At 42.8% G+C, this 140610-nt stretch overlaps 11 protein-coding genes across 16 annotated transcripts; 4 read left to right on the top strand and 7 right to left on the bottom strand.

Moving 5' to 3' along the window:
• The first annotated feature begins 25717 nt into the window (after positions 1-25717).
• Positions 25718-35239, top strand: nkpd1 (NTPase, KAP family P-loop domain containing 1). The gene is made up of 6 exons (XM_084540793.1): positions 25718-25723; positions 26681-26754; positions 28293-28421; positions 29521-29837; positions 30727-32157; positions 32975-35239. The coding sequence occupies exons 2-6, from the start codon at positions 26736-26738 to the stop codon at positions 33218-33220; spliced, it is 2142 nt and encodes a 713-aa protein (XP_084396919.1). The 5' UTR covers positions 25718-25723; positions 26681-26735; the 3' UTR covers positions 33221-35239.
• A 155-nt stretch (positions 35240-35394) lies between these two features.
• On the bottom strand, positions 35395-43041 carry LOC311485408 (LIM and senescent cell antigen-like-containing domain protein 1). 2 transcript variants are annotated; one of them, XM_084540794.1, is made up of 10 exons: positions 42859-43038; positions 41711-41867; positions 41502-41568; positions 40839-40959; positions 40488-40637; positions 40225-40375; positions 38977-39069; positions 38742-38790; positions 38554-38629; positions 35395-36626 (listed from the first exon to the last, which is right to left on the bottom strand). In XM_084540794.1, exons 1-10 carry the CDS (start codon positions 42885-42887, stop codon positions 36512-36514), a joined length of 1008 nt encoding a protein of 335 aa, XP_084396920.1. In that variant the 5' UTR covers positions 42888-43038; the 3' UTR covers positions 35395-36511. The 2 variants fall into 2 exon arrangements, with proteins under 2 accessions (XP_084396920.1, XP_084396921.1); XM_084540795.1 differs by lacking the exon at positions 35395-36626 and adding an exon at positions 36674-37069 and having other exon boundaries at positions 42859-43041.
• Positions 43042-48850: 5809 nt separating this feature from the next.
• LOC311485952 (F-box/LRR-repeat protein 3-like) lies at positions 48851-59048 on the bottom strand. Of its 2 annotated transcripts, none has more exons than XM_084541690.1 (6): positions 58767-59048; positions 56034-56244; positions 55079-55243; positions 54851-54973; positions 54209-54380; positions 48851-54045 (listed from the first exon to the last, which is right to left on the bottom strand). In XM_084541690.1, the coding sequence occupies exons 2-6, from the start codon at positions 56241-56243 to the stop codon at positions 53405-53407; spliced, it is 1311 nt and encodes a 436-aa protein (XP_084397816.1). In that variant the 5' UTR covers position 56244; positions 58767-59048; the 3' UTR covers positions 48851-53404. The 2 variants fall into 2 exon arrangements, with proteins under 2 accessions (XP_084397816.1, XP_084397817.1); XM_084541691.1 differs by lacking the exon at positions 58767-59048 and adding an exon at positions 57626-58315.
• An 8926-nt stretch (positions 59049-67974) lies between these two features.
• tgfbrap1 (transforming growth factor, beta receptor associated protein 1) lies at positions 67975-78911 on the bottom strand. 3 transcript variants are annotated; one of them, XM_084540870.1, is made up of 13 exons: positions 78610-78911; positions 76840-77555; positions 76154-76348; positions 74769-74923; positions 74571-74653; positions 73364-73544; positions 73109-73269; positions 72539-72596; positions 71332-71475; positions 70959-71102; positions 70040-70199; positions 69422-69897; positions 67975-69038 (listed from the first exon to the last, which is right to left on the bottom strand). In XM_084540870.1, exons 2-13 carry the CDS (start codon positions 77534-77536, stop codon positions 68850-68852), a joined length of 2643 nt encoding a protein of 880 aa, XP_084396996.1. In that variant the 5' UTR covers positions 77537-77555; positions 78610-78911; the 3' UTR covers positions 67975-68849. The 3 variants fall into 3 exon arrangements, with proteins under 3 accessions (XP_084396996.1, XP_084396997.1, XP_084396998.1); XM_084540871.1 differs by having other exon boundaries at positions 78614-78911; XM_084540872.1 differs by having other exon boundaries at positions 76840-77550; positions 78614-78911.
• Positions 78912-79169: 258 nt separating this feature from the next.
• cul4a (cullin 4A) lies at positions 79170-88098 on the top strand. Its single transcript, XM_084575034.1, has 20 exons — positions 79170-79818; positions 80812-80927; positions 81205-81309; positions 81932-82000; positions 82093-82166; positions 82246-82408; positions 82485-82574; positions 83151-83233; positions 83655-83722; positions 83954-84072; positions 84428-84620; positions 84721-84825; positions 84955-85065; positions 85578-85663; positions 85756-85863; positions 86032-86145; positions 86476-86581; positions 86699-86871; positions 86959-87111; positions 87198-88098. Exons 1-20 carry the CDS (start codon positions 79677-79679, stop codon positions 87291-87293), a joined length of 2274 nt encoding a protein of 757 aa, XP_084431160.1. The 5' UTR covers positions 79170-79676; the 3' UTR covers positions 87294-88098.
• Positions 88099-91047: 2949 nt separating this feature from the next.
• lamp1a (lysosomal associated membrane protein 1a) lies at positions 91048-97276 on the top strand. The gene is made up of 9 exons (XM_084575040.1): positions 91048-91403; positions 93987-94093; positions 94180-94399; positions 94553-94714; positions 94792-94991; positions 95081-95206; positions 95291-95348; positions 95428-95595; positions 96295-97276. Exons 1-9 carry the CDS (start codon positions 91346-91348, stop codon positions 96432-96434), a joined length of 1239 nt encoding a protein of 412 aa, XP_084431166.1. The 5' UTR covers positions 91048-91345; the 3' UTR covers positions 96435-97276.
• An 88-nt stretch (positions 97277-97364) lies between these two features.
• On the bottom strand, positions 97365-104290 carry grtp1a (growth hormone regulated TBC protein 1a). Its single transcript, XM_084575041.1, has 8 exons — positions 103615-104290; positions 101752-101903; positions 101490-101648; positions 100960-101084; positions 99722-99818; positions 99020-99196; positions 98310-98491; positions 97365-98166 (listed from the first exon to the last, which is right to left on the bottom strand). The coding sequence occupies exons 1-8, from the start codon at positions 103686-103688 to the stop codon at positions 98071-98073; spliced, it is 1062 nt and encodes a 353-aa protein (XP_084431167.1). The 5' UTR covers positions 103689-104290; the 3' UTR covers positions 97365-98070.
• Positions 104291-109778: 5488 nt separating this feature from the next.
• adprhl1 (ADP-ribosylhydrolase like 1) lies at positions 109779-113916 on the bottom strand (the record flags this gene model as incomplete). The annotated part of the gene is made up of 7 exons (XM_084575005.1): positions 109779-110324; positions 110412-110544; positions 110626-110753; positions 111663-111803; positions 111912-112037; positions 112129-112293; positions 113703-113916. 7 exons carry the CDS (start codon positions 113914-113916, stop codon positions 110155-110157), a joined length of 1077 nt encoding a protein of 358 aa, XP_084431131.1. The 3' UTR covers positions 109779-110154.
• A 2759-nt stretch (positions 113917-116675) lies between these two features.
• On the bottom strand, positions 116676-123892 carry dcun1d2b (DCN1, defective in cullin neddylation 1, domain containing 2b). Of its 2 annotated transcripts, none has more exons than XM_084541201.1 (7): positions 123802-123892; positions 121711-121927; positions 121457-121625; positions 121217-121347; positions 121001-121083; positions 119961-120057; positions 116676-119168 (listed from the first exon to the last, which is right to left on the bottom strand). In XM_084541201.1, the coding sequence occupies exons 2-7, from the start codon at positions 121883-121885 to the stop codon at positions 119089-119091; spliced, it is 735 nt and encodes a 244-aa protein (XP_084397327.1). In that variant the 5' UTR covers positions 121886-121927; positions 123802-123892; the 3' UTR covers positions 116676-119088. The 2 variants fall into 2 exon arrangements, with proteins under 2 accessions (XP_084397327.1, XP_084397326.1); XM_084541200.1 differs by lacking the exon at positions 123802-123892 and adding an exon at positions 122880-123068.
• An 86-nt stretch (positions 123893-123978) lies between these two features.
• tmco3 (transmembrane and coiled-coil domains 3) lies at positions 123979-134126 on the top strand. Its single transcript, XM_084541199.1, has 15 exons — positions 123979-124118; positions 125696-125794; positions 126865-127180; positions 127783-127950; positions 128835-129014; positions 129280-129480; positions 129562-129690; positions 129771-129863; positions 129970-130156; positions 131537-131657; positions 131738-131933; positions 132026-132176; positions 132262-132341; positions 132420-132569; positions 132929-134126. Exons 3-15 carry the CDS (start codon positions 126923-126925, stop codon positions 133040-133042), a joined length of 2028 nt encoding a protein of 675 aa, XP_084397325.1. The 5' UTR covers positions 123979-124118; positions 125696-125794; positions 126865-126922; the 3' UTR covers positions 133043-134126.
• A 2346-nt stretch (positions 134127-136472) lies between these two features.
• On the bottom strand, positions 136473-140270 carry LOC311485482 (potassium-transporting ATPase subunit beta-like). The gene is made up of 7 exons (XM_084540903.1): positions 140057-140270; positions 138819-138947; positions 138626-138739; positions 138336-138541; positions 138193-138255; positions 137928-138020; positions 136473-136677 (listed from the first exon to the last, which is right to left on the bottom strand). The coding sequence occupies exons 1-7, from the start codon at positions 140166-140168 to the stop codon at positions 136519-136521; spliced, it is 876 nt and encodes a 291-aa protein (XP_084397029.1). The 5' UTR covers positions 140169-140270; the 3' UTR covers positions 136473-136518.
• Between the last annotated feature and the right edge of the window lie 340 nt (positions 140271-140610).

The following is a 140610-nucleotide window of genomic DNA, read 5'->3' as shown; positions in this document are numbered from 1 at the left end:
GAACAACAAACCACTGCATGTCCGCGAATAGATAACAGGTAACTCCGGACTCAACGGGGAATAGCACTAGCGTATCATAACAAAATATTGGTGAAATGAACGAGTTTCGCGGCAGATAATGCGTTATTTAGAGGCTGCATTGCGGTGCCCCAGTCACTCCCACAGTATGGATATACGCGGTGAGCTAAATATCTTCCGAAAGACTAAAAATGACACCAAAGTTATATGGGTGAGTAAACGATCGTATTTTATGCCAGAAATAAGGTCCAGGTTGTAAAAAACAGTAATTCCCCTTTAAGATCATTTTCTAACTCTGCATTCAACCATCATTCATCCCTTCACTACGACCACTTTCATCCCTCCTTCTCCTGGGTCCTGCATTTATATAAACTTTTTTGCATCAGTTAGGGTGTGTCTTTGTAAGTTAATGAGTAATTCATACATTTGTTTATCAGACGGCAAGACACTGGTGGTCACTGGTTTGTAAAGGTAGCGATTCATATTCACATATGAAGCGATATGACCGTCAACCCTTAATTTGCAGCTGACAGCCGGACACTAGCGGATGTTGCCGGCTCTGGTTGCCTAGGTAACCCTCTTGTATATTTCTCCCTTCCCACATGTTTCAAGGGTGAAACAAGCAGAAGATGAAAATTCATCTCATGTATGGAACAGAGCAAAAGAAAATGGGAGGAACCATAAGCTTGGACCACGTTTCCTTGCAGTAAATATTTGTGTAACTGTTTGTTTCGGCCTCGTTGATCGCCTCCAAAACAGTTGTGGGTCATCAGAGAATGGACATGGGCCTTCTGAGGGTGTCCTGTGGTGTCTAGCAACAGAATGTTGTTAGGGGGGGGGCCTTTGAGGGGAGTGGCCTCTGTGGATCATCCCACAGGTACTTGATCAGTTTGGGATCTAGTGAATTTGGAGGCCAGGTCAACCTTGGGCTGTTCTTCATATTTTTTTGAGCTGTTCCTAAAGCGTTTTTGTGTGTGTGTCAGGCTGTTTCCTGCTGTGTCAGGAGTGTCATTGCTATGGGGTGGGGGTGGCTGGTCTGGTCTAAGTAACATCCACATGAATGAATGCCAGGTCCAAAAGTTTCCCACACACACACAAACACACACAGAGTGCAGCCACAATACACAAAACAACAGATAACTATCAGCGTTGCATCCCACAGCCACTTTCTTCCTGCTGCGGTCCACTTGTCTCCAACACGTACTGTTCAACTCGAAGGAATATTGCCTCTCTGATATCTCACAAAGTGTGACCTTACTCACAAACACACTCCCTCCCCCACTCCACACCAGAGATGATCAAACACACACACACACACACACACACACACACACAGAAAGAAGCCCGTCTAGATGAATACAGATATCTCCCTGGCGTGCCAGATATACGGCTTGTCCTCAGCGAGCTTCTAGTTTAAATCAAAAATCCATTATTAGTTTCATTTTGTCATCGATCATAATAGGGCCAAATAAGAGATCAATGCGTCACGGGGAGTTAATAAACGACTGGAGCAATAAAAATTGGCTGATGGGTATGATCATGGTTATGTAATATTCTCACTCACTCAACGAGAACCATTTTTTATGACTCAGACTACCAGCCAGAAAAAAGGAAAGTTTTTTTTTTTTTTGACGCGTGTGGTCGACTTTTTCCAAATCAGAGCTAAAACCAAAAGTGAGTGCACCCAAAATGTCAGTAATAACCCTTCACTGGGCAGAAGAGTGCACACGAGTTGGGCGAGTGTGGGCTGAGGGCTGCTGCAGAGTTGCTTCGTAATTTTCTGCGGGATCGTTACAATCCCTGCACCCTACACTCTCAGTCATTTCGTCCATTGCTATTGTTAAAGTGAAAAAAAAAAAAAAAAGGTATCAGTGCAGCTTTGAAGAAATTGTCCTTTAGGAAATCCAGGCCTTTGTTGACCTATCTTATAGAAAAATGACAGAATCAGAGCCCACACGGCGAGAGCTGCAGCAGAATAGAATAAAAAAAAAAACCTGCTATTTGAATACGCTCCTGGTGCCTATCAAGATTTTTTCCCCTGTATTATTCATTACTTGATAAAGTCTAGCGGAGCGTCTGTCATATCTCACCTGCGCTGTCTATTTATGCTACAGTGTCAACCGGGAGTAAATTTTCATAACGCTTATCTTCCACTATATTATACAAATGATTAAAAAGGGGGTCCGCCGGATGTGCGGCAGGCGCTGATAAACATGATCAATTCGCCGAAGCGACTCAGCCACTGAGTGTATTTTAAGACTGTCGAGGGTTTATGTTCAGTCCCATTACACTGAGCTCGCTGTTAGTGATCTGACCTTCAGTTCCTCTGTCATGAGCTTAAAATCCAGAGTAAAAGTGACGTCTCGCTGGCATTCACTGACAGCAGATGAAGAGGAGGTTCAGACGTGTGCATGAGAAAGAGATATTAAACCCTAAGAACCCAGAGTGCGACTGACAGCTCCGCTCTTCTTGCTTCCTGTTCTTCTTCATAGCTTATCTCCCCTCTTGTTTTTTTTATTTTTTCTTACTCGTATGACAGTTAACTGCACAACAGGAAGCCTTTCACCGAGGTGCTACGATTAAATTTCTTTTTTTTTTATTATTATTACTATATCTCCTCCAGTCACACAAGACAAATCGATTTGCCCCGACGCAAAACCCAGACCGACGGGATCTCAGGATTAAAAGAGCTGGAGCTTTGTGCATGATCGTGCTGTTTAAAGTCAGATTATATTTCGGAGTCTTCTCTGCAGATGTGTTTGTTTCTCCGAGTGGCACTTTCATTAGCCCGCAGACTAAACAGCGTCCTGTTTTGGAAATTTAGTCCCGCTAATTGGAATTCAGCTGGCTTCAAATTGATTTATTCAGTAACAGCTGGCCACAGACAGCGACGTAGTGGAGAATGAAATCCCCTAAATCTTTTTCATTTCTTTATAAGCCGCCGAGTGTGTTTGTATTTTCCTAATTTATGGCCAAGTTCAGTCAGTATGAGACATTTCATTAAGTGCTTTATTTTTTCCATTATGGGGACCTGAAGCCGCCGTGAAAAAAATAAATAAATAAATAAAAATAAAAAAATGTGTAAATCCAGCTGCAGGTTGTGTGCTCTCACCTACTGTTAAAACTGTTGTTGTCGCTTTATTTAAAACGGTTCTGTGTTTGTGCTCCATCTTCCCCGTTTCTAATATTTTTCACATCAGTGCCTATCGGGATTACAACAAAGTTTTTTGTTTTGTGGCTCGTCGTGTAAACCTTACCAAGGGAAGTGAAGTGAGTTTATCTTTTAGCACTATCGAGCAGACGCGGTAACTTTTCTATGGGGGATAAAAAAATATTATGTAGGCGCCCTCAGAACGTACAGAGACATATTATTAACTTTAGTTCAAGTTAAATAACTGTTGTAGTCACGACGATATCATATATTTTGTTAAAAACCACTTGCTGCTGACTGAAAATAGAAACTCAGAGGAGTTGAAACGGTTTCGAAAATGGACCTGCACCAGAGTAAAAGAAGATGAGTCGAGTCTGGACGTGCGTGCAGGAGAGACACCGCCTCTTGGCCAAAATATTAGTCTAGAGCTGGAAGTCCAGTGGGAAATTATATGACTTGGTTATTGACCATTTCTTCTGCTTTGAAGGGCAAAATGTCATCCACTAAAGATAGGGTAAGTGAAATGCTCTCTCTTTCTGCGTTGGCTCTGTTCATAATGTGGTAGTGTGGCCTGTGTGTTGACGTTTATGTGTCTATGCGTGCTTTGGTTTTAACTTTCATTAGTAATTTTGGAACATTCTCTAAGATATATTTGGAGCATAAACATTTAAAAGTCCCGGTATTTACACCAATCAGTCACAACATTAAAACCACTGACAGGAGAAGTAGTGAATAACATTGACAATCTTGTGACAATTCAATGTTCTGCTGTTTGGACCTGGCATTCATTCATGTGGATGTTACTTAGACATGTAGCACCCACCTAGACCAGACCTGATCTTGAGCGTGATCCATTTTCACCGCCTCCCAGTCGGCCCCTTCTATCCCATAATGCTGCCGCTGCCTCCAAAGCCCCTGTAACCTTTCTCCTGCACATCCATCTGTCAATCATTGCAGCATGGCAGCACAGGGGAACTTGGTTCAGTGTTAATTTTTACAGTTTACTCTGGAACAAACTAACATGTCTTATCTTTTATTTCAGAGGTAGCTCTTACACAGTGATAATACACACCATCTATTGGTGGATAAAACATCTGGGAATAATAAGTTGGAGCCAGCTGTAGTTTCTAACATACTGGCTACGTTATTAAAACCACCGATCAGCCACAACATTAAAACCACTGACAGAAGAAGTAAATAACATTGACCATCTTGTGACAATTCAGTGTTCTGCTGGGAAACTTTTGGACCTGGCATTCATTCATGTGGACGTTACTTAGACATGTAGCACCCACCTAGACCAGACCAGGCACCCCCACCCCATAGCTTTGACACTCCTTGATGGCAACAGCCATCCCCAGCAGGATGCAGACTGACACAGACACACACACAAAAACACTTTAGGAACAACTCAAAAAAACGAAAAAAAAAACATGAAGAACAGCACAAGGTGTTGACTTGGCCTCCAAATTCAATAGATCCCAAACTGATCAAGTATCTGTGGGATGATCCACAGAGGCCAATCCCCTCAAAGCCACACAGGACACCCTCATAAGGCCCATGTCCATTCTCTGATGAGTCACAGCCGTTTTGGATGCACAAGGGAGTCCTACGCAATATTAGGAAGGTGGTCGTAATGTTATGCCTGATCGGTGTGCAATGAGTTAAACACAGCAACGCGCTATTTGTGACTAAAGCTGTAAAGTGCTGTTATTTCAGTGGGATCCGTTTTACTAGCAGCAGCTCATTCACATTAGATTACAGCTCTATGTGTAGTCTTAGCTGAACACAGCGAGTGAGAGTGAACCAAAAACGTTCATTCAGAAAAACAGAACAATAATCTAAACACGTTTAAACAGTGCAGCTGATTGGAGCCGCAGATAATTCTCTCTAATATAAAACGCGCCAACTGAAGTCACTCAAACAATAAAAAAAAAGGGACTTTTGCAAAGTCATGTTGTTTGTACTTGAGCAGTATTCCTCCCACATTTGTCAGCTTGAAAAGTGCAATCTGATAAAATGAGCATTTGCATTGCCATTTGAGATAGTCCACTGTCAGAAAAGAAAAGGGTCCGGGCTTTCTCATGCTTCTCAGTTTGAAGGCAGGCATACATCTGTGGCTGATAGAAACATTTTCCCATTTAGTTTCCCATCTGTGTGGGTGTGGATGGAGGTGCGCGTGAATCTGCATGCGTGCACCTTTGACTTGTGTGTAAATGATGACATCGCTTGCATGCAAGGTTTTTCCACGCACACACGCACCCTTATTTGGCCCAGCACAAAGGCATACACACTTCAAAGGCGTGGGGCTTGGATCAAACGCAGTGGGTGCAGGTAGGTGGTGAATGTACACAACTCTCTCCGTGGCTCCGCTCCCTTCATCTATGGCTCTTTTCATGTCTGTGCTTGCAGGAGCCACATTCACTGCAACACTTGAATCTTAATGTGCATAAATGAGCTCAAATCAAATGAAATTGTGGTTCAAATGAATCAGATGCTGGAACCTGAGTGTAAAGCGATGCTTGACCGTGCGCCTTCGGTCATAAAAATCATTTCATTTCAAGGCTGGCGTTGAATGAAGTGCGCGGAAACTCGGCGGACCTTCAAAGCCGACAGACTTTCAATATGGTCTCACATACGGCCGCAGCGCTATCTGTTCACTGTCGGCAGCACAAATCAGTTTGACTCACATCACAAGACGCCCTCGTTATCTGTGGTCATTAGTGATTTGTACTGAACCTGAAAATATTACTTAAACTCTAACGGGAAAAGTTAAACAAGTTAAACAAATCTAATGACGCACACGCTCTCTTGTTTAGCAGTCAATTATCCACATGTGGTCCTCAGACATCAATTTAACACTAGTTAAGGCCCGATCTGAAGCAAATGCTGTTTTAAGAACCTGAACGAAGTGGCCACCTATAAACTCCCACATAAGTCTGCGGCGGAAAGAAAAAAGAATCCCTGTAGGTTTCTCTGCCGCTCAAGTCACACAGTCCTTCAACTTTATTCTTGAAGTTTGACTCGTGTCCCTCTGGGACCTGAAGGTCGGAGGCGGCAGGGTGAGCCGGGTCCCTTCTGTTTTCCTTCCCCTCTGTCCTCTCCTACTCCCCCCCTCCCTCCCTCCTACCCCCAACTCCTGTCTCCTCACTTCACCCATGGGACACAAGGAAGGTGAAAGAGGGTCATCAAACTCAAACGCATGGTCAACTCTATGTCGGTGCATTCCCATCAAAATCTATACCCGGTGTGAACTCAGCTTCTCGTTGCACGGAGGCGTCTACGAGCTGAATGATGGATGAAAGTAATAATTCTGTTGGAATTGACTAAAATGAAGCCCTTAAGATGTTTTCTTGGTGAAATTTTTGGTCAGTTCACGGAGTGAATTTAATAACTCCCTGTTTGCCTCACTATACAGATGTATACTTGCAAACTTCAATATTGTGCAATAGTATTATTGTATCAGTAAACTTAATTGCTGTTTATCAAATTTTTATAGACTTTTTTTTACTTTTATTACACTTATTGTATTTTGGAAAAGACAGCTGAAATTTAAGAAGTGCACAGTTGTGTCTTTACAACCGAGTAGCATTAATCAACCCGATAATGTTAACCCGATAATACTCATAAATCCTCCCTCCCACGCCTGCAGACTCCCCCAGATCCCTCTGTCTGTATCTTATTAAACCTCTAATAGAATGTGATTCATGACAGAATATTTTTGTGATTAAAAAGTGCCGTGACAGAGACGCTCGTGTCGTAGGAAGAGCGCGCAAATGTCACGGTGATGCCTTTAATGGGTTATTTTCAGATCGCTTCTGATTTACAGGATTGCAAATAATTTAATATGCCAGGCCAGTAACGTTGTTGTAATAAGCCATCTAAAACAATTTATTGGATGTTCTCTCACAATAATTCATGAGGGTCATGCATGTTTTATGAACAATCAATCAAACTCAAACGCCAGCAGGCTGGATAATGAGGAACTATTGAGAGGAATGAGGCCTATTCAAAGCTCAGAGATGGAGCAGGACGAACAGCCGTCTCTGCAGACTACCTTGAACGTGGTGGCATTGTAGTTATTGAGAAGTTGTGTGTCTGTCTGCATCTATTCACACAGCTGTGCATTTAAGTGGCATTTGGCTGCTATTTCACAGGAGGTGGCTTTATTTGTGCTGTGTGCGTGGAGACGGTAGGTGTCACAATTCTCCATCGTGGATTGTTGAAGAGTACAATGCTAGTCTAAGTTGGTTTGTAAGACTGGACTGAAGCGTGGTGATGCTTTGAGCTGAATGCATCGGCATCAGCATGCAAACAGTGCATCTGAGCTCCATGAGAATGTCATTACAGTAATGGGGCAGATGTGTGTTGTTGTTGTCGTGTTGCATAACAAATCTGGGATCAATCACATGTATATATGATATTTCTATATGTGTGTGTGTGTTGTTTTCAGTAAACTCCACTTCTGTTACAGCCCATTTATTATTGCCCCGTCTTGTATTTAATATGGGACACGGAGCACTAATCTTCCCCAAGGGACGTGGAGTCACTTGCTCTATTACCTGCCCATTACTGGGCGAGCTTCCAGATGTATGTGACCACGCTGTGGGTAGAGCTAATCCCGTAATGACACAGACAGTTAATTGATTGCAGTCTGATCTCTATCCAAGGCTCTCCTGCAAGATGGCGGCTCGCGAGAGGAGAATTTAACCTTCTCTCTGTGAATTGATTCGAGAGAGAGGGCCGGCGCGGGAAACTCTGTAAGTCCATCCGTCGGATAGGCAGCTTGCGGAACAATAACTGACATGACATTTTGTCTCCAGGGCTGCACTTTTTGTACCGCCATACTGCGTAAGGAACGTCGAGCGAGAAAGAGACACCCCGGTCGCGGAACAATCAGACAGATCCTTTATGGATTCTGTGTTTCACATTTTTAGTTCTACGCAGCAACAGGTATGATGCAAAGACTGTGCAATGCTCGGCTTTAAAGTAACAAACCTTGTTCCTCATCCTTTAAAACTGAACTATGCACCAGTCTGACATCAACTAATTCAGATCATTCGCTGCAAATTTCTTCTGCAGAAACCGGGTGGGCTCAGCCTGGGCTGATGTAGTGTGACGGACATCTATCAAGCAAAGAATCGATTTGATAAAAACGCTCATTTTAAGAAACTAAATGTTTGATAAGAGCAGAAATAAAGATGTCAGAATGATTTGATAAGCTACACCAAGAACGTTCAACTGAAGCCAACAGGCATTCAATCAAAAACCGCTTTGAGCCAATACTCAGTCTAAATTGATTATAATGACATTTTACACATTTATAAATGCACGCAGAGAGACCCATCGGGGATCAGAAGCTTCCAAATGGAATTAGACAATGTTTCTAAAGGAGACCCTGTTGCATTTTTAGGGTTCAGTATGCATGAAACAAACCGGCTATGGAGCACGTCCAAACACATCAATGGCAAAGTGTTAATATCTGTTCTGAGCGGCCACTCTCAAAGTTTCAAAAGGAGCCGCGTCCCACGGGTCTTTTTTTTTTTTTTAATGTCATTTCCCGACACGATGAATCATGAGGATAATGACACAGGTTTTAGATGGCCTCTACTCTAACGTATTCATGGTGTCACTCTTAGTTACATGGCAGAAAGACCTAAAAGGAGCTTCAGGAGGAGATTTAAGACTTGCCACCCACACACGGAGCAAAACCACGGCGTCATGGTCGTCAGATTGTTGGCGTTTCAAAACTCGTCAGTCCTCCAACATACTCCAACACTGAGGTGCTGTTAGATAGTCAGAGAAGCATCCCCTTTGAAGCATGCTGATGATGTTGAGTGTTGGAGGGCGACGCAATTATGTATATTTGCGTTAAAACAAACATACACCAATCAGGCATAACATTACGACCTAATATAGTGTAGGTCTCCCTTGTGCCTCCGAAACAGTTGTGACTCATCAGAGAATAGACATGGGTCTTCGGAGGGTATCCTGTGGTGTCTTGCAACAGGATGTTGTTAGTGGGGGGGCCTTTGAGAGGAGGGGCCTCTGTGGATCATCCCACAGATACTTGATCAGTTTGGGATCTAGTGAATCAAGAGGCCAGGTCAACACCTTGTGCTGTTTGAGTTGTTCCTAAACTGTTTTTGTGTGTGCGCCTGTGTCAGTGCATCCTCCTTGGGATGATCAAGGAGTGTCATTGCTATGGGGTGAGTGGGTGGGTGGGGGTGGGGGGTAGTCTGGTTTCCCAGCAGAACGTTGAATTGTCACATGATGGTCAATGTTATTTACTTCTCCTGTCAGTGGTTTTAATGTCGTGGCTGATCGGTGTATATGTAAATACTGTAGCCAGTACGTCAGAAACTACAGCTGGCTCCAACCTATTTATCCCAAATGTTTTATCCACCAGTAGATGGTGTGTGTTATCAGAAATAAAAGATAAGACGTGTTAGTTTGTTCCAGAGTAAACTGTAAAAATTAACACTGAACCAAGTTCCCCTGTGCTGCCATGCTGCAGTGATTGACAGATGGATGTGCAGGAGAAAGGTTACAGGGGCTTTGGAGGCAGCGGCAGCATTATGGGATGGGAGGGGCCGACTGGGAGGTGGTGAACACGGATCACGCTCGAGATCATACCGCGCTATCCATACCAATGGGCTCATGCACTGACATCACCATACAAATCTCCAGTTGAGTGCAGACATGGATACATTTGCACAAATCAACCCAAGGGGAGAAGGTGCTGCAACCCCCCCCCCCCCCCCGCATTTCTTTTTCTGAACATGAAGATTTTGTACAAATCCATTTCCAAATACACCAGAAATAGACATGCATGAGCACACGCAGGCTGGATCGTAGGTTAGAGGAACCCAGTGTGTCCCTGGCTACAGAGCAGCTGGGCCCGGGTCATTATCATCTGTGAACTGTGACTCACGCTGACATTGTCTGGATGGTCAGCTATGATGGGGTGGCGTGCTGCGACAGGCTTTAGGTGACTCAAAAAGGGAATGGCGGGGGACCTCAGTTTACGGGAAAAAATAAAGGCAAGGAAAAGGCAGGCCGTGGACGGAGCAGGAACAGGAAAATGTGTTGAAAAATCAGATGCAACTGTTACGAGAGAAGAAAGGCAGGAAGCAGAAGAAGAAAGAGGAGTCGGGATTTGAAATTACGAGGAAAAAAGAGAAACCGTGGCAGAGAAACAGAGAAACTGGAGAAAAATAAGTGTAGGAACCCATTTTTATTTGAATAAAGAGCCCACCGTGTCCCTTTTCTCTTTCCAGAACAACCTGTTTGATGTGTACACAGTAATATGGTGAGCAGCAGGGGGTAACCAAAGCATCAAAGAGAATTTAAACCGCACACCGGCCCATTATAATGCGCCTATACAGTATGCGGCTGATGCCTACGTCTCTGCGGCTGCATAATAGCAACCGACTGCACGTGTGTCAGTTCACATGCAGCACAGAGCAGCGCTCGATCGTGTCCCCTCGCCGTGTTGTGACAATTATCAACCGGCAGGTGTTCCTCGCATGATACGGCTTAACTACCAATCAAAGCTCGCACCTTGTCAGCTCCATCACAGAGTGCAACATGAAAAAGTAACAACAATGAACTCCTCCTGATGATCCATGACGGTGACAACCAGACCAGGGACGGCATTTGTTTTCTTACAGGCTCCTTTGTGGTTACTGCCTTCACGCATCAACGAACGCACTCTGCTCTCTGGTGGAGGCGGGAGGCGTTGAACAGTGTGAGAAAACAAAAACGGGGAGTTAAGAGAGTCACTTCTATCTGGAGAGCGTTGATGGATGGTCCACTCGGTTTGGCTCGGAGCTCACATGAATAAATATACATAGGGCTAGTGTTTAGGGCAGACACTCCAAGTGCGTGCCCTTTTATTATGTAATGAGGTGAGATTAAAAAAAACGTGATCTGATCAAAGTTACAGCTCCAAGGAGATTCGGTCATGGCTGCTCAGCTGCTGCTGATTTGATGTTTTGAAGGGAACTACGCCAAGACTAGATCTTATTGTCAACCTTGTGTTTTGTATTCTAGAGTCTACAAAACAGAGCAGGTAAGAAATGTATGTAATCACCTTATTGATGGTTTTAATCGACATCTTCGAGGAACCTTTTCCGACCTTTTTCCAGCGTCTTACAGCTCCGCTCAGTGAATTATGGACATTAATTTTCATTCATAATTATGAAAAATTGATTTTTTTTAATTAGCTTCCCCTCGTCTCCCCCAGGCAGGGCCCGCACTGAAACCCAGCCTTGTTCCAGTACTGGCCAACAGTTCAAGGCTGTCATACTGGACAGCTTGCGAGGATTAGTACTTGAATATGAAACACTGTTGAATAATAAGTATGCACAGTGAAATCTTCCGAGGGGGCGGCATTTTAGGCATGACTTTCCTCGTGTGTTGTTGTATTTCCTAAAACAAGTGTACTACTATTGAAGCACCACATTTATTTTATTTTGTAAACCTGCAACAAGTGCTTATTGTCCACTTGGGCCAGCGGAAACATAAACTGGCTAATAATAAACAGAATAATGGATGTCCGCGCTCACAGCTCCCTCATTCTGCATTGGATCGGCTGTACATGAATGGATGAATATGAGAATAAGACATTTCATTAAACTAACTAGGATGTAAGTGGTGCTCACAGGCAAAGGCTTGGTGCAAAGCCAGCCAATTAGAAGAAAGTCGGCTTTTAGGGGGAGGGGGAGTCTTAAAGAGACAGGAGCTAATATTGCACGTTTTCAAGGCATAGACCGGAGATAAAAGAAATGGACGATGTGTCACCACTTCCTCCTATTGGCTAAACTGACGCTAGTATCCCAGGGATATGGGCGGCGCCATTTTGTGAGTTTAGAGTCAGAGTGGAGCCGCCCACATTTCCAATAGATTCACTCGCTTTCGATTAATACTGCTCTGCTCTATTTCCGCTAGTTACAAAGAAATGTTGGATTATACACTGTATTCCTTTTTTTTCCAACTGTCACTGCTTCACTGAGCTGTTGTCACTGGCAACTGTCAATCATCATGATGTCACATCCTGTTTTCATAGGCTCAAATAACTAACTAAAACAAAATGTCTCAGAAAAATGGACGCTTAAACATACATCCGTGTTATATTAACTACCTAAAATGACGGAAACCATCCCTGAAATAAAGTTCCATCCGCTATCATGTAGGGGGTGGAGCTTATGACCTATACCGCAGCCAGCCACCAGGGGGAGCACCACATGTGTAGGCTTCACTTTTGAGGAGTTGTCATGGCGTCCGCTTTGTTTACAGTCTATGTTTCAAGCATAGCCTGAACTGAAGGACTGAATAACCTGCAACATAGGGCAAAGAAATTTGTCATGTTTTTTTATTATTATTATTTTTATTATTATTATTGTGGATAAAGCTAATCTAGTGGAGCACTAGAATATGAATATGTTGCTGGGTATGAACGTAGGAGGCCCTTTATACAGATAAACATCTCATTTGCCTATTAACACAATCAGCAGATGCGAAGTCACATTATCATCAGTCGTGTTTCGGCTAATGAATGTACGGCACCAATTGCAAGTTTGGACACACCTGCTAATTAAATCATTTGTCACTGCTTTAATGTATTTTCTGCAGTGAAGAAGAAATAGAATTTCACGCAACACTTCCATGTATAGAGGTCATAATGTTTTGTCGAATCTAATATAGAGTTACTGTGTACAATGTATAAGTCAGCTATGAAAATTGCTTTTGGATTCTTTTTTTTTTTTGTTGGTGAGGCGTTATAAGGTGACAGAAACACATAATTCTTATTTATTCCAAAGCATGAGCCCTCAAAATACCAATAAACACCTTTCTGGCACAGCTTCTCAGACGCAGCACTTATTGTACAGGTGTGTGTGTGTGTGTGTGTGTCCACTGATATAACCCAGCTCGAGGGCGGCAACAAACCAGACTAAGTCCTGCACAACTTCAGATATTTTTAAAGTCGACTGTTGTGTGACGAAAGTCAACTCGACACAGACTAGTCTCTGAAGACGTCACTAATATAAACCCAGTAGTAGTAGTACAACAATGAAATATATATTTTTGACCTGAATACATATGCTGAGAACAGACAGCTCATGTGCTACATACTGTGAACTACAGATATGTATAGCCTGTATAAAAACAGGCAGCAACTCAGCACCATCAGTAGCATTTAAAGGTACTCCATAGCCTGTTGTAAGATGGGATAGTGTAGCTGGGTTCAAAAAAATGCAGTATTTCTCTGAATCCTTCTCTGTATACTGCAGCTAAAGGTCTAATAACTTGAATAACAATGAAATTCACCAGCAACTTGTTGATGTACAGCCTCGTTCTCTCTGTTAGTCAGACTGTTCGACTAGCCTGCACAACCCCTACACCAGACATCAGAATTATAACAGTTTGTTTCTATGAATTACATAAAAAGGGGCAAACAGGATGCAAAAATAAGACTTAGAGAGCTTCCACAGCAAGAGAGGAGTCAATGTACCTTCAGGCCTCTCCAGCCATGCTTTTTATCCAAACCTTCACAGGTGTGACTTATTAATGCCATCAAGCCCAAGCGTCACCCAAAGGCACTGATACTGCAAGACCAGCGGAGGTCCGAAACGGCGTGCAGCAGTTACAGATCTCATTGGTTGGTTGGACTATTTTTAAGAATGTGACGACTTAGAAATATTTGCTAATTAAAGCTTGAATTATTTTAATTTTGACCTCATTAACTCACCTGATTATGTTTAATATATCATGGTGATTATAGCAGGTCATGATGTTTTGCTTATTAGGACGGTGGGAGAGAGACGGGCAACAGGGGAGTTGGAGGACACAGCTCTGCAGGGTTTTCATGTGATGCCAGCAGGGTTAACTGTGTGCAGTCTCTCAGCTAAGGGCGAGAGATACTTGCTCCTGGTTCGCCTCGTTGAATTCTCTCACTTACCTCTGGTGGGATTAGCCGTACAGATAAAAAAAATTTGATTTAAAACCAGACGCAGTGGCATTTACTAACAGGTCCTGTTCACACCTGGCATTAAGTTCTAAGCTCTAAGCTCAGGCAGATATAAGTACATGTTATGAATGCTCCCAAGATGCTCTGAGGAAGCGCTGAGATTGCAATTGCCTAGACCACATTCTTAGCAATGTAAACGCTCCTGGCCCACAATGACTGACGTCCTCTGCGTAGAAGTGGAAGTATATGCTCATTCACAACTTTCTTTTAACAGGAGAAATGTTTCAGACTGAGCATCCATGCGCCTCAAACGACTGGAGTAAGAGACCGTCTCAGAAGTTCAGTTTCATCTATTGAACAAATTGTTTACCTGTGACTCGCTTACACTCTAAAGGGGCGTACATACAGGAAGCGACTAGCAGCGTTGCGGCGACAGCACACCATGAAATGTTAATGAAATTAAGGGAGTTGTAGCAATGATTGGTGAAAAAAACTTTGGCGACGCAAGCTGGGAGCATACCAAGTGGAACTAGTGTTGTTGTGGATTTGTGAAACACCATTGCTCCAATCTGACCAAGTACAGTCTAAATGCTGAGATATGGTAACTTGTCTGAATTTTGGACAGCCAAGTATCCCAGAATGCATCCGTCCTCACCTCCAGTTTGTAGTTCAGAGTCTAACTACCCGTTATGCAAGTCTCTCTACTGATAAACGTCCCCAATCTCAACTTGATGGTTGATCGACATATGGCACAAGCACGGCGTTCCTCACGCCTTTACCGTATGGGACCAGCATCCATAACTTTGGTTCCTGCCACCAAGTTCAACACGCTAATTCGCCAGCCTTGGAGGTAACTTGCCTGGACTCGGGACAGCCAAGTATCCCAGAATGCATGTCAGGGACGTATACGTTCTTGGAGCATCGCCTGAACCCAGATGGAGCAGCAGCATTGTTGGCAGTGCTTTCTTTTCGAATAGAGGGTGGTGACGGCAGTTGAGCTACTTCCGTCCGTACACAAGCAATACGTTGGCAACCAGAAGCCTGGGACATCCGCTAGTGTCCAACTGTCAGCTATAAAGCGATGGGAAATGAGGAAATAACTTTAAATGTGTTTGGGGCTTAAAATACAAAATGTGTGTTTTAGTCAAAGATCAGTTCACCTCTTCATAAGTTTTCTTTTTGTTGCATGCTAATTTGTCTTTCTGATCTTTGGCGAGGTTATTTAGTGTATACAGTACATGCATATATACACTGTCTTTCTAACAATCATGAAAACCAGCCCTAACACTTGTCAGACCTGTAAATTTCCATAAACAGAGTAAGGATTTTTTTTTTTCCACCTCCATGTGTGCTTCCTCCAGCACTCAGCCAATTCTTACAATAACCACTTGGTTAGGGTTAATGAACAATGATGGTCACGGTTAAAGGAAACCAGTGGGGACAATCTCCCATCACAATCACAGGAGCCTAAATGCATTCAGAAAATAAGACGACGTGGAACGCTTGACGTGACTCTCGCTGGGTTGAATTTATACCGAATTTATCGAAACAGCAGCAGCAGCAGCAGAGCAAAAAACAAACGAAAGGGAGGAGGATAAAATAGAAATAAAGGTCTCGAATAACAAACTGGTTCTTTCCGCCACTGTTTGAGTATTTATAATATGTTGTCTCTGAGAATCTGCTGGGCATGACTGATGCTGGTGTTTTTCTTGAGAGGACAGTGTCATTGGAACCTTTCATGCTTGCAGTCTAAAGGAATAAAAGTAGAGGCTGAAAATGGTTTATTTTGACAGGTGAGTTCCCCCCCACACTTTTTTCTTATTCTTTTCTTTTTTTTTAGAATAATACACTTAACACTACGCGGTTCTAATGCAACGTTACTCAGTGTTCGTTCTGAAAGCCACAGCTCCGTCCTTTAACTACGTATTGATCTTATCTGTGCAATTTAGAGCTGCCTCTCTTCCCTCCAGCTCGCATCCCTGGAGGATAAGCTGTACATGGAGACGCACAACAACAACAACACACAAACCGGTGCACACATGCAACACACAGGGAAGACTGTGTGTTTGTATGTATGTGTGTGTGTGTGTTGGGGGAGGTTTGGGTTAACACTCGAATACATGACTAATAGACTGTCGACATAGATAAAAAATGACTTTTTAAGAAAGAGAAAATCCCTCCGCGTTACATTCTCTGAACTATAGTCTCCACCTTTCTCCCTGTCCGCCTTCCCCGTTTCTTTGCCTTGTCCTTCCTCCTCTTCTCTCCTCCCCATCTGTCATATCTACGTCCTAACGCCTTCTTCATCTCTACACCCTTGCACCACTGAGCCCTTTCTCTTCTGCCAGCCCTCCTATTCTTGCCCCTACTGTACTTCTATCCACTTTTCCTCCCCCCCTGTTGCCAAAGCAACAAGTAGCGGAGGTTTGAGTCTCCGTTTTTTTTTTTTCTTCCCTTCCTTTTTGCGTGAAGGAGGAGATAGAAAAAGATCTGGGACTGTACAATAGTGGAATTATGCAAATTAATCCACCCAGTGACAATGGATTAGAGCGAGCTCTCTCACAGCTGACAGAACGGGTTTAGAAATGAGCTCTGGGAGTCACTTTAAATGATTCTTGTCTCACTAATCAGACTCACGTTCACGCTAAGGTTTCTGTGTCCACCTTTTTGCCTTCTCCAGCCCGGATGTCTGAATTTCTGCTGTACCCTTGCACCATGTAAACAGAAGTGACAACTGAATACTTTCTAATAGGTGTAACAGTCAAAAGAAAGCAGACGGAGGCTTTGTACGGAAAAGAAAGGCGTCATTATTTCATCCTGACACCTCTGCAACGGAGAGACATGCATTCACGCAATACACTGTATGTCTGTTCGGTGAGTGCTTGTATGCTGAGGTGTGAAAATTCAATTTTGAGGAAAGCATGCAACTTTTGTTCTTTAAAAAGAAAAACACACATAAGCCAACAACTCCCACATGCAACTTCTTGAAATTGAAATCTAATTTACGCCTTTTTTGTGCACGGCACCTGGATAATGTTTATTTAAACGATCCTCATTTTCCTAGAAACACACATTAAAGCTGCGTTTTACCTATTGTTACGGCACTCAAATAGTGATGACCTGACAGCATTTTGCGCCGCAAACACAAGATTATTACTCATTGTTACGCACAGAACGGGCTTCACAGAGGCCATAACAATGCCGACGCTTAGTCTTTTTATTTCACAATGTGTCTCTTTCATGAACATCCTGCAGGTGGTCAATTTCAATCAAGTCACTAATTGCTCATGGATATTCTTGTGTATGTTTCATTGCAATGTGGACCAATAAACAGAACAACACACAATGCAGCGCACCCAGGGGCACACTGTCAGGACAGACAAAACAAGCAATACAAAATGGGGCCCCCAGATGGCATACACCAATTAGCCACAACATTATAACCACTGACAGGAGAAGTGAATAACATTGACCATCTTGTGACAATTCAATGTTCTGCTGGGAAACTTTTGGACCTGGCATTCATCCATGTGGATGTTACTTAGATATGTAGCACCCACCTAAACCAGACTAGCCCCCCCACCCACTCACCCACTCACCCCATAGCAATGACACTCCTTGATCATCCCAAGCAGGATGCACTGACACAGGCGCACACACAAAAACAGTTTAGGAACAACTCAAACAGCACAAGGTGTTGACCTGGCCTCTAGATTCACTAGATCCCAAACTGATCAAGTATCTGTGGGATGATCCACATGTAGCACCCACCTAGACCAGACCAGGCACCCCCACCCCATAGCAATGACACTCCGTTGTGGCAGCAGCCATCCCCAGCAGGATGCAGCCTGACACAGACACACACACAAAATCACTTTAGGAACAACTAAAAAAAAACATGAAGAACAGCACAAGGTGTTGACCTGGCCTCTAAATTCACTAGATCCCAAACTGACCAAGTATCTGTAGGATGAGATACTGCTTCAACTTTTCTTTTGTCCATGATAATGCGGTGATACGTCAGCTAATCACATGCGTTTCTTGTCATCAACACCACCAACGTACACCTGAACAGCACTTCAGCAGTGTTAATGTAGCCAGTCATGAGGACCAAATGTTAGCTTTTGTAGCTCGTAGTGTGAATGCAACAAGAGCGAACTGTTTTTTTATGTCGTGGGGTTACGTTAAATCTGCCCATATGAAGAACGTAACTGCCTCTTGAGAGGGTTTGAGAAGTTAGATTATCAGTCATGTTAGCATTACGTTTCTGGAGAAGTAGGACCCAAATGGAGGACACAGAAGGGGAGGCAGGAGCAGGCGACAAAAACACTTTAATATAAATTAAAAACCCAGAACTTAAGGGGCTGCAGGGTTAGGGCAAGGTGTCCAAAAACACAACTATAAAAACATGTGAGGACCAAAATTAAGACTTGATAAGAACATGGGAAACACAAGGAAACACAAACAGGTAACACCACAGACGTGTTGACAGAGAACAAAGGAAAAGGCAGGATTATATACACATGTGGGCAGAGGAGCTAACGAGACACAGGTGAAACTAATGAGGGGCGGAGCAAACAAGGAGAAACCAGTCCAACAATCAAAGGAGGCGGAACTACAGGAAGTAAAACAAGACAAGAAACACCACAAGGAAAACCAAATAGGGTCACAGAACATATTCAAAACCACAACAGTTAGCACATTCACAATTAAATTCAAAGAGCAGCTGTGGCAGATGAAAGTGATATTTGTTTTTTCAGATGCTGTATTTGGTCAAATATTCCACCCACCGACTGGATGATGGTGTTACAGGAAACTTCATAGGATCATTAGGGTTGCAAGACATGCATGTGTGCAACAAATTTCATGGCATTCATCTTCACTGAGCGTGGAGGGGAGGACATGTCAATTAATTCTCTTCTGGGACATTCAGTCCAAAGCAGCACACCTACTCACTCACACTGCCGTCGGTGTGTGCTTCCTCCACCGGTCGGCCAATTCTTACAATAACTGCTTGGTTAAGGTTAATGAGCAATGATGTCACGGTTAAAGGAAACCAAACGTGGACAATCTCCCGTCGCATTCACGGGAGCTTAACGGCATTCAGAGGAGAAGGCCCGAGCGCAACGCTCGCCGTGACTCTTTCTGTTCGGACGACATTAGCGTTGTAAGAATGGAAATAAGGAGAACAGCAAAACAAACACAGGGAATGGGGTAAAAGAAATCTAAAGGCCTGTCTCTAATAATAGTCTGGATCGTGCTGCCACTGAGATAAATAAAGGGCCACTATGTGGAGTAACTCCAGAGACGTGATAATGACAGGAGCCGAAAGGTTGCAATACCAAAAAACAAAAGCTTTTAGGTGAAATTGGTTGAATGGTGACGTTTGCTCTGCTGTGTCGTGGATACACTCAATGAACAGATCCATCTTTCCTCTATTACAGAAACTTAGATTTCATATCATGCACATGGTAATTCTCTCCTGTGCATATATTTTTTATTTTTTTGCGCTAACGTCTGATGCACACAGATGTGCTTGAACGATCTGCGCTTATCCGGCTATCTTGCGAGGCGCTTCGGTGCGTCATGACAGCAGGTCTTGCTGTCGTGATGCAGAGCGTGCCGCGTGCCTTGAGGTGTGTGTGTTCATGAAATATAAAACAAATAAGATTAGTGCCATTCGTTATATGATAAAGCAATTCCTCCCTGCAAGTGTGCGGGGAGACTGCAGGGTGTGTTGACTGAAAAACAGAGGTACAGGTGGCGCGACGCTAAAGAGAAACGGGCATGTTTGTGTGCGAGAGAAGTAAGTACAGGGGTAGATAAGAGGAAGCTATAGGAGGAAGGGAAGGGAGAGAGTCAACACTTGTATTTTGCAGTACATCTGGCTATATCCTCCCCCTTGCTTCGGCGAAGGTCTGATAGGGAGCAGATTTCATAACAGCCTAATAACACCCTGCAAGAGGTCTCAAGATACAGCTATTCTATCGCTGCAAGAGCTCCCATCATCTTTACCTCCACAATCAAGCCCCTGTCAACAGCCGTCAACCCCTGCAACCCCTGAGCCGACTGATATTGACAATAAAACAGGAGGCAGGATCAGCGGGTTGGCGTGAATGTGTGCACACATGCGTGTAAGCTTGCGCGCTGGTGAAAAGGTCCGAGAGTGGACACTCATTCCATCACCACCACCCAGAGAAGGGCTCAGTGTGCACCTGGTAGCTATGCTCTCACGCAGCAGGATAAAGACAGATTTCACGGAGGCATGGGGAGGAATACAGAGAGGAAGCCGTACAGACAGAAAAAATGTATAATGATCTACGTTGTCACAGGCATGACTTTTGGACAGCTCTGGTTACTTGCACTGTGCTGCAGAGGAGATGGAGAATCGTAAGCTTCGTCATGCATCATAAATGTAATACCATACGGGAATGTAGCTCTCACACACAGTAGAGAATGGGAGATTTCTGCTCCACATAAAGAAGAATACATTGCCTTTTATGAGGTAGTGAAGGACATATTGTGTGCCAGGCCTCATAAACATATGCATGTTTCTCTTATGAGTTTTTTCTCGGATTTGGAGGAACGCCTGCAAAGAGCGACGGAGGAGGATTAAAAGGCACATAAGCACGGACACCATTTACATTGAAATGGCTGCGCTGCTTGAGAGGGAAGACGATGAGGAGAGGAAGTCAAAATGGAAATAGATGAGGATGAGATGATGTGATCTGGGATCTGAATGTGAATGGAAACAAGCCTGAAGGTGCGGGCAAAAATAATCATGTATAGGATGTTTGCGCTGATAGATACAAGATCAGCATGCATACCATTTCGCTCACCCCTGCCCCAGAAGGGCTCTTCAGTGGCAATCTCATCGCTGCCTTTTTTTTTTTCTTCCCTCCTCCCTCCTAATATTTGCTGCAGAGGTTTCAAAGAAAAAGTGGATTTTGCAGGTGTGGAGGAGTTTTCATCTCGCTGTCTCTGGTGGGATTGTTAAAGCAGACTGTGTCTATAGACCTTTGGGGGTCGCAGCGTTCAGAAACCTCCATTTGTTGGTGCCATCATCCCCTTGGTAACAATAAAAGACAATCAGTGTGTGTGAATCAGCTTGTGGCAAGAATCCGGACCCCTGCACCTCGAGGTGAAGACCCCATCATCTTAGCTTGCTGCAGAGCTCTGTGGAGGGAACAGCAAAGCTTAAGACATCACGCCCAGATCTGGCGCCGCTTACTCTCAGTGTATCTTGCTATTTCTCCGTCCTCTCCCTGTGACTTAGCAGCATCTGCAGCGAGACTGATCAATAGATCACACCAACAAGAGGTCTTGAGGCCAATTAGGCCAGGCAACCTGGTGCAGGTCCAAGCTGGTGTCAGCCTGTGTGTCAATACTGAAGCTTGTCTGCCCTTAGGATGAACTAATAAGGAATAAAGGCAGACAGATATTAGTCTGCGTGTATGTATGTGTGCGTGTGTCTTGAGATGCAGTCACTGTCTTATATTAAATTATCATCACCCCACCCGATAGAAGTTTTACCACATCTTAAGACCTCGACCGCACCCCGTTTTCAGTAAATGCCTCCTTTGCAGCCGGGCCCGCTCCTACATACCAAACAGAGCAGAGAGATGAAGGGCCGCTGATCAAATGTCATTGTCCTGCTTTCATGTGCAATACTTTAGCACCCTCTGTTGGCGTGAAGCATCATGACGTAATTTAAAAAAAATAAATTACCTCACATCATCCAGCTTGTTTATGCATACCAGTTGATGCAAATGATCTTCAGTGTGCATATTTTCAACCAGCTCATGCTAGAAAACAACTGTCCTCCCCTGAACCTAACACATTAAAAGATTTGTTCAATTTCCGCCCCCCTCCAAATCTCCCCAGTCCTGGGCTCTAATTTATCTGTGCCTGATGCCTATCTTGGATTAATCAGGAAGGCGAATTTGTTAACCTTAATTGCAAGGTTTATGCAGTGAAAGGGCAATGTGTGGTGAGGGTACATATAAGGGGAGATTATATTCAGTTCATTCAGTATTGATTTGCAAAAGTCTTCCTTTCGCCGAGCAACATCTGCAAAGTCTCTCTCTCTCTCTCACACACACATTCACACGGTTTCTCTCTATATGACAATCAAGTTAATTAAAGTAGTTCAACAATCAGGTACGTGGAGTAAAGGCAGAATTATCCACCCTAAGGCCGAGCACTTTCAATCTTAATCAGACGTACAATTATACCTCATTTCAGCAGCTTGCCTAAAAATCGAGTCTTTCGCTCTGAGGTGCGTCGTTGCATATAGTATTGACACCACATGCTTGGTTGTAATTACAAAAAAAAAACAAAAAAACGTCAAGTTGTGATGATCACCAGCTCAAATGGAGTGTGAATGTTTGCATTCACATGAAGTTAGTTTTGTTAATTGTTGTTGCCTGCACACACAATTACCTAACACGTCTGACTAAAAGGAAGAGCGTGTAAAATGGTTTGTGAAAAAAAAACAACAGAGTATAAAACAGGTGTATTACTTTGATCCAGATGGGGTCGTTGTTGTTTTTAGTTTTTTTTAAATTCAGTCTTAGATTCTGAACACTTTTTCAGCTTTTGCTGTGCAATAATGTACACATATTACACATTATGACTTGAAGGGTACTTACAAGGATCAGCCACAACATTGAAACCACTGACAGGAGACGTAAATAACATTCCATAACCGTCTTGTGACAATACAACACCCTGCTAAGAAACTTTTGGACCTGGCGCTCATTCTTGTGGATGTTACTTAGACGTGTACCACCCATCTAGACCAGACCAGACCAGGCACCCCCACCCCATAGCAATGACACTCCTTGATGGCAGCAGTCATCCCCAGCAGCCTGACACAGGAACACACACAAAAACGGTTCAGGAACAACTAAAAAAAAAACATGAAGAATAGCACAAGGTGTTGACCTTGCTTCCAAATTCATCTGTGGGATGATCCACAGAGGCCCCTCTCCTCAACCCATAGGACCCAAAGGCCCCCCACTAACAACATTCTGTTGCCAGACACCACAGGACACCCTCAGAAGGTCCATGTCCATTCTCTGGTGAGTCACAACTGTTTTGGAGACCTACACAATATTAGAAAGGTGGTCATAATGTTTTGCCTGACTGATGTACACCAGGGTAGAAGTTAGCAATCCAAGAATATGTCAAATTGACAGGACGGTAATGGCACAAAGCGGCCACTCCAAATCATAAATTCACTTAGTGTTTCTTAGCCAGATTTTATTCATGTTTTGGATATTGAAGCTACATGTGTTTGTGTCTCTGGTCAGTACCAACAGCGTAGACAACATCCACCGACCAAAATGCATTACGATCTGCTTGATAAACTATAACAGTAGTTTTCTGCAGGGACCAGACATACAAGCCTCAGGGGGGGTCACCTGATTAAAGGTGTCCTGTTGGCAGTGGCTGGGGAAGGGGAATTTGTAAGTGGTCTTTAGCGCTTGGCTAAGGACTAACCAGCCAATCCCAAATCCTGCTCCTAAAATTCACTTTAGCCATTACTGAGTTTTGACAGCTGTTTCATTCACTGACAACCTGATATTTATTCTGAGTGATATCCAGTGATGGGAATAACGGCGTTAAAATAAACGGCGTTATTTTTTTTCAGTAACGAGTAATCTAACTTATTACTATTTCCTCCGTTACAACGCTGTTACCGTTACCGACAGTTAAATGTGGTGCGTTACTTGCGCTGCCAGCCAGGCACAAGAGCTGCAAGGTGTTTTGTTTTGTGTTTTTTTCCCCTCTGGGTGGCGTGGGGGCGGTGGCCGCATAAGTGATGTTGATTGGCTAAGGTAGGGTAAGATGGTAAGCCAATCAGAGGCAGGGCAGTGTTCAGTTGAGCAGGTGTTGTTTACACACAAACGCGCATAGCAGTATCACACAAGCGATCAGAGGTAGCCTGCAGCAATGGAGAGATGGGAGCATTCAGAGGTAAAGTTGCTGTTTTCAAGGTGGAAGTATACCGTAGGCACTACTTTAACCCCACTGAGGCAAAAGGCAAGAATTGAAATGCAATAGTTACTTTCCCTGGTAAATAGTTACTTTTATAGTGGAGTAATTCAGTTACTAACTGGGAGGAGTAACTAATAACTATAACTAATTACTTTTTAAAAGTAACGTGCCCAACACTGGTGATATCATAGATCATATATCATAGACTGTAAAGGGAGAAAAATACGCCCTCTGATGGTACACTGGACACTACAGTGACTCCCTATTGCCTCTTGTGGTAGAAAATGGTATTGCGAAGACAGCCGGGGCAGTGGCTAGTTGGTTAGCATGCTAACTTCAGCAAATGTCACTACAACACGATACACAGAAGTCTTTGGCATAAAGTCAAAACTGTGATTTGTTCACATTCTGTCAGTATTTACTGATAAAAATTATTAATATTATTTATTTTATTGTTTTAAATAAAAAAACTCTTACAAAATGTACCTTTAAAATTTGTTGTATCCACGAAACATTTGTCAAAACATGTTACATATAACATTATATTGTCCTTTACATTGTAGCCCCTAAATCATCATATAATGAGCAACAGATGAAATAGACTAATAATTTCACTCTTTCTCATCCCTTCTCTGCACCAGCTTAAAAAAACAAAGCCATGCAAAGCTCTGATAGTATACACATACTGATCATTCTTAACGTATTCCCTAACAAATTAGAAGACGTGATTTGCAAAACAGCCAGCGAGGAGCAACGTGCTACACAAGGTTTATTTGTTGTAGTCTGTGAAGGACCTGTGTCACGACGTCTGCTGCAACACCAGATGGTCGAAGTAGGCTAATGCAAAAGAAAAATAAATAAAGAGTAAATATGCCAAGGGAAATTAGGCTTCTAGCCTGTATTTCAAAGCTTGACTAACCAGTTATGTCATTACAAATCCTACTCCAGGCAAAAAAGCTCTGGTGCTGTGGCTGCTGCTGCTCTGGCATCTCTCATCTGCATGTCTGTTCAGGCCAGGGAGAGCAATCCAGTCATTCTCAACCTGAGGGACTCCAAGCCAGGTTTTCAGTTCATGAATCATGCAGACCCAGGGCTCCAGCATGAAATCACTCATTTGTTCCATTTTTCCACAAACTGAAAAAGTTGGACAGTTAATGCCAGAAGCTATTGCAAGAATGGGGACTCTTTTTTTCTGCCTTGTAATGCTTGCAAGGACTACCCACTTCACTCAGATCCTGTGAATAGAGAAAAGATTGGGAGTGGGAGTTTAAGGGGTAACAAATCGGAAAAGGAGAACAGGAGAAATGTATAGCTTCAGCTCTCAGAGATAATGTGTGACCTCACTTCCTGAGCCAGTGTCCTGCCCCCCAGACTATCCAGCCTATGGTTATCAGGTGCCTTTCCTCCCTCTTATCAGAGTTGTAAAGTTTTACTGTGCTGAAGTCTTGGGGGTATTCACTTCACCACACCTTAGCTTGCTGCTGCACGGTCCTCTCTCTGTGTTTTTTTGCCTCATTCATAGCAGCATTTCAAGATGAACAAAGACCAGGACTGACACTGACACAACAGGAACTAACCAGGTAAGCTTGTTTTCACCGGTGTCACATTTCTGCCCAGAGACAGCTTATCAGTCATAGTTTTATGGTAGAAGGTTTATGACTGGGGTTTGTACACTGTGATCATAGGTCAAACATAATCTCAAATAAAAGTGTGTAACTCTGTTTTTATACAGCCACTCTGAACCTACCAGGCAAGCGCAGGCAAGAACAAAGACAGAAAATATGTTGTGGCAGGGGAGAGGGTCTAGGAAAGGTCGGGGAGGGGGATGGAGGGTGTATTTTGTTACTTGAATGTCAGGATATCATCTTAAAAATGCTGCACTTGAATGTGTGTCAGTTGTTACGCCGGCCCTCTTTCCATCCCACACATCTTTGAGCACAAGAGTAAACACAACTCAGGCCTCCAGCTAATTTGAATGTACAGCAACAACACGGTCCAACTCAGTGGAGTTTTGCACCGGAATTAGTCACTCCCTAAAAATACTAAAAGAGCCCCATCCTGTTGAGATCTTTTTGACAATAATTAGGCTTCTAGTCAATGAATAATGCAGTTCTAAATGTTGGTAAGCCATGAAAGCTAACAAATCATCGACCCATCGTCTACTGATTGCTGACACATTAATGGATCGGGTGCCAATTTTCTACAGCTTTTTGCCAGAGGGCAGTGAAAAGGTTCATTTGCGTCCCCGACAAATTAAGGAATTTATTTAAAAGCAGGAAAAGTAAGGACGTGTCACAGTCTTCATAATGACAAAAACAAACAAAACCACTGATTAGAATTTATAACCCCTTTATAAACGGTGTCCGATGAACAGAAGTGGTGCATCATCAGTGACAATTACCCGGTAACACCATTGGGGACAACAAAAACCTGCAGCTAAACAGAAAGCTCAGTCACAGACACACATAAAGCTGCCGACACACCTGCACTGCACTGCCCCCGGCAGTGAGATCTCTGCTGTTCCTCATTCTCAACAGGTCGGAGGAATTTTTCTGTGGAAGCTGCTTGTTCCAGCAGACACACACAGCCATCATGGAGAGGCCAACAAAGGGTGAGTTAGCTGCGAAGAGTGGGCAACATATATGCAGTACCTGACCAGCACCAGCTTCATCCCTCGTCTGCAGCGAGGCTCTCTTTTCACTTTCAGTTTCATTTTACTGATTAAATGCACCAGCATGCATTTCTGAATCTGTAGTGATTATAAATGACTCCACCCTATGTTGTTTTGCACTGATTTGCTAGAAAAAAAAAAAAAAATCCTCTGGGACACAAATTCAAATATTTCAGCAAAGGGTTGACCTACCAACTAATTTTCGATCATTGCTGTTGTTGTCTATTTATGTTGCTTTGCGTGTTTTTCAGTCTTTATAACATGATTTCACGTTTCAGTGTGTCTGCAGTTTCTTGTTTATGTATTTATGTCCATACTAGCTGCAGTTTGATCACAAGACATATAGACAGATTTACTGGACTGGTTAATTTACATTCATATGTGTCGTTTTCACATGGAGACTGCACACACACAAAAACTTCATTGACATAATGCATTCCCTAGTCCCTTAGCCAAACCATCTCACCTAAGCGCCGAACCTTAACCCTAACCCTCTCCCTAACCTAACTGCAACCTTTACCCTAAAACCGAGTCTTAACCCTCAAACAGCCTAAAGAAGTGAGGACCGGCCAAAATGTCCTCACTTCGCTCACATGTCCTCACACCGATGGTGTACAAACGGGTCCTCAGAAAGATAGCTGTACAAGAGCTATACACACACACTGTCCGCCACACTGTTGCCCATAATTTTGTTGTCAGGCACATTCCTCTTTGTATTCCTATTTATACACATCAGCTATATGTTTAAAGTTTGAGAAGGTATACACTTTATCAAGAATAGGTCACATTGTTAAAACAGGTAAAAATATTTTATTCCAACTTTATGGGCAATGGTGTGCTTTATCTTCCTGTCAGTGAAGGTAAAGTAGTTAGACAAAGACCTGATTGTCTTAAAAACAGTGAAATAAAATATTACTGAGAGGTTCCTATGGCGCCCCATATTCAGTTTGTAAATCGATGTAATAAATGTTTAACACGACATTAAATTACTTTTATATAACCACACGCTGGGAAACACCACGAGGTGCCGTCGTGACTGCCTGTGAGTCTTTACCTAGTTAAAGAGTAGAAATAACTTCTGATGAGATGTAATTTCTCGCCACATGCGTCAAGAATATATTATGTTCATAATGAGTTTAACCTACTTTACATTATATAGGGTAAATAATGTACAAAAGTCTCCACTCCTGGTGAAAGCCTCAATCTTAACATCCAGTTATAAACACACTTAGAAGCTCGTTTAAGAACACAGACCATGCTGTATGTATACATACTGAAAATAAATCCATTCATATCCTTACCTTATTAAAACCCACCTGAACACCTGCCATGTACAGTATCTGCACAGTTGTTCCAGTTTAGTTCAGTGAGATAATCTTTCATCTTAAGGGTTTTGAAGAAACCTAAGAACTAAATGTAGATGTGAAACTGAAAATATGAATTGATTTGACCATGCCGTGTTTTCTTTTTCCTTTTAGATGTGCTTTCCGATGAGATTTATGCATACGCCCTGTCCAAGACGCTGACAAAAGTGTCGTCCCCTGCAACTGTAGGACTCTACTCTTCGTGTCAGAATCGAATTAATATGATTTGCAAGCAAATGGAAGGTATACAAACACTTTGCTTCGCTCAAATGTGTGACAGTTACCAGTCGGTGGGTGGGTACTCGAGGAAGCTGGACCTTAAATATTATTTTGGCAACAAACACAAAGACTAAATGCTGGGTGATTTGCATGCAAACAGTGACAGTGTCATTGGCGTTGCTTTTGTTTTCAGTGTCCACAGTGTTCTCTGTGAAACATGCTCGCGTGTGAAACTATACGTTTGGAATAATTCTGCAAAAATTTACAACGTGTACACAATTTTTGCATTGATCTAGCCACTGAAAACAGCTGTGTAAGTTCCTGGTATGTGAGTCAAGTCTGCACAACCACAGAGCTGGCTTATGATTTAATGACCTGTTCACCTCTAACTGACTGAGAGTGGACATGTTTCTGTTCTGTTTTGTTCTGCTCTGAGGGGGGACTTCAGTGTCTTTGAGTGCACATACCATAAGTGTGCAAAACACTGTGCAGGGAAAAGTTGCCCATTCATCACAGCTCAAGGTGTGCTCACATGCCTTACATATTTCTCCTAAAACATTGGTACCATTTAGCATTTATAGTAAATAGTGGTTTGCCGCAAAAGTAAATCTTTTACCACATGGACAATGGACAAACAGGTGAGACGTTCAAGAATAAAACAACAAATCAGTTACGAGCAGACGTCACACAGTCCATCAATGAGTACATACTGTAGGAACCATGTGCAACAAAAATGAGGAATTTATGTATTTTTTGATAGAAATGTGACATTGAATCGACTGAATGGAGCATGTGCACCTGTGGTGAAGGGCTCCATTAAAAAAAGAGAGAGGTTATTTTGTGTTACCCCGAAGGTCCCTGCAGAATAAAGTTGTCATCGTGTTCCATCTGGTTTAATGCCCAGGAAATAATAAAGCTTCAAACTTTTTTATTTCAGAGGTACTTCTGCTAAATAGCAAGGTTTAAACTTGGTTTTAGTGCCACACGTCAATGAATTCAAACTTTGTACTTTTACTTCCAAGTCAAATCTCGATATCTCTCTCCCATTGAAAGTTTAGATTATCCTTATATGCACATGAACCACCTAAACAATTCTTAATGTCATATCTTTGTATGTCCTCAGTGTTCATGAACGAGGAAGCTTTGAGGATGGAGAAGAAACATGAAGAAAAGCCTCGTCCTGTGAAGCCTTCATTTACTAGCTTTCTAGCACTCATTGGCCGAATGCTCTTCTACAGGCCCATTTGGACCAAGGAGAAACCCCATAATGTCAGGTTCATTAACGTGCATTTCAGTGCTTGGCATTTTGCAGGCAGTGACCTGCTCTGGGCTGGGATAGCCATACGGATTTTTCAGGCCATGCAGCTGCACTTTGGAAAATTACAACTTGCTCTCTACCGTGTGGTTCAATATGATGAAGAGGACGAAGTCCAGCAGAAGGTTTGTGAATTTAATTTATTAAACTCATTTTACAGCCGCGCTAGCAGCTCTGTGGGGTTGTACATTTTGACTTACAAACAAAATAAAATCTGCAGTCAACATACACCGATCAAGCATAACATTATGATAATAACATAATCCTTATACTGTGTAGGTCTCCCTTATGCCTCCAAAACAGTTGTAAGAACATGGACATGGGCCTTCTGAGGGTGTCCTGTGGTGGCAACAGAATGTTGTTAATGGGGGGGCTTTGGGTCGTATGGGTTGAGGGGAGGGGCCTCTGTGGATCATCCCACAGATACTTGATCAGTTTGGCATTTAGTGAATTTGGAGGCCAGTCCAGGCTGTTCTTCATGTTTTTTTGAGTTGTTCCTAAAGCGTTTTTGTGTGTGTGCCTGTGTCAGGCTGCATCCTGCTGGGGATGGCTGCTGCCATCAAGGAGTGTCATTGCTATGGGGTGGGGGTGTCTGGTCTGGTTTAGGTGGGTGGTACATCCACATGAATGCCAGGTCCAAAAGTTTCCCAGCAGATCACTGAATTGTCACAAGATGGTCAATGTTATTTACTTCTTCCGTCAGTGGTCATAATGTTGTGGCTGATTGGTGTAAACTGCATGAGCTGTTGTTGCAACAGTCGGCAATGAGTTTGCAATTATACAACTTTAAACTGAAAGTGTAAGTCATGTACATCATTAGAAACTGTCAGCATGGCTGTATGACATGAAAAATTAGACAATCACAAATGTCGCAAGGACACCTCTTGTGGACACCATGAATGTACAGAATTGTATGTCATATCTATGGCCGTTTTTTTAAGGGGGGGACAAATGTCTAAAAACACAGCTGTAACCTGCTCTTTTTTGTTTTTTATAAAATAATTTTTTAACCAGGTTTTTGAGGATGGGACAAACCGCTGGCGTTCCAAGAAGATTTGCTGCTGCCCGCTGTGGTTTTTCTTCCTGGTCATCCTCACGGTACCACTTATCATCCTAGCGTTTCTCTTGACATTTGACGTTCTTAAACCTGTAGAGGAACTAGGCGAGGGAGAGCCAAAAGCAAGTGCCCAGATGGATGTGGTGGGAGGCCTGGTCTTTGCCGCAGTAGGAGTCCCTGCAGCAAGTGCTTTGAAGTTTGCCGTTATGATGATCAAGAACCTCATTTTCAGCCAGGAACGGAACCTCAACAAGGGTATGGACAACGAGAAAATCAGCAGCCAGCTGGGCTTCATGAACGAGGTCAGGAAAGAGATGTGGTTCATAACGCGCTTCATCCAGTTCATGGAAGTGTTTGAGAGGAGGAAGATCCGAATAGTGCTGAATATCTCCAGCCTGGACCGCTGCCCTCCGAGGAAAATCGTTGCAGTTCTGGATGCGATCAACATTCTGCTTTCAGAAGAGGACAGCCCGTTTATTTCCATTCTGGCAGTAAATCCATATGTTATTGTGGAGAAAGTGAACTTTGCAGATGGCTGCTTCAGCAGAGAGGACAGAGCTTATGCAATGTTGAACCGCATAGTGACTCTTGCCTTCTCGGTCCCAGAACTGTGCAATCATTCGAAGCTTGATTTGTTTTACAGCCTTGTCAAGAAATCAAAAATCTCTGAGGATTCTCTTATGAGAGACGGTAAACACACAACGGAGATAAGTGGCGCAGATATACCTTTGGAGGTTGTGGATATAAAGGAGACAATTCCATTGATTGAAACTCTGGATGTAAAGGAGGAGGAAGTAGAGAATTTGGTCTTGAGCATCTTGGACAACAGTGAAAGGAAGCTTAACATGTACCTGTCTGATGATACCATGTCTATGAGGAGGGTGATCAACTCCATTCGAGTAGCAGTGATAATCATAAAGGCCTCGGGGAAAGATCTACCACAACAAGCCAATGTTGCAGCATGGGTGACCTTAGCCAATCAATGGCCCTGCCGGCTCAGCTGGATCATCCAGTGTGTGGAAGACGCTCATCAGAAAGCATATGCTGATCCTAATGTTCAGAACTCCAGTCATTCAAAGACCTTATGGGAAGTCTTCAGTGAGACCAGAGCTGAGCTGTATGAGATGCGTGCCCAGATCGAGGACCTCCTCGAGCAGGATGATGATCCGGAAATGTTTGAGAGATTTCTCAGAGTGGATTTCAAGTTCACCACAGACGACCTGAAGTCGTGTGAAGTGGTGATGATGAACCTGGATCACTCAATTAGGAAGGAGCTGGCTCAGATCAGAGGTACGGCCAGGCTGAAAGATTTTGGTTGGATGAAGAAGCTAGCTCCTCTGCCAATGAAAACCATCATCAGTATGGATACAGACGACGTATGCAAAGAGGTGAGACCTTTTCTATAATTATAAGCAGACGTGGTTTAATGCTTTTTAATCTCGTTTTATCTGAGATTAAACAGAACTACTGGTGTACCCTTTATAATGCAGCCAAAAAGTTTGCGGAGTAGTGAAGAAGTAGGTCAATAACTGGCCCCCAGCATGCCATGATCAACCAATCAGATATCACACAGTGCAAATTAGTTTTCCATGCAACAGTGAGAGAAGTTTTACACCACTGAGAATTGTGCAGCCCATCGCCTGCAGCTCTTCAAATTACAGCTTCCTTTACTGTTTGATTACTCATCCCCGGCCAAAAACACAGAGAATAAACATTTAGTAGATAAATGTAGATGAAGAGATGCTGTTGGCGTTAACCTTAGTGACACGCTTTGAAATTCCTGTGACTGAAGCAGCAGCAGCAGCATCAGCAGGAGGAGGAATTATTTTTAACGAGAACTTCATACAACACAAAAATAAACCCTGAGGAGAATATTTAAAAACAGGATTTAACAGTTAACATATGCCCAGGATTTTATTATGGGGCGTGTTTCAACCTCTCTTCTGTCCATTACCACATACAGCCTGCCCAAACGATTTCACTGGTGTGGCAGATCTTTGCCAGACCAACTTTCCACTGCAAAGATTTTGTGGGCAGGGGCTAGTCAGGCTAGTTCCAGGTTAAAACTGAATGTCTTTTCCTGAAAAGAATTATATATATATATATATATATATAAAACAATTATAACCTGTTTTTATTCAGATCTCATGGTTCATTTATCTCTGTGGGCTAATAATCTCATACTGTTAATTATTTTTTTCCTAGTTAGAGAAGATGAACTACCCCAGCAAGTATATCGATACTGTGAGAAGCAATGGCCTGGATGGTTCATCACTGGTCTTCGGTGATGAGAATGACCTCAAAGATCTCCTACAAATGTCATTTCGCGAATGGGCAGGTTTCCGACACCACTTCTTGGGTTTGCCATCCCAGCTCAAGAACGTGCCACAAACAACTCCTTCTCCTTCTAAGGGCCGAATGTCAAAACTCCTGCTTGTTCCTCAGGATTAGGCTGCTTTTCTATATCCCAACCTGGGTAACACCTGCATGTAGAAATCCAATCCATTTCCTATTAAGTCTGATAATCCTAAATGTGTTATCTGCATGTGCGATATTTAATCATGTTTATCGTAACAATACGTAACTTGTGCAAAATACATACACCAATCAGACATAACATTATAACCACTGACAGGAGAAGTAAAAGACAAAATTGACCATCTTGTGACAATTCAATGTTCTACTGGGAAAGTTTTGGACCTGGCATTCATTCATGTGGCTGTTACTTAGACATGTACCACCCACCTAGACCAGACCAGGCACCCCCACCCCATAGCAATGACACTCCTTGATAGCAGCAGCCATCCTCAGCAAGATGCAGGTTTAGGAACAACTAAAAAAACATGAACAACAGCACAAGGTGTTGACCTGACCTCCAAAGTCACTAGATCGCAAACTGATCAAGTATCTGCGGGATGATCCACAGAGGACCCTCCCCTCAACTCATAGGACCCAAAGAGCCCCCCACTGACAACATTCTGTTGCTAGACACCACAGTCCACCCTCAGAAGGCCCATGAGTCACAACTGTTTTGGAGGCACAAGGGAGATCTACAAAATATTAGGAAGGTGGTCATAATGTTATGCCTGGTCGATGTATAGGCCAACAGAATGCAACACATGACTGAAAATACATTTCAAAGCATGTTGAATCATGTCGGTAAGACATGCAAAGCTAGAGCCAGAAGGTAAGTGGCATGGCTTTGAAAAATGGAAACAGGGGAAAATGACTTCTGGCTCTGTTCAGGTTTAAAAATTATAACTTCCTAAATAACTATACCTAAATATACCTACCTGGCTGCTGTTTGCCAAGAAGTTATTGCTAATATGGTATGGGTGTTAGCATGGGTACGTTTATTTCTTCCTTTATTCACCTTTTACCTCTTTATGTGTTAGTTATTAGCATGACTAAGTTTAAATGTCATTAGAACATGATGATAATATAAATCTGATGGAAACTGACCTCTAAGCTACATCACTTGCGCTTTTTTATTTCAGCGAGACCATATGGATTTAGCATTTGCCTACGTAACAGGTTTACAGCTTATGTTATTGTCATATTATCAGTACATGAGCTTGTGATAAACCATGCATTTATTTATGATATTTCCAAATTAGGAATGCATTAGTTTAGTAATAATTGCATGAGTACAGTAGTCTATGAAACTTGCCGAGTCATGTCGAGTCATTTGTCTGGCATGTTTCACAGCAGATAGTTTGACAGCAGGAAAAAATTGAAGTGCAGTAATAATAGTAGTAATAATGGGCGATATTAGTTTAGTTGCTTCAGTGTCAAGTGGTTGTGAGTTGTGAGAACATTTCACCCCTAAAGAAAATGTACAGACCGACTGTGTTACCATTTGTTTTAAAGTAACTTCTATTACTCGTAAACTGTTAAATAAGTAGACTTAGGACTGGGTTCTGGTGTATAGGTTAAAATGTAGAGAACAAATTCCTTGTATGTGTCGATGTGTTCGATTTAGGACAAGGGAGCAACTTGATAAAACCTGTGATGGCCAGAGAACGGAGTTACAATAGAGCATCTCCAAAAATGCACACGTGGTCCCATCCTACAGACAAGCTACTGTAGCTCAAATTGCTGAAAAAGTAAACTCTGATACGTGTCAAAGGTGCAGCCACGGACCAGTCAGGGTGCCCATGCTGACCTCTGTCTACTGCAAACAGCACCTACGATCAGACCTGGACCTTTTACATCGTGTGGACGGCCAGGCGTGTGTTTGCGTCCCTTATCTAGGGAACATATGGCACCAGGATGCAAAGAATACACCCTTCTCATTGCCATGGGGATGTGCTCATCCTGTAGCAATGCTGAGACGGTTCTGTCAAAGTTTCATAAAACTTTACGTCACAGACATATATACTGTCTTTAGTTTGTGCCATTGTTTTTGTACGTACTGTAACTGTATCCTATAACCTGTGTCAAATGAAAATGTGGCTTGTGATGTGCTAGTGTTATACCTCATGAATGCATGCTGCATGTTTTTAAAGTTTTATAACGTCAACGTAGGAGAATATTAATGTAATAGTTGGGAGTGCATCCTTGCATGGTCTGAACAGGCATTAGCAAGGTTTGTTTTTAAAAAATGTGAATTGAAAATCACTGTGATGCGTTAAGGAATACTTTATTGATCAGTCATCGTGTACATGGGCAGCAGATGTCCACACTTGATGCATTTCAGCAAAATGTAAACTCTAACAAATGAAACGTGCATGGAAAAAATGTTAAATAATAAAAAAAAACGATCATCCGAGCAAATGCAATTTGAGCGTGCCACTTCTCATCTTTCTTCTAAATACATTTGCCAGTTTACAAATAGCACAGTGCTGACTCATTAGCTGTCTTTTCAACACCAAAGCGCCCCCATGCTAAATAATCACATGAAGATTCATTTTGTCTGGATTCCTTTGAACTGTTCTCCTCAGAAAGTTGGCCTAAAATTATCAGACAAACGAACAAACCCCAGGCATTCACATGGACGAGGATTAACGTTACACTGCTGTTCACACACACACACACAAAGCAGACAGAACATCTTTCCACCAACAGATTACTTCACAAGAAAAGGTAAGACGAGGATTTTTAAGTCATTTTTAAACACAGTAGCACCCTCTAACATCACATATTTTCCCAAATCGGGGTCCAGGTGTAGCTCACCTAGATTTTTCCTTATCCTGTCCAGGCTGATTAACAGGAGGTACCATGTTAGCAAGAAGAGGCACCGTTATAATATGCTAAAGAACACAGTGGTTGCTTAAAACATGATTATTGATGCTGAGGTATGAGATTAAAGTGAAAACATTCGACTTGCAGTAGATACTCTCGTCTAATTAGGATTTACTGAAGGCGTAAGTGTGTGAAAGTTATATTTCAACACGTATTTGCATATTAATACACACAGTTCAGGTATTCAAGGCACTCAAACGACATATTTCTCAAATCAGAGAGAACTAATAAAATTTAGGAATGTATTAAAAAAAAATATTATTTGCACATAAAACAGTAAAAAAAAAAAAAAAATCTGCCAAGAGTTTCAGCGTATGACAACAACACAGTGGTATATATATTTAGGTTTTTTAAATGGATCCCACATTCATATTTTAAGTATTGACGTATAAATGCCAAGCCGTTATGTTCTTATGCAGCGGTTTCTCTGGATATATTTTTTTTTACCAATCGCAGACACAATAGGAACACTTCCAAGGTTGCTCAGCCTGAGGCGCCTCACTTCCGTCCCAACGACTCTGCCAGCTTCTTCAGTCTTTTCTTGAGCTCAAGAGGAAACTTCTCATAGCACTTTTTACAAACAGGCTTCATGTCAAACTCAACAAACTTGTTCCTGCAGAAGAGGAAAACGAGGAATAAAAAACACTGAAATCTGAGTCTGAACTCACCACCTTTACATGCTTTGGGCTTTTCATTTTTATACCCAAAATCAATCAGCAGATAAATGATAATGAATCTAATCCTTAGCTGAGGCAAATATGCTGTACACATCAGCACGGCATTGGTTATAGCTTAGAAAATAGATAAGACACAATGGCATGCCACGAATAAATGAACAAGCAACACCACAGAAGAAGAGGAAGGCGGAGGAAGCACCAACCAACCGATGGAGTGGTGAGTTGTAAAGAATAATAACTCTACAAACAGACGGCAGGTTTTTTCTTGCGGTCTTTGGCATCTCGCTCACGTCGGGCCAAGCGCCGTTTCAGCTCCTCGGGCATACGCTCATAGCAGTGCTTGCACACTGGCCTCAGGTCAATTTCAACAAACTTATCTCTGGGTTACCATAGACGTAGCAAGTGAAGCATATAAGAAGAGAAATTGGAGGGGGGAAAAAAGGGGGGAGAAGGAAAACAGACAGGAAGGGAAGGGGTGGAATACACACAGACAAGTGTTAAGACGAGAAGAATTTTAGAGAAAACTGAAGAGGACAGGCATTCGCTGATAGTCTTGTACATAAGGCTGGGTAATATAGCCAAAAAATAAAACGGGCAAGTCACGCTTTTGATCAATGTTTTTCCGTCTATATATGACTGGATGGTATCGGGCTTCAGCTAAGCCCAACCTTTTGTTGTTATTTCTTTTAAGTCTGCCATAGAACGAAACTGCCAACTGGCAAAGGTGCCAAAAAGAAACGAAGAAGGCAACTTCTTCTTCTGTTTTTATGGTGGTTGGGTAGCGTTAAAGCTGCCAAAAATCTAAGAAGAAGATGACCCAAAAACACATGAGTAAACATGTCTGCTGCGTGGAAGACAGAAATTTGTAAATTATACAATGTAAGGTCATAGTAGGATGTATAATGGCACCATAAATAAAAGGAATATAGTGAGTACACTCGGGCAAAGGTTGCACCGAAACAACAACAAACACTGAAGGTTACGTTTAAAAGGTTTCCTGGAAGCAGCATCAAGAGAAAAATATTCCAGAGAGGATTATGGAGTTTACGCTGTTGGATGACCACAACACAGGTTTGCTGCTGGAGCCCAGGTACGAGCTACCCTCTCCTTGTTACGTTAGCTTTAACAGCGTTAAAGTGCTATTCCAGTCGCATGGTGCATGTGTGATCAAGGGGAATATAAGTAAGTTTAAGAAAAGTCTTTATGAATCTCCAGAGCAAGGACATTTTGTTCATTTAAGCTCAGATATTAAACGATTTGTATCAGATCGCGCGGCAAAAAACTGCATTGGGACATCTCTGTTAATAACTCTATTATCTCTAGTACGCTTGCTTTCACCACAGCGTGTGTTTAAGTAGCCATGCACTCACTTTAAGTCAATATTCTTCCTGTATAATAAAGCACCGCTGCTGAGCAGGAAAATTACACGAGAATAACATAAGAGAATAACAGTCACAGGCTCATGTCAGCCTGCATGCTTCTACTGGTCCAGAGATTTGCTTTCTCCAGTTTCTGTAGTTTCTTTCCATTGGCATCCTGTCTTGTCATATTAGGTGATACTGCAAAATGTATGCGAGTTTCCCCCCCCCCCCCCCCTTTCAACCGCATGCTTTGTTTCAGTCATGCAACTATTTTTAATCTTAATAAGCTTTTAATTTCACACAGAACATGTCCCTATCAGTGTAGTATTACTCCAGCTTGTCACTACAGAGAACTAGTCGGCATTGGGAGAAGGAATAAGGTGATTTTGGTATTTTTCATATTGTTCTAAAACAAAAAAGTCCTAATTAATTGGTTTTATTGCCCAGCCCTCACTTGTACATTGTTAGTAAAAGACGCTATACTCGGGGCGGCACCACTTACTTGAGAGTCAGCTTTGTGTTGCAGGTGGAGCACGAGAAACAGGTGACACACCAGGCCTTGTTGAGAGCAGACACAACTGAGGAAATCACAGGAGATAAGCAAATCGTAAACATTTAAACGCTGTACCTTCAGAGAATACTCTCTGAAAACGCCGTACCGATTACATGCTTAATCACACCGATACTCACCGTCGCCTTCAATCACACGGTTGCAGTGATAACACACATCACCAAAGAGCTTGATAACAGGGGAAACAAGGAGATTAGGTGTTTATCCGGCAAACGCACATTATATTATTCGATAAAGGAATATGGGTTTATTAATGCTGTGACATTTTCTGAGTCCCTACTAATATTGTGATGACTGTCACGTCCTCTAAAATTAATATTTTAATTGGCTGTGGGTTTTTTTTGTTTTTCTTACCTGGTTATAATGAGTCTCGCAGTAAGCCAAACCTTTCCTCTCATAATGGCGATGACCCAGGAAAGGCTTCTCACACTTGGCACACACAAAATGCTGTAAACAAAAACAAATGCTGCTGAGGGAAAGGGCACCTCAAAAAAAAATAAATAAAAGAAACCCTATGTGCATGTAATGTAGAAGCTGCCAAGACACACAGAGAGCCTGCAGATTTATTTTATGATTGTCAGAAACATGAATATTACATAAGAATTAATATATTTACATGTTATAACAGTAACAGACTAGAGAAATATGCATTATAGCAATCCTTTGAGTTTATAAATCACGTTTGGCCTCCAGTATTATGAGGAAATGATCCTCTGGTGATGTGCCCAGGGTGTTTTTTTTTTTTTTTAAACAGCTCTATATTTCAGCGTCTTGCCAGGCGAATTCCTGCAGCGATTAGATGCTAAATTAATTTCAGCTAATTACCATATTTAGCATTAAATTGACTGCGACACACGGTTGATAGTCTTGAGGTTTTTTTTTTGAGGAGTACATAACTCACCAGCCTCCAGACAAATGAACACACAATTTGATGCGCTGCGCTCAGCCTCGGGAGAAATAATCTTTTCAAAAGTGCTAACATGTCTCTACTGACTTAAATGAGCTAATTTACAGCATTTTGGTCCCACATTGGTTTATTTAACAAATTAATCTTTTTCCTTGTATGCATGTAATGGAAACTAAATGAGAAATTCATTAAAGATTTTATTTATTTATTTTATTTTTCAGCTTTTTTGCAAAGGCTGTATTACATATATGTACTTTGAAAGGTGGTCAGCATGACGTTTGTCTGCTATAATTACCCTGTCAGTCGCCTGTTTGAAGTATTCTCCCTGTAATTCAGCTTACAATATGAAATATTAGAGATAAGATAGATGAGATATGATAATTTGTCATTAGTTTTTGTGTTTAATGAGGCCTTGTGGCTCTCTCAGAAGAAAATTAACAAATGCAGAGGTCATTACAAGTTACACTTGAGCGGTCTTTGGTTTTAGATTACAGAAAAATAGAAATTATTCTATGGTTACGTGTTTCTAAACAAAAACACCGTGACACGAACAAAGTAAAAACCCCTGAAGGCTTTGGCTTTCTTTACGAGGAGCCAACTCCGGAGGCAATCTAGCGCTTGAAAGCAGCAATATGTAACAAAAATGCACAAATGTAACACTGCATTGACAAATAGCCTAATTCTTATTCACAAACCTCCACATGCCACTGCTTGCCCATGGCGTTGACTACACGCCCCTCGATCGGTCTCCTGCAGGCACCACAGATTGGTACACCCATCTTGTCGTGGCAGGGCAAGCAGTAGAGCTCTCCTTTCAGTTCCCTGGCTTCAGCCGTCAACTCTTTCCTGGGGACATAAAACAGTTAAAAGCTCAGGCACTGATACAGATCATTTATATTTGGATGTTAAATATATTCTGTAGCTAATGGGATGTTTTGGGAGGAGTGGTAAAACTGACCCGCAGTTGCTGCAGTTGAAGTGGTCTGGGTGATAGGGGTCATTCTTAAAGATCAGTGGCTGCTCCTCAATGATGGCATGGCACTTCTGGCAGATATATTTGCCCAGGCCACGGGCTTTCTCTCTATTATGGCACGGGCGACACAGGTGCCTGAGGTGAGGGGCGGAGAGCAAAATATAAGGGCGTCAAGACAGATTCTTCATCCAGAAATAAATGTTTTGACACCATCGTTCCTAGCGGCTCAAATACCACACTTTTTTTGCAAAAGTCAGGGGCTTGACGCATGTAACCGCCTGTTTTATAGGCTGTCACTCTTGTTATATTAAGACTGTAATAAGATGGAACACTCACCTGCCAGCGTTTTTGACAAAACCCACATCTGCGAGTACAGCCTTGCAAATGTCGCAGCAGAAGCAGTCGGGGTGCCAACTATTGTTCATGGCCTTAATGACACGACCGATAATGAACTCCCCTGAGAGACATCATAAGAGAGAGATCAGTCCGAGTCAAGTTTGACTTCTCCAGTGTTCGTGGGGACTATTTTAGCTGCCATTTTTTTCAATCACCATAAAGGAGTTCCTAATGAGCACTGGGTGACACTTAAAGCAAGACCAATACATTTTAATCATCCATTAAATTAAATGTTGTCTGTCTCTCCGTTGACACAGTTGAAGCAATATTTAAATTACGCCTGGGGGATGCAAACAAGACGCACTGAAAGCCACCTTGGGTGACCTAAAAACAAGTGGGAAGCTCTAAATAAAAGTATAAATAGACTAAGAGTCCAGCGAGGATAAACTTGGATCTAAACGAGGAGTGTTGCAAACAGGAAGGCATGGTGAAGGCTGAATGCTTTGGTGTACACTGCTGCAAAACATAGAGAAGTTTGTGAAAGGTCTGCCACATAAATCCAGAGCAGACGGTGACGCGGAAATGTTGCCAACGTGTTATTTTTCCACGTCGCTCCAGTTCATTTTTGAGCTTGGAAGAAAAGTCGAAGCAAACAACACTCACCACACTGGTGACAACAGGGAGCAAACAGCATCTGGAAGTCATGTTCACAATACTTTCTTCCTTCAAACTGCAAAAGAGAAGGATTCAAAACATTACTTATACAAACATGTGCGACACACAAATCACCCGCAGCACACATGCGGCGCGCGGAGATTCGCTCCTCATTATGATGGAGTGTGAAATTAAATAAAGCGAAGTGAGAGCGCCACCTCGTAGAAGAGTCCCTCTGGAAACTGCTGGAAACACTGGGCGCAGACGAAACACTGCTCGTGGTACAGCTCCCCGTTGCTGTTGACGATCTTCTCAGTCGCAGCAAAGCCGCTCTTGCATCGCTCACAGGCGGCATTGGCCAGGGCATTAGCGATGCTGTTGCATGAGATATTAAAATACATATTAGTTCATTAGTCCCCCCCCCTCCTCACCCTCACCCCCCTCCATAGCTCCTTGACATGCAGGGCTGACAAACAGCTGTAATGCAAGGCTGGACCAGTGTTTATCATTTCTCACATAACCCCTACATTAACTGCTGAGCTTATTTCAGCAGCTGTCATGGTGGAGAATGGCAATAATATGTGAACTCAATAACACTGCATAGTCACAGCCTAATTTGGTAAAGGAATAGGGGTACTGAGGTGTGGCTGGGACTGCAGTTTCTCCCCCACATATTAAAATATACACCCTTATTTTATTTATGCCCTAACTGCTCATTTACTGACAACAACAAATGCTGATTTTAAACATATATACAGTCACACATTTGCCAACATGTGAAACGCTCTTTGTTTTTTGACCAATTACATTTAAGACTAACCCTAGACAGACTATTTTCTTAAATAAAATGTTGGGAAATTTGATTTAAATAACTGCAGCTAATCCAAACAAACTTAAAGTTAGTTTTTAGCTGAGTGTTTGGAGACCACCCATTACTTTTAAACTAATTTAACTTAAAATTAATCATTAATATTGTGCATTTTAATTCATTAAAATTACTTTAAATGTAATTGTCTAATAAAAAAATTAAAGGATAACTTTAGCACTCAAAGGGGAACAGGACTAACCGCTAAACGGCTAACCAGCTAGCATGCTATCCATCTAATTAGCTCCATTAAAGGAGGAGAATACTAACGTAATTTTAACTGAAACTTTAGACTGGGGTCTTGGAACAAAGTATTTACTAATAATAACGTTTTGCCAGTGCTTTAAAACAAACGTAGGCATCTATTCTAGCTGACTATACCCCAGAGGTTAGCTACGTTGGCGTTAGCTTTAGCTAGCTCCAAAGCTAGCTGGGACCACTTAACCTCATCTGAAGTTAACGGTGGTTTATGTGTGCTGCCGCTGAGTGTAATGCTCTTACCTGCCCGTCATTCCTGCCACCCCCAGCATCACTTATCAGTACCACAAACTGACAAATAAATAACAACAGTTCCTCGGAGTTGCCGAAGTTTCCAGGGGATAGCAGGACCCGTGTGGCGCTGCCGCTGTCGTCCCCTCCTCTCTCAGCAGCAGAGGAGCAGCACACACACACACACACAGTCGGCCACGTCTTGTGTCAGAGTCTGCGTCCCCGTCGGGATTCGTTCCCCGTTGGCGCGCGCCCCCACGAAAACAACACGTGGACGCGCGTTCGAAGCAAAGGGCAAAGCTCGTCCACGGAAACCATAAAGCACCAAATAACACTGTTAGCGTTGTTTCTGCGTTGTATTGTTTTGTAGAAAATGTTGTGGACTATGAAAATAAGACTGAATGACCCAAATCCACTTTGTTGAGTTGTTTTTAACACAATCAGTAATTTAAATTACCAAATCCACGTTCAAATATTGTTGTTTCTGCTTTGTAGAGAGATGTTTTATACTTTAAATATAATTTCTATGCTTTGAATTTAGCTTTTGTAATGCTTTGTAACTGCACCCAGAAAGAGGGGAAAAATTAATTCTACCTTGAACACTGTCTGTTTTTGTTTAATTTAAATCCATATGTATATCTGTACATATGCACATACTCTGCTCTTGCCGCCTCTGCACTTCTGGTTAGACGCTAACTGCATTTCCTTGCCTTGTATTTAAACATGTGCAAAGAAAACGGAGTTGAATCTAATCTAATCTAATGTAATTTGATCTGGTCCACTTTCATTACTGCTGCGATCTGGCTGATATCCATGACAGGATCTTGAAAAGGTGGCCGCTCGAGTCATTCTGCAAGCCTGCAGCAGAACCCTCAGCCTGTGAGGCGTTTTCCACCCTTCAGAGACGCCCGCACTGTTTGTTCTGCTGCGGCAAAGTGGGACAGATAATTGCTCTGCGTCCACAGAACATTTTGTCATGAACATGACTCAGAGCTCTCACGCGGAGAACAGCGAAGTGTTCCTCTCCCCGCCAAAGTCACAACAGAAGGTAGGCCAATGCCACGCAGTTGCCATGGCTACTCGTATAGAAATAATGCACTAAAGGCCAGTCGTTGCCTCGTCATGTGCCAGTCTGCGGCGAAAGGGTGGATGGAGCCTTTCTTTCCATTTGTGCTGAAAGCACAGGAAGCCTCGGGAGGAGGAGGCTGACACCTGGTGGTCCCCCACAAAAAACAACTACAAAAAAAAATCATCTTTGCTGTCTGAGACTGTAAATGAAGCGTCACAGCACCTCATCTCTCATCTACAAATCATTTAGAGCACAAACCTCTAATGAAAATACAAAAATGTCGACAAAACTTCAGCGGATGCACTCAGAGAAAATTCAATATCCGAAGGAGTTTTCAGATCTCTGCAGGGAGGACCGCCAACGACTGAGTTGAAAGCATTACATCCGTCAGGTTCTGTATCTTTAGCTGTTATTCAGAGGGAAGTGTCGGGTTTCACATTTGTGAGGAAGAAGAAACGTTCGTTGTGAATATTACTGCAGTGAATTCATTTGATCTGAGTACTACTGAGAACAGCAAAGTTTCTTTCTTGGTGACATAACTGGTAGTTAGTGTCAGTCTGTGACAAAAATCTCCAGTGCGAGACAGATATTCACTGTACATGTTGATTTTTATTTTCCTTGTTGTGCCATTTCTGCATTTGCTGCGCTGGTATGAATGTTCTTGATGCAGTGGTTCAAGTTCACTGAGTTCAAGAACAAACACCGGTTTTCTGTTTTCTTGCAGGACCAGAAGGTCCAAAGGATAAACACACACCATCTGAATGGAAGAAAGCGACTTTGGGAGCTGCAGATGTTGTCGATCGAATAGCTGTGATGTTGTTGTGATGTTTTATGATAGAAGTAGCTGGAAGATGTCTGTCAACCACTTATATAAGGTTGACTGTTTGCTCCTCCTTCTGTTGAGGTTAAACGAGTGGCGCAAACTATCATAACATGTCCCACTGTGAAACTATTAGATGTTCATTTTATAAAATAGGTCCTCATCCTGTCCGTGGAGCAGGACAGAGACAGCAGCCTGTCACTGAACGAGCTTCTCAGTCTGACTATGGTGTCCTGTAGAGGGTGGTGGACATTGTTCATGATGGACCGGAGTTTGTTCAAGGTCCTTGCATCTGCCACTGATGTCAGGGACGTCAGGGTGTCCTTCTTCTTCTTAATGCTGCCTCTCCAGCACACCACAGCGTAGAAGAGGGCAACTGGCAATGATACACTATATTACCAAAAGTATTCGCTCACCTGCCTTTACTCATTCTATGAACTGAAGTGCCATCCCATTCCTAACTCATAGAATTCAATATGATGTCGGTCCACCTTTTGCAGCTATTACAGCTTCAACTCTTCTGGGAAGACTGTCCACAAGGTTGAGGAGAGTGTTTATAGGAATTTTTGACCATTCTTCCAAAAGAGCATTGGTGAGGTCACACACTGATGTTGGTCGAGAAGGCCTGGCTCTCAGTCTCCGCTCTAATTCATCCCAAAGGTGTTCTATCGGGTTCAGGTCAGGACTCTGTGCAGGCCAGTCAAGTTCATCCACACCAGACTCTGTCATCCACGTCTTTATGGACCTTGCTTTGTGCACTGGTGCACAGTCATGTTGGAAGAGGAAGGGGCCCGCTCCAAACTGTTCCCACAAGGTTGGGAGCATGGAATTGTCCAAAATGTTTTGGTATCCTGAAGCATTCAATGTTCCTTTCACTGGAACTAAGGGGCCAAGCCCAGCTCCTGAAAAACAACCCCATACCATAATTCCTCCTCCACCAAATTTCACAGTTGGCACAATGCAATCTGAAATGTACCGTTCTCCTGGCAACCTCCAAACCCAGACTCGTCCATCAGATTGCCAGATGGAAAAGCGTGATTCATCACTCCAGAGAACGCGTCTCCACTGCTCTAGAGGCCAGTGGCGGCGTGCTTTACACCATTGCATCCGACGCCTTGCATTGCACTTGGTGATGTGTGGCTTGGCTGCAGCTGCTCGGCCATGGAAACCCATTCCATGAAGCTCTCTGCGTACTGTACTTGGGCTAATCTGAAGGTCACATGAAGTTTGTAGCTCTGTAGCAATTGACTGTGCAGAAAGTCGGCGACCTCTTTGCACTATGCGCTTCAGCATCCGCTGACCCCTCTCCGTCACTTTACGTGGCCTACCACTTCGTGGCTGAGTTGCTGTTTTTCCCAAACGCTTCCATTTTGTTATAATAGAGCTGACAGTTGACTGTGGAATATTTAGGAGCGAGGAAATTTCACGACTGGATTTGTTGCACAAGTGGCATCCTATGACAGTTCCACGCTGGAATTCACTGAGCTCCTGAGAGCGGCCCATTCTTTCACAAATGTCTTGTTTCACAGTCTGCATGCCTGAGTGCTTGAATTTATACACCTGGGGCCAGGCCAAGTGATTAGAACACCTGATTCTGATCATTTGAATGGGTGAGCGAATACTTTTGGTAATATAGTGTAGTATAGTAGAACATGTCCAGCAGCTTCTGGCAGATGTTAAACGACCTTAGCCTCCTGAGGAAATAGAGACGACGCTGATCTTTTTTGTATACTGAGTCTATGTTAGCCAACCAGTCCAGTTTGTGATCCAGATGTAGACCCAGGTACTTATAGGTCTGAACCACCCCTACACACTTCCCGTTGATGGTTACAGGCTGCAGGTTGGGGCCTGGACCTTCTTGAAATCCCAAATCAAAGCATAAAAATATATATTTACAGTCACATTTAAATATATGAAATATCTCCAGACATGATAGATTTGATGATTTCAGTCACTGATTGTGTAAAAAAAACCCTCAAAGATCTGCAACAAAGCAGGTTTAGTTAATTCAGGGTCATTTTCATAATCCATTTCTCTTCCACAAAACTATTACACTACAGCTACAGTCTGGGGCTTCTTGGTTTCCCTTGCCACCTCTGCGGTGCAAGCTTTGCTCTTTCGGGGGCGGACCATCTGGGGAACATATCCCGACCAGGAAACAGATTTTGACACTAGTGCTCGCCTGGGCTGGCAGCTGGCATCAGTCCCTCCTCTAACGGGAGTGTCCGGGGAACCATAACATCATCAGCTTTCTGCTTCTACAACAGGAACTGGGCTCTGTTTGGAGTTACACATCAAGTCACTGTTACAGCCTGATTGTTGTGGACTCTGTACTCCAATCAGGCATAACATTATGACCACCTTCTTCTTATATTGTGTAGGTCTCCCTTGTGGCTCCAAAACAGTTGTGACTCAGCAGAGAATGGACATGGGGCTTCTGAGGGTGTCCTGTGGTGTCTGATCAACAGGATGTTGTTAGTGGGGGTCTTTGAGGGGAGGGGGCCTCTGTGGATCATCCCACAGAGACTTAATCAGTTTGGGATCTAGTGAATTTGGAGGCCAGGTCAACACCTTGAGCTGTTCTTCATGTTTTTGTTTTTGTGTGTGTGTCTGTGTCAGGCTGCATCCTGCTGGGGATGGCTGCTGCCATCAAGGGGTGTCACTGCTATGGGGTGGGGGGTGCCTGGTCTTACTTCTTCTGTAGGTGGTCATAATGTTATTCCTGATCTGTGTAAATCCTAGAAAGATATAAATTAAACTTAAATACTGCAGTATCAGTGGAAGACAAACATCTTTTCACACCTTTCACTCTTGCCTTTTGGTTGTGATGGTCCAAACAACACATCATCCAAATAAGCACACTAGCTAATAAACGACCACACACAAAATTAAGACATAAATGTGGATAGACGGTGGCTATCTTCATAAAACTTCATAATCCGTGGATTTTAAAAGACGCCAGAAATCTGACCGACTTTCTCCGCTACGAGCAAATTTCCTCTCACCGCTTATTGTCCTTTTAAATCCTAAGACCTGAAAATTTAATTAGCTGTGGTTGTAACAGGAGACGGCACCCCAAGTTATGTCTTTTATCTGATTTCTCTTAATGGAGCTATCACTTGAACGCGTCCTCTTCTGCTTGCGTCGGCTTTTATGTCCTCCCGTGTTTATTGTTGTTTATTTACCTGCTCGGGAAGCACAGGCCTTGGAGGTAAGTGCTGTATAAATAAACTCGTATTGTGATACAGTCTATTCCTTTTCTAACCGATTTCCTCACAGGGACGTTTTGAAGCCTAACCTAATGCAGTAAAGTGTTTTACACGGTGATATTATAATGAGATAGATCACTATTTATCCAACAGAGACATTTCAGAAGACAGAGGATAAAAAACAAGAGTTCAGAATAGGGTTATAAAAGCATCACGGAGAATAATGAAGAATATAAAAGTTTCTGTTATTTTTGTTTAACAATTTCTAGGAATGAACGGCATCGGCAACCTAAAATTATATTATACCTCTTTGTCAAAGCACAATAATGTTCAGTTTATGATGAATTAAAACAAGCGTAACAAAAAGCGTCTAGTATGTGTCTAAAAACAAAATTATTCCAACTTTATGGGCAGCAGTGTGCCGCTTCATCAAAAGTATTTCAACCCCTGAGCATTTTCTACATTTTGTGCATGAAGGTGACTCATAACGTCAGGAAAACCCAATGAAAGAAATGAAACACGAATATAATGTATTTGTTTATTCAAGAAAATCATTTCTGCATGTCTGTGAGGTGCAAAAGTAAGTGAACCCTTGTTTTCAGTATCTGCTATGACCCCCTTGTGCAGCAACAACAGCAACTAAATATTTTCGGTAACCGCTGATCTGTCTTCTACAGCGGCACGGAGGAATTTTTTCCTCAGAACAAAACCGATTCAGTTCTGAGATGTTGGGAGGATTTTTCTTTCATGAACAGCTTGCTTCAGGTCCTCCCACAACATTTCTGTTGGATTAAGGTCGGGACTTTGACTTTGACGTTCCAGAACATTAATTTTGTTCATCGTTAACCATTCTGTTGTAGAACGACTTGGGCTCGTTGTTTTGCTGCGTGACGCAGTTTCTCTTCACCGCATGAACAGATGCCCTGACATTTTCTTTTAGACTTAGGTGGTTTAATTCAGAATTCATTGCTCCATCTGTGACGACAAGCCGTCGTCGCCCAGATGCCGCAAAACAGGCCCAAACAAGGACATTACCACCCCCGTGCTTCACAGACGGGATGAGGTTCTGATGCTGGAATGCAGTGTTGTTTAATCTCCAAACATGACGCCTCTTATTTAAACCAAGCTATTCTACTCTGGTCTCATCTGCCCACGAAACATTTTCCCAGTAGTCTTCTGACTTGTCCACGTGATGTTTAGAAAAAAAGCAGAAAATGTTCTTTTTGGAGATTAGTGTCTTGGTCCTTGCCACTCAATCATGAACGCCGTGGTTGTTTAGTGTTCTCCTGAAGGTGGATTTATGAACGTTAACATTAGCCAATGTGAGAGAGGCTTTTAATTGCTTAGACGTTACCCTGGGTTCCTTTGTGACCTCTCGGACTATTATGTGTATTGCTTTGGAGTGATCTTTGTATGTGTGCATCAGTCTATCTATCTAATTAAAGGGAAGTACCATTTTTTTTTACAACCTGGACCTTATTTCTGGCACAAAATACGATCATTCACTCACCCATATAACTTTTGTATAATTTGGAGTCATTCGGACGATATTTAGATCCATGTATATCCATATAGTGGGAGTGACTGGGGCACCGAAACGCAGCCTCTAAATAACGCATTATCTGCCGCGAAACTCGTTCAAAGAACAACAAACTGCTGCACGTCCGCGAATACATAACAGGTAACTGCGGACTCAACGGGGAATAGCACTAGCATATCATAACAAAATATTGGTGAAATGAACGAGTTTCGCGGCAGATAATGCATTATTTAGAGGCTGCGTTTCGGTGCCCCAGTCACTCCCACTATATGGATATAAGCGGATCTAAATATCGCCCGAACGACTCCAAATGACACCAAAGTTATATAGGTGAGTAAACGTATTATTTTATGCCAGAAATAAGGTCCAGGCTGTAAAAAAAAACAGTAATTCCCCTTTAAAGCTACTTTCTCAACTTGGTAGCGTCTAAGAACAGACAGAGCGTTTAAAGACGATACTTTTTCAAACAGGCATTTTAATGTGACTATGAATTTCACTCAAATATTACATATCTTTGGGAAAAGTACAAATGATTAACTTCCAATACATCTCAGTACAATGCAGCTTTACTAGACCAACATAGAAAAACACCACACTGCACTCTCTATCAAGAAACTGCAGCCCTATTCCTTAGATATCACAATAATCATGTTTAAGCACTGGATACAAACGCAGTTAATATTAACCAGCAGATGACATTTTTTTTTAAATACATAGTAAAATGTACTGTACGTCAGTAAAGGAAACTTAAGACAGTCCCTATTACAGGGCAGAAGAATACTTATGTGACGTAGTGTTTTCTTTTTCTTTTTTTTCAATTAACATCAGCAAACAATACACACATAAATGTCAAGCTTGCAAAGCAACTCTACCGTTTTAACAGAAAATAACAATATACAGGTCTCATTGCACAGCCCAGAGGTGTCATCTTTCAAGCAAGTCAACATCCTCACTTAGTCCAACCTTTAAGACGTCCCTCTTTCCAGCTACCGTTTCACTCGAAATTAAAGTGAAACGCAAAAAAAATAAAAAAAATAAATGATTACACGCTTACACACTCAGGCAAACATTCATTTACATCAACATTCAGTGGCCACACACACACCGTCCCGTCTGCAGGGCTGCACGAGTCCCTCATTAAGATCATGAGTTTCACACTTTTTATATGTTGCATTACACGTGTGTTTACATGCAACGGGAAAAACTTGTTGCATATAATCAGTTATGTTGATGGCGTCAATAACTCTGCTGCTTCTAACAGTCAGCATTTCTTAGGTGAACTATCATCGTAGTGAGGGAAGGTTGGCTTCCCGGCGTGGTTTTCTTTTGTCAACAGACAATAATTAAACAACTCTTTACTTAAAAAACTAGTTGACTGCGAACAGTGACTCGCAGAACGGACAGATTTACGGACGACGGCGAAAACTTGACAATCGTCCGGCTGTAAAAATCTGTTAATTTTGTTCCCCGCTGACATTTGCTGTGTTTTACATGGACACTATTTAATCACAATAAATCAGAATATCCCAGTCACAAGAAAATGGCCTCAATTGGAACACGCTGACCCTGCCTCAATTCAGAAATTCAGCTCCGATGATCCATTCAAAAAGAAAGTATTAGTTGCTTATAATCATGTAAACGACTGATCCAACTGTTTTGCTTTAGGTGGAATAGATCCATTCTGTCTTTGTGTGTTTGCCCCAGCTAGGGTAAACATCATGTGAGCTTCCAAGAGGGACAGAAACATGGAGGTAGTCGAGTGTCATTCTAGCTTTTTCTTGGTGATCTTCTTCTATTAAATACATTTAGGGAAAATTCTTCTTCTACGGTTGTATTTCTGATTTCTGATTCAACACTCAAAGTCAGGTTGAAGCACTTTGGGGCATGTTAACACCTTTATCTGGTTGGATCGTTTTATTTATCGTCCGTGTAAAGAGTTAAATTGGAATCTCTGATCAGTGTGATTTCAGTTGGGTTATCCGTGTAAACGTAGCCACTGGAGCTCATCTCGCTAAACTTGGGTTCTTCATTAGAGTCAAAGTGCGTCGAAAGGATTCGTTAAAACGTACAAATTATACGATGACCAATATTAGAATTTCTACCTCCCATTTCTTTTTAAATATAACATTTACTGTTTAGATAATGTGGAAACACAACTATTGTACATTACACATAAAAATATGTTAAAACATCAGTCATATATATATATCTATCTATATTTATATTTATATATATATATCTATACAGTATATACAGACTAAAATCATCATTAAGATTGCTGCCTTCACATGTAACGATCCTTAGAGAAGACGAAACTGTCTTTAGCCTTGTCCTCATCAAACCGAGGACAAAGAAAGAGACCGTTTCATTCATCTGAATGAGACGCAGTGACGCAGTTAGAGACTCATTCGAAGGCATTGAGAGGTGAGACGGTGTCGCACGGCAGGAGCAGATGACGCATGGACCCGAAGAACGTACACCGATCAGCCACAACATTAAAACCACTGACAGTCAGGAGAAGTGAATAACTTTGACACAACATCTTGTGACAGTTCAATGTTCTGCTGGGAAACTTTTAGACCTAGCATTCATTGGTGTGGATGTTACTTAGACATGTAGCACCCACCTAGACCAGACCAGGCACCCCCACCCCATAGGACACAGGCACAGACATGAAAACGCTTTAGGAACAACTAAAAAAAACATGAAGAACAGCACAAGGTGTTGACCTGGCCTCTAGATTCACTAGATCCCAAACTGATCAAGTATCTGTGGGATGATCCACAGAGGCCCCCCCTCCCCTCAAAGGCCCCCCCACTAACAACATCCTATTGCCAGGACATCACAGGACACCCTCAGAAGGCCCATGTCCATTCTCTGATGAGTCACAACTGTTTCGAAGGCACAAGGGAGACCTACACAGTATTAGGAAGGTGGTCGTAATGTTATGCCTGATCGGTGTACGTGTTCTCCACAGAATCCATATGCTTACCTGACCGCAATCACATGATCAACCACTCAGCTGTCAGTTCGTTAGGTACGCTAGTTAAAATGAATGCTTTCTGATATAACGGTCCTGCACTAAATCAACAGTTTGTGTCCAAACAGCATCAGAAAGGTCGTCGTTTAAAGGTACGATCATTTCGGAGGATGTAGTTTGTGATGCTGTTGAACTGGACTGAACTAAATACAAAAGTGTTTCAACAACTTCTTTAAGCAAGCGCTGAACACCGTAACCGTCCTGAAGCTAAGGTTTAGAGCAGTTATATCCGAACGCATTCATTTCCATTACTGAACGTAATAATCTGGCAGCTGAGCGCACAAGAAGCCTCACAACGAGCCTTTACGACGTTTCTTATTTTTGTACAGCCGTACTTTGTTATTACTTCGGTTGTAAGAGATTTTAACTGAATATCAGCAAACTTGTTAGCTTATAATGGTGATTATACCCATCTCTACCGCCGCACAAAGACAAACAAATTTCCTAACACTGCCGGACTTCAAAGACGTTGTGCATTTAGTGTGTACGTTAATCCGGTTAAGTGAAATCACACCTGTTGCTGTAAAGTTTCTAATTCCCATTAGAAGGATAGTACGCATTGATTGACTGCTCACTATAAGGCAAAATGTATATTGATTTATCTGCATGTAACATATATGTGGTACTAACATGTGTACCTGAAACATAGACCTGAATTTCTCATTCATTCCAGACTCTCCCACTGAATCACACCTAAATACTCCTGAAGCACTAAATATAACAAGTCTGCAGGGTCAAACAAGATAAACTAGTAAGATATAAATATAAATATATCAATTAAACACATGGACCATCATGGTAAAATCATTAGTAAAAACAAATATTGTGTTTTGTTAGATCAAAACTCAAAGGGAACACGGGACAAACCCATACACCTTCTCTACCAGGTCGGCATCATGTCTGGGAACCAGACGCGACCCAGATGCTTTGACACCTCCCAGTGGATATCATCCAGCCCGTAACGGTGGTCCGGAACCAGGACTTCCTCCATGATGGATAGCTGCGTCAGTCTGTCCCCGCACATCTTGACAAACTCCACGAAGGCGCTGCAAGACACTTCGCACTCTCCCAAGCCGATGGCGGACAGCTGCGTGCAGCGCTGGGCGATGCGGATCAGCTCTTCGTCCAGCGGCCGCAGCCCGTTGGCGCACACCACCAGCTCCACCAGACGCGGGCAGTTGAGCCCGACGCGGCCCAGCACGTCTTTGCTGACGGAGCGGCCGAAGTATAAATGCGTGACGGGGATTTCGTCGCGGAAGAAGGGCCCGAACTCGTCCTCGTAGAGGAAGAAGTACATGACCAGATTAAACTTAGGGGAGTGGCGCACCATGGCGTCCCAGCTGCTCTTCTTGATGGTGTGGAACTGCTGCCCGGGATTCTCGCTAACCACGTCGATGCGAAGGTGCTCGAGGTGGACGTGTTTCTCCGAGGAGAGGGCGATGAGGAGCTCATCACTCAGCAGATGGTAGTTCAGAGCCAGTTCTCTCAGGCCGTGGCACTGATCGGCCACGCACAGGATGCCTGGGAAGAAAGAAAATCAGGACATCTGCACCGCCTGCGTAGATAAACTTCTATAATGCCACATTTTAGAAAGAGTGATTTATGAAAACGGTGCAAAGGGGGAGAACCGATGTTCCCGATCAATCAAACTCTTATTATCGCCATGTGTTCTATTTGTCAATACCTGCAGGTGAAACATGTGGGCAGCTGCTCATTTTCAGCAGCTTGAGCGTGTCACTGTTATTGGCCACCAGGACTTTGAGAGACGGATCATCTACGGGGGTGTCATCAATCTTGAGGGAGGACAGGGATTTGGAGTTGACAAAAACCACCGTCAGTGCCGAGATGAAGTGAGACTGTTGAAATCAGACGTTTAGGAAATGTGTTAGACCTGAAGATTTATTACTAACAAGACCAGACATTGCAAGCTACTGTATTTAAATCCATGTATATATGCGTCTGAACATGTGCAGCTACTTCGTCACGATTAACCGTCACGGAAGACAACGGTTGAGTGCAAAATCTTAAGCCGACGACTCAGAGGTGTTAACTGACAGAGCTTTCCGTCAGACGAACCACAACTCAGCTCAACTCCCCGCATCAATTTCTCTGTGCGATCACGTAAGGAGGCGCATTCACCTCATCCCTCATCTGGCAAAAAATATAAGTAATATCCTGGAGTGTGCAACAGGTGCAAGTCTGAGATCTGAGAAGACTCTCCTTGTCAATTATTAATTTAAAACTTGTGTTTCAAAGCATCTCTCCTAGACCTAAGCTTTGTTTTTGGATAAAGATGAACAGAAATAATTATCTTGCTGAGGCTCACCTTGGGCAGCTCCATGAAGCTGGGCCTGGCCGTGGAGATGAGCCCCAAAGTTTTCAAGGAGCAGTTCACCAGCTGAGACAGGATGTCGCACGCCGCTTCCGCAGACTCTCTGCTGCTGTCCACCTGAGCAAACAATATATAAATAAATGAATAAGCGGCATATTACGGTGGACAAAAATCCACTTCACTACACACATCCTGACAGCAAACATGTCCACCCCTTCGTACCTTGAAGCTGACATACTGCAGGTGGTTGGAATGCCTTTTGATAATCTGCTTGATGAGGTCTGGGTGTGTGGCCTTCAGGTAGGAGCTGGCTGGCTGGTTCAACTCAAACTCGAAGCACCGCCACAGCTCTGGCATGTGAAAAGCCTGGTTCCATCCCCGGCACACCTGCAGTCAAAACAACCACGTTAACCTAAGATGTTTCCATTTATTTTATTTTTTTTTTTAGCCTAAAACGGAAAGTGAATCTGAATGGTCCGAGAACGCCTTTCCAAATCCCTCACACAAGCTAGCGAAATGAGACGCACAAAAAAGAAGAGAAAACAGCATTATTTAAGCTTAGTGGCCTTCGCTGGCACAAACGTCAACGGCGTGAATGAATGTCGAGACTTGTTATACAGGAAAACACCAGGTGTGAGCGTACTGAAGCCAATCTGGTGCAGTCATCTGCAAACTAAAGGAGACAGATGGATTAACAACACGTTGGGATGATTTTTGTCCTCCTTTGTGGAAAAGTCCAGGAGGAGAGGCGCGTCATTACGTCTGTCAGCTGAGAAAATGAAGTAACAAAGCGCAAAATAAACTTAATACGTCTCTCGAGTGTAAACAGAAACACAAGGTAAACACATACGACGCATGTTTCCATCAGTTTTTTCTAATTAAAGTGAGTTTGCTCTGCTGCGTTTATCATTTTTGTGATTTTGAGAGAATTTAGGTTCAGGTTTTTGCGCAAATATTTCTGTTTTAGGCATTTGCAGCCAAATATGCACCCAGCTATGGATTTTAATGCTCACAATCCTCATAAACATCAAAATGCAAACTAAAAATCAAGTTTTTATTCATTGCCATATATGGCACCACAAGCTTTTTTGCAGCATTGTGCTAAACACCGCAGTAATTCTGCTTCCTGGCAAATATCACACATCAAATATAGCAACAAACGCCACATTACTGGTACCTGAGAGGCATAAGCTCTATCCAGCAGAGGCAGGTACTGGAAGATATGGAGCAGTAACTCCTGCGGCAGACACTCCCAGTGGGCTCCCTCCTCCTCCTCCTCCGAATCTCTCTCCCTCCTCTGCTTGCGGGACCGTTTAAGAGTCTTCTGACACCCGCCGCTGGTGCCACCTCCATCCTCCTGCTCATTCCCTTGGAGACCTCGTTTCATCCTGGGCACACAGAAAGAAGGAGCAGACTAAATCCAGATGGCAGGGCTGAGTGCGCTCACTCTTAATTACCTGACACGTTTTGGCGACGTGAACCGTTCATCCCATTCATCTTATTATTAACAAGGCTGCAGTCTGTGCCTCGTGGCTCGGTACACCCGTTTTTCAGAGCTGCAAATATTTTCATTATCGTTTAACATTAATTATTGATGGATCCATTTTATTCCTTTGCGATATTGAAAGCCATAAAATGAATTCTTTTCGCAGTAATATGACGCGCGAGCATAGCAGGAATTTCCACACATTTATGATACCGTTAAAAAAAAAAAAAAAAAAAAGAAGAAGACTGATTCTTAAAATTAACCCTCGTTAAATTTTCTTAGCACGACATGATTGCCTCTTAAAAATCTACTCTTTACAGAAAACAGTGTGAAGCACCTGTCTATTTCATGATATTTGTGTACTGATACACAATTTGTCATCAAATATACACATTAATCTGTGTTTTCCTCTACAGCGAAGTCTGAAACAGCCACACTGACATGTTTAATTGTTAACTCAATATCTGATATCTCCTCCGTGGACGCAAACTGGTCCTCAGACCCAGTAGCAGTGTTACAAGAGTTCTTCTCCAAACACAGAATCACAGCGGGGTCTGATTAGTCTAGTCCTGAGGCAACAAAGTGATCCTGAACGTGCTTCTGCGTTGTGTAAATAAGTGATATGAGAACGCAACAAGAACGACGAGCTGGGTTGGGCGATATGACAACAATAAAGACAGATCGGCCATAGCATTACCAGTCAAGCGAATAACGCGGCTTATCTCGTCATCGTGGCACCTGTACGTGGGTGGGATAAATTAGGCAGCAAGTGAACGCTTCATCAAGAAAAACGGGCCTTTGACAAGAAGACGCAAATCTCGATGGCTTTAGACGACTGGATCGGAGCACTGCAGCTCTCGTGAGGTGTTCTAGGCCTCCAAGTGCTTATCAAGTCAAGCCACAACACCGGCTAGTCGCTCGTGACTTCCTAAAGAAAAACCACAGTAGAGAGCAACGCTCTGCAACAATGAAATCTATATTCCTGACCTAAATGCATATGCTGAGAGCAGACAGCTCGTGTGCTACATGCTGTGCATTGCAGATATGTATAGCCTGTATAAAAACATGCAGCACCATCGGTAGCGTTTAATAGAACTCCACAACGCGTCGCAAGATGGGATAGTTGGGTCGTGTACTCCACCTAAAGGTCTGTGAAATCCACCAGCAAGTTGTTGATGTGCAGCCTCCTTCTCTCTGTCACCACAGGGCGTTTGGTGCAGTTGTTAACTGGCTTTTTGCCTCTTCAGATGAGTGGTACTTGTTGTATTTCAGGTCTGACTTACACATTTATGTCACAATAGCACGGGCTTCATCTTTAGTGAAGTATTTCCCGATCTCTGTCCTGCCCCCTTGGACTCAGCGAGGGAGGTGGGCGACAGGAGAGTTCTGGCTAAACTGTCCTCCATGCTGGACAATGAGTCCCGGCCCCCCTGCGAGGTGACCTGACGGGACTGAGGAGCAGCTTCAGTGACGAGACTGCTTCACCCTCGACGTGTGAAGGAAAGATGCAGAAGGTCTTTCCTTCCTGCTGCTGTCAGGCTCCACAACGAGCACTCCTAATATGTGAAATATGTCTATTATTTATTATATCTGTGTCATTTCTGCACGCAAACAAAGCTACTGTAGCTCAAATTGCTGAAAAAGTTAACGCTGGTTCCGACAGAAAGGTGTCAGACCAGTCGGGGTGTTCACGCGGACCCCTTGTCTACGGCTGATACAACCTACAATGGGGCACATCAGAACTGGACCATGGCGGCATCATGTTTACTTTTACATCACATAGGAAGCAAGGGGTGAGATTGGTCTGCAATAATCTTCAGGTGGTGGTACGTTAAAAGTGAAATCCCACATGAATGACATTATGAGTATTGGTGGTTTAAATGTTATGGCTCATCCACACGTGTGTCCTTGTCTGCTTGTTGACCTTTAGCCACAATTAAAAGGTTCCTGTTTCAACAGTGAATTGCTTATCAAGCAGATTCTCGGTGTTTACTCCAGGCTTCACTTCAGTGATAAATCGTGGCTCAGTAGCCTCATATGTCATTTCCTCAGTGTTTCCTGTGCTCTCCTGAAAATAAAAACACTGAACATGGAAGGACACGCCTCCCTTTGCTCCAACCGACACCGCTAATCACTGTGGAGTACAACTTAGAAGCTAAAAAGTTAACTCCTGCTTACTTTGAATGCACATTTTTTTTTATAAAAACATTAATCTCGCGATGTTTGCGACATTTAACACAGTTTGCAGCAACATTAATGAAGAGTTAGCTTAGCCCAACTGACCGTTACACCTTGCTAACTAGTTAGCTAAGAAAGAGTCGGATAATATAAAGTTAAGATTAACAAATAAATATATATTAGTAGACAATTCGTCTCTGTATCAGCATTTTTTATTTATTTTTTTTGAACCCATGCTCCTCTCACCTGTATTTCACCTCCGTGGGTTGTTTTGTTAGAAGACGACCACTCAACGTCAACCGGGACCGACACAAGAAAACTGCGTTCGAGCTGGACGACCGATCAAACACATTGGACCATACGACGGCACGGTGTGTCGGGAGGTTTCGCTGACACCGACTGGAAGGACGCGGAGCGAGGTTTTCAGAAGAAGTGCTTTGGGGTTTCCGAGCGTCTGACCTAGTTTCGCTGAGCAACTCTGCGTCGGGTACTTTGCTTGTCAGCTAAAGATGGCGTTTGTGTTGTTGTGTGAAGTGGAGCAGAGCACAGTCAGTCAGTGTGTGGGGCTTGACCGGCGGCCTGCAGTTACAGCGAGCCGCCGACAGGGGGCGTCGTTTGACTCATTCTCAAAGCCGGATCAGCCACAACATTAAAACCACTGACAGGAGAAGTAAACAACACTGAATCAGAATCAGAATCAGCTTTAATGGCCAAGTATGTACACATACAAGGAATTTGACTCCGACAACTTTTCTCTCTGGTACAAAAGCAGCTTAAATAAGTGAAATAAAATAAAATAAAATAAGATAAAAATACAAATAAATCTGAATCTGTACACATAAACTATAAGATAATATATACACCAAACCAGGATTATTGTACAGTGAGTATATACAACAGTGCAGAGTTATTGTTTAATGTTCATGTGGATGGTCTGACACTCTGTGACTGCTCAGAGTTCAACAGAGCGACAGCCCGGGGGAAGAAACTGTCCTTGTGACGGCTGGTTTTGGCGTACAGCGCTCTGTAACGCCGGCCTGAGGGGAGGAGTCTAAACAGGTTGTGACCAGGGTGTGAGGGGTCTGTGGTGATTTTCCTGGCCCGCTTCCCGACCCGGGACCGGTACAGGTCCTGGATGGAGGGAAGATCGGTACCAATGATCCTCTCTGCAGACCTGGTGGCGGATCAAAACCAGACTGTGATGGACGTGGTCAGGAAAGACTGGACTATTGCAGTGTAGAACATGATCAGCACCTCCTGAGGCAGGTTGAACTTCCTGAGCTGACGCAGAAAGTATGGCCTCTGCTGGGCCTTCTTCCTTATGGAGTCTATGTGGGAGGTAGACTTCAGGTCCCGTGAAATTGTGGACCCGAGGAACCTGAATGGTTCTCGGTTCGAATCCCCGGGGCGGAGAGGTTTTCGATTCTCAGGGCCTTTCTGTGTGGAGTTTGCATGTTCTCCCCCGTGTTTGCATGGGTTTTCTCCGGGCGCTCTGGTTTCCTCCCATCATCAAAATATTCTAGGTGCTAGGCGCCGGGTCAGGTTGGCCCACGGTGGCGGTGCGCGCGGTCGCAGCGGCTCAGGACTAACCCTCCATCCGACCATGAAATTTCGTTGTATGATTCGTTGTATAATGACAAATAAAGCACTTTACTTTACTCAGACATGTAGCACCCACCTACAGTAGACCAGACCAGACCAGACCAGACAACCCCATCCCATAGCTATGATACACCTTGATGGCAGCAGCCATCCCCAGCAGGATGCAGCCTGACACAGGTACACACATGAAAACGGTTTAGGAACCACTACAAAATAAAAACATGAAGAACTAGATCCCAAACTGATAAAGTATTTGTGGGATCTGTGGGTCTCTCCCCCACTACCAACATTGTGTTGCCAGACACCACAGACTTAGACTCAGACTTAAATAAACTTTATTGATCCACAAGGGAAATTGCTTGGTCACAGTATCTTAGTTGCATGTAAAAAAAAAACACTCACAAGTAAAATCGAGTCAAATAAAAATGTACGGAATTAGCCTATGAACAAATGTACAAGGAATGGAGACGGAAGAATATATATTATACACAAAAGAATGATAGTAAGGTGCAATAGTGTCCGTTAACATTACTAACACGGAGTTATCTGTTACAGAAAGGTGAGTTGTTGTACAGCTGGACTGAGAATGGTATGAAAGTAGTCCTGTAGCGTTCGATGTGGGAGTGGAGCTGGATCAGTCTGTTGGAGAATGAGCTCTGCTGTCCCTCTATAGTCTGGTGTAGTGGATGAGATGGATTGTCCATGATGGAGAGCAGTATGTTCAGTGTCCTCCTGTCCCTCACTGAGACAAACATCTCCAACTCACATGACCAGCCTTTCGGATCAGTTTGTCGATGCTACTTATGTCCTTTTTTGCTGGTGCTGCTCCCCCAACAAACCACAGCAAAGTAACAGGGCGCTCAGACTGGTAGAACATCTCCGGCAACTTGAAAGACCTGAGCTTCCTCCATATTAGGAAGGTGGTCATAATGCTGTGGCCGATCGTGTGTATGTGGCTAAGGATGGTATAAACATAAGGTATAACACATAGGCTGTAAAAGAAATGGGCGCCATGACAGCTCCTCAACAGTGAAGGCAAACGATGTGGAGCTCCATCTCCTCCGTGTTAGTGGATGGGACTTGGGCCAAACTAAAACACTAAAGTATAAGTCAAATAAATGTCTTTCAAGGATGGTTTAGTTAATATAATGCTGATGTATGTTTCCGAGATGTTTTGTTTTGTTTTAGTTAGTTATTTGACGCAATAAAAACAGGATGTGAAGCAGTCCCCTAAGAACATGAGTGTAGGAAAATAAGTGCAGAGTTAGAGCAGAGTCTGTGGTATAACAGTGGTCAGGAAAATAAACACACTTGTTTGACATTTAAACAGATATATTTAAGGAATTTGTAATTGTTCTTTACAAGATCAAGTATGTTGCACTGGTGCACTGACATCCCGGTAATGACTAATCCACTTTTTTTCAGGTGGACACAGCAGCATACATAGGGAGAAGGCCAAAGTATACATCAGAGGCTCTGGAGTGAAAGAAGAAGAGAAGAGTTCTGCCAGTTAGGTCAAAATGAGAGCCGTGGTTTCACATATGTAGTGTCGTCTGCCGCCACAGACAATGTCATCCCACGTGTTCAACCAATCCTTGGCTCCAATTTTTTTCGGCGGCACAATGGCGACACAGTCCTGTCCTGCCCTGTAATGGTCCCAGGAGGCAATCGCATTGTTTGGCTCCAACTCTTTCCAGAAGATGGCACCGTACTTGGGTGTGTTGCCATTGATCCAGAAGTGGGTGCCCTCCTTCACCATGTCCTGCAAGCCGATCCACGCTGAATGGAAATTTATTTTAGGGTGTTGTTGCACAAACTGAAAAGTTAAGTTGGTCAAGAACGCCTGGTCTGCTGTATTTAAGACAATAGCCAAATCACCACCCATGTCGAGGCAGTCTTTGCGAGCTATTTCCCACTTCCTCGCTATCGGGGACAGGAAAAAGCAACGTGAATCGTTTTCAACCCAGCCAGGTATGCAGCGCAAGCAGTCCAGCGTGTCCTTTTTGCAGTATCTCCACAGAACGGACAGTTTTTCGTTGAACAAGATTGAGCGCTGATGTTGATTGTTTGCCTCCAGCAGCGCAGAGGTTTGCCGCTCACTGTTTAACAGCGTGTGCAACCTTTTATTATCCGCAGAAACCTTTTCGATGACACGCAATGACTCATTGAGGACCACTTTCAATTTCCTGTTCTCCACATCCACAAGGTTACAGCGTTCCAGGGTTTTATTTAAAACCGCGCTCAGCTCTTTGTTCTCCACTTCCAACTGTGTCTTTTCTTGCAACGTGTTCCTCAAGAGCTGGCTGAGCTGCGCTTTTTCCCCTGACAACAAGGTGACACTGTGCAAAGTGGCGTTCATGAGCAGCTTCAGTTGATCATACTCACGTCCCAGGACGGTGAGGTTGTGAAAAGTGGAGTTCAGAGACTGCGTCAGGTTCTCGTTCTCTTTGTTCATCTGCTTGAATTTGTGCCACGCACTGTATATCTCCTCCGCCATCACCTGTGATTCTGCCGTCAGACTCTGCTGTTTATTCATCTGAATATAGAGGACGCCGACCACGGCGCAAAGAAGCACCATCAAAATCGCGATCAAGACAAGCTGACAAATGGATTGCGGCCTCTTCGCGCCTCTTTCGTTTGGAATCTCTGGCACATTTTCCGCTTGATCTTCATCAGTACTAAGAAAAAAGAGCGTATATTGTCAGAGAAATACGACATTTCAATTACAGATTATTGTTATATTCTCAGAATCCACATATCTTTATATAATCTCATCATTTATTTTACATATAAACTTCTTTTATGAAATTAACTTGCATGTTTATGTTTAAAATAACACATATTTATGCAACATGTGATTTCATTTCTCAGGAAAAAAACCATACAAACTAAAATTAGTGTGTTAAGGCTAATTACCTCAGTGTCACTTCAATGTCCTCTGGGTCAGTCATGTCTTCCCTCAGTTTTAGTTAGGTTTCTTTTTCCCGGAGTGTCCATTTTTTCCACCCCCCACACGCAGGACACACAGGTGGCGCTAGACGGGGCAAAAGCACCTCCAGGAGTTGCCCCCCCGCCACAAAATCAGTCAAACGTTTGACATGAAAACGGTTCTTTTCTTTGCCCCTGGTTGTTACAGCAACGCACTACGCCCTGGAATTTCGGGAGCGAGATCTCGTTGTTCGCGTCCCGCGAGACAATGCGATATTTACTTAAGCACTAAATATTTACTTTGCCTTTATTTTATTTTTATTTTTTATTTTTGTTTGTTTGTTTTTTTATATATGTGAGTAAGAGAAGAAAATAGAAGTAGAGAGAAATAAAAAAAAAAATTAATAATCTGAATAGCGAGAATAGACTAACTGCGATATGCGCTGATGCTCACCCCGGGCTGTGTTGATGTTAGCATCGTTGTTAGCCATGTTTACGTTAGCATTCCCATTTAAAGCTGCATGTATTTAGCTCTTACATTTCACATTTTATTAGTATACTTCTGTCAGATTATATCATTCAGATAAAATCAGTTTCAGTTTGTTTTTATTACATTACATACTACGCCAAACACCCAATTAGTCGGTTAACTGAAGAACAACACATTAAAAACGACCAACTACCTGTTGCTCCACAGCAGTTTTCGTCTGCATAATCATTAATTGTTGATTTTTTTTTTTTCATAAGATGGTACTCCCTATTATATTTGAAAATTTTACTGGGGACTGTTATAGGCTAAAACATTAGCCTAATATTTTATATACAGTTTTATATGGATGCTACTTGCACATTATTGCAATTATATAAGTATATAATATAAATATACACTCACAAGAGACTTTGACTTATTTGTACTTTTAATAAAGTTTCATTAGGCCTACATTTGCCAAAAAAAACCCAAAACACAAGTGACGTTTTCACTGCAGGGTTTCACGGAGTCATTTTTACATTTTTTTACACCCACTTGCCAGTCCATTCGGTACACTAGTGAAACCGAATACAATCTAATGTGACAGTCCTGCAAGTGTTAGCTTCATGGAAGCTCTGGTAATCAGCACCGAGAGACGTAGATTCAACTGTGTCTTCATTTTGTTGTAGTACTGAATTGCAATGTGTTGTACCCACGCATTTCTACTATTTTGTCAACCCTTTGTTAGTCAGCCGGCTGGGCTAAATAACAGAAGCATTTTATGGTTTTGTTCAGCTTTCATTTTCACTGCTCTACCTAATCACTGGTGTACCCAATGAAATGTCAAATGAGTGTATTTTTTCAGCAATAAAGGTTGTTTTCACATAAGCTGTTTTGAACACATGCACATTTTAATTCGCTACTCATGTTTTATGTCCCAAATGAGGAAACATTATGAGCAGGGAAGAGTCTTTTCCACTAACATTAGTGTTGATTCATGTTGATGATCATGTTCATCATGATATGATTTTAAAAGTTGACTGTGAAGGACACAAAACTTTGAAAATCCCTTGTTTTTTTGTGTGTGTTTTTTTCGTTTAAGAGTCGTAACAATGCTAGTGCCTTTTCGGCATCAAACGGGAAGGACGTTGCACAACTTCACATTTGGATTCCATTTTGGATTTATTTTGTTTTGATTTCTGCTTACAGGGCAGAACTCTACAACAACAAGCCTCAAAGCCTGCAGCCACCGCATGTGGTTCAACGAGCGTGTCAGACGAGGCGTTTTTGGTGCAAAGCCTCACGTTTTCACGTCGATCCACAAGCAGGAAGTTAGTTGATGATCTGACAAAATATGTCAGCTGATTAAATAAACCAGTTTGCAGTTTCTCTTTTGATTGCTATTTGTTTGTTTTCGCTCAAGCCTACAAGCATTGCTAACCACTATTGCAAGAGAGATATATTTATAGATGTAAACTGTCAAACCAGGACTCTGAATGTTGATATATAGTACAACATATAAAACAACAAACTGGTTAAAATGCAGTATATATACTGATCAGGCATAACATTATGACCACCTTACTAATATTGTGTAGGTCTCCCTTGTGCCTCCAAATCATACTCATCAGAAAATGGACATGGGCCTTCTGAGGGTGTCCTGTGGTGTCTGGGAACAGGATGTTGTTAGTGGGGGGGCTTTTGAGAGGAGGGGCCTCTGTTGATCATCCCACAGATACTTGATCAGTTTGGGATCTAGTGAATTTGGAGTCCAGGTCAACACCTTGTGCTGTTCTTCATGTTTTTTTTAGATGTTGCTAAACCGTTTTTGTGTGTGTGTCTGTGTCAGGCTGCATCCTGCTGGGGATGGCTGCTACCATCAAGGAGTGTCATTACTATGGGGTGGGGGTGCCTGGTCTGGTCTAGGTGGGTGCTACATGTCTAAGTAACATCCACATGAATGAATGCCAGGTCCAAAAGTTTCCCAGCAGAACACTGAATAATTGGTCATTGTATTCACTTCTCCTGTCAGTTATTTTAATGTTATGGCTGATTGGTGTACTTCCCACTATACACTTCTCTATAAATTACAACTGTTGTGTATTCTCTTTCTGATATTATTATTTCTGATATTATAAGTTATGCAAGGAGGCCCGTTAAGCGAGCTACGGTGAAATTCTTCAAAAAGATGTTTTGCATAAGCTGTGAATAATATCTGTCATGGGATGAGCTGCAATTAGCTAACATCAGCAGCTCCAGCACCAGACAAACAAGCTATAATGTTTTTCTGTAGTAGCCTGGACAGCTGAGAATTTATTACCAAATGTCTGTCAGCTTCTGTTTTGTTACAGATAATTAGAAAGTGACAACCCCCGACAAGCTGTAAATCTGGACAACAGAAAAGTGTTAAACATGACCAGAGAAAAACATGGAGGTAAACAGCGTGAGTGAATTCCGAGTACAGCCGATTTACATAATCATGTTTAGTTTCTGTCAAGGTTTTCCCTCATTCCTCCGTTGTGGAGTTTGTGTATCTCCTGCCACCTTAGATAACAGAGTTTTTCAAATTGTGCGACACAGTTAGACGTGTTTTCTCAGCAAAGCGTCACCTCCAGCAGATATTTAGGAGCACGTCCCTGATTCTGACTGTTCACGCTAAGTAAACATATTATGCACCTGCCCACAGCCATGCCCGTCTGAGGGGAAAACATTTATGAGGTCCAGGCTGCACTTCACCGTTATCTGACACGCGCACAACGTTTCTGAAAACAGCAGAGGACAAAGTCGTGTTCGGCGGATGACAAGCCTGTAAAGAATTTCAGAGCTTCCTCGTGAAGCCGACTTCAATTTTTTTTTTTTTCCAGAGAGGTGTCACGATTAAAAGGTTAAAGCCATAACTCCAGCACTCTGGAGGAAGCGGTTATGAAAGCTGAGATGTATTAAGCCATGCTGTTTGAGCTCAGGCCGTCAAAGTTGTGGATGATAAAAGGTTTTGTTTTCTCACAGTTGTCAAACCTTAAGAAAAAAAAAAAAAAGTTTAGAAGTTATGTGCAGAGCAGTATCAGTGTCAGTAACCTGGAGATGTCATGGCAAGGTTGTACACGGTTACAGCATGCCTGATGCAGCAGCAAGGAGTATGGGTGGTTATCGCTTGCAGGGGTCGCTTGCAGAATTAGTTTAAAACATTTTTATATTATTTTTTCTCCCCAGTATTTAAAAAACACATTCAGGTGTAATGGTAAAAAGGTATTTTCCATGATCCAGTGGTTCAGACCATGTGTTTTAAGCTTGTTGTACATTACTGCCATCTAGTGGTCAAACTATTTATATATCATAAATGTTTGACACTGAGTATTCAACAAAACATAACGAAAGTGTTAAATGTTTCAGCTGTGTGTCTTTCAATAATCATGCTGTTTTATACACCGATCAAGCATAACATTATGACCACCATCCTAACATTGGTCTCCCTTGTGTCTCCAAAACAGTTGTGACTCATCAGAGAATGGACATGGGCCTTCTGAGGGTGTCCCGTGGTGTCCCAGCAACACAATGTTGTTAGTGGGGGGCCTTTGAGGGGAGGGGCCTCTGTGGATCATCCCACAGATACTTGATCAGTTTGGGATCTAGTGAATTTGGAAGCCAGGTCAACACCTTGCGCTGTTCTTCGTGTTTTTTTTAGTTGTTCCTAAAGCGTTTTTGTGTGCGTGTGTCTGTGTCAGGCTGCATCCTGCTGCCATCAAGGAGTGTCATTGCTATGGGCTGGGGGGTGCCTGGTCTGGTCTAGGTGGGTGCTACATGTCTAAGTAACATCCACATGAACGAATGCCAGGTCTAGAAGTTTCCCAGCAGAACACTGAATTGTCACAAGATGATCAGCGTTATTTGCTTCTCCTGTCCGTCAGTGGTTCTAATGTTGTGGCTGATCGGTGTAAAGCTGTGGCAAAAGTTCAGCAAGGAAGATTTGTCCTGCTCCATTTCTTCCCCGTGCTGTCAAAATGACTCCCATTTTCAGTTTCTCCCTCATCGCTCTTGTCCAATAATCTTTTCCTGCCTTCTCACATCCGATCAATTCCTCACGCTCTAAATTCATATCCGTCAACTTTTAGTCTATCGTGCAACTCTTCTCTTCCACATTTCACCTCCCTCTAGTCCCTCATCATCTGGGACACGGCTCCTTGATGCTGTCGCTCAAGCCAGAATGTTTTCACAATAAAGGTTCATTCTGCTCTTACACTCTTTTCCCATCTTCATGACATCTCACCATCTGTTTCTTAACCACATGAAGCATTGTTGCATTCGATAGGGGCCAAACTAAAACTGAGCAATTGTTTTATAACCAGGTTACCTTGTATGTTGGGGTATCTGACACGTTTTTCACTATACATAAGATAATGTACCGTACACTTTAAGTTTGAATGATATAACATTTTCGAGATACAGCACAGATCCATGATGGTTGGTGGCGAAGATCCACTCATGATTTATTTTACTCAAAGCCATAAGCCAGACAGAAACCCAAGCTTGATGTCGAATGATTTGCAGATTCCCACTGTCATATTCCACAACGTACAATCAGCAAAGATTTATTTATTTTGCACAAGTTTTAGAAGAATCTGATTGGTCCTTGATGTAGTACGAGCACTGACTCTCCAGTTACACTCACTGACGATTAGTGGGACCAACGTAAGACAAGGCTTTATCAGTTTGATAACAGCATTACAGGAAGGGTCTAGCGAGTTCGGATCAATTCACCAACTGAGATATAACACCCGTTGTTCTCATGGCTGAGGGGGAGGAAGCAGCAGTAGCATGGAGACCAGATCAGAACCAAACAGAGTGTAAAAGACACACATAAAAGACTTGTTTCAGTCAGTACTCATGAGTCTTTGTAGTATTTCACGTTAAAACCTAACGCTGCAATGTGCAAGTTAGGACAGTATTAATACAATACCCATCTATGAGTGTATTAGACCACAACCGTGAGAGCTGTAATGCTATTCATGCGCAACAGGACTGAAATATTGTGTGTTCAAGCAGTTTGTCGGGTTTAAAAGTGTACAAGTTTAGACAGGACGGGCACAGAACTGAAACTTTTGACTCTGAAGGTGTGGTATAAATGCAGCACATGAATAAATAGCTGAAACCATCAGTTCCACCTTGGCGCACATTCACGCTCGCCCTTTTTGTGTTCTCGCCGCAGCCGATCCTGCTGCGGAAAGAGGTGTTTCTGTGCTTTTTTTTTCTCCCCCCGTTATTCCCACAGTCCTCAGTGCGTCCTGCTTTAGTTTGGTGCCTCCGACGGGCCGATCACATGACGGGGTCCGGTCTCACGTGTGGTTACTGCTATTAGTCAACTGTCTCTTTGTGGGAGAGTCTTTTACTCTCTGCACGACACAGTGAGTGTGAACGGGGACGCCGCCGGGCAGGCACACCACGGCCGGGTCGCTGAAGGTGTTGTGGCACAGGTGACATCCTTTCTTTTCAGACACAAAGATGGGTTTCTTACGCTCTTTCAACTGCAGAGGGAGAAAAAAACATAAAAGTTAAGACAAGTAACCTACTCAGACTCATTCATTTCATATTTTATATTTTATTATGATCCTACTGCATCTAATTATTGGGAGATACTGTTCTTTGTTATTTTAAAATCTCTGATTATTAGACTTAGATAAACTAGGTGTAAGATAGTTATAAGCAAATAATAAAATACAATAGTATAAGCAAAAATATACAAGATTTGCATTAATCGATTAGTTTTCTGTTAATCCAACTAATAAATTAAATAACTACTCAGCTTTACAGCTTTTCTTAAATTTTCTTAAATCAGTATTTCTTGATGTACTGAGAAGTACTAAAGGAACTGTAACTTCATGTGTCAGTAATGTCATGCGTTTCTCACCCTGTCGTGCAGCAGCTGAAGGTTCTCGGTGTGTGCTAACCCCAGAGCGATCTGCGAGGTGCGGCAGGTGTGCATGCTGGCCCTGATGGCTCGATTGAGGAAAGGCCTCAGCAGCTGCAGCGACCATCCCTCCGGGAGCACCCTCAGGACGCGGACCGCGTCGAACACCTCGCCGTGCCGATTCAGGAGGTCCACCGCCGCCATCTCCAGCTCACCGCTACTACTGCTGCTGCCTCCTGCTGCTGCTTCGCCACTTCCGGGACGGTTCCCGTCCAGATACACGCCCAGGAGCAGGTGAAACAGCTGCTGTTGGTACGCAGAATCTCGACTGGAAGAGGCCCACACGCAGAAGGCCTCGGCGGACGGGAAGTCTCTGAGCTGGTGCACCAGTATGTGCAGCGCTTTGTCATGCTCCTCTAGTTTTCCATGTAGTGTTGCACGCTCTAGCAGCAGCTGTTCACAGTTCTCCATTTTACCTAGACACAGAGCAAAGCATAGAAACAATCTCAGTTAAATTTAAAATCTCTAGAGAGCAGATTAAAATAAAATTATACCGAAAATAGAAAGATGTGTTTTGAAAACAACACGTGCAGAGGCCTCTTCAGATAATCATCTCACCTAAAAGAAACTGTACACGGTATAGGGTGGACTCCCTGAGCAGGGCTTGGAGCTTCTCTCTGGCTTTGGTCAGCTTCTCTTTATCACCTGGTGACTCAGACAGCAGCGACAGGACCCTCTCCAGGTACAACACAGCCAGGTGAGTGTGCAGCTTCTCCTTCTGCATCCAGACAAGCAAGGCAGATTTAATTAAGTTGCATAAAGACAAAGACGTTTGGATGAATCGTAAAACAACTACTACAGTGACTACTAAATATTAAAAAATGAACTTGATTCAGTACTTTTTCAGTTAATTGCCTCACTCAATCTGAGAACGACACCACAAAACAAACGCACGGCTCACACTCTATTCGCATGGGATTAATATTAACTGGCACGTCACGTGATTTAGTTCAGTGCTGTGTGTTCTGCTTTTGTGTGTGATGAGCAACCATCTGTTTTCACCAGTACTCACACTCATGTCACAGGGCTCTGGCACTTTAAAAACAACCTAATTCATCAAGCTCACAGGTGTGTCTCACTGACCTACTTTCCTAAAATACTTCCATGTTTATACTGTGGCAAACTGTGTGACTAATATACCTACGATGATACTACTAATAATAATAATAATGCAGTTCGACACATACGAGAAGCGACACCGCAGGGAAATTCCACTTACGATGCTCGCTGCTTGCTAGAAAGGTAAGTTTCTGAGTCAGCTACAAAACCACAATAACACTTCAGCTGTGTCAACCCTAAAGCAGCGCTTCGGCTAAATGTTTCTGTCTCTATTGTGCGCTCGTGTTTTAATCAATTTAGCCGTCTGCAACTTGGTCAATACGCTCTAAAACACGACCCAAACTGTGTTCCTGCATTTTATCTGCGCTACAGAAGTGATTGTGTGGTTGCTGTGCCTTGAATCATTTTTAATGTGTACCTGTATCCTTTTCTCCAGCACCAGGTGTTCTATATACAGAAGCAACGCCTGGTTGTGCTTTCCCAGGTAGGTGATCACATCATCGGGATTCAATTCTGGATGGTCTTTACCGACGGGACGCTTGGTAAAAATGTGGACACCTATCTATGAACAAAAAAAAAAAAAGAAAGGGGCAGGTTATTATCTTAGCAAGATTGTGCAAAGTAGGTAAAACTGTAAGCTAAACAACAACATGCTCCAAATTACAAAACATGCTTTGTTTCGTCTATTTCATGAACTGAAGAAAATGCTTATTCGAGAGCTGGAACTCGACAGGTCAGAGAATTAACTTAATTTGACTGCAGAGTTATATTTTTTTTTTTTGGTAACCTACGTTGGGATCCTTCCGCAGGGCCCAGTCCGCATACTTCCACACGACGTCCAGATTGGAGGAGGAGCACAGGAAGTCCACAATGTACTCGTAGAGGTCGGATCTCGTGGAGTCCTGCAGATCCCCGTCTACCACGCGAATCCACAACTGTCAGGAAGGAAAGAAGAAAGAATATGTTAAACATTACTATGAGAACTAGGGGTGTGCCATCTAAGGCACCTCACGATTCAATTCGATTACGATTCAGGGTGCTATGATTCGATCATTCAACGATTATCGCGATTATCGATTCATCTTTTATTCCCCATTCAGGATTTCTATTTTTCTCACTCTGTGGCTACTTCATACTTTTAAACAAAGTAACCAAACAAATTTATCTCCATTATCTTTTATTTAGGTAAAACCACCAAATGGCAATCAGCAGCGGCCTATACAACAAAAAGCTGCTCTTATTCACGACAAATAAAGATTGCCAGTTACCTTCCTGAAGTGCAAAACAGTTGCTGTATCACAAGCAATACTTTTCAAAATATAGAATTCTCTATTAATAGCACAAAAACACAACTTCGGTGGAATGAATTCCACATTTTCAGGAAAACAAATAACAAAAAGAAATAAATAAGACTTCTTTTAATCAATATCCTTAGAGGTTTTCACAGATTTCTGTACTAGCAGGTCATTTAGTTATTATCAGCGGTGGAAAAAAGATTCGGATCCGGCTCATATAACCGGCCATCAAAGGCGACTCAAGAACCATGGATCAAGACGTCTATTTAACCTGCGCAGTTGATTCCTGTCACATTTGACTGATATATAATCAATAAACGGCACCATTTAAACATCTTACATGTCACTCGGTGGAGAAAAACAAAACGTACTTGACCACTAGCGAGCAGCACAAACTAAGGCACTCAGTCACTCATTCACTTACGCAGAATACGCAGAGAAACGAAACTTAACCGCTGCTCGTGTATCCCTGTTTAACCGAGAGCAGGGAGAAGTTTCGTTTCTCTGACGAGTGAGTGGGCGAGTGAAGCGCCATTCTCATCTCGGCTCATATCAGTGAGTGACTCACAATGATCCGAATCCCTCGAAAGATCCGTGTTTTACACTATTAGTTATTATTAATAATCGTTTATCGCGATTAATCTAATAATCGATATATCGGCACACCCCTAATGAGAACCAATAAAGATTTAGACATACATACCTGAAGTGCTGCTGAATCCTGACCATTATAGTGATAGAGCAGTCCAAGTGCAAAATATCTACGAGATAAAAAGAAAGAAAAAGATTGAGGAGTGAAGCAAAGATTTTCCCTCAAGATTTTTTTTTTTTCCAGCATGATTAAATTGGCTCGACTAAACTGGACCCAGTAGTAAAGCTTTACCAGTGTGTTAATTAACAGCCCGGTCAAGAAAAAGTATTTACCCCAACACGGCACCATCTCAATCCGTCCCTCCTTTAGGAATTTGTGGATTTTACAGCTGCAATAATTAATGAAAACTACACTGATTCCCACAGAGATCCCCCCAAGTGTTTTTTTTTTTTTTTTTGATAATTACCACATCTTGATTGCACATGGCCACGCTGGGATTAATAATTTACTTTTATCAGTCTTAATATAGCAGCCAAAGCACATATACAATAAAGGAACGGCATTGAAATGTCTTGGATTAAAGAGAATTTTAAAGTTTCAACTGAACCGACTGCGATTTTCTAAATGTTTATTTCTTCAAATGTGATCGATGATTGAAGTCGCTTCTTTTGAACTACGCACTTTTGATATTTCTCCAGCCACGGGACGCTGTCTGCGAGCACGCAGGCGTTGTCTGAAGCTAGGAGGTCCAGGAGGCTGTCATGATCCTGCTCGGCGTACAGCTTCAACAGTGCTGTGTCCACGTCCTCTCTACAGCCATTAGCCACCTCGGTGCTTCGTACCTGCAAGTGCAGACGGATAAAAAAGAAACATTACGATTTATGAAACATTTCTGACGAGCGAACCGAACTGCCAAATGTTTTTAAATCCAGTCACCTCTCCTAAATAACTGATGAGGAATTTCTTGCATCGAAGCACTTTTTCCTGGTCGCCCTGTGCAAGGTGGTTGAGATCTGCAAACTCGTGGAGGGGAGGGTGGCAGCGCGTGAATGAAGAAGAAGCTGGCAGCAGCAACGGGTAGAGCGATATCAGCTCCCGCACATCCAGCTGACCCTTCCTGTAAATGTGACGGTAAGGTTACAGAAAGTTGCTAAAGGCTGAGGGAATTCACGCTTCTGCATAAACTTCGACATTTATGATCATTTCAAATTATATTAGTGTGGCAAATGAACGTGGCCCCACTCTCGGACCGCACTGCACAGACTGCACAGATGGCGCTGCCCGTATCCACGGGAAAATAGTGACAGTTTGGCCAATGCAAGGAAGTGGGGACACGTTGTCCATATTTATATACAATCTACGATAGTGATAGATCCCACACCTGCATCAACACAATTAAATCTTTAAAAGCCTTTCCTGTGACCAAACCTTCAAACAAAAAACTGCACAAGCCTGGAAACATAAGCCCCATGGTCAGGGCATCTATAAAATCATAAATCTTTAAAGTCATTAGAAATATAAGCAACTTAAAGCTACGACTAATGGTACAGATACATAAAACCATCATGAAAGAACGGCCATCGCCTGTGTTTAGAACGAAACGTCGTAAATGAACACACGACGAAGACTATGGCCAGCTGGCACATGCGTTCTGCAAAGGGAAATAACTTCTCTAGGGAACTGAAAGAGCTACCATTAGCTGGGAGGCTGGGAGACACTCTGTCTCCAACTGAACATGTAAAAAAAGTCAGCGACAGTGGTGCCACTAGTGACAAAAGTGTGGAACAAATCAGAAAAAATCAAGCCACAGACACTCATCGATGGCCCGACACCAGAAAGTGGCTGACCTTAGGCTTGGTGTGCCACCACCTTAAAGATGCACTACCGTTAAAGTTACTTATTGTGTAGAAGCTCTTGGGGATGAGGGACGACCTGACTGGTTATGTGCAGTATTTGCTGTTCCCAACACTTTACTCCAGAAAAAATATGAAATTAATTCTTAGACACCCACAGCTTGATATGTAGTGTAAATAATAAAATAAATAAATGCGATAACATAGGACTCATCAAGGAAAATGAGACTCAAATCAGACATTTTATCACAAAAGCTGGGAAATGATCATAGACTGATTCAGACTCCTACCTGAAGTGTTCTTTCGCTTCCAGAAACTGAAGTTGTCCAAACTGTATGAAGCCCGCCTGCTGGAGGATTCTTCTGTGCAAAATCTACACAAGCAGAAAGCGACAATATAGAGGACAAGCGTGTCATTAGCGAGTGCAAAAATATTGTCAATAAACTGGTCTACAAACATCATATATTTTAGTCATGTTGGTTAATCACCTGGAACTTGTCTTTGGGAATATTTCTCTGTGCTCCCTCGGTGAGGATGAGCGCCTCCTCCACCCTCTGACTCGCCAGTAAGTCTTGAATCTGTCTTTCCAGGGGCAGCGGCACCAGGACATACACGGCCTTAGTGGAAGCCAGAATGACCTTCCCTAAAACACGCAACACACACAAGTCAGACATCACTGCACAAGTGGCCTATTTATAAAGAGGACTTCATTCCTTTTTATTCAGTGTCTACTTTTTTTTTTTTTTTTTTATTAGCCTCTAAAACGCTCTGGAAGGAGACAGCTTTATTTGTGTCTGTTATTTCCAATGACTGCAGGCAAACCCGAGATAACATAAAGCACGTCAACATCCTCCGACAGAGTTTCCTGCTTCAGCTCAGTGCTCGGTTCAATTTCAAGCATACGGGAAAATGTGTTGTGCACTTGAACTCGCTCGAGCAGAACATTACTTCAGCTGCTGTTTTTTTTTTTTTTATTATTATTAGTATTATTTCTTATTATATCACCCAACCTAAATATTTCCTGTAAGAGGAAATGGCTGGAAGTGCTTCAAATCCCATTAAGAAGTACAGCTCTAAACAGCTTTCAGGGCACTTTCTGGTGAAGGGTTTTGGTTTCGTTGTCCAGATAGCCAAGCCCAGACTATTTATTAACCAGTGGCTGTTTTATGTTTCTATTATTCAGGGAACTGTGCGCACCAAGAAAGCCATTAAGAGTTTAAAACACATTTGATGTTAGAAGTAGGGATGTCCCGATCAGTATTAGGTCTGATCCAGGCATTGTTTTTAAATGATCGGATCGGTATCTGGCTTCAGTCAAACCTGATCTTTTGTATTTATTTATTTTAGGTCTGCCATAAACCGAGACGACATCCTTGTAGCGTCAAAACATCATATTCCTCTTCTTGTCGGCGTCAGAGCTGACAAAAAAAATCGAAGTAGAAGAAGAAGAAGAATCATCTAAGTAAACATGTCGGCTGTGTAGAAGTACTTTACTTTGGAAAATCAATATGGATGTTTGGGGAGGCGGTAGTAGGACATTCAATACTACCAACTTGACTTGAGTACACTTAGGCAAAGGCTCCAAGAAAAAAGCAACAAACAATAAAACTCTGGATTTAAAAAGGGGAAAAGTTCCCTCGAGACAGCGTCAAGCGAAAAATATTTCAGAGTGGTAGTAGAGAAGACAGGGGAGTAGGTTTTGATTATTTAAAATCGTATTAGCAGATAACGAATATTGAAAGATCGGTATCAGATCCGGGGGACAAAAAAATCTTGTTGGGGAGATCCCAAGTTACAACAGCCACAAATACTTGACTGAACTTGCATAAATAAAGAACAACTTATCCCGGCATCACTAAGGATGTGAGGATACCTTCAAAGTCTTGAAGAATGTGTCCATCCCTGAAGGAAAGGGTCTGTTTTAGTTGTTGGTCCAACATGCTGTGGATGGTGATGAAGCTCTCGTCCAGCGCCACCACGTACGGAAAACACACAGCGGCGCCGATCACGCTCTCCGACCAGTTGACCGGAGCCCGCTGAGACACCCCTTCTGCGTTGGCAAACATTCCTGGAGGTTTGAAGATGAAACGGGACGTGTCAAGCCAGCTTTTCTTTTAGCAGAAGAATCATCCCCCACTCCCAAAAAAAGGAATCACAACAACAACAACAAAAAAAAAAGCAGATGCACAAAAAGTGTGAAAACCACAGAAGTTAGTCTGTCAACCAATCAACTACATATTAAATTTTGCACTTTAGTTTCATAAAGCTATTTGTGTCCAGGGTCTTAAAGACAATTTCCGTTTGCAGAATAACAAAAAACTATGCAAGCTCACTGAAGGCTTCAGCGACCTCATAAAATAAAAGCAAAAAGCATTCAAACAGAATGAGAAACAGAGGCATCACAGCCACACAGTGAAAAAGAAAAAGCTCTCCATCTTAGAGAGACTTTCAAAGGAGAATCATATTCAAATATATCCCACTTAAATCCCACTAGAACTAATTATTTTTGTAAGTTCATAGCATCACGACAACTGCCCTTCTGACCCTGCACTGACTTACCCAGACCACCAGGTGCTGCTAAGAGGAACTCCTCCCTGCTGATCCTCTTCACAATGGGTCTCCTCTCCTCGCTGTTGTAAGGGAAAAGGTCTTGGGAGGCTCCTGTGTTGTAGTTCAGGATCATGTACTGTGTGGTAAGGGCGAGGCACAAGAAGTAGCCGTCAAGACTGACGGCACAGGGCTGCTCGGGGGTGCTCACCTCTTTGACTAGCTGCACTCTGTCCTCGTGCACCATGTAAATCTGCACTGTCCGTCGCTTGGAGGAGAGTACGCCCATTTCCACGCAGAAGGGATCGCCGTTCACCGGGTTCTCGTTTATGCAGAACGCCGACACGCCTCTGATCTTAGCCCCGCCCCCCGCCGCAGAGGGAACGGTCTCCAGCGTGACCATGTCGACGAGGAAGACTATCCCCTCGCAGAGCACGATCAGGCGCTCCAAAGCGGACGCGGCCCGCAGCTCAGCAACTGGTTTCTTGAGGCCGAGGTGTTTGCGCAGCAGCTTCTGAGCCGAGTAGCTCAGTTTGCCCTTGGAGGAGGTGACCTCGTCCAGCAGGAAGTGGTGGATGAAGCAGTCGTTGGTGCCCACGTACAGGTGCTTTCCACAGCATTCGATGCACTCGATGTTGATGCGAGCTTTGTCGCCCATGAGGAGGTCTCGCTCCACAGCGGGGACAAGCTCAAAAGCCTTGACGCTCATCTCAGCCAAGGCATCTAAGCTGGAAGATAAGAAACGGGCCGACGTCAATAAAAAAAAAAACGCAGACAAGTTGAAATGATCAATATGAAAGAATGCTGCACAACATTTTCCTTTGCTGTGATACATTATTAATTCACTGGCAATATTAGAGGATAACAGTGGGTGCGCCTCTTATTCGCAAAAACTTGGCTCAGCTTTGTGGATTTCTGGATATGTTTTCATAATGTGTGCTGTGTGCGGGTGAAAATATGTGAATGATAGGCACTCTCTAATCTCTCAAGACAGTTTATCTCTTAGATCAACATTTCCTCAAACTGTCTGCAAATCAAAACAACCTGTTTGACACAACAGATGACTTTATGTTACAGCTTACATACTAGGCACTAAGATTTATCAAGGGCTTGTGTTGAATGTTTGTTAACATATCTTATTTGTGTATAGATGCACATACACTATATATACACACACATCATCCATACATGTGTCTTTATTACACCTCCATGTCATTATATTGTGTAATTTAATTTAATTATTAACCCAAACCTCGTGCTTGAGACTAGTCAAGACATCCTTATGCATTTGTGTTGGGACTTTCAACCGTTTTCACAAACATTAGCCAACACACTCTGTCATGCTCTGACGTTAGCACTAGCTAGCTGCTAGCTTCCCAAATCCAGAGGCTAACAGCAGCAGCAAAAGTTTACCGGTTAACGTGAACTGTTTGAATGCGGGATATTTTATTGGTAGCATAATATAAGTTTAGCGAGTGGGGAAGTTGTGGTTGTTGTTTTTGTATTTAAAACGTAGCCTCAGGGCCGGCTAACTAAGCTAACGTTAGCGAAAACAGACTCTGATTGAGCTAATGCTAGCAAGCTAATTGAAGCTTATCTAGATTTACATATGGCTAAATGATTGCTTTGTCATTGTGTGTCCAAACACGCGGTGCCGTTAAATTACAACAGAGGTGTCTGTTTTAACATGTAATCTCTAATCTGGTGGGGTTGATGCCCCCCGGACACCCAACTCCCTGCCCAGATTCTCCAGGAGCTGTCGGCGTTAGCCAGGATACCTACCTACCGCCACAGACAGCACTCAGGACGGACAGGCCGGGATCACCACAAACCGACGAGCCTCACTGCTCCGAAAACATCGCCCAAGAAATGTGTTTATAGTTAAACATCAACGTGGCCATGGTGCTCGGGGTCGGCACCGCACTGACAGGCTGAAAATACGGCTTGAACGGCGTTAGTTCTTCTTTTTTTCCCAGTGTAAAACGCCTCCCATTTGCATTGAACCCCTACTGGTTGCAGGTGACACAGGGGTGCGTTCAAGAGCACACAGGAAAAAGTTGTTACAGACCATTTCTCAACGCAGTGTCAGCACTTGCTAGTCCATTATTCTCACATAACAGGCCTGTTAACGCTTTTCAAATTCAGTTTAAAATGTAAAAATATATTCAAATAAATCTATACTGTAATTTTTTTTAAACATAACGTCTATGTGATTTTTTGTCTGGGAATTGCAGACTCTCCGAAATTGGGTCAAACCGAATTAGGTGAAATGTCCCAGTTGTGACCTGAACGCAACTCCGCCGCTTTTCACCCAAGATGCACCTGTCCAACTGAAGTGTTTGAGAAAAGCCATTTTGTTGTGCTAGCTAGCTACATGGCAAAGAAAGCCACCAATAATATGGGTCAGTCCGATCAACGCTAACTATGTCGCCTTTCATGTTTTTGTGTAATGTCGCAAAAATACAATAATCGAGCTCGTTGATGTGTGTAAGTAGTCAACGCGGACATGGATTAGCATGCGAAGCTAACGCTAAAGTGCTGTGGAGAAGACGAAAGCTGGTCGCTAAAGTGTGCTGCAGCTTCAGATAACATATTGTTAGCTAGCTATCTGTTTACTTAGCTGGCGGTAGTCATGTTTTCTGATTAATTAACGGTACCGTAGCCACTGTTTGCCTGTGTATGTGCTCTTAAATAGCCTGCCGGTGCCTGTGCTGTCAACCAAAGATTGCCGGGTTCAACAAAAGAGGCTCTGTTTCTTGACAGTGAATAAACAGGCGACTGAACAATCTTGCAGTAACTTAGCAAAACACTTGAACCATACAGCGTTAAGCCAAAGCGCTAATCTGATAATGGCAGAGGACACCCGACAGGACAAGAGGGCCAGCTTCTCTGCCATAACGGAGCACAGCACCAACGGGATGGCCAGGACCTCAGCTGTGGCCTCTGGCAAAAGTGGGGCTTCAAAGAAACTAGTGATCAAAAATTTCAAAGGTACTGTTATTGAGTTTTCTCCCTGAGACCAGATCATCATGTACACCGAGTTATATTTAAGAACAAATTGGGTTGTGCATGTGTTCGTAGCACAAATATAAAGTTATTTACCAAACCTGCTCTGATCAGTTTGATGTTCAAGGCTTCTCATATCTATTTAGATTTTGGTTTTTGATAAGACAGAGTGATTTTAAGCTGCTTTTATATCATGAGTCTGTCTTATCTAAAGGTTGTATTTGTGTGCTCAGGTTACTAATTAACTAACATTTGTTTTTTCATCCTTCAAATCAAAGCATCGCAAGTTTAAATTTAATTTGTCAAATAAAATTGAATAAATTGTTTATTAAACTGCTGCTGGATTAATTACACAGCTTTTAATGGGCTTTCATTTCTTAGGATAAATATTGAAATGTTGTCTACCTTACTTTAAGGTAATAAATATATTTAAAGTCCTTCATCCTAACATAAAATTTGATTTAATTAAACAGCTAGCACGGTGTAGTATCTTTTTAATTATAAATGCCCAATATCCTAATGTTATACTAATAATAAAACTAGTTCAAGTGACTAGTTCAAGTTGTTAATATTTCATTAATACAGACCTTAAATGGAAAAACTCTCAGTAGTCTCAAAATAAAGTTCTGTAACCAGAAGAATTGTTTTTTTGCTGCACTCTCCACCTTGTTAAATGTTTATTTACCAACCTATCTGAGAGTCCAAAGTGTGCGGTGTAGGAGGTACTCCCTCTTTAGTTCATTGTCCATTATTCAAAATTGACAGCGATGCAAAATCAGTAAGGTTTTCTTATTAAAGTACTCGTAGAAACATTCCTTTTCCATCTGCACTGATGCTTTCCAGATGTGCTATTTGGCGTTTTGTGTTAAACATGTCGGCGTATCTTCTGGTTTTGTGCCAGTGCAGCCTCATTTGTTGCTGTTCTCGGTGCGTAGGTCCTGTAAATGAACTTTGTTGCTGTCTTTTTTCCCCCAACAGACAGGCCAAAACTAGCCGAGAACTACACTGAGGACACGTGGCTGAAGCTGCGAGATGCAGTGGGCGCCATCCAGAACAGCACCTCGATCAAGTACAATCTGGAAGAGCTCTATCAGGTTTGCTTTTGTGTGCGATTTGTCTTCCTTGCAGATCCTGACATAAATGTAGTAATTTGTGTGCTTTATTTACACACAATAAATCAACTAGAAGCTAAAAACAAACTCAACAGGCTTGATATAAGTACATAAAGTAGATTTTTGTATCTTAATAATATTAATTGGAATTGGAAAAATGTCTTTAAAGTCAGGAAACGATGTAACAAGTGTTCATAAATCTGTTTCACCCTGTGTTCTTGTCTCCTCTCCATGCCTACGGTGTGCGATCTTCGTGAAGGCGGTGGAGAACCTGTGTTCATATAAAGTCTCCCCAACCCTGTACAAGCAGCTGCGTCAAGTCTGTGAAGATCACGTGCAGGCTCAGATCCACCAGTTTAGAGAATATCCTTTTTTTATAAATCGTGTCATGCAAGTTGTGTGCTTAGACTTGGGGAGACATGGACCAGCTGTAGAAAGCAACGCTGCAGTTACATTGCTTTCAAAGCTCTTTTTCACATCATGAAGCCCATGGTGTCAGGGGAACGCGTTCTTTACAAGATTATCCATATGGGCAACTCAAGAGATAAACACTAATACTGTCTCAAGTCTATAAAGAAAAAAAAACTGTGGCCAGGAATCAGTTTCCTGACATTGAGCAGCTGCAGGCGACTGTCAAAGTCTGCTAGTCAGCCTGCACACGCTGCAGAGGGCTGATGCAATGCTCCTCTCTGGTCATAAAGCTGCAGTTTTAAATATACATTCTCAGTGAAGTCCTTTCTCTGCTGCCAGATTCCAGTTTTGTTGCAGTCCTTTCTCTCAAGCTGTCAATGTGTAACAAGTTTGCCTGTTATCTTTTATATTTCCAAATCCTACACAGTGGGCCTGTAAAGTGTTTTTAAAAGAGACTCAACTCGCTTTGTGGATTTGGCAGGTTACGTTAGACCAGAAGTACTTGCTTCCGTGTCACAGGAATACTTTTAGGTTTTATTTTTCTCTTCCTGGATCTCCTTAATGCGAAGCTCACAGAGTCTTTGGACAGTCTTTCCTTCCTGAAGCGAATGAATCGTTGCTGGCAGGACCACTGTAGGCAAACTGTAAGTGGGATGTTTGACAAGTATTCAGATTGCTCAAGAATGAGTGCTTCAGCAGTGTGCGTCTAACGTTTAAACTGCTCCTCTCTTTATAGATAATGATCCGAAGCATCTTTCTCTTCCTGGATCGCACCTATGTGCTTCAGAACTCCCTGCTCCCCTCCATCTGGTAAATACACACACAGTTTGTTCAAGTTGTTTAACTGCAGGTGTTTCCGTGAGGTTGACGTTGCGTTGTGTCGCTGCAGGGACACCGGGTTGGAACTGTTCCGCACGCACATCGTGAGCGACGGCGCGGTCCAGAAGCGAACAGTCGAAGGCATTTTGGAGCAGATAGAACTGGAGCGGAACGGGGAGACAATAGATCGCAGTCTGCTGCGGAGCCTACTGGGCATGCTGTCGGACCTGCAGGTACCTGAACGCCCCCTTTTTAACCACAGCTGATCGGTATGTGGACTGTCTCCTGACTGGCTTCACTTTTGTTCAGGTTTACAAAGACTCCTTTGAGGAGAGATTCTTGACTGAGACCAATCGCCTGTACGCAGCAGAGGGACAGCGGCTGATGCAGGAGAGAGATGTGAGTGAGACTATCATTAGGTGTACACCGATCAGGCATAACATTATGACCACCTTCCTAATAGTGTGTAGGTCTCCTCTTGTGCCTCCGAAACAGTTGTGACTCATCAGAGAATGGACATGGGCCTTCTGAGGGTGTCCTGTGGTGTCTGGCAACAGAATATTGTTAGTGGGGGGCCTTTGAGGGGAGGGGCCTCTGTGGATCATCCCACAGATACTTGATCAGTTTGGGATCTAGTGAATTTGGAGGCCAGGTCAACACCTTGTGTTGTTCTTCATGTTTTTGAGTTGTTCCTAAAGCGTTTTTGTGTCTGTGTCTGTCATTGCTATGGGGTGGGGGTGCCTGGTCTGGTCTAGGTGGGTGCTACATGTCTAAGTAACATCCACACGAATGAATGCCAGGTCCAAAAGTTTCCCAGGAGAACTCTGAATTATCACAAGATGGTCAACGTTATTCACTTCTCCTGTTAGTGGTCATAATGTTATGCCTGATCCGTGTGTGTGTGTCTCTCACTATCCTTTATACACATAATTAATACCGAGTGTGTGTGTGTGCGCGCGTTTGTTCAATGTCCAGGTACCTGAGTACCTGCACCACGTGGCTCGTCGGTTGGAGGAGGAGAATGATCGAATCGTGAGCTACCTCGATCAGAGCACCCAGTAATTATTTTTAATTACGTTATTTAAGCGTATTACGGAGACATCTGTCTTCTTGCTTTACCTGCTTATCCTGCCCAGGGTTGAAGTTGTTGGCTCTAGTCCCAGCTAACATTTCACAAAGCTCTCCCCTCATCACAAAGAGCAAGGCATGTACAGACCAAGATTCATTAAAGATAATGCGGATCTATTAGTTTTTATTACAGGAGTTAACATGTAAGGCCATTACATCAGACTACTTGTTTTTTTTTTTCCCCCATTAGCTTATAACAAATGATTAAAGAACAGCGACACTTAAACTGGAACATGTGCTTTGCAGAAAAGTCAGGAGGTGAAGCAGCAGGGCATGTCCTTTTCAAAGAGAGACTTTATGTCTGTGTGCATCTTTCCCAGCTTTCTTTCTTGCTTTTTCCTCTTTTCACAGGAAGCCACTCATTAGCTGCGTTGAGAGACAGCTTTTAGGAGAACACATGACTGCGATACTACAGAAGGGTACGTTTGTGTGAAATACTCAGTGTGTCTTGTGTGTGGGTATTCACAGTTGTGTTCTTAGTTTTTAAAGTTCATTCATCTGTTTGAGTCGCTGACTCTAGAAAGTTGAAATCCTGTAATTTTGTCCATTTGCAGATTCGATTTGGTTAAAGGAAAAAAAATAAAGAAAACGAGATGGTATAATGTGGGTGATATTGAAATCCAAACGTATGTACTAATGATTTGTGACAGGTCTGGGGATTCTGCTGGATGAGAACCGAGTGACTGAGCTGGCCCTCCTCTATCAGCTCTTCAGCAAGGTGAAGGGAGGGCTCCACACACTGCTGCAGTTCTGGAGGGATTACATCAAGGTACAAGAGTAAAGCAACGCATACGCAGATCAGCCGTAACATTATGACCTCCAGAAAATCTGTGTTCTCTACTCCAGAAATGTTCTGGCTCATCCAACGCCATAAACTCGGTTAAACTCTTGACCCTGTCCAGACTAAACGTTTGAAAAAGAAGTTATGCCATGGAGGCACGCTTCAAAGCAACATCCATATAATTGCCATGCCTCATAAAGAGCTCATAGATGTTATTGACCTCTCTGGTTGGCAGTTTTAATGTTGTGGCTGATCGGTGTATGTAGACACACAACACAAGCCGAACTCTCTCTCCTTCCTTCATTATCTCAGAAACACATGTAACCTCTTTCTCTGGTTTCAGTCCTTTGGTGGAGAGATTGTTTGCACTCCAGAGAAAGACAAGGACATGGTGCAGGAGCTGCTGGACTTCAAGGACAAGATGGACAACGTGGCACAGAGCTGCTTCTCACGCAACGAAGGCTTCATCAATGCCATGAAGGAGGCCTTTGAAACCTTTATCAACAAGAGGCCCAACAAGCCAGCAGAACTTATCGGTAGGTGGCTAATTTGTGTGCATAAATGAGTTACCACAGTCTGTTTTATTATCGGTTCTGGTGTGATAAATGTATTTCTTGGTTATTTCTTCTCATTCAGCTAAATATGTGGACTCTAAGCTGCGAGCCGGGAACAAGGAGGCTACAGAGGAGGAGCTGGAGAGAATCCTGGACAAGATAATGATAATCTTCCGCTTCATTCACGGTCAGTTATGACTTCTGAGTGTGCGGCGATGAATGTTGCTTCTCACTCGATTAGCGTTACTAGTGACTGTGAAGCTTGTCGCGTTTCCCTTCTGATCCAGTCCTCTTGATCTCTGTTTGGTCCCTGCAGGAAAAGACGTGTTTGAAGCTTTTTACAAGAAGGACTTGGCCAAGCGTCTGCTGGTCGGCAAGAGTGCCTCCGTTGATGCTGAGAAGTCCATGCTCTCTAAGCTCAAACACGGTAAATCTCTAGTTTGATGGCATGTCTTGAATCAGCAAGATGTCATGGATCAAAATCTTTGTCTCACACTTGGGTATACAGCGCCTATAAAATATGTTTCTCCTTTTATTACCTTGGTTAGTCATGGTCACTATAATTTGACTTGTTTTACCAAAGAAATGCATATAAAAGCATTCAAAATCATGTCAGATAGTTAAAATATATATTATGAGAAATAAGTGATTGCAAAAGTATTCACTCCCTTTAAGTCAGTACTTAGTAAACGCACCCTTGCATCTCCAAGCATGATGCTGCCACCACCATGCTTCAAAGCAAGTTATAGTATTTCAGAAGGTTTCTCATTGATCTTAACTCTTGTGCACTGTATATTCTTTGGTGCTGCCCAGTAGTACTTTGAAAAACGTGAGGTGTAAAAATAAAAAATAAAAATAGTTTTCGAGTACATACATTGTGCGGTGGTGAGATATGAGAATAAGTCAGCTGTGCTAATTTGCAGTTTTCACTTCCTGCAGAATGTGGAGCAGCGTTCACCAGTAAGCTAGAGGGCATGTTCAAAGACATGGAGCTGTCTAAAGACATCATGATCCAGTTCAAACAGGTACTCGGAGTCTCACAATCACAGAAATAGACGTGGGCTTTTATTAAGTACTTTTTTTTTTTCCATGCATAATTGTTTTATCTCTATCCCAGTATATGCAGAACCAGAGCGAGCCAAGCAATATAGAACTCACTGTCAACATTCTCACCATGGGCTACTGGCCTTCATATACCCCCATGGAGGTCCACTTGCCCCCAGAGGTAAGCATGTATACGTCTGGGGGCTGCTCTTTGTGTTCATGGCAGCAGATCATATACTCCTGAAGGAGATTATGTAAAAATGGAGCATCAGACTATTTCTTTAAACAATTTTCGTTCATTCTTTTCATACATCATTAACTGATTCTTGCTCTTTTTATGCTTCGGTAGATGGTCAAACTCCAGGAGGTGTTCAAGCTGTTCTACCTGGGTAAGCACAGCGGGAGGAAGCTGCAGTGGCAGCCCACTCTGGGCCACGCTGTGCTAAAGGCTGAGTTTAAAGAGGTAAGGACTAAGAAAATGGACAAGTTGAACTGAGGAAACATCTGTACTGCGCTTCCAACTTCTGTGTTTACATGGACACCAATATTCCACCAGTGAGCACAGTAATACACCAACGAGAATAAAAATGTCTCATGAATACAATGACACCAAAGGCTTTTTCTAATTTCTGAATACAGTGGTGTCAATAAAGTATCTTCGTATATGTCATCAGGTCATATGAGTTATCGTCCATGTAAACGGTGAAGCTGGAATCTTTAATCAGACTGATCTCAGTGTGGTTGAAGAAATATTGTACGTGTAAAGGTTGATGTTGTTTACTTTGTCCCGCAGGGTAAGAAAGAGCTGCAGGTGTCCCTGTTCCAGACGCTGGTGCTGCTCATGTTTAATGAGGGAGAAGAGTTCAGCATAGAGGAGATTCGCACCGCCACTGGCATAGGTTACACTTCTTTCTTCTTCTTCTTTTTTGTTGTTAAAATATGTAGCGTGACCATTCTGCTGTGGTTGGGGTATGTGCTGTTATCACACCCGTCATTCTCTCTCTCGTCCGTCACAGAGGAGGGAGAGCTCAAGCGTACGCTTCAGTCCCTGGCCTGCGGAAAAGCTCGCGTCCTCAACAAGAACCCTCGAGGAAAAGACGTGGAGGATGGAGACCGCTTCAACTTCAACAACGACTTTAAACACAAACTGTTCCGCATCAAGATCAATCAGATCCAAATGAAAGAAACGGTAAAAATATCATCACTTTTTTTACTTTTGCGAGATCTTCTCTTGCACAAAAGTTTGCTTATTTTGTAAAAACATTTTCCCCTGCAGGTGGAGGAGCAGGTGAGCACCACAGAGCGCGTGTTTCAAGACCGACAGTATCAGATCGATGCGGCCGTGGTGCGCATCATGAAGATGAGGAAGACTCTCAGTCACAACCTCCTGGTGTCGGAGCTCTACAACCAGCTGAAATTCCCCGTCAAGGTGATGCATCTTAAACTTCTCACTTTCATTTCTTTACAAACGCATAAAGCTCACCGGCGTCTGTCTCACTCTCCTCTCTGCTGCAGCCGGGTGATCTGAAGAAGCGCATCGAGTCGCTCATAGACAGAGACTACATGGAGCGAGACAAGGAGACTCCTAACCAGTACCATTATGTTGCCTGAGGGGGTACCGCTGTCACCGTCGTGCTTTTTACTCACAGCAAGCGCACAGCTGGCCCTTCAAATACAGGACTACAGCCCCTCAGCCGCCTGACTCTCCTCTGGTGCCCATCTCCACCCCCCACCCCCCCACCCCCATCCGCAATCCTGGGCACAGCGTCCAGATGACACAGAGCTCCAGAGAAACAAGAGAGTCTCGGCTGCGCTGTTCCCATTCTGCGACATCTTTAGCGGGACTCTTGAGATTGGGCCGGAGGAGTGGCCCGGGTTGTTGATGGTTGGTTTATGTGACTTACAAATCTGCTAATGCAAAACACAACTGAAAATAACTAGCACTTTCCTCCTTTCATTTTCTCTTTGGGGTTGTTTTTTTTTTTTTCCTCCGTTGTGTTGTTCTAAAATCACTTATTTTCTATTATAGTTGGTTTGTCTTGAGTTTTAAGACTTTTTCGTGTTATTTTATCTTTCTGTTCTTCTCACGAATGGCTGCATAAACTGCTGAGTGTAAACCTGACTGGTTAGTCGCCTGATTTATCAGAGAACCAGCTTTTGAGGACACAAAGTGAGGAGAGGAGAGGAAGAAGGGGCTTGAGGAAAGATGAACTGTGCTGGAGGGGCTGGGTTCATTGTTTGCAACACGAACGCTGAACGACATGCAGGCGAGCCGCTCGGGTATTACTTTTGGTATCTTGTATGTTTTGACCAAAATGTCCAAATGTCCAATGTCATGTGCTGACGTTTTTGTAGATCAGATTGTATTCTATGTAAGAGTGCGAAAAGTGAACCTGAATAAATGGATATTTAATGATTCAGCTGATTATTAGCAGGTAAGAAGTTAGAGGTTGTTTTTTGAGCCCTTGTGCCTCGTTTTAGGTCTGTTGGTTTTTTTTCCCCCACAGTGTGAAAGAGCTTGCTACACACTTCATCATTATGTCGCAGCAAGAAAATATAAAGCACATTGACAATAGAGAAATAAGGCTGGGATTTAAACTTCTGTTTTGACAAAAGCAAGCAAGGGACTCTTTGACTATCACAGCTGGGAATGTACCGTTCTTTCTGCAGGATTAAGATGGAGATCTACAGTGACAATAAAAAGTTGCTTTTGTAAATAGGTAATAATTCATTTCTCTCTTTACTGTCAAAATAAAAAACTGATTTCTACAAAGTCAATATAAAATAATTAAAAATGTATAAACGAAAAATAACTGATTGTAGTATTTGCCCCCTTCCAGTCAGTATTTAGCAGCTGCACCTTTGGCCTCAATCGCAGCACTGACATTGTGTGGACAAGTCTCAAATCAGGATTGCACATCTGGGCACTAGAGTGTTATTCTAGTAGTCTTTGTAAAGCTGCACAGCTCTGTACGGTTGCATGGTGGTTAGGTGGGAACAGACCTTTTGAAGTCCAGCCACAAATTCTCTATTGGTTTTGACTCGTCTGCTCCAGGATATTCGCCTTGTTGTATTTAAACCATGTCTGTGTAGATTTTGTTGTATACTTGGAAGACAGGATCCAGTTGGAATATTTCCCTAAATCTTGCTGAATTAATTTTACCAACTTCTAACTGTGAGAAGCGTCTCCACAGCGTGATGCTGCCACCTCTTTGCTTTCACGGTGGGGGGACGATGTGCAGTGTTTGGCGTCCACAAAACATAGCGTCTAGTCTGATGGCCAAAAAGTTCAATTTTGGTCTCATCAAACCAAATAACCTTCATCCATCTAAGTTACGAGTTCTTTATCAAAAGTTTATCTCCCATTTTGCATTTTTAGTTCGTGATCTCGTCAAACGCAGACAGGGCAAGGCACAATATATAACAAGACATTATACATTTGCACTTACCGAGTCGTTGTTCTATTGAGATCCTGTTCGTGACGCCAATTGTTAGGGAGGAATCTGTGGTGATGCCAATGAAGAAGAAGAAGTACCAGAGTCCTGTATGTCTTACGCTGAAGGAGTTTATTTAGGCTCGATCGAGGAGAACCGAAGCTTCGTCATGACAACATAAGTGCATGAGTCCACCTCAATTCTAAGGGTCAAACAGTAAAGCTCAGATTCTTATACTAGTAAGCAAGGCCGAGGCAGCAAACGGGAGATGTGTTAACATCCAATTGGCTACATGAAGACAAGGATTCACACCAGCTAGGAAATACAAAGTGTCCTCCAGTGACGGAGGGCGTCATCATCTAACTCTACAGCTATGTCTGTAATGCAAAGTGTCCTCCAGAGAGTGAGATTGAAGACACCAAAGAGGGACCTTGGTCTTGGCATGTTCCTCAGAGAGAAAATAGGGCAGATATTCTCTAACACAGGTGACCATGGAGTCTTCCACATGTCTATGGGTGAACACTAGTCAAAATTTAATTTCTCTTTGACCCTCTCTTATAAAGCTTTAACTGGCGAAGAACCCATGCTACAGCTGTTGTGTGCACAGTGTCCAACTGCTTTAACTAATTCAAAATAGTCAAAGGCAGAGTGACCTACTCTAGGCAAATTAACAGAGGTGCCATGTTCCTGTATTAGCTTCGGGGTATATCCTGAGTCTTGGACATTTTGTGTTTTTTGTATCCATCCAGACTCGTACTGTTCATTCAATAACGTTTTCGCAGAATTGCTTTGATTGTTCTTTTGTCTTCAGTGTGTCATTGTAAGCAAGAAATACTGATTAACCAGTGACTGGACCTCAGAGACAGAGGTGTCTTTATGCTACAGCCACTTGAGACTCATTCACTGCACTCAGTTAATCTCCATTTCACTTACTCTGACACTACTAGCACCAATTAATTGGCTGAATCTCAGTCATTTAACTGTAATCACTTATTTCACCCTATATATATTTTTAACTGATTTAACATTACTTTTGTCGAAATCTGCTTTCGCTTTGACAGTGAAAGCCAAATTATACATGACCAAAAGCAATCGAATGCGGGGGGAAACACCATTGCAGTTTAATTTTAAGACAAGAAAACTGCATGCGTGGTGTTACAAAGCGTGGCAGCGTGCAGGGAGAATGTAGCAGGGTCCTGATAAGACTTGGGACAGCGGCATTAAAGCGGCCTCTGCGTTCCCTCCAGGGTTTTTGCACACACTCGTGAATTGATGGAGGAGTCAGCTGACTTGCAGCACATGCACTTTGAAGCTTGCTACACAGCACAGCGTGTGTGTGTGTGTGTGTGTGTGTGTGTGTGTGTGTGTGTGTGTGTGTGTGTGGACTCTCACATGCTACTACCTCCCAGTACAGTAAACCGTATGCTGTACTTAATATTACACGCCTCATAAAAAGCATAATTTATCTTTAACATGCCAATAAACTGAACTTCATTACACTAATGGTGCGTTCAATTTCACTTCAAGCTTGTTTCCTTAAAAGGAAAAAACCACGAAGAGAGGACTTGACACACACAATACATTTTTAATTAATCAACACGATGTATGACACTCGAGTGAGAAGTCATTTTTAGTTTCCTGGAATTAGTTTTTTCTCATTAGATGTCTTCTTACACCCTGCTGGTATGACATACTCTACATTATTTAGTTATGTAAATCCGCTATAAGTTATACGGGCGGTTAAACTGGATAAAATATCTTAAATTATGTTTTTCTTTTTATTTGTAGTGTATATAATATAATTTAATTTTAATTTGTTGATTTATTTTTGTGAAAAGCACCATCCGTTCACAGAGGAAGGAAGGGGAGGGGGGAGGGGAGGGGGGAGGCAGGGCGATCTCACGTGACCGCGCAGCTCTAAATGCTACAGTTCACATGACGGGACATGGCTTATTCAGACAGCGCGCGCCTGACCGACATCTAACCGCAGTTACTGCTCCGCTCCGCCGCCGAAACGTGCTGTGAGGATACGAAACAGCCCTGAAATCAAATTTTTTTTCAGCCAGCAGCGAAAACAACCAAGAGGAATAACGATAACGGCGAAGCTTTAGCTTTTTTTTTTTTTTAGCTGAAGCTCCGTGAAGTCAAGTGCACATTTTATAGACCCACCTGCGCCTGCAGCGGTTTTGTTTTCTTTATTCCTTGCACAGAGGCCGACAACTTCCAAGGATGAAAGTCTCCCGCGGTCTGTTCGTGGTCGTCGCCGCCGCCTGTTTTGCGGTTTTAGGTGAGTGTTTTTTTGCGGTTTGAAAGCTGTTAACTGCCGCTGCCGTTGGGACGGAGCTGCGCCACGAAACCGACCGTTGGTCAGTGGTGGTGGTGACGTCACGGCCGTCCATGCAGCTGAGACAGGTGTCCTGGCGAAGAAGGTATCTCTGATCGGAAATATGCCCCTCCCCTTTACGTTCAATGAAGGAGGAAACACTTCCTGTCGGGGATACCTTCTGTGTCACGACACCCCCACAGCTAGAACTTCTAGCTCTCCAGGATTTTTATGAATTAAACATTGAATCCAGTTTCAACCACTAAAGAAGAATATCAGCTATATTGGCATATTTCTAAATATAATATTTTATTTTGTTAATTTACCTCACTTATAATTATTAAGGTGTCATATTTTCATTGTCAATACACCCGGCAGTGATTGTTTGTTAATAATCTATCCATTTTTTTATCTATAAATTGTCAGAAAATTGTAAATTGTATTTAATTTACTTGAAAAACGACTAAATGTTCAATCATAGATGCTTTTACAAGAGATTTTTTTAATATATTTGTTTTAAAAGTTACACAAACAACTACTTAAGTGTTGAAAATGTTATTTTTAGGTGACGAATTGATAATCTATTGATTGTTTTCCGCTTTTATAATGCATAAAAGGGCCGCACTATGAATTTTTGCCCTATGGCCCCGTCAGTGTAAGGGTTAATTGAGCCAGATCAACAAAGGATTCATTGGCAGCAGTTTTGGCTTTCTATTACTAAATAATTTCACAAATAATTTAATTATAAGGAGTTCATATTTTGGAGTTTTTGTCCATGGTATTAACTTGGACATTTTTAGAAACAAATTTAGAGCTGTATTTTAAGTAAATAAGTATTTGTGACAAATAACCAAGCATTTACCCTGTAGTAAAACATCAACACCTATTCATTTTACATCATTTCTGATACACAACAGCATCAAATTCTTCTATTTAAGATGCTGAAGCCAATAAATGGATTTTATTTAGTTTAAAACATGATTAAACTGTTTATCTAGCTTGTTCTAGCCCCAAATCACCGACTTCTTGGTAGCAACAATATTTATCAGGCTTTAACAGCCGTTAACAGATTATGTACTTGTTAAGTATTACGTGGCAGAGCTTTAACCACCTGGCTTGGATGTTGAAAATGTTAATGTTGGTATAAAAAGAGACCTCATGTTCAAGGCCGGTTAACACAGACCAGTTCTAGTGTAACGCCCGGGTTGCGTTAATGTTGCAGGGCGGCAGATTGGCCTCATTGTTGTGTCATCTGAGAGCTTCACGTGACCAACCAACACGATGGCTTTGTTGCTGCACACACCCCATGCAGGGGCCCCGCTGACGGTGTCGGTTTATGACCAGTTTAATCACGCTGACGCAGGAAAAACAGGCCGATACAGTTCAGACGGTTACAGTTACCTTTTATTAACCTCATCGTAAAAAATATTTATTTACACAGTTGTTTACTGGGAGTTCAGTTTTTGTTTTCAACCCCGTGAACGTTTCCTTAAAACACAAACCAGTTTGTGGGGGTGCTTTTATGGTTCGTATTCTCGCTCCACACACCAAGCGTCTAGTGCTGATCAGATTGCAGTGTTGTGTAAACCGTCCAGCTGCGTGTTTTACAGGGTGAACAGAGAGGTGACATCGGGGTCAGATTTCAGTCGGGCAGCATAGTGAGGAGGACGTGCCTTATTGACAAGGACTGAGGCACAGATTGTATAAGTGGAGAAAGCAACAAGACGAAGAAGAAGAAGGGAAGAAGAGAGGGGGAAGAATACAAAAGAGGGAAGCTCTCAGTGACATGGCAAGCTCTGAAATTACCCCGTAACACTTATTATTTATGACAGAATATCGTATTTTCTTATTTTATAGTCTTTAACTACATTATCAGTCAGAATAAAGACACAGTTTAATGATATATATATATATATATAAGCAAGCATTGCACTCATTCTGGGAAGTGTGAAGCAAGCAGTGAAACTCCTGTGTTGCGTTACGTACTATGCAAAAGGGTGAAAAGGTTTTTTAAGATATCAGTCCTGGACAATGTGTTCAAGGATTACAGCCGTAGTTACACACACACACACACACACACACACACACACAGACACACACAGACAGTGAGTTGAGGACAATGGTATTAATAGCCTACAAAGCAAAACGTGAAAGTTGCCAGGTTGGCTGATAAATGTGGATCGGAGTCCGCACTGCAATCGCTCAGGACATGTTCACCTACACCTGCTACAAGTCTGCAGTGGAGCAGCAGCACTCATGAACTCTTGTTATTCAGCTAAAAAAATAAAAAATAAGAGAGCGTCAGGAGGGGTTTCTGGTCTTGTTCTCTCAGGTTTAGCTGTGAGGTGTCGTCCTCTAGTGGAGGCTTGTGTGAATCATGTTTACTGTAAATGTGGGACGTGGTGGACGAAGCTCTCAGACGTTTTTACTCAAGTATATTGCATATATGTGCATATCTTAATTATATTTTCACTTAAAGTTGGTTGTTGTTGTTTGTTTTAAGCTGGATTTCCATATTATTTCAGTCTTGTGCTTCCTTGTCCACAGGTTGCACTGAGGCCGTCACTCTTGAAGTGAAGCAGGGGAACTCCACCTGCATTAAGGCCGAGCTGTCTGCATCCTTCTCCATCCCGTACAACACCTCCAGTGGCCTGGTATGTGCAGCCACGCAGCGTCACATTTTCCTTTATCGCCGTATCTCCTCGTTAACGTTTTATCGCGTCGCCCGTCACGTCCTCAGAGAACCGCTCGGGTCTCTCTGCCCGACTCCGCCACCGTCGATCCCGGGAGCAGCACGTGCGGCGCAGGCGGCCGGTCGCCGTGGCTGGTGGCGGTGTTTGGAGCGGACCACACGCTCGGCCTGAGCTTTTCAGCCAATGGAAGTTCGTACAGCGTGGCTAACCTGACTCTGCAGTACAACCTGAGTGACACCTCGGTTTTCCCTGATGCCAACAGCTCTGGTGAGAAGAACAAACCCAGACTCAGTTTGTCGTCAAATCTAAACATATCAAGTGAAAACATAAAAATATGTCACTCTTTATTTAAGTTTACAGTCGGGATGCTTGTATTCCACTGGTAACTACTATTCGTTGCTTGTTTTAATTGTGTTCCAGATGTGGTGACCGTCGTGTCGGCTTCAGTTGGGATCAGGGCAGCGGTCAACACCACCTACCGGTGTGTGAGTCCCACCATTATTGCAGTCGAGGACGCAAACGTCACCTTCACCGATATGAGGATGGAGGCGTACATGCCAGGAAATGACCTGAGTCCTACAGGTGCAACTCTGATGGTGATTTTAACCTGCTTCTTTAAATATATATTATATACTTCATCATTATTTCTCTTGTCACAGAAAGCGTATGTACGGCAGATCAAGCCAGTACAACAGCTCCACCTACCACCACCACAACAACAACAGCACCTCCAGCACCAACCCCTCCAGGAACACCTGAGCGGGGCAACTACACCGTAGACAACAATGGCTCCGTGTGCCTCCTGGCTCTGATGGGACTGCAGCTCAATGTCTCTTATGTCTCCCAGTCTCAGAATAAGGTAACACAAAGATTCACAAGTCAGAATCACTCACGAGACAACAGATGTTAAATCAGTTGTAAATAATAATAGTTGTCTGTTTTTACCAGACTATCCAAGAGTTATTAAACCTGAACCCCAGCCTGACAAATTCATCGGGATCATGTGAAGCCAGCAGAGCTACCTTGGTTTTGACACAGGAGCGAGTGATGATGCTCAGCTTCACCTTCACTATGGTAACTTCATTTTTTTTATTGTTTTGTGAATTTAGCACGATTAGTTTGTTTGTTTGTGAGTGTAACTCTTCTTCCCGTCCGCAGAACTCCAACACCAGCAAGTACCACCTCAGTGGGATCACTCTGCAAGCAAATTTAACTGGTACGACTGGTTTGTCGTCTTTAACGTGTAAACAACTGATTTTAGCTGAAGAAATTCTGACCTCTCGCTCTTTCTCCAGATCCATTCGAGGCCAGCAACAACAGCCTCAACTACCTGCAGAGCACGGTGGGCCGCTCCTACATGTGCAACGCAGAGCAAACCCTGCGTGTGGTGCCGGCCTTCTCCCTCAACACATTCAGACTGCAGGTCCAGCCCTTTGATGTCAAAACCAACCAGTTTGCCACAGGTACGGATGATTTAACTGGTAGTTTACTAGCCTGGTCGTCACCATCCTACGTTTCCGCCCGAAAGTTGATTTCGGTCTGCCACGGAGTCTGGCCAAATTGCCCTTCTGCGGTTCGCGTGTAACCGCGCGGTCTTAGCCAATCAGCGAACAGTTGAGTGATGACGCGGAACTCGCCTGCCGAGTTGCTTGTAGTCCAGCGAAGCTTGTAGTTCAACAGCATAGCAACAATGGCGACGGAGGAAGAGACGCTAGAAGCCATCCGCGAAGTTGTCTCAACTCTCGAGAGCATCACGGAATTAAAACCAGAACAAGAGGCTTGTCTTGTCAATTTTATAAATGGCAAGGACGTCGTAGCTCTCCTTCCAACTGGCTTTGGGAAAAGTTTGATTTATTTAACTGGAAGCGGAAGTGGTAAGCGTAAGAGCCTGAACTCCGGCGCACAATATACGTCATTACCAAACGTTGCTGATTGGTTAAGGGAACTCCAATGATTTTAAACCTCAAAATAAGCATCCGCCCATTACAGAGACAGATTCCTATTACATTGTGCCAGACTAACGTGCAGACCGAAATCAAATTTCGGGCGGAAACGTAGGATGGTAACGACCAGGCTAGTAATTTACCCCCCGGCTAAAGAAATGAGCAGAGTTGAAGCAGTAGTTGGACACGTTTGTGATATTTTTTTGTTTCTGTGTCCAGCGGAGGAGTGTCAGATGGACCGAGACCAGATGCTGATCCCCATCATTGTCGGAGCAGCTCTCGCCGGCCTGGTGCTGATCGTCCTCATCGCGTACCTAATAGGCAGGAAGAGGAGCCACGCTGGATACCAAACCATCTGAACAGACTCTTCACTGGAACTCAAACCCGACAGGCCGAATGGTGGAGGTGGAACCCGTGCGTGTGGACGAGGAAAGACTGTGAATGTGAGCGTGAACGAATGTAAGCAGTCGTTTCTCTGTGGCGAATACAAGGTTTTCCCCTCTGGATATTTTATTTCCTTTTGTCTGATGGGTGATGTTGAGAAGCTAATTACCTGCTGACTTTTAAGTGGTGTGCACCTTGATGAAGCCGAAGAGGACTGAGACTTCACCATCATCATCATCATCAAAAGCTGGAGGAAGTTTGAATTTGCTGTGGCAAGTTCACCACAGACAGTTTGGCTCTTTTACGTTCTAGGAATTGGGTTTGCTTGAATGGCTTTCTGTTGTTTTTAGCGGTGTACTTATTATTTATAAAGATTCATGCAGTTAAAGAGGCAGGATGGGGTCAAATGAACTGGCAGACACTTTTTAGTCTTTTAAAATGTATGAGCATTCAATAATACCAGACAGTGATACCTAAAAGGGAAAGATCTCAATGTGTCTTTTCTACTGATATTCATTCACAGTACAGAATGATGGAAGCCTGTCCAGTCACTGCACCGACACAGTTCGGTAACTTCAAAGGTAAAAACGAGGCTTTGCTGAGCTGAGTGAACCGTGTGTAGTGGTGAAGCTGTGCTCATGCGATGTGAACAAGTGCACGGGTTCATTTTCCATTATTTTTGCTTTTCCTCAGCCTCTCCCAAACAAAATGTTGATATGAATTTTAGCAATTTGATCTTTTATTTTTATAGAAAATGGTTTGATCTCCCTTTTTCTATGATGCATCTTACTGCAAGTTAATAAAAATGTTAAAAGGACAGTGTTGATTTCATGCAGCGGTTCTTTTATGATTAGATTTGTGTGAAATAAACATGGATGTTTACTCCGAGCTGTTCAGTCAGGTGTACATTACACTCTTACATAAACTCTGGGCTGGGATTGACGCCAAGGATATTTCCAGCCAGTGTAATTTAATCTGATATCTGTGCCGTAACAGTTAGTGTAAAAAAAACAAAAACAAGACAGCATTATTAGAAAGAGTGCAGCCCTTTCACTTGCGTTTATATTGCTTTACAGTAGTGCACTTGAATTATAATCAATAACTACATATTATGATAAAGAATTCATTACAGAAATAACAGTTTATGAAATGAAACCAACATAATTCACATTCGATTACCACAACATGTTGTTTCAGCATTAAATATTGTCAGTCAACTAAAATAATAATAATTCGTTTTCATAATATTCATGTGAAATGCAGCCGACCGGTTCCCCCTGGCTGTGTTTACAGTGTGCATATATTCTTTACTGCCCTAGTATGCTGGACTTTCTGAACTAAAGTGCATAATTCCACATTTTAACAGAAGGAAATAATCATTATTTAAGACAAACTACATGTTAATTTCACATGGAATCATCAGTTTATACAGCACATGACTAAAAATATCCTCATGTGTTCACATTTGTTGCACTGCATGATTGTCTCAAATGTTTAAGACCACGTGGAGTAGTCACTGTGACTTGGTTTAAAAAAAAAAAACAAGCTGCTGGGTGTCAGTCCCACTGGAATGTGTGTTGAGGTTGGAGAAACAGGTAGTGAAGTCTCGGGTCAGGATTCCTCCTCCGCAATGATTCGGGATCGGCATGTCGCCCGCAGCTTAGTCAAGGTTGCCATGGAGAGGCTTCCAGGTTCGGTGAAGATTTTCTGGGAAGGGCAAGAAACGCCGGGATTATTGGATTAAAGAAAGGAAATCACACAGAATGTCTCCTACACCAACTGACCGCTCCTCGAGGGAATTAACTCTTTTAACGAGAAGAAACAATAAAATACTGTTTTTTGTTTTTTACCTGCATGAATGTGTGACACTCCTCAACAAATGGTCCGTGGGTGATCTGCTTGAACGCTTGGCAGATGTCTGGCAGCGAACCAGCCTGTTGAATCAGAGCCTGGTTGTGGTGGATCAGAGTCAAAGCGACACGAAACAGGATTTTTGAGCCCTCGTAGAACAGGCAATCCCAAATTCGTAGAACTGTCTGCAGGAAAAACAAAATAATATAAATTTAGTGGTTAGTGGGAATGTTTTCTTTCTTCCTGGATGACCACAGTGGGGAACAGTGAACATCTACAAGTGTTACACCCTCCAACAGACGCTCCATGTGTGTTTGGTGAGCAAACACACACACACCCTCCCCGGGTCAACAGAGGAAGATGGCGACAGCAAGGGGCTGGTGTCTGAAGTGGGTCAGCTGGATCAGTTTTAAATAAGAGGAAGAACAAAACCAAAACAGTTTTTTTGCTTTTATCTGGATCCAGTAAAAGCAGCGCAGGAATAAACACATTAGTGTACACACCGGTGTTTGTCGTACAATGAATGGTGTTATTCTCTGAGAGATCAGAGGGATATTTTTTTTAGTTTTGGATTAAAATGTACACAAATGTGTTCCCCCTGGTGGAATTCCCCCTACAAGATATAACATTTTCAATTTGAATAAAATCATGACACCAGTTGTGTCTGCTACGTCCTGGCTGAACTTTAAAACACTGATCACACATGCACTCGCCTCTACGGGCAGGACGTCTATGTAGAGGCAGATGAACCACCGAGAGACCACCAGGGTCCACATGACGTTGTGATCCATCATGGTCTGCCACACCGGGGGCGCTTTAACCTTCACCAGCTCCCCTAACACCTCCTGGTCTGTCTTCAGCCCCATCATAGCTGGACTGTAGTAGTCTGCAACCACACACACACACACACACACAGACAATACAACAGTTCAATGAAACATACGTAAATGTTTTAATTATATTGCCTATATTTACTCAGCTGATTGAGTATAAGGTGCTAATGAAAACACGCTGTAGGTCTTAAGCCACTGACAGATAAAGATCATGTGACCCAAACAGGATTACTCTTAGCCTGGGGCAGGGGTGTCAAACATACGGCCCTGGGGATGAATTTTCAAAGTGCAAAAACTACATTAAAGACAATAAAAGCAATTTTTTAATAAAAGTAACTGCTATTCTTAATTTATCCGTTAAGGGTTGAGCTCTTTAAGTTAATAGCTGGAGACGTAACGCAACACTGAAACCTAGAACTAAACAGCAGATGGCAGCAATGCGCAGATATTGCCCCTTGAGATCAAGTTGGGCTGTATGTGGCCCCCTGAACTAAAAAGAGTTTGACACCCCTGTCTTAGAGCGAAGGGACAACCAGAGCACCTACACCTGAGTCTGTTTACTGTTTATACACACACACCTGGTAAGATTCTACCAAGTAGTGCATCCATGAGCCAGAAGGACTTCTCTTCATCTTTTGTGATGATAAGTAGATACCCGGCTACGAAGTTCATCCCCTGAAGACAAAGAGACACACACACACACACACACACACTGAGGTTAGACTCTTTCGATGCAGCCTGAGCAGAGAAGAGAGGCAAACAAAACCACAACCAACGCAGCCTGATTATAGTTGAATGGGTTCTATTTATACTTCACTGAAGACGCGACTATCGAGGCGGCCGTGTTTGAATTGCAAAGCGTGTTGCTCTCGTGAAATTTGCCTGTCAGATCCTGATAATTATCATACTGAGTCATAGAGACGTTATCTGGACACAAGTTAATGGTAAGTTTTGTTAATGTAGTAAAAATCCCTGAACATAAAAACAAACCAGGGTTATTTTTTTTCCCCGTATGCAAATACTGAATCGGTGAAATGAAAGTTATTCCCCGTCGACCTAATTTTTCCTCTAACAATCTGAGGTGAGGCCTGGACTCCACCAGATTTATCTCAACGTCTTTGGTGTTTCTCGATAAACCGTGACCTGGACAATCGAGAACCTACACAGGCTTAGTAGAAGATCCTTCAAGTTGGGGGGGTCTCCATGGAATTGGACTTGTTTGTCCATCACATCCCACTTGAGGCTTGACTGGATTGAGATCTGGGTAATCTGGAGGCTTGTTGTGTTGCTCAAACCTTTCCTGAACCATTTTTGCTTTGTGGCAGGATGCGTTATCCTGCTGTAAGATGTTGCTGCAATCAGGGAATTTAGTTTCCGTAAAAAGGGTGTTTGTGGTCTGCAACAATGGTCAGGTAGGTGGTACAAGTCAAAGGTCTCCCAGAAGAACATTGCCCAAAGAATCATACAGCCTCAGCCGGCTTGCCTTATTCCAGTGACGCACCATGTCATCCATGTGACAACTCAAAGTCAGCTTCTAAACACATCAAAACCTTCAAAACAACATTTACCTGCCGTCTGCAGACAGGTGCCATGATAACGAGACAGCTAGTGTTGTTCATAGTGTTGTGGTGGATCATTTTACAACACTACATAAAATAATAAAATAAGGCAGAAGGCCGTCACTGTTCAAACACAAAAACAATACTGAATGATACAAAAGCTCTAAATCAGGAAATGAATTATTATGTCCACTATGTCAACATATGACATCGTTCAAAAACCCACTGTGACCCGGATCCTGAGTGTTTTTTTTTACCTGACAGTAGCCCACGGTTGGATTGTGGTGCCCGTAAGCCAGCAGCACGTTGTACAGAGGCTTCTGCAGACACGGGCTGGACGTCTTGCGGAACAAGACGTTGTCTGGAAATGTCCGGTTCAAGTCTGAAAGAAGGGGGAGACCGCGCAGACACTAATCACACCGTGTGTTTGTGTAACAGAGTGAGAACGCAGTGGCGGCCAAGTTTAGCGAAACTACCGCTGGGTTCAGCCACGAAAGAACAACTTGGTGTTGAGAGAGGGTGGTGACTATGAAGACTGGTATTTAGGGAGTTACCCAGAAAGACTCAAAGGTGCAATTGCTGCCACTGCTACTGGATGTTTAAATGAAAGCTGTTATTTAATACTCTTCCTTCTTAGTTTTCCTCTTCGGCTTTTATCACTAGTATTTTTTTCTGATGATCGGTGTAACAGAATCGTGAGCTGATGTTTTTGTCAGTTTTTGAGGTTAGTTTAGTGTGTGCCAGGACTTTTAAGAAGGTTTGAAGGACAAACTGTTAAAAGCCTGACCTGTGTTGATGGTCTCCACAAGTTTGGGGTCGTGCTGGGCTCCGAGCAGCGCCTGGTAGAATCCCGGGTTCTTCTCTAGCTGGTCCTGAGCCCCACTGGCCGCCATCCAGATCAGAGTCCGGTGCTCATTGGGAATCCCCTTACGTACGTAGCGCTTTACTGAGGGAGAGGAGGGGGGGGGGGATGTTAAGTTCACTTGTGGCGTGAGAGTATTAGTGCACTCTGTCGGGGGGATGCTTGTGTCTTTTGCTTTCACACTTACATTTCACATTCTTCTGCACCTTGCTTTTTCCCTTCAGTAGTTTGGACCACTTGATCGACCTCCGGGTGAGCACAACTAGATACTCAGACATGAGCTCCTCGTACGACTCATAGTCAAAGTCCTCTGAGCGCTGGAAGCCGTACGGATCCACACTGGGGAAAAAAAAAAAAGAACAAGGTTACAAATTACTTCAAAGTAACACGGCCGTGGATGTGGATTGTGTGGATTCTTAAGTTTTCTTGAAGATGTTTTACCATCATCCAAGTGACGTCTTCATTTCTAACTGACTGGTGGGGCCTTTAGGTTTTTTAATAATTGAGCAGATGAAATATTTTCAATAAAACTCTTAAAATAAGCTTAACTTGTTGTGTTTAAGTTCTTTTACATTTGTACTGTGATGTTCTACTGGGAAACTTTTGGACCTGGCATTCATTCCTTCCTGTGGATGTTACTTAGACATGTAGCACCCACCTAGACCAGACCAGGCACCCCCACCCCAAAACAATGACACTCATTGATGTTCAGCAGCCAGCAGGATGCAGTCTGACACAGGCACACACACAAAAACGGTTCAGGAACAACTCAAAAAACATCAAGTATCTGTGGGATGATCCACAGACGCCCCTCCCCTCAACCCAAACTAATATCATTCTGTTACCGGGACACCCTCAGAAGGCCTGTGTCCACTATCTGATGAGTCACAGCTGTTTTGGAGGGAGACCTACACAATATTAGGACGGTGGATTTCATTGTTGCGGCTGATTGGTGTAAAACAACCATAGTGGAGCCATTAAAAGCACATTACCAGCATCTACTATCTAATGTTGCGTGGTTGCAGGTGGCTCAACGTAATGCCTTAAGTAACACGGTAATCCTCCTGCAGCTTAACCCTCCAACAAGAGCAAAGTCATCCCTGAAGAGGAAATGCACCTAAACATCAGCACCTCAGTAGCCCACTGCATGTGTCTACTGAATGTACTGAAGCCACTTCACTGTGACGTACATTACACACAGAGAGAGAGAGACAGCAAAGTCTGAATGGAAACAGAATTGTAAACATGCACAGGTTCTCATTTGGAAGTGTCCTTGTCGCTAGAACAAAAGCGAGGGCACACATTAGACATATCAGCGGGGAGTTTATCCACCTGGCAGGTGTTGGTTTTCGTTATCACTATGTGTTTGAACTACACAACACAGCTCCTGTTCTTATTAAAAAAAAAAAAACATAAAACATAAGTCACCACAGCTTAAAAAGTGGATTTCAAACACATATCAAAAAAAATCTTGTTGGTTTTATTTGTGTTTCTGGTGTTTTTACACCCTCATTAGTGTAAAATCAGTGAGCACATTGTCTCTAATATTTAGTCTTAAGGAGGTGGACAAAATATTGTTAACACTTAGAAAGACGAACACAAAATAATCTATCTTGACGCATCTCAAACGGTTTTAACTAAAAGTGAACGTATCATTTTTACAATAAATGAAAATTATTAGTAGTGTTTTTTTTTTATTTTTTTGAAAATAATATACCTTTAACTTTAAAGTTTAGTAGTTTAAATAGTTTTTGAAAAGGTTTATGGTATAAGAAGCTAATAAACTCGAAGCAATTATCGCGATTTTTTAAAAATACAACAACGAGATTTAAGGTTAGCTAATTATATGCTAACGGCTGTAGTAACGGTCAACGGTCAATTAAAGTTGCTGTTTTAATTTGCCAAAAAAAAGAAGAATAAAGTTGTTAATTGCCTCGCACTTTTTCCTGGCAGGTAATTTTCTGGACTTGCAATGATTTCCTGTTATCCAAATTATATATAGTTTTAAACTTTTTGTTCGCAGGTTCAGTTAACCGTTTTTTAACGTTACCTGCTCACTCTGTCTTTAGCTCTGCCGTCGGCGGCGGCGCGGCTCCGGTTGGTCGCTTGGTTCCTATTCTCCATTGCCTCTTCTTCTTTTGCTCCAGTGATAAACCTGAAAATAAAACCCTTGCTAGGGTTCCAGCATGAATCTGCCGCGGTTGGTTTCTCCAAACGGACAAGTTTACAGCAAGTGTGAAAGCCGAAGTTGTCGAGGTAAATACAGCTCAACGGTCACTTTCTCCATGTTGGCGTGCGGAGAGAAACGAGACAGGGACGTTGATTTTTTTCCTGGGGGATTATAAACATGCTATTCTCGACTGGGGAGAGCCGTGAAAAGCATTTTTTACGCTGCGTCCATGCACCATGAAGTTGTTTAAGCCCCTTTAGCTCGATTCTTGGAATAGTTTACCGACCCACCGACGCTCGCAGCCGCGTGAAGTTGCCCGTTTTATCGGCATCCACATGCACCTGCCGCTGGTCCTCGGATCCTCAGAGTTCAAACCGAGTGGTCCGTAGCTCTAACAAGAACATCCGGACGTAACGGGCAGGCTGACGAGAACCAGCGGGGTCCCATATGTTTGGTTACTTTCTCCCGGTCTGTTCTTGTCCGGAGAAGAACTCCGTGGAAGATTTCGGACGCGTGACGTTTGCCCCGGGACACCCAGTCCTAATGGTGCATTCAGGTGAATCCAGTAAAGTCCTACTTCAGAGTTTTGTGGCGCATTCGCGGCGATTTGAGGAGAAATAAATGTAGAACTGCAGTTGAAAAGGAGAAGAGGAGAAAATGTGCATCAGGTTGAGGTTTTAAATAATTAAGTTTGGCTTTTTAGAGTTGAATATTCCCACAATACGTATTATTAACTAATTAATTATTAACTAGTCTTAAAGCTGATAAAACTTTACAGCGTCCTTAGACTACTGTTCCACTACCAGCAATATCATTAAATATCATTTATTTTATTTGTGTAGTCGCTATGACAGCTCCCTAATTAGATTCCATGTTTCTCCCACATTTCTAACAATTGGTATTGTTGTGTCCTACAACACTTGAAGGCACCATAATGTTAAGAAGCCGCGCCCTCTTCAGCACAGCCACGTAGCTCAGGTGTAAACACCTGATTACGTGATGCATCGTCCAATAAAATGAGAATCAAACGTGGCTGATGTGTGGTTGGACTTTAGAAAAAATAAATAAATGAACGTTGGAACATAAAAAATATATGTTTATCTCAGCGTCAACACATCTTCACTTTTAGTAAAGTCACAGCTTAAAACCTTAACTGGAAGTATTGAAATGGCGCAAACCTCATGTATTCAGATGTCGAAATGATTATGTGCTAACAAGAGATTCTGGAGCACATCATAACCTCGTGTTGTCTTCAAGATACTTAACTTTACCATACTTTTGTTTAACTATAACTAAAGTAATGCTGATCAAACGGCATGACTATTGCAATCTGTCACTAAAATTGTCCCGGTGCTTTATTGTGCCTCTTTTAGGTGCAGCTGGCTTTTTGTTTCATATGGTGACACAAACAGTAGTCTGAATTATTTGACCCAGGCCGATAATGACCCAAATACTTTAAAACCCAGAAGCATCCGTGTGTGTTTAAGCTGTAAGACTGTGTCTTTGTATTGAGTCATAGTGGGTTTGTAGAAATACTAGCAAGCAAATTTGTATAGAGCCACATTTAACCTTTCCTAAATCAAATTACTTCAAATCTGATTAAAGCGTTTCTGCCCTGCATGCACACACAGATACTCGGTGACGACACCATACATCTCATCATCGGACCCCTGACAAGATTAGCCCGGGGATGGACAGATGATGGATCATGTAGGCCTGGAGCTCTTATCCTCTTGCGAGAATGCCGGTCCAAATGCAGCCTCATGTTTCTGCAGGGCTGTAATCCTGCCAGTGGGCGGGGTTGTTGGATCAGTGTCTTGGACCAAAGTTCCAGCTACTGGCATGTTTGGCACCACACGCGACCATTCATCTTCTCCAGACAAGCGTCACTTTGTCCCTTTTAGACACAGCGAAATTCAGTGTAAGTGTGTGTGTGTGTGTTATGCACTCTGAGCTATTCCTGTAATAGGAAAAAATGTTAAAGTCGACACACACACACACACAAATGTATTAATTTTTTCCACACTGTGAAAGTAAATAAATTAGGCAGCATTAAGCGTGCTATCATACCTTTGATAATAAGTTTATTTAACAAAAATGTACAGGTTACATTCATTCAAGTAAACTACTATAGCTTCTTTAATCTTCATAAAGAAAAAAAAATCTTCTGGCATGTCTTGCTAAAAGAAAAAATGTTCATCCGTTCATTCGTACGGGTTCTTGTGCTGAAGTTTGAGCTAAATAGTAAGGAAGTTGGCTGCAGCAACATTTCAACCTTGACACGCTCTTCGTCAGCCAGACTAAATATTGTAGGCCATTTAAAAGTTATCAGCAAAATCAAAATGTTGAAGCAGACTGTCAGTTATTGAATGTAAAATAATCTTTGTATGCACATTACAAAGATAAATACTGTATACACAAGATAAGTGCAATAGATTTTGCCTGAGCGTGTATGGCTTAAAACGCTAAACACACCTGTTCTTCTACACTTAGAGTAAATCCTGCAACAGAATTCAATGGAAAATGTGCTTCTATTACTCCTTAGAAATTGAAGGTGTCAGTAAATCGTATGATTTTGGGTTTATATGTTTGCTTGACTGAGGGATCCCCATAGTTGATTGTCTTGTACTTTGGTCTCTGTTTTGCGTCGTCTCTCTCAGGGTGAATCTCCGGTTGTGTTACTGTGGATATCTCTTCCAAAGCAGCATCTTCACAAAGTCTAAAACTTCGTGGCACACGCGTCTGTTTTCTTTCCTCTAGTATTACTTCTTCTTTTTCCTCTCCGCACTTGTTGTCTGTCTCTCTTGGTTTACCCTCTTCTGGTTTCTTTCTTGTTATTGCGTCAAAGCTGGTGTCGTTAGGAGGGCATGGGTTGACGTCTTGAAGTGTCTCCATTGTCTCTAACACAGTGTGAGCATCAGATTGTGCTGGTGGAGTTATAGTTTGTGGGTGCTGTGCCAATTGAGAGGAGGATTCATTCTGATCAGGACCTTGTACATAATCAAGCCTGTAAACACGTGGGATGACATACTTGGGCAACCTTCTTTGAATGGCCATAGACTCAGAGGGGTTTGGGTCTCCGTTTTCCACGTGGTTATGACGTGTCTCCATAGAAAAGCCTTTGATTTTTGGTTCTAAGTTGCCTTCATTTGTTGTAGTGGAGGATTCACTTGTGGCCGACACACTGCGAGAGCACGGTACGGCTCCACAAGGACTGTCTTTTACTTTCCTTGATATCTTGTCCAGGTTTTGACTTTCTTCGGCCTCAGGTTTATTGTCCTGCAGCTGTTGCTCTGGGGAGGAATCCACACATGTGCACCAAACAGGAGAGGACGTGACGATGGTCGCCACATTACAGTTCAGTGGGACTCCATCCTTTGGAAGAAGCGTGTAAGGCTGTGGGAGTGACCACTCTGTCACGGAAGTTAAACAGAGCACCTCCAGACGTCCACATTTTAATCCGTTGGTGATACACTGAGTTTCCTCAAAGTCCTCAGTCCCCGAATGTTTAACATCAGTGTCATAAGCTTGGCCCTGTTTTGATGAAGAGTGAACATTATGATCTGAGAGTTGGTCCAACAATTGCTCTGTTTCCAAATTATTATATTCTTCCGTGCATGACTTTACTTTTGCCAAAATGTCTTCTCCCTGATCAGGTCTTTGTTCTCGCCCATTTGTTATTTGATTTCCTTTCAACTTCTGTGGAAGTGCTTTAATATTTATTTGGTTCTCTGGGTTTTGTTTGTGGACAGTTTGATCTCTCACTTCTTTCTCTCTTTCAAGACAAGCCACCTTCTCTTTTATATTAGTTGCTAGCTTGACTCCTACAGGAGGCTTTCCATGTAAACATTTCAACTCACTCCCCTTACACACTGTGGCTATGGCTTCAAACTTCTCCATCAAGGAAGGTAAGAGGGCCCCCTTTCCAATGAGTCTCGGTTTGATCGGCTGTTTCTTCAGCGTTTTCAGTCCCTGTTCTTTTTGCTCGGCCATGACAAACTTGGCCACTATATCCTTCACGCTGCCTTGTCTCTTTATTTCTTGCGCTCTTTTAGTCCGGCCCGTTTTTTGCACGTCATGTTCGTTGTCTTTGTTGGGGTTCGCATGACCAGAAACTCCTCTTTTGGAGGACAGAGTTCCTACCTCCCTCTGGTGGGTGATGGTGGGTTTGGGTGTGGTCCTCGTGAATTTGGATTGTAGCAGCTGGAATGTAGTAATGCGCCTTGGTATTAAGTCTCCCGCTCTTTGATCTCCTCCACACCTTCTTTGCAGCCTGCTTTTTTGTGGATCCAATGAGGACTTTTCAGAGCCGTTGGTGACAGTCTCAGGAGTTTCTCCCTGGTTTACTTTTTCAGGAAGCTGACCCATCTTGATGCCTGCATGAAGTTGAGTCTGTTTCACTGAAGTCTCACTTCTGTGATTAGGACAATCTGCGTTTCTTTGTGCTGCAATACCAATTGGCTTCTCCAGGTCGCTATGTTTGGTGGTCCACTTGGGAAGATCGTGTGTTAGGTATTGCAGAAGACTCTCGAGAATCCCTCGGAGCGCCGGATGGCATTTGGGGTCTCTAATCAACTTCCTCAGTGCGCTGCCATTGGGGCTGATTCTGGTTTTCTCAGAATCTGGTCTACAGAAAATAGAGGAGATGCAAAACTTAATCCCTGCTGCTAAATTTATTCTCTAAAAGCAGCTAGCACCAGCATGAACAAGAATTTGGGGAGAGCTATTAGGGTATGAAAGGGTGGGATTATACCTTTAGGGATGACTTAATCTCTTTTACCCAACTAGAGTCAATATTACTGAAATAGCTGCTTGTTGTTTTTACTTGTATGATTTTCCGTGCGATTATAATCAGTCAGTCGAAATGATTCTTGTAAATGCACTGGTTATTCAAGGAACCACCCCACCCCTACAGCAAAATAGATAAGATGTTCAGACTTGAAGTGAAACCGTATGAACTTGCCATAAGCGATTAGTTCGGGGGAATGTTGAACAGGCTGTAATAAAAAGAGGAGATCTGGCAGGTAAGGAAGAAGCTTCCAAAATAACTGTCGCAGTTAAGATAAAGAAAGACGGGCACATTATGTAAATATATATAAGTCCATTTTAATTGTCATGCCATTTTAATATCAACCATGTAGCAGTGCTCTGACAGTATAGTGTCTGATAAGAGCATCATCATGCAGATAATCACAGTATAAGAAAACACGGCTGCCATCTCAAAGTCAGCGTTCATTAAAGTATGTCATAATTTCTACCACATCTCACATGCACTGACAGATAAATAGATAGATCAGTTTAAATGTATTGACTTGATCCGGCTCTTTAGATCCAGTTAATATTTTTTAGATAAAAGCAGGAAAGTGCTGAGCCTAATGTTAATCAATTAGGCTTTGCACAAAAGGTGTGCAGATGTTGCTCCGTTGGACAGTAGTGCTGTATGTGCTTTATGTTAATACAGGTTAGCTAGTCTTAGAGTCATAGGTGTTGTGTCCCATGGCTTCAAAAAGTTAAAATCTATGTGGAATAAACTGACAACAGATGTTGTACCAGAGAGATAATCTCACAACAAGCATTCGATATCCAAAAACACTAAAGAAAGGAGACTACAGCTTCCACATTTTAGCCAGAGATGACAGATGGTTTGAGAGAGGAGGGAGTAAAGGGAGCCATCCATGTCAAATTGGAAAATCCTTTCTTGAACAGATGAGTTGGATTGAGATTTATAATCTGCCATCAATGTACAATACAGTCCGATCACCTGACCCCACCAAGTTTTACCCCCGTTCACACCTTGAGACTGGAGCCTCTGACTGATAATGTGTTGTTAGAGGACAGGGTCTAACAGTCTCCTCCAACGACAGCTAAGTATCCCACCGATGGGTCTGTTTCAGAGGTCTTCAACATGGGGTCTGCGGAGGTACTGCAGAGGGGTCGCGAAAGTTTTGGTTGATTAGACGTTTTTTTTTTTTATTCCCCCCGCAATTGTTTCCATAAATTTAAATGTCTTTAAATACACAAAAGTAGGGGGTCCCCGCTCCAACTCTCCATCAGTTTGGAGGTCCTTGGCCTGGAAAACGTTGAAGACCCCTGGTCTATTTAAACCCCAACTACTCCCCCAGCTCCAGTTGCCTTTCTTCAGCGTTTTTGGATATCCCATGACCTGGATGACTTAGAACCCTCACAGACGTATTGCTACTCCTTTTTAGATGTTCCTTGGTTCCACATTTATAATGAGATGAGATTTTACCCTTCTAATTCATGACAGATGTGTGGCAGTAGTGCAAGAGACGTGAGGAGAGGACACCTCTTAAAACTACTGAGATACTACAAAGTGGTGTGGGGCAGAGGGAAGCAGTTTTTAGAGTCGAGTGCAGTTCTGCTGATAGCCAGTTGGGTTCAGGCCAGTGAAGAGGAGGATTACTTGTCTATGCTTTTCTCTGAAGATGCCGCCTTGAACAGCGCTTCCCCCAACTCCTCCAGGCGTTCTCTTTTGTCCAAGTCCTGGTACAGGCCTGGAGGGACCTGGCTCAGGCCGTGCATGAGGCCATAGAGACAAGCTGCGATCAGGCCCGTGGCCTCGCTCTCACCTGTAAGAGAGTTTTCACAAAATGCACAGTGAGCGTAGCTTGTGTTAATAATGCCCCGTTGGAGGTCCAGACTGCCGTAGTTCTCACCTCCGTGGAACATGGCTCGTTTACACAGCTCGGCCCAGTCGCTACCCGCAGCCAGAAGGGCGTCATAAGCTATCATGGGGGCATCGTGGCCTCTCCGACCCGCACGGCCTTCTGAGCTCCAACGCTTGTATGTCTATATGGACGAAGAAGCAAAAGAAAAACTGTAAGGAACTGAAATGTGTTGGAATACAAAGATGAAGAGCAAAGGACTTACTTTGTCTGTCTCCTCGGCGTCGTAGCGATCAGGGAAGGAAGGTTTGTTCTGTCCCTCCTTGTCGATCTCTCGCTCTTCAAGGTAAAACTGCCACTTGGCCTCAAAATAAAACCAGTTTTCCTGATACTCTGCATAACAATACACAGTCACAAGTGTTAACACAACTCCTTATGTTATTTTTTTATTATTTTTATTTTAATAAGGTTTTATTAGGAACTTGTTTTGCCCAAACAATACAGCCTCTTTTTGCCAACATGTTCCTGTTTTTCTATGAAGAAAATAAACCCATGACGTAAATTAAAGCAAGAAATGAAGACATAATACCACAACCTCACCACCAACTTCTGAATTTCATCTTCAGTTCTCATGAGATTAATTCGCAGATTCAAAAGGAGAGATACAAAATATATATATATATGTATATGCAGTGCCTCGTCAAAAAAAAAAAAAACTCGCCACCTGGATTTAACTAAGCAAATAGGTATGAGCCTCCTATTGGGTAATTACTGCATGGGTGATTATCTTTCAGCTGGCAACAAGTTATTTAACCCCAACTGATGCAATGAGCAGCTTCTCATTTCTTCAACAACCATGTCTAAAGATACATCCTGTGGTCGCGGAAAAGATGTTAGTCTGTTTGAGAAGGGTCAAATCATTGGCATGCATCAAGCAGAGAAAACATCTAAGGAGATTGAAGAAACTACTAAAACTGGGTTAAGAACTGTCCAACGCATTATTAAAAACTGAAAGGATAGTGGGGAACCAGTGCATCAGGCTAAGAATAACAGGGAGTTTCTAATTTCATTCACTTTCAGATGAATGGTCAATATATATAGCGCTTTTCTACCTATTGGTAATCAAACCACCCCGGGTGAGGGCTTTCTTACTGGCTATTGACAGAATATTAAACATGTACTTATTACCAAAGCCCTGAAGAGAGTGTTTTACCCAAGTACAAAGTTTTAAAGCTTAATGGAACATGTGTTTTCAGAGCTGGGCATTCCCAAAACACACGATACAGACAGGAACAGTCTAACCTGCCATGTGTCGTATGGTCTTCTTGCAGTACTCCTCAGCTCGAGGGATGACCTTCATGAGGTCCCGGCCCCAATTCACAAGGGGCTTCCCCTGGATCGCGTACGATGCAAACAGCGCTGTTGTCAGGGAGCCTAGGAAGCCTGAAGCCATGAGTGACACCACACGTCACTGCTAATTCAGTCAGAGTCAACAATAAAGTAAGAAGTAAATCACTGTTAAACCAAGTACTATCACTATCACATGATCACCTGTAGGGTGGTTGTGCGTCATCCTGCCAACCTCAATGCTGACCTCCACCAGGCTTTCTAGTCTCTCAGGCTGCCAGTATCGCATACCCACACACATGGCCTTGGCAGCCGCCCCGAACCCAGACCCTGAACATACACAAGTACACACAATATGTTTTACTGTCTTTATGTTGGTCTCATGAAATGGTAAATATGCATTTCTTAAATCTCCAGTGACCTTTTTCATTGAAAGGTGTATGCCAGGCGAGAAGGAAGTTGTGAGGTTTGAGGTGAACGCAGGGCTCCACTGTCGCGGGATCGGGAGCTCTTCCCTGGAGGGACACAATGGCTTCAACGTAGAGACGCACCAGCTCCCGGTACAGATCCTCCAGACACCAGTAATCTGAACACACACACACACACACACAGACACACACACAGCGGTTGAGAGTCATTCATGACTGGCATGCGAGGCGAGATGAGTGGCGCTGCGATGGGGCTAAGTTTAGCCTCAGCTTGCGGCACCACAGATTAGGACCGGCATGCCTGCGGTGGAAGTGGAGTCACTTCCACACACTGCGAGGTCAACTGGGATTCACGGGCAGAGTCCACAACCGCAGTGCTAGAATGTGTGCACTGTATATGAGACACAGAGAGAGGCGGCGTTGACAAAGAAGCATCATCCGTAAGTTAGAGATCCAGGACTTCAATGACAGACGAGGACTTGAATTATAAATCTGTGCAGTGTCACATTCTTCCAATATGTGTAAAGGGAGAGATTTTTGGAAAATAGTCATTCTGATTAAAATGAAGTCCTTTCTACTTCAGATAATAATGTAGAATACACTGTCACATACAGTATCGTTATTTATGGTTTAATATTTCCTTCAACTTTGACCCTTCTTGAATGTTTCTACATGATTTGATATAAATGTGGTCTAGAGAAGAACTTAGCTGAGAAGAAATTGGCTATAAATGTGCAACAAAGAACTAGCTGGGAGGACAAATAGCCGACAACTAAAACACTAACATAAATATCGTGCATCACGCTCCATACATTGTGCAGACACGCTGCAACGTGGTTAAATAGGGATTCCTAATCTCAAAATATGTCATCACCATTTTTTTTTTCTCCCCCAGGACCAATGTCATTGGCTTTGAGCCTCATCTGCAGCCAAACATGATACTGGCAGATTACACAAGAGTCCAACGGGCTATTGTTCGGTAAAGGGGAGCCGAGGATCAGCTTTTCCGTCTATTTTGGACTCTTCTTTCCCGGCAACTCCAAGCCACGCTGTAGGGGCTTTGATATGACATTTAGGTGAGGGGATTCATAGTAACGTTTGTCACAATTATGGTAATGTCGGCAGGTTTGGTTTGCCAGTAAGCGATTAGCAGCTTCCACTGACCGTATAGAAAGAGGCTCTCTAAACGTGGACCGGATTGATGTTGTGTCAATATTTTAGGGATCCATCATGTGGTGCCTCTAAATTGTTGTATATAGAAAGAAAATGTCTCAATAAATACTTTATAATGGATTTCTAAATTCAAAAAGTATTGATATAAAAGCAAACTACCTATTTGGTATAGAGTGTAGCTGCTGGAAAAGCCGTAATTAAGAAGTGGCTTAGACCAGACCTGCCCTCTCCGGATGATTGGTATAAAATAAACCATGAGATTTTCATAACAGAAAGAAACTAAATTTGATTTGAAAAATGTTAAAAATAAAGAATTAAACACCAGAAATTGGTTAGTTTTTAATATTGATACCACTGGCAGTTACGCTTCTTGACGTCAATCCTAAACGCATACCTGTCACGAGTGCTTCTGCTGTGGTCATATGCATCAGCGCTGCATCACTCAGTGGCCAGTTATCAGGGTCCAGTTTCAGGGCTGCCAGTCCGCCCAGAGAGGCCAGCTCCTCTTGGATTTTCTTGCCGGAGGTGCAGCTTTCCCAACGGCCCTTTCTGTAGCCCAAGGCATCACCGGCAGCCCCCAGAATCATGGCGGCCTTGAATTTCTCCATGATGCTGGGTGTTTGTGTGAGATGTTCTCCTGAACAACGCGGTCCGACTGAAATTCAGATTCACCTCCTGGCAGAAAAAAAAACAACAACCCACAGTCGAGACTGCTTTTAGGTGCCCTTTACAAACCCTAACCCTAACCCTAACACATCCTGAAGAACCTCCACCAGCCTGTCATCCGTTCACCGTTTTCTAAAATAATTTCCTCTATCTCTTTTTAGCACGACCAGCCTTCCCACCCTCAAAGCTCTGTTCTAGTTCCTCACACTCCAAGTACCAAGGGCGGGCAAGCACACACACACAGTAAAGCATCACGTTATCAGCCACAGCTTCTTTGTGTCGGGCGGCAGCGAGTTCAGTTCGAGCGATCAGGTGTCTCCTAAAAAGGCAATCCCCATGGTCTCAAAGCCTAAAAGGCTGAATGGCTGGGTGTGGAGTGGTAATGCTAATGTGCTGCTGGGCTGGACTGTGTTGACATCCCACCAGCCCCATGGGAGGAGGGTAAGAATGGAGCATCATCCCAACTGATGCCCCTAATCCTTACGTCACTATTTAAAACTTTTTTATGAATCATCTTCTGTTACCAGCCAGTCCACTCTCCGGTTATGTCCACTGTTGCACTCGAGACGTCCCTTCCCATCTCTCCCTTTAATCCTTCAATAAAGTCCTGAGAGGGTTAATTACGCAAGTCGGGTTTACACACCCATCACTTTATCATTTCTCAGATGGTGAATGTGGGCCGAAACAACGGTAACAGTAGACAAAGCATTGCCAGAAGAGCCAGTGGTGGTGGTGATGATACTCAGCAGGAATGCAACCTGATAAGGGACAACTGTTACCCAGCAGACATTCTGCATACACGCCAACACACAGTGAGGGACAGCTGGTTCTCAGCAGGAATATACACATTTTTGCTGTCCCATTCACCGCTGGCATTTCTCTCTGAAAGACACTGACTGGCCAAAAACAAAAAGTCACAAACTCTAATATTTCGTTGAACCGCCTTTAGCTTTAATTACAGCACACATTCACTGTGGCATTGTTTCGATAAGCTTCTGCAATGTCACCAGATTTATTTCCATCCAGTGTTTCATTCATTTTTCACCAAGATCTTGTATTGATGATGGGAGAGTCTGACCACTGCTCAAAGCCTTCTCCAGCACATCCCAAAGATTCTCAATGGGGTTAAGGTCTGGACTCTGTGGTGGCCAATCCATGTGTGAAAATGATGTCTCATGCTCCCTGAACCACTCTTTCACAATCTGAGCCCCATGAATCCTGGCATCGTCATTTTGGAATATGCCCGTGAGCATCAGGGAAGAAAAAAATCCATTGATGGAATAACCTGGTCATTCAGTATATTCAGGTAGTCAGCTGACCTCATTCTTTGGGCAACATAATGTTGCTGAACCAAGACCTGAGCAACTGCAGCAACCCCAGATCATAGCACTGCCCCCACAGGCTTGTACAGTAGGCACTAGGCATGATGGGTGCATCACTTCATCTGCCTCTCTTCTTACCCTGATGCCCCCATCACTCTGGAACAGGGTAAATCTGGACTCATCAGACCACATGACCTTCTTCCATCGTTCCAGAGTCCAATCTTTATGCTCCCTAGCTAATTGAAGCCTTTTTTTCCAGTTAGCCTCACTGATTAGTGGTTTTCTTAAGGCTACACAGCTGTTCAGTCCCAATCCCTTGAGTTCCCTTCTCATTGTACGTGTGGAAATGCTCTTACTTTCACTATTAAACACAGCCCTGAGTTCTAATGTTGTTTTTCTTCCATTTGATTTCACCAGACATTTAAGTGACCGCTTTTTTTTACCACATTTCTTCCTTAACTCTTTTCCCCATGGAACGCCTTATAGAACTACCCTTATAGAACATTCTAAGGCTACCCATGGAGGCTACACGGAACTTTCTCTTGTGGCCGTCAAAACCCGTCTTTATTGAAACAAAGGGGCCGTCAAAACCCGTCATTAAGGATTTGCGGGGGGCGTCAAAACCCGTCTTTATGGGGGAAAGAGTTAAAGACAATGGTTCCCCACTATTGTTTGAGTTTTTAATAATGCATTGGACAGTTCTTAACCCAGTTTTAGTAGTTTCTACAATCTCCTTGGATGTTTTCTCTGCTTGATGCATGCCAATGATTTGACCCTTCTCAAACAGACTAACATCTTTTCCACAATCACAGGATGTGTCTTTAGACATGGTTGTTTAAGAAATGAGAAGCTGCTCATTGCATCAGTTGGGGTTAAATAACTTGTTGCCAGCTGAAAGATAATCACCCATGCAGTAATTATCCAATAGGAGGCTCATACCTATTTGCTTAGTTAAATCCAGGTGGTGACTTTTTTTTTTTTGACGGACGATTATCTTTCAGCTGGCAACAAGTTATTTAACCCCAACTGGTGCAATGAGTAGCTTCTCATCACTGAAACAATGCCACAGCGATTGCGTGCTGTAATCAAAGCTAAAGGCAGTCCAACAAGGAAATATTATAGCGTATGACCTTTTTTTGGGGGACAGGCAGTGTATTATGTAAGATTTGATTTGCATAGACACCTGTTGGCTCCAAAGCTGCAGTGGACACAACAACTTTTTGCTTTATAACACAACTCGTTTTAACTGTGGCAGCCACGTTAAACCATGATAAACCAAATTAAAATAGCTGCTTTTGCAGGAAAAAGGATAAAAAAAACGCTCACTGGCCAGTTCATTAGGTATACCTGTTGATTAGTCGATCACATGGCAGTAACTGATTTTTGTTTGTTTGGGTCTTCTTTGTCTACTGTTGGAACTTGTGTGAAATTCTGCTCAAGTTTTGAGTCAAACTCTCTAAGAGCCTGAGTGAACCTTGAAAGAAGTGCATCTTCAACAACACAGTTAAAAACAACATGCTTTATTGACAACATCTTTCAAGAAAACGATGTATGGTATGCTTCTGTGACAAAACACATTATTCCGTAAATACTAAGGTTTTCTTGCCGGCAAAAATAATACTGTTTTAAGAAGAAGACCACACCATTTGACAACGTACCAAAACGTACCATATTAGCATACTGAACACTGAAAGGCGTTTTCTCGCTCTTGAACCTGAGGACGTCAGGTTTTCCCCTGGAAACGCTTCTTTCACACATCTCACTGCGTTAACGGACATGGGTCTGTGCACGCGACGTTTTGACAGTGCTGCAACAGCCAGAAACACTTTATATGAGCTATTTTACCCAGCTAACACACATGTAACTTACTTAGTTACTATGATAATCAGTGTGACATCTTGAATCGGCTCCTGCACCGTCTCTATATATTCAGTCTGGGGCTGAATTCATAATCAATACTGATTTACCTCTTTTTGTCTACGTTCACGCACACACCACCACAGATTATGACTTGACTTATGGATACATAAATATTGTGTCGACACCGTTTGTCAACCTAATGAGGTCTCCCTTAAGTGGCCGTTGATGGGACAGCGAGAGAATCCGATCCATCTCGTTTCAACACATGGCAAATGCTTTAACGTGGTGACAGCAGCAACAGCTGGATGTCCGTTCAGAACAGAGAGCATGGCAAACAGGGCAGCAAGAACAGGAAGCTACGTGCTAGGAAAGACTAGTACCTGAGCTCTACCTTCTGTCACTGCATGTAGCATACTACATCTTGTAAGAAAAAACAAAAAAAGAAAAGAAAAGCAGTGTTGTTCTGACCTCTATTGGTTAAAAGGCTCAAGTTTTTGATGTAGGGTAACAAACTGAGTCGTGCCTTAATACACAGCCGCCCCTAGATGGCAGCACACGCACTGTTCTTGCTTTTTCCTCTGTAGTAGTTCTGCTCTGCTAATCCACAAAGAGCAGCAGGTGTCTCCAAAATAAAAATAAAAATAAAATAAAAGTGTAAACGAACAGTTAAAACACTCGACAGCTGTGAAAAACAATATGTAAGTGAAACCTACTGTCATGTAAACTCAAAAGCTTTGTACTAGCTGTATACAGTGTGCTGCCTGATTAAAACAAAACAACAAACAACAGAAAAGGTGTGGATCAGTGCAGTTTGCAGAGGTGACCGGTCGTCGTCATCATCACCTGGATAATAGAAAACAGTCCAGCCAGGTTTCTATTCGTGTCTGATTACACATCGCAAAAGAAAAACAACGAGGATCCTAAATGCTTCTTAAGTACCAATATGATTATAAATCATCCTTACCACTTTGTTTTCTCAGATAAACTTTGTTTTTTGTTCTTCTTCTTCTTCTTCTTATTTCTGTAACAATACGATTCTGCTGGTGCCGAGCACAGAAACATGCCGCTCCGTCCAACTCTCAGTCTGAATACAAAACGTGGATGTGAACGTTTCTCCACCTGCCGCTCGTTAAAAGGCGAACCATGATTTTCCTAACTTATATTAATAAAACCTAATGAAAATATTTAGCATTGTGTTCTAAAAGAGGCAATATCTTTGACCCCCAACCCCCCAACCCCCCTCATCAAGCGCGCACACACACACACAAACACACACATACACAAACATACTAGGCAATCCAGCACACCATTTCTCTGCTCTCTTTGTGATTGTCGGAGAGCGACACATTCGCAGTGAAAATAATGTAGATCGCTTTCAGTTCATCCGCAGCGTCCGCGGCACATGCAGATTGTAACATACGGTTTCATTCGCAACTGGAAGAGGCCACGTCCTACTGCATCTATAACTTAATCCTTTGCACGTGCTTTAAAAAAAAAAAAAAAAAAAAAAAAAAGTCGACTCTCGCTGCGCCAATGGTGCTTGTAAGTGAGTCCACAGTTCAAAGCTACACCCATTGGGAGTTTGAGTGATGAGTTTCAGCGTACCCATCACTTCCATATTGCAATCCCAACGTCTGTCCAAGCCAGTAAACAGCAACAAAAACTTATTTTTTTTTTTCCTTCTCTCTTCAGTTGATTCCCTTCCTGCTTTTCTCCCCCCTCTGGCCCGGCTCTCCATCCGGGTCACGCTCTCTCTCTCTCCGTCCAAGGCATCTTATGCAGTTGGAAGAACAATCATAATGACAAGCTGCGGACAGGCTTATTGGGAAGTTGTCTCTTTTTGGCTCATTTGTATCAAAACCTCATTCAAAGAAAAGAAAACTGGAAGAAAAAAACGCAAACTCCGTCCGCAGCGCAACGCGGGGACAAACATTATGTCGCGTTGCGTTTACTTCCCGTCACGATCGGCCGAGCAAACTCCACAAAGTCGTCGATGAGGACGGGCCAGGCCCCTGAAGGGAGAGAGAGAGAGCAGAGAGGACTTTATTAGTTACATCGAAGAGGGTGGTGGGGTTCAGCTGGATTCTCGTGAGATCACAAGATCGCACAACAATTGTCTGGCTTGAAGCTATGAGTCTGTGAGGCCGTGTGAACCGATCAGCGCCACGTGAGGAGCTATGGGTTGTTGTTTTTGGTGTAACAAACAATTTGGTTTTCTTCACAAAGACGCCACGCTACCAACAGACACGTTTAACCCCCCTGCTAACTTTCAGCAATACTGAGACTATGTTGTGTTTCCTCTTCTGCACTTTCCTGCTGTGTCACATGGTTTGTTTTTTCTGATTGGTTGATATACATGGTGAAAGACAGTATTTTTACACTGTCCATGCAGTTTGCAAGAAGAGATGTTTGTCGTCTAACGAAACCATAACACCGGACACATCAGGTTCTTCAACAAAAGCTAAATACATACATGCATGTGATATAATCGAAGCTGAATATGGCACCAACAAACTCCACTTAGACGTTAGGCCTTGTGTTGTCTGAAAGGATAACAATCTTTTTTTGTGTGCATCTTAAATGCTGTAAGGATTTATGTGGGTGGACTAAAAGAATCCGAGCTGAAACTGGAGTGAAAATATTTAGATTTTGAAAAGTGAAAGGGGAGACTTGTTTCCTCAACCCTCATGGGTGTTACACCCTTGTTTATAGGAAAGTGTGATTCACAGCTTGTGTAATCGATTTAGCCAGAAATGTGGGATGAGGTTAAATCCTGCCGACCGAGAGCATCTTCATGAGCTCACCTTCCTCGTCGTAGTTTGACATGTCGTCTGCAATCATGTTGCCGAAGTCCAAAAGGAGGTTCCATGTGTCCTTGGGAATCGAGCGCTTGTGGTGCTCCTGAACGCAGCACAGAGGAGGAAAACACACAGTCTTATAATAAATACAAGCATCGAGAAATCTGTTTTAATTCGCCTTTGGCTAAGCCCCGCCCCCCTTAGTTACTGTTGCTACGTCCGACATTCTCTTCTGGGCTGTGGTTTTCTGGTTATCTACAAGGCTCTGGTATCAACATGGCTTATGCTGTGACAGCTCTTCCTGCTGAACTTTTGTCAAACTTTTATAAAGCAGCAAATAAAGTGTCCGATAGAAGTAGGCAAAAGGGGCTGCAATATGCGTTCGAAGGCTATATTCAGGACATACAAGTGAAACGTAACGAACAACAAGGCATCCAAACAGAGGCAAAAGCATACCGGTCACAGTCAAAAAATGAACCACCGCATATCCTATTAATCGAGACGGAGGCTGGGACTGACAATATCAAGGAGCAACACTGTTCATGCAAAGCTGGGTACGTCTCTATTCACTTCTATAATAATTATTACGAAGCAAACGGACCAACATTACGCACGTATAACGTTGTATTTCTTCAGCGTGTGCTAGCGTATCAACAACTATGCAACTTAAGCTGTAACGGTGATGTTTTGGTTAGCTCCCCAGGGTTTTGCGCGCACATCATTGGGCTTATCCATACCCTGGATATATACCGACAGTATAGCCTGCCGAGACCGAAAATATGAGACGCCTGCACTAAAGTCAATGGAGCGCTGTGGAAAAAGTGTCGGACCCCTGTGGGAGCTCTCTTGGCTGTGATTGGTCAATCTACATTCTAGGGTGTGGCTTAGCCAAAGGTGAATTGCCATCAATGGTGTATGGTATGCTCCTTTGTGTTTGTAAATGAGGTGGACAGAATATCACAGAAATCTATTCTAATATCTGGCTAACACACTCGTGTAAATACACAAAAATAACGTACGGGGAGAAAAGGAAACGTCACACTCACCAGCAGGAAACGGTTCCAGAGATCTAAGAACTTGAAGCGACCTGTGAGAACTAGATTCCAGTAAGCCACAGCCATCTCTAGGTCTAGGAAGAAGACCAGATAACCATTTTCAATATGGGATATGTAATACTTTTGGGTGATATTAAAATCCAGGTTTGAAAATTTGCATTTTGGTTTAAAAAAAACTGTTGTTCCTACAGTACAAGTTCTGCGTACCTAAACCTTTCTGGCCTGGGTTCTTGGCAAAATTGAAGGTAAACTGGTAGAAGTCCTTGAACTTTCCCGTGTCTTTCAGCTCTTGCTCTAGTCTGGGGAGGATCGCCTTGAGTTTCTCAGGGCTGTCACAGCTAGAGGAGACACACAACACAAAAGTATGACATCTTAAATTCTTGCAGGACTTGACTTTCATAATAAACATCTAAACACTGCAGATATCGGCGTCAGCGTTTTTCTCACCCGAGCTCGGCCATGCCGTCCAGGAACTCCTTCCTGCTGAACTCGCACTGCGTGGCCGCTCTGAACTTCCACGCCACCACGAGTATGCTCATGCTCGCCGGGTCCAGAGTCAGGTCGTCGCAGAACTGCTGGATCCCGTCTATCCCTATCTTATTCTCATCCTGGGGGTCTGCGGAGACGGTTCGAGGAAGGGTAAGCAAAACAGACAAGACTGGTTATAAATAAAGAGCGGACGGCACCCCGCCAGCACTCGCCTTTGTATCTGTTGTAGAGCTGCTCCAGCTTCTTGCGGTCCACAGAGGTTTTCATGGATTCTTTGTAGTAGAGGTCTGGGTTCTGGAAGTAGTTGTCGGTGGCGACTTCTAGTTTCCAGTCATTCTGCGTCAGGCAGTACACGGCTGTCCTCTCCCCGGCTTGCGTGAAGGACATGAACTGCCGAACCTTGTCCTTCTGCGACGACTTCAACTTGTGCTGTAAAGCGGCAACGCACACGTCTATTAAAACACACACACGCACTCAGTAATAAAAACTATAATAGTGTAGGTGTAGTTTTTGACTCGGATCCTTTTAAAGGACGGTTAAAGATTCAAAACAGTAAGTGGATCGCCATGTTTCTGTGACAGTGGGTCAGGTGCCCACTTTGCCAGGTGCTGGTAATCCAGCTTTAAATAAATGTGATGCAAACACATGCATGTGGACGTCAGAGTCCGCAAAAGTTTTAGTGAAAGATCTGACTTCCATTCAGACCTGGAGAAGCTTTCTGTAGCTACACGTTATGATCCAAGTTCTGGGGCTAAGTATGGTCGGGTATGCATGTCATTAAAAAGTCGTGCAACAACATCTATGGCAGCTCAAGTGCACAGCAAAGGATGCACCGCCACGAGGTTCCGTTACTTTACCAAAAAAATAAATAAAAAAAACACTCGGATTATCGGGAGGGATTGCACGTCCTTTGCACAACTGCAGACCTGACCCACCCGATGATCAAACAGCAAATTCACCGTGACAGGCCAGTGCTCAGCGACCCAGTTTTTCCTGGTCAGGGAGGGAGGGGAGGGGAGGGTTAGGGAAGAAGGGGGGGGGGGGGGGGGACGTTTGATCCTGCAGGCTCTCCTGACCCGGGGCAGCAGCAGCAGCAGCAGCAGCAGCACAGGCGAGCTACCAAAAAGGGAAAGGTACGTGGAGCAAGTGCGTGTCTCAAAATACCATCAACTGACCTTCCATTTCCCTCATATTCCCGACACACACACATACACACACACACACACATCACCCTGACAATGCGACACTTGGCCGAGGACACCCCGGCCCTGCATATCGCGGTGCCCCCTTAACGTTAATGACAACCGCTGTCGGTTTGTGGACTCGTTAAACGGCGCTAAAAAAAAAACTCTCCCGGTTTCTTAATTTTAATCGTACCTACCATTTTATCACCCGCTGTTTTGGCCAAGTTGATATTCAATTTATCCCTTGTGCGCATGCGCAAAAAAGAACTGCGCTACTGTACGGCGAACGGACTCATGGGAGTGCGAGTTCTGTGGCGCTGCAATTCAACAGGGCCTGCCGTTAGCTTTCTGCGTTAGCTGACAGCAGTTTCGGCGAAACGCTTACTTTATTGTTAATTAACAGACGTCCCACTGACACACAATCAAAGATAAACGTCTCAGTGTTTATTTTAACATCCTAAAACATAGTGTTACAACACCGTAAGGACAGGTTTTGAGTCAGAGCAGTCGATGAAAACTCGTTGAACTAGTTTAAACCGAGCCGTTATTGTGGTTTAAATCAAACCACATGAGGTTAAACAACACTTTAGACGAGTTTAGATAAAATTAACCCTAAAGAAGTTGTAACAATTAAAAAAAAATAAAAAAATAAAAATAAAACACTTGACACTGTCGAGCGGAAACAATATCACGTCTGAAAACTACAACTCCCATATCAAATCTGATAAAGATGTTTCGGAAGTAATCTGAAGATGGACCTTAAAAATGTTATCGTCCCGGTTATATTCAGTGCAACAGTTGCTCAGTTTTAGCTTCTGTTTTTTTGTTGACGTGTTCTTTTTGGAGCTAGTTTCCATAAAAAATATAAAATAAATAAATAAATAAAAGTAACAAAAACAGCAGCTGTCAACGTTCATGACAGCTAATGTTAGCGAAGTTGTGCTAGTCGGGAGTGTGTGTGTGTGGACTCAGCTGGCTGGAGCTGGTCTGACAGCTTCTGGGAATTTAGAGACTAATACAGCTTTAACAGTTTAAAGAAATAAAAAATAAACACTGAACTTTAAACACGGTTCAGTCAAGTTTCAGTAGGGATTTCGTAAAGCAGCAGTCGCAACCTACCTGGACGGAGCGTGGCTAGCCTCCTCTCGTCTGCTGCTGCTGCTGCTGCTGCTAGCTCCGGGTACGGACAGCTGCTGCTGCAGGTCGGGGGAGTAAACATGAAGTTGGTCGCCAAGTAAAAAAAAAAAAAAAAAAAAAACCGGTGAACGCCTGCACCGAGGCTGGCTTCAGCTATGTGGCAGGGGGAGGAGGGGTGTCTGTGCTGGTGGTGTCGGTGCGGCACAACAGCATGATTGTTCTCCCCTCTTCTTCTTCTTCTTCTTCTTCTGCTTCAGTCGTGGAGTTAACAACCAGGACAGTTCACACGCATTTCTCAGGTAGTTGTTGTTTGTCTTTTCTTTTCTTTTCTGTGAAAATACTTCAGCAAATGTATGTGTGTGCTCGTTTGTTTCGGGCCGCTGATTCATTCCCACCGATCATGTTCGTTTTCCTTGTATGTGTGAAACGTCAGCTTCGTATAGGGCTGTTAATGCAGCAGTAATGGCATGTATAATTCAAACAGGTTCTCATCTAGTATATAACAACCTCCATGTGTTTAGTAATTAGGTCCAGGCAGTGATCAATGGTGGAAAATACTCTAAATAAACACTTGTAATCTACATTTTAGAGCATCTGTGTACATTTATTATGTAAAATGCTTCAGTAATAACATGGCTCTGTTTTTATCTTTCATACTATGCAGTTTTACCAGAGTAAAAGTTATAATTCAGGACTTTTACTTTTAAAATAAGTAGTTTATAGTGTGGTATTCTGACTTTAGTTACTCTGGTGGACGCTGAAGTCTAATAATCAAGTAGTCTCAGGTCGATTAAAGGTGAAAAAGAAACCAAAACATAATGTATTTCATGTATCAAGCTGTATTGTTCTATTTGAACAACACCATTTTAGTCAGTGGGCTAAATAACAGAAACACATTGTAAGATAAGATACATAAGATAGGACTTTATTTATCCCCGTGGGGAAATTAGGATGTTACAGCGGTAGGGAACAACAGTGCAAGATGCAAAAAGATGAAAAAACCTAGGTAATGGTACAAAAAATATTTACATATTGCGTCAGGTTTTAAGTATCTAACCAAAAGTTGTGGGAAAAAAAGCAACCAGTGTAAATATAGAGGATTGAGGTGGTCATGAATAAAACAAACTCCAATAGGAGTTTCACGAAAAAGACATGAGGTAATGACAGGGATGAGTTGGTGTCTACTGTGCTCTTGTATGTTCAAGATTCAACACAGTTTAAATAGCGCAACAAACTAGAATCCTCCACAGTGATCATATAGTTGAATTAGCAGCTTTCTGTTTGCTGTTTCATACTGAAGTATAATAATCAAGTATAATTTTGGACTTTGGACTATTAAAGGTAAAAATAAAGAAACAAAAACTAAATGTATTTCATTTGTATATTATTTGTTGTTTAGTTTAGTACGTTTAGTTTGTCTGCATGTCATTCTAAGAGGTTCATATACACTCACTCGCCACTTCATTGCCTTTTAACACAACGGCCCTGCAGTAAATCATAGCTTCATGAAGTTTATGGTATCCAGTATTTGTTTAAAATAACAAAGAGAGATGTTGATCCAACGCTGTATTCATTTCAGAGGCTGTGGTTTGTAGTACTGTTGAACTGTATTCTATTATGTTAACCACCCCATTTCAGTCAGTGGGCTAAATAACAGAAAACGCCACACACTACATCCTGCGCAGATCCCATACAGTTGAATTACCAGCTTTCTGTTTGCTGTGTCAACATAAACTGAACAGATTTCATGCAGGGCTGTTATATTAGAATGTGTTAGTTATTACTACCTAATGTACTTAATATTTTGGCATGAGAGTACATATGCTAAGTTCGGGACCCCTTTAAATGTACCTGTGTTCGTGTCGTTGTTGCACAGAAGACGGACGGACGGAAGGAAGACGGACGCAGGAGGAGTCTGAAAAGTAAACATCACTCAGCTTGACTCATGCTCACGAAGGGGTGGACCAGCTTGGCTGTGAGTCAGTAGTCTGTATTCTTAGTAAAAGGTTAATAATAATAGTAAACTGGGATCATGTTTGGAGTTTTGTTTTCCAAGTGTGAAGATAAATGTCACACCAGGCGTCGGCGGCAATCAGAGCTGGAATTTATATACGTGACATGCTCAGTCAAGTCACGGGACTATTAGGATACAAGCCACAAGCTCAGGTGTAACCACACCCTGCTTAAACATTTTCCAGTCTGTTAAGATGGTAACAGAAAAGAAGCAGGCAGCACAAAGACACCCAGATATAAAAGAGATTGTGTGTGTGTATCACATGAAGGCTTGTGTAGAAGGGATCATTAAGTTTCTGCCACTTCCTGTGCTTTGACTGGTGGTTTTTGTCTCTATTATTTTGGTTTTGTCAACAAATCTGACAAATAGACCAAAACAAAGTATTTCTAAGCCAGTCTCTCTAAACTTTTCTAGTTGCTCGGTCCGTGTGAAACACATGGCCGGGCCCATTTGTTGGAATCAAGATGTAGATCTTTAAATACAAGTCAACAATATGCTGATCAAACATAACATTATGACCACTGATAGGAGGAGTAAGTAACATTTATGATGGGAAACCTTTGGACCTGACATTCGTGTGGCTGTTACTTAGATGAGTAGCACTCACCTAGACCAGACCAGGTACTCCCACCCTATAGCAATGACACTCCTTGATGGCAGCAGCCATCCCCAGCAGGATGCAGCCTGACACAGACACACACAACAAAAAACGCTTTAGGAACAACTAAAAAAAAAAGAATGAAGACCAGCACAAGGTGTTGACCTGGCCTCCAAATTCACTAGATCCCAAACTGATGAAGTATCTGTGGGATGATCCACAGAGGCCCCTCCCCTCAAAAGCCCCCCCACTAACAACATCCTGTTGCCAGACACCACAGGACACCCTCAGAAGGCCCATGTCCATTCTACAATGAGTCACAACTGTTTTGGAGGCACAAGGGAGACCTAGACAATATTAAGAAGGTGGTCATAATGTTATGCCAGTCATCACGCATCCTAACCTAATGCTCTTTCCTTTTTTCTACATCCAGGTAACGTACTCTTCATCGAACCCCATACCCTGGTGAAGGCAGAACACCAGCGGTTTGGATGCAGCTTGCATGTTGGCTGCTGTGCCTCGGCCTGGTGCGGGCACTTCCCGTGCTGCACAAAGACCAGGTGGCCCAGCATGCCATCAAGCTCTATCGGAGCAAGGGGGCCACGCACGGCAACGGCTGGGTGGCCGGCAACTGCAAGCGGCTGGTGGGACTCCTGCGTCAGAAGAACGTGGTTGTCAAGAAGCTGGCGGCCGCTGCTGATGCCGTTAGAAGAGACAAAGGACTCTCAGAGCCTGAGAAACACTTCCAGGTAAAAGCAGAGGGATAAAAGACCATTTACTGGGATCACAATAGTTATTTGTTGGAGACTAGACAGATACTTTTTGGCACAGCAATAGATGTTTATGTTACTGGACCAGTAACAGAATAGAACAATAACCTATAAATAGTGACAACTCCAAATGTTTCCCTTTGTTTTAGTGCAAACAAGTACATTATGAAAATGTTGAGCAAAATATGAGCAAAGTCAGTACATTTTTAGATATTTGACCTCATGAAAATGTTTATATTTAATCCTTTTTCAAAACTGTTTATGAACAACCTGAAAATTTTAAGAAAAATAAGTGCAATTTCAGTCCATCGCTGTTTACTTCTGTGTCTCAGCGTCGTGTTATGTCAGCAACTCTGACTAAAACAGAGCAACCCTTAGTGGAAAAATTAGAAATAGGTGCAGATTTTTTTTTAATAATTGCAGGCCCGTCCTTGGGCCAGTTAGGACTCTCGGCCGGGGCCGTATGTTTAACGCCCCTGGGTTAAATGATTCACAAAAGCACTACAAGTGGATTATGTTTGTTTAAATCTCTTCTTCCCGTGTGTTTCCTGACTGTGCGGCGTCTCTCTGTCGGCATTAAGGTTCACACTTGGGAGGTTTTCCAAAAGGAGCTGAACGAAAGTGAGCACCTGGTGTTCCAGGCGCTGCACAGCCTGCAGAGGGCGCTACAGGGAGACTACAGGGATGTGGTGAACATGAAGGAGAGCAGCAGACAGAGGCTGGAGGCCCTCAGAGAGGCAGCTATAAAGGTGAGCGGTGTGTTCAACCGGTCTGGGTGGACTCATGTTGTCTCCGTTTCCGAATTAAGCATTGTGCAATATGTAGAGTTCTCTGTGTAGATCTAATGGGGCGGCTTTATTAAAGCTATAGTTTCCTATTTTTTAGAAGTAGCTATGAAAGAAAAGAAAGAAGCAGCAACAGACTAATCTTAACACTTGTGTGCATGACACAGCGGTATATCAGGACGTCTAGAAGCACACATGATAAAAAATAATACAATAAAAATGTGGATTCCTTCATTTTATTCAGGTTTGAGCAGTTTGACAAAATGCACTACATAAACTTTCAGTCATTTATACTTGAATCAGTCTGCATCATCCGTCTTTTAGTTGGTGCCATTTCCTTAAAGATATAAGAGAATGTAAAACTCAATGTAAGACTGCAGCACATCTTAACAATTGAGGATTGGAGATTGTTTTTAATTATTAAGTATTGTAGAATTGAGTTTTTATTAGTGGGAATAAGTTATCGTTTTCTTAAATTACTACATTTAAAAAAACTTGTCACTCAGCTCAGGACAGGATCACATCGTGGTGTTCTGCAAAAAGACGTCTGAATGAATGATGATGTATACACTGAATTTGTTCTCTGTGTTTAACCTATACACATTTGTGCACACAGTGAGAAGCCGTTTCAGGAGTTAGATGCATCGCTCAAGGGCTCTTTATCCATGGATATAGAGTTCAGTAGAACTAGTGACTTTAGAGTAATTAAAATATGAGCAAAATCAGTACATTTTTAAGTATTTTCCCTCTTATACCCATTAAAGGCAGAGTAAAATCATGTTATATTTTAGGCTCCATGTACTATGAGTGTTTCATTTGCCACGTTGGGTTCCGCGGTCCCCCTTCAGGAAGAACAGGAGTACGTGGAGCTGGTGGCCGCCGAGAAACACCAGCAGGAAGCAGCGAAGAGCGCTTTGGCCCAGAACAAGAGCCTGTCCATGCTGGATGAGATCCTGGAAGACGTGAGGAAGGCCGCAGACCGACTGGAGGAGGAGATCGAGGAGCACGCGTTTGACAACAACAAACAGGTCAGCACTTTGCACAGACTGCGTGTCGATGGATCACACGGAGATTGAATTTTTTTATTTAGCAGAAATATTTAGGTCTACGTGACCTCGTCTGTAATTTTCCACAAAGTAAAGACAGCTTGTTGCCCAAAATATTTAAAGAGAAATGACTTATCTCTTAAGATTGGATATTGTTGGGAGCACTGTGACCCAGGTGAGACTATCTGTATCTACTGACGGATAGATAAAAATCCAAAATGTCTGACTGTCCTCACCGTTTGTGTAGATGAAAGGAGTGAACGTGGAAGCGGTGCTGAGGGTGGAGGAAGACGAGGAGAACGGAGGGAAGAGGAAGAACAAATCCAGGCAGAAAGAGGTGGAGGACGACCTCGGACTGAGCATGCTCATTGACTCGCAGAACAACCAGTACGTTCTGACGAAGCCACGGGACTCCACGATGCCCAGAGCTGACCATCACTTCATCAAGGTCAGTTATTGCTCAGCCGTTGATCCTTTTGAATCTCACACAGTGGAAGCATTAGTTTTTTATATATATATATATGTGCAGGACCTGGTGTCTGTGGTGATGTTGTCTCTGCCCTGTGGCTGGATCTGCACTCTGGTGGGGCTTCCTCCCATGTTTGGATACATCATCTGTGGGGTCCTGCTCGGTCCGTCTGGCCTCAACAGCATCAAGGTGTGTTTGTGTGTGATTGCAGCGTCATAAGATCAGACTTAAACAACGACGCCACCAGTCTTAATGCCTGTGTCTTACAGTCCATGGTTCAGGTGGAGACTCTGGGGGAGTTGGGGGTATTCTTCACTCTGTTTGTGGTGGGACTGGAGTTCTCACCTGAGCGGCTTCGAAAGGTAAATGATCAAAATTAAAACGATAGAAGCTGTGGTTATAGATGTTTGTTTCACCTGCTGACTTATATCTGGGATGGATTGTTCACGTGTGTGTGTGTGTGTGTAGGTATGGAAGACCTCGGTCCAGGGCTCGTGCTACCTGAGTCTGCTGATGGTCGGGGCTGGTTTGGTGTGGGGTCAAGTCCTGCATATTCGACCCACCCAGACTGTCTTCATCTCCACCTGTCTGTCCCTGTCCAGCACTCCGCTAGTGTCCCGCTTCCTAGCAGGAGGAAGCAGGGGGGACAAGGAAGGTACGTGGGTGTGATTCAGTCCTGCAGTAAATCGTAGCTCCGTGAAGGCTGTGGTATTTGGCAGCATTAGTTTTCATTTTGAGGGCTGTGGTTTGTAGCACTATTGAAATGTACTGTCACGTGTTTCTGTTATTTTGACAACCCCATCTTTGTCAGCAGGCTAGGATCAATAACATGATCTCCAAAATGATCATATAGTCGAATTAACACCTTTCTTATACACAAACCAAACATTTTAACAGATTTAGTGCAGGACTGTTAATTAGAATATATCATAATGCATTTGGTTTCCCTACTGTACCTAATGTTTTGGCAGGGGAATGTATATTTACATTATACTTTTTAAAGTTTATAAAAAAATTACTTCTCCTTCTCCTCATCCCCTTTTCTCTCTTCCTCCTTTCTCTCTTCTTCTCCCCTTTCTTCTCATCCTCCTCCTCTCTTCCCTTTTCCCTTCTTCCTTCCTCCTTTTCTAGTCTTCCTCCTCTTCCTCCTTCCCCATCTACTTCTCCTCATCCTCTTCCCCTCTTCCTCCTTCTCTGTCTTCCTCCTCCTTTATCTCCTTCTCCTCCTCCTCCTCCCCATTGTTCTTCTTCTTTCTTTCTCATTTTTATCTTCCACCTTCTTCTTCTTCTTCCTTATTTTCCTTCCTTCCTCATCTTCTTCTTCCTTCTTTCTCATTTTCATTTTCCTCCTCCTGCTCCTCCTCCGTTTATTCTTACTCATTCTTCTTCTCCTCCTCCTTCCACTCCTCCTTCCCCATCTACTTCTCCTTTTTCACATCCTCTTTTCCCTTCTTCCTTCTTCTTTTTCTACTCTTCTTCCTTCCCCATCTATTTTGCCTCATTCTCTTTACTCTCTTCCTCCTTCCTTCTTCTTCTTCTTCTCCTCTTCCATATTCTCATCCTCCTCCTTACTTCCTTTTTCCATTTCTTCCTTGTCCATTTTCTCTTCTCCTCTTCCTCCTTCTCTGTCTTCCTTCTCCTCCGTCTTCTTCTCCTCCTCTCCATTTTTCTTCTTCATTCTTTCTCATTTTCATTTTCCTCCTCCTGCTCCTCCTCTTACGCATTCTCCTTCCACTCCTTCTTCCCCATCCACTTCTCCTGTTTCGCATCCTCTTCCTCCTTCTTCTCCTCTACCTTCTTCCTATCCTGCTCCTCATCCCCTTCATTCTTCTTCTTCATCTCTTCTTGCGAAGAGATGAAGCAAATTAATAACCCGCGGGGGTCAGGTCAGACCCTCTGACGGGCCGGTTTTGACCCGCTGCCCACATGTTTAACACCCCAGAGCACCCTGCCAGCCAGCTGTGTTAATAGTTTGGTTGCAGACACACATTCTGTTGAGACACGGTGATCGGTGACATGACGGTGTTTGTGGCAGGTGACCTCCTGGACTACAGCAGCGTTCTCCTCGGGATGTTAGTGATGCAGGACGTCCAGCTCGGCCTCTTCATCGCCGTCATGCCGACTCTCATCCAGGCACAGAGTGGAGACTTGGACAGGTCCATTAAAAGTCTTTTTGTTGTAACTATCCACTAATCACACAGCATTATAATCACCTCGCCTCCTCTGTCCACCGCAGCCTTCTGTTTGGAGGTCTCCGCGTGCTGGGTCTCCTGGTCCAGGTCCTGGTGTCTCTGGCTGCCGTGTTGCTGCTCTGCTCGTTGCTCAGATCCTTCCTCATCGGCCCGTATTACAAGAAGCTGCACGCGGAGAGCAAAGGCAACAAGGAGATCCTGGTGCTGGGGACGGCAGCTTTTGTCTTTTTCATGCTGACGGTATCCCACTTCTTTTTAACCGTTCATTCTCACACGAACCCCCTTTCTGTGTTTTTATTATTCTTTAACCGTCCTGTTGACGGATGCCGCAGGTAACAGAGTTCCTGGATGTGTCCATGGAGCTGGGCTGTTTCCTCGCCGGAGCTTTGCTGTCCTCTCAGGGTCACATGGTCACGACGGAGGTCATGGGATGCATCGAGCCGATCAGAGATTTCCTCGCCATCATCTTCTTTGCATCAATCGGTCGGACTGATTATTCCTGACATATTTATGGTGGTGTTTTCTGCTGTTTACTTGAATCCCCTTGTTTGTCTGCGCGATGCTGCAGGTCTCCACGTGTTCCCGACGTTTGTGCTGTACGAACTCACCATCCTGATGGTGCTGACGCTCACGCTCGTCATTATGAAGGTACAGATTTTTATTTATTTATTCCTGCTCTTCTGCAGTTCCAGTTTCTTCTTCACCTGACTCCTCTCTACCTTCCAGTTCGTTATGGCCGTGCTGGTGCTGTCGGCCATCTTGCCTCCAGGCTCTCGACACATTCGGTGGGTCGTCTCAGCCGGTCTGGCTCAGGTCAGCGAGTTCTCCTTCGTCTTGAGCAGCCGCGCACGTCGAGCCGGCATCATCTCCAGAGAGGTCAGTGGTGGTTTTAATGTCTGCTATGGACCGGTCATTGTGCATATAACAAATCATTGTCGTAAAAATATAAAATTACCCTATTACTTTATTAATTCAAAGGCTTAACTTTTAGTGCCGGGTGCTTTCACTATATCTGGGAAGCAGTTTTCAAAGGCTTCATGGTCTCTTTGGATTTGGGTTTGGAGCATGTGGATCACCTGTTGCAATTATCCACATGAATGCCAGGTCCAAAAGTTTCCCAGCAGAACACTGAATTGTCACAAGATGGTCAATGTTATCTATCTACTCCTGTCAGTGGTCATAATGTTATGCCTGATCAGTGTGTATTTGTATTCATTTGTTCTGTCTCTTCCCAGGTGTACCTACTGGTCCTCAGTGTCACCACTCTCAGTTTACTGCTGGCGCCGCTCCTGTGGAAAATTTCCACGCACAAATGGGTTCCCCGCACCGAACGCAAAACCATCACATGACCACGCGGACCACAGGGCCAAAAAGGTTCCCGCGCAAGTTTTTCACAAGTCTCACTTCATTCCTACTCGACCAAACGCTCCTCTTCTTCTTCGTCTTTATTTAAGAAGACCCATTATGCTGCTACAGAGGAGAGAAAATTCATCTAAAGCGCCTATTTCAGACTCTTATTAAAGTGTTACATGAAGGCACTCCATACTCTGATACCAGATCAGATATTATACACTAAAGTAGTTTACGAACATCACTGACCTCTTTCATTCTATGACAGGAAGCACATCTGCTTTACAGTTCAGAAGAAGAGCACAGAAAGAAAAGAGAAGCCTCTGGTGAGTGAGCGAGGGTTGAAAGGAGAAGTTATTTCCATTCCTGCCGTGTGAGCTTCACATTTCCGTCCTTGTAGAAATCACACGGACCAAATCTGACAGTTCACCGCCATGTATTGTTTCTTGTTTTATGTAAAATGTTTTTTTTAAGGCATTTCTTTTTCTACATCCTTCCTAAAAACTGACATTATTTTTATTTATAAATCTTGTTCAGACTCTGCTTCTGATTGAAGTGAAAACCTGTATTTAACCAATTGTACTAGTAGTTTTAACTGATCATTGTACGACTGTGAATTTCAGTGTGATAACTTTTCTTAGAAAACCTAAGAATCTCTGTCAAATTTTAGAAAAAGAAAAAACGCTACACTATACTGCACTATAACCTGAAGCTAATAGAAAACAATACTAGGGAGCAGAGCTACAAAGAAGAACTGCACTAGTTGCACCACTGAATGTCAAACTAACGTGCCTGCGCAACACGTCTCTGCACTAAAACCGAGACGCTGACGAGGTAGTGGAATCACTTTCCGCAAATGTCCTCGTCTTACAATCCACAACGTGCAATAGAAATGCGTTCAAGCACTGTATAATTTAACATTGTTTGCCTTTATTTTCCTTCAGTGTGTCAACAACGAGGCTGTATGTTTTTTACATATCTGTGTTGGTGACCAAGAGTGTCTCCGCAAGGGACAGGGAAGCGCTGTTTTCATCCAAAATGTTGGTGTATTTTTAAAATTGTCTGATTAGTTTGTTTTATTTATTAAAAATAAGATGACACAGAAGTTTTTACCTGTAGTCTGTTTTTGTGGTGGAGTACTTTCTATAGGGGGATTAATTATCAGACTATTTAACTGACTTAAAGAGGAACGACTGTTTTTTACAACCTGGACCTTGTTTCTGGCATAAAATACAATCGTTTACTCACCCATATAACTTTGGTGTCATTTGGAAGATATTTACATCCGCGTTTATCCATATAGTTGGAGTGACTGGGGCACCGAAATGTAGCCTCTAAATAACGCGTTATCTGCCGCGAAACTCGTTAATTTCACCAATATTTTGTTATGATACGAGCTCCTCATCCGTATACTCTGGCTCAAAACGGTAAGGACATCCATCATAAACAAAGTTGTTGTCCACAACCTCAGAATCGGAAAAATATTCAGACATGTTGCAAAAAACTAGCAGTAGCAAATTACAGGTAAACAAGCTCAGAGATGACATCATCCAGGTCAGAGGTTAGTAGGTCAATCTACAGACCCTGGATGATGATAACAGGTAACTCCGGACTCAACGGGGAATAGCACCAGCGTATCATAACAAAATACTGGTGAAATTAATGCATTTTGCGGCAGATAATGCGTTATTTAGAGGCTGCGTTTCGGTGCCCCATTCACTCCCACTATATGGATATACGCAGATGTAAATATCTTCCAAATGACACCAAAATTATATGGGTGAGTAAACGACTGTATTTTATGCAGGGTTGGGTCAGATTACTTTGAAATGTAATCGATTACTGATTACAGATTACATGGCAAATTTTGTAATCAGTAACGTAATCTATTGGATTACCCAAAACATGTAACGTAATCTGATTACTTTAGGATTACTTTTTACACAACTTGTACAAGACATACACAATCTTATTTTCCTCTGTCTTTAATTCAAAGTTGTGGCGATGTTGCCAAGTACTGAACGTATTTTTGCCGACTGGAACAGGTCTATTCCCAGATAGCAAGAGGCTGGCGGACCACCGTCAGCCCACTGGGGATAGACCTGGCAGTCCACTGGAGTTTTGCTCATCGGTTCACTGGCGGTCCGCGAGCGAGTTGTCGTCAAATGCCCCAATATTTTGTCACTATTGGTCTAAAACCTTTTTCATTTATTCAGTTATACTTCATCCATCACTTTAATAACATTTCATGTATTTTCTTAATATTCATGATAAGTTAAATTTCAAGAGATGGTGGTCCAACGGTGGACCACAAGTGGCATGCCACCAGCGGTCTGCTATCTGCCAATCTGATTTTGCTATCTGGGTTGGTTGACGTTGACGGTTCCTCCATCTTGGGTTTTGATTTGAACCTTTTTCTTGTCAAGAAACTACACAGGCAAATGGATGATAATGACATCTAGTGAACAAACAAATGGGCTGCTTGTCAAATGAAAACACTGGCTAGGCTATCATAAAAAAGTTGCATTGTTTGCATGATAAAATGTAATCAGGTAATCCCCAACAATGTAACTGTAATCTAATTTCGCATTTTTGTATTGTAGTCTGGGCTGATTACAGTTACTTGATTTTTGTAATCTGATTACGTAATCTAGATTACATGTAATCAGTTACTACCCAACCCTGATTTTATGCCAGAAATAAGGTCCAGGTTGTAAAAAACCTTTAACACAAGGATTTGGTCTTGTGTCATTTTCAATAATAATAAAAAAATAAAATAAAACATATACATATATATTATTTGGTACAAGTTACAGATTTAGTTAATTTTAGGGATTTTTGAAAACACATAAGAGCCAAAAATATTCAGTAGTTCCACAACATAATTATAAACAAAGTCAAAATTAATATATTATTATTATCTGTGAATAGAAATGTGCATCCATCCTTCCTCTTCATCCCGTGTGCGGTCGACTCAAGCAGAGAGAAGATGAGTGAATGAATGAATGAATGGATGAGTGAAGCTTCGTCACGATAATCTTTTTCACTGTGTGTAAGCATGCCAGCACACCTGCACCCTGTAAGCTAATTAAGCTAAATCTGCAGTCAGCACATTTCTGATAGACGGCATCATCATCATCATCATCCTGTTAGCGGGAGCCAGTTACAGATACATGTGACGACACCAAACTGGAGTTGTGATTCATTTTTATTTAGAAACTCAAGTTATTTCATGTAGATGCCTTTGACTCAACTTAAACTGTCAGGTTTATAGATCATAGATGTCAGAAAATCAGGAATCACTCAGCAAATCATTTTTATAAAAGCATTTACAAGCAAACTCGTACTTTTGGGTTGAGTTGAGAACACACGTGGTTTTAAAGGTTTATTAAATAGTCACTGTCGATCTGCAGACACCTGACACAGAAAGGTTGAGTATTTCAGCTATTATCTTGAATATCTTCTGGGAGGTTTCTCATTTCACCGCCGTGAGGTAGAAGATGACTTTCCCCTCGTAGGGGTCGTGGTAGTGTTCGTAGGTGATCACGTCGGAGACCACCCTGCACTGGATCTTGGCGTGCTTCTCTCCGACCAGGCTGAACCGAACCGCCACCAGTGGGTTGACATAAGTCGGCTGAAGTCAAGGGAAGAGCGTTTTGGTTTATGGACACATGTCATGACACAACTTACAGAGATACCTCAGGGAAAGGCATCACTCTGCATGTTTTAATGATTAACACAAAGCTACAACTTTACTACGATATATTTTTTTACAGTATTATATAGTTAACAACTTATATATCTTACAAATTACATATCTTAAATATCTAAATATTTTATACAGTATTATAAAATTATATATCTTATATAATTTCATATGTATATTGATGTACTGTCTTTAAACTGTCTTTAAACTAGGTTGTACACAAAATTATACATTTTACATGACCTCATATCTTCATATTCATATTTATTGCATTATATATATATTCTAGTATCTTGTATCTTTGTATATTTTATATATACTTGTATATTTTATATATACTTTCACCCTTTTCTTGCTCTCCTGTCTCTGTGTAATGATGCTACTGGACACCGAATTTCCTGCGGGATAAATAAAGTATCTATCTATCTATCCATCTATCTATCTATCTACAACCAGCGGGGGGTTAGCTTAGCTTAGCATGAAGCCTGAAAGTGGGCAGAAACCACTAGCCTAGCCTTGATCTGTATGAATACAATTTCCTCTTCACCATCTCCTAAATTCGATGCGATGAACATGATTTCCTGTAGCCTAAAATCACCAGTTAAATAAAACCACGGAGAAGCGAGAGAGCTTCCGTTGCTCTTTGACAGAGCTGTTAACTCTGTTTGTGCTATGCTAAGCTAACCAGGTGACTTCCCATTCAAACGTTGTTTTTTTCTCAGCCAGGAGCAAATAAGTGTTAAACTTTAATCACAGATTGAGTTTTTCATGACTGATCTGACACATTTATTCTGCTTCTATATAGAATTTGTTGCTCATGTGACAATAATTTCAACATTTGTGCAGAGACACCTGTTTCTTAAACTGGTTTTCAATCAAAAAGTGTTTTGACGGGCCCCTGGCAACCGCTTTGTTTGTTGTCATTAAGTTAAATACATTTATTCAGGGGCGTTAATTGAGCCAGGGCTGGTTTAACTGCATCTGGGGGTCCCTGTTGAGCCGTCCCAGATCTTTAACTTAGTTAATTAAAATGCTAATTTATTTAATAATAAGCCCCTTGTAAGCCTGGTACCTAACGGGCATATTAAAGGTGTTACAATTAGATTTGACACAGAGCCCCAAGACACTACTTGATTATTGTTTTAAAGGCCATGAAAAGATTTTTATTAATATTTTACCTGTGCCAGTTTTCCATAGTAAGGGAAGTAGGAGAGATCCATAAGCCCCCTGTCAGGGAAATACTCAATTTTGGCCACGTTGCTTTCTCCCTCCTGTAAGAAAAACATCGTAAGAAGTAGTTGGCCAGTGAAAACAGTCATTTAAAATTCACAGTGGCAAACTGTGGTTGTTGAGTTTGAGGAAAAATCTGAGAAATGCATTATAGGAAATGTAGGATTCAGTGCTTTGATCCCGGGGTCTGTGCTGCACACTGCCGATGCTCACCAGTATGGTGCAGTTGACGTATGGAGGAAGGGCTGTGTGATTAGTCGGCAAAAAGTTGATGATCTGCAAAATAATAGAAGAACTGCTTTTAACTGTGCTCATTTGACGTGATAATAGATTTATATTAAGCAACAAAAACGCACCCTGTTCATCTTAATGATAACACAAGGCATGGTGCAGTTGTAGCCAAAGGTCGGGTCCTCTATTCCTGAGCAGGCTCCCAGCATGCTTTGAGTGAAGGGACACGCCCACTTGGTGTGGTGAGGTGCAGAGAAGGTGTTCTGGATGAAGTACTTCCCCTTGGTGCAGTTGTAATTGTTGCACTCCAGCTGCTTGGTGTCGTTGTAGGCTGAGGGTTCAGAGGCGGCAAAAATTAGATTTTTTATTATTAAATTTGACTAAACATCTATAGAATACATAGAAAAATACTAACGCTCCAGGAACTCCTGAAGGATGTTGGACATGTGCATCCAGCTGGCCTTGTCGGACGTGTTGTAGGTGATTTCAATGTCTTCCTCTCCATATGTGTTCGGCCACACCATCACCCCTGAACGAGCAAACGGAAAGCTGGTTAACGTTTAATTTATTATTAAGTTATTTATTTGTTGTCATCGTTGTTGTTTTACCTGGGGATTTTAACCGGTCTTGGTAGTCGGGGGCGTACGGATCCAAGGTGTACATGAGGACCCAGATGGCCAAAGAAAAGAGGGCGGTCATCACCACATAGAAGGCCGCATAATACAGACTGATGTAGGCTGCGAGGGAGGGAGGGAGACGGATGGATTTTGGGGGGTTACACGGAAATAAAAGAAATTAATAAAACGTGTATTTACAGTACGCTCCACAAAAGAGAGTTCTGCTTAAGGTGAAAACACAGAGAGGTCAAGGCGTCCTCTGTCGCTACCAGATTTAATCTGATTGTGCAATCAAACAGTGAGAGAACAGAGCTTATCACAGCAGATGGCTTATCTCTGTTTGTCCACATGCTGCAAACACGCATGTCTCTTCTGTGATCTTAAAAGGGCACGAAATGCCCCGACACTAGTCACCTTCCTCAAAGGACAGTGTCACCTCTGTGTTCTGTTCATTTTCCAGTAATTTCGCAGGTTTATATCTCACTTACTTTCATTCCTAAATCTACCTTAGTTGTCTCTCTTTTTTTAATTGTCTTATTATTTTGCTTTGAGTTTCTTTTGTGCCGTTTAAAGTTGCTTACCAGCAATTTACTTCATGCTATAAGAGTGTAATAATCCTCCAGGAAAGGCACAAGTCAAATTACCGCAATGACACGATATTGGCTATAGAGCGCAACAGATTTCAGAAAGACGTAATTACGGTAATTCAAAATGCTCTTGCACAAACGAGCCACCGGCAACACATTTGGTTTTAAAGGGTTAAGCTAATCTTGGCAGTTCTCCATTTTGCAGTTGGACAAATTTATGTATTTTAAAGATAAAACGCTGTTATTTCAGATGAACAAACTAGCATTAAGGCATTTTAAACCACTTTTACCAGTTGTGTAACGTTCAAAATATTCATTTTTTGATGATGTTGTGGTATTTATTGAATGTCTTTCTTGTCTTTGGAGTGCTTTTGAAGCAAAGGAACTGGTAAAGCAACTGAGAGTTAATTCCTATATCAGAACTGGTCTCTAATGATTCAAAATTAAGCAGTGTAAAGAAAAAGATCATTATAAAAACAAAACTGCTCTACACACTCAGGATATTTCCTCAGTAATGCAACAAATTCATGACTAATACTTCAGATAAATGTCAGCTGTCGACCAGCCTCGTATTTTCAGGCGTTTCCTGCTACCTGCGCTATATATTTCCAGGGAGAAGGGTTCTTGTTATTTTATTCTTACCCCACTTCTCCGGCGTTCTACCCATGAACGTCCCATTTTCCGAGTTCCAGACAAAACGGCCAAAGTCTTCACATCGCTGCCCGCAAGTCCTCTTCTCCTTCAGGGTGGCCATGATGAAGCTCAGCTACAGACCTTTTCTTTCCTTCACTCTACTCTACTTATTAATCAGTTAAGACACGAACCGTGAAATACTTGTTTCTTCTCTCTCCTGTCCCTCCCCAATCTCATTCTCTTTTGCACTTAAAGCCAAAACTCACTCCCTGGTCGTTCCTTCTCGGTGTGATGCTTGTGTTATCTCCCGTTCAGTATTTATCGGGCCAAGATAACGTGAGCATGCAGGAAAGAACCAAAGGGGCCAATGTAGGAACAGGTAAACCTTCATCAGCAGTGACGTCCTTTACTCCCTGGAGAAACTTCTGGATCACCTTGAACAGGCTAACAGTCACAATCATCAAGGTGAAAAATAAGTAGAAACCTGATTTATTTTTTTTATATATACCTGTCCATGTGTGTATACACCAGTCAGGCATAACATTATGACCACCTTTCTAATA

Source organism: Chelon labrosus, assembly GCF_963514085.1.
Source record: "Chelon labrosus genome assembly, chromosome: 3".
NCBI lineage: Eukaryota > Metazoa > Chordata > Actinopteri > Mugiliformes > Mugilidae > Chelon > Chelon labrosus.
Note: the sequence above shows the minus strand (reverse complement) of the source record. Positions and strands in the feature narration are given on the sequence as shown.

Coding starts and splice junctions, on each gene's coding strand:
- nkpd1 (XM_084540793.1), top strand. Junction 29,838..30,726: donor AGGACGAAGTCCAGCAGAAG/GTTTGTGAATTT, acceptor TTTTTTAACCAG/GTTTTTGAGGATGGGACAAA. Junction 32,158..32,974: donor CAGACGACGTATGCAAAGAG/GTGAGACCTTTT, acceptor TTTTTTTCCTAG/TTAGAGAAGATGAACTACCC.
- LOC311485408 (XM_084540795.1), bottom strand. CDS start 42,887: ATGCTGGGGGTGGCAGGAATGACGGGCAG. Junction 40,638..40,838: donor TTTGTCAAAAACGCTGGCAG/GTGAGTGTTCCA, acceptor CCCTCACCTCAG/GCACCTGTGTCGCCCGTGCC. Junction 39,070..40,224: donor GCAAGCAGTGGCATGTGGAG/GTTTGTGAATAA, acceptor TTTTGTTTACAG/CATTTTGTGTGTGCCAAGTG.
- LOC311485952 (XM_084541690.1), bottom strand. CDS start 56,243: ATGAAACGAGGTCTCCAAGGGAATGAGCAGGAGGATGGAGGTGGCACC. Junction 55,244..56,033: donor ATAGAGCTTATGCCTCTCAG/GTACCAGTAATG, acceptor TTTTGACTGCAG/GTGTGCCGGGGATGGAACCA. Junction 54,974..55,078: donor TGCAGTATGTCAGCTTCAAG/GTACGAAGGGGT, acceptor TTGTTTGCTCAG/GTGGACAGCAGCAGAGAGTC.
- tgfbrap1 (XM_084540870.1), bottom strand. CDS start 77,536: ATGAGCGTCAAGGCTTTTGAGCTTGTCCCCGCTGTGGAGCGAGACCTC. Junction 72,597..73,108: donor TGGCTGGAGAAATATCAAAA/GTGCGTAGTTCA, acceptor TTTATCTCGTAG/ATATTTTGCACTTGGACTGC. Junction 69,039..69,421: donor TTCAGCTGCTGCACGACAGG/GTGAGAAACGCA, acceptor CTCCCTCTGCAG/TTGAAAGAGCGTAAGAAACC.
- cul4a (XM_084575034.1), top strand. CDS start 79,677: ATGGCAGAGGACACCCGACAGGACAAGAGGGCCAGCTTCTCTGCCATA. Junction 83,723..83,953: donor GACTGCGATACTACAGAAGG/GTACGTTTGTGT, acceptor GATTTGTGACAG/GTCTGGGGATTCTGCTGGAT. Junction 85,864..86,031: donor AGGTCCACTTGCCCCCAGAG/GTAAGCATGTAT, acceptor ATGCTTCGGTAG/ATGGTCAAACTCCAGGAGGT.
- lamp1a (XM_084575040.1), top strand. CDS start 91,346: ATGAAAGTCTCCCGCGGTCTGTTCGTGGTCGTCGCCGCCGCCTGTTTT. Junction 91,404..93,986: donor CGCCTGTTTTGCGGTTTTAG/GTGAGTGTTTTT, acceptor CCTTGTCCACAG/GTTGCACTGAGGCCGTCACT. Junction 95,207..95,290: donor TCAGCTTCACCTTCACTATG/GTAACTTCATTT, acceptor TCCCGTCCGCAG/AACTCCAACACCAGCAAGTA.
- grtp1a (XM_084575041.1), bottom strand. CDS start 103,688: ATGGAGAATAGGAACCAAGCGACCAACCGGAGCCGCGCCGCCGCCGAC. Junction 101,904..103,614: donor GCTAAAGACAGAGTGAGCAG/GTAACGTTAAAA, acceptor TTTTTTCCCCAG/TGTGGATCCGTACGGCTTCC. Junction 101,649..101,751: donor GGTGCAGAAGAATGTGAAAT/GTAAGTGTGAAA, acceptor CCTCTCCCTCAG/TAAAGCGCTACGTACGTAAG.
- dcun1d2b (XM_084541200.1), bottom strand. CDS start 122,936: ATGCGCACAAGGGATAAATTGAATATCAACTTGGCCAAAACAGCGGGT. Junction 121,348..121,456: donor GACGGCATGGCCGAGCTCGG/GTGAGAAAAACG, acceptor TGTCTCCTCTAG/CTGTGACAGCCCTGAGAAAC. Junction 120,058..121,000: donor TCTGGAACCGTTTCCTGCTG/GTGAGTGTGACG, acceptor TGCTGCGTTCAG/GAGCACCACAAGCGCTCGAT.
- tmco3 (XM_084541199.1), top strand. CDS start 126,923: ATGCAGCTTGCATGTTGGCTGCTGTGCCTCGGCCTGGTGCGGGCACTT. Junction 127,181..127,782: donor AGCCTGAGAAACACTTCCAG/GTAAAAGCAGAG, acceptor GTCGGCATTAAG/GTTCACACTTGGGAGGTTTT. Junction 129,691..129,770: donor CTGGCCTCAACAGCATCAAG/GTGTGTTTGTGT, acceptor TGTGTCTTACAG/TCCATGGTTCAGGTGGAGAC.
- LOC311485482 (XM_084540903.1), bottom strand. CDS start 140,168: ATGGCCACCCTGAAGGAGAAGAGGACTTGCGGGCAGCGATGTGAAGAC. Junction 138,948..140,056: donor TAGAACGCCGGAGAAGTGGG/GTAAGAATAAAA, acceptor CCTCCCTCGCAG/CCTACATCAGTCTGTATTAT. Junction 138,740..138,818: donor AGACCGGTTAAAATCCCCAG/GTAAAACAACAA, acceptor TTGCTCGTTCAG/GGGTGATGGTGTGGCCGAAC.